The sequence below is a fragment of the Opisthocomus hoazin genome, chromosome 7, assembly GCF_030867145.1.
Source record: "Opisthocomus hoazin isolate bOpiHoa1 chromosome 7, bOpiHoa1.hap1, whole genome shotgun sequence".
NCBI classification, from domain to species: domain Eukaryota; kingdom Metazoa; phylum Chordata; class Aves; order Opisthocomiformes; family Opisthocomidae; genus Opisthocomus; species Opisthocomus hoazin.
The window spans coordinates 57,073,947-57,218,125 of NC_134420.1; the positions used below are offsets into that span (position 1 = coordinate 57,073,947).

General features: G+C 41.7%; 1 protein-coding gene across 12 annotated transcripts; it reads left to right on the forward strand.

Annotated features, from left to right (window-relative positions):
* The first annotated feature begins 1,800 nt into the window (after positions 1-1,800).
* Positions 1,801-121,079, forward strand: UNC79 (unc-79 subunit of NALCN channel complex). 12 transcript variants are annotated; one of them, XR_012764537.1, is made up of 52 exons: positions 1,801-1,930; positions 7,995-8,115; positions 13,850-14,154; positions 17,536-17,706; positions 20,583-20,675; positions 22,121-22,176; positions 24,343-24,472; positions 26,036-26,100; positions 29,313-29,401; positions 30,530-30,570; positions 31,828-31,856; positions 32,901-33,130; positions 33,459-33,630; positions 36,029-36,259; positions 38,167-38,357; positions 39,252-39,375; positions 40,563-40,703; positions 42,057-42,278; positions 42,874-43,101; positions 44,462-44,603; positions 45,016-45,095; positions 45,180-45,328; positions 46,380-46,537; positions 46,891-47,072; positions 48,366-48,567; positions 50,215-50,394; positions 51,379-51,444; positions 60,015-60,301; positions 63,503-63,685; positions 64,506-64,668; positions 68,279-68,431; positions 69,903-71,126; positions 73,448-73,555; positions 77,189-77,305; positions 79,227-79,310; positions 81,226-81,328; positions 83,116-83,256; positions 87,285-87,323; positions 88,274-88,386; positions 88,473-88,558; positions 89,499-89,672; positions 91,458-91,526; positions 92,130-92,240; positions 98,365-98,469; positions 103,191-103,268; positions 105,816-105,905; positions 108,196-108,371; positions 110,423-110,609; positions 111,999-112,196; positions 114,409-114,486; positions 115,076-119,035; positions 119,692-119,748. XR_012764537.1 is itself a non-coding variant. In XM_075426263.1 (52 exons), the coding sequence occupies exons 1-52, from the start codon at positions 1,909-1,911 to the stop codon at positions 119,890-119,892; spliced, it is 8,130 nt and encodes a 2,709-aa protein (XP_075282378.1). In that variant the 5' UTR covers positions 1,801-1,908; the 3' UTR covers positions 119,893-121,079. The 12 variants fall into 12 exon arrangements, 11 of the variants coding, with proteins under 11 accessions (XP_075282378.1, XP_075282381.1, XP_075282379.1 ...); XM_075426263.1 differs by having other exon boundaries at positions 118,994-119,035; positions 119,692-121,079; XM_075426266.1 differs by having other exon boundaries at positions 70,029-71,126; positions 118,994-119,035; positions 119,692-121,079.
* Positions 121,080-144,179: the final 23,100 nt, after the last annotated feature.

The following is a 144,179-nucleotide window of genomic DNA, read 5'->3' on the forward strand; positions in this document are numbered from 1 at the left end:
TCACAAAACCTATGGGGTTTTGCTGCGAGCCCCACAGGAAGGAGGAGCAAACCACATACGGCAATGGAGCAGTGTGCTCTGCTTTTGTGAAATACTACTCAAGGAAACGGAGGTGACTCCTCTCCCAGTTAACCCATGCCATTCAGTTGCTGATCAGTCCCACTATAGTGGTTGCAGCTTGTTCATATTAGCTAGTGGTAGTGGTTTAAATTGGTTCTTCTCTCTACTCAGGGCTTGCAAGCAGCGGGGAGTGTGGAAAGAACTATGGCCTCAAGGAAATGCATTGAGCTCTATTTTGGACCTAATTAAGTGGTGTTGGAAAAACATCTCGCATTCAGTGTTTTTAGAAGATTGCTTTGAGAAAAAAAGCCAATGTGTTAAATGCCAGTGAACAGCATCTGCCCCTTCACTGCCGTTCGCAGCACAGAATGGGCATCATCCCCAAAACAGGGCAGCAGTAATTTGGGTGCGCTGCCTTGTATGATGAATAATAAACCATACCTATTTTCATCCACCTCCACAGCACGGCTCTCTTTGGCTGCCACGGGCCTATTCGTTTGATGCTGCCTATCCTTTTGGGGAGGGCATGTTGCAACTGGCTTTTTATCTGTAAACATCAAGGCTCTCATGCCGTGGCTGATGAAATATTACTGCTCCCACACACCTTTCTCAGCAGTGTGAGGATCTCAAAAACTGTTATGGGAAGTTTCAGAGAAGAGACCCTTAGCTAGCCGTTCAATTCCGCGACCTGGTAGGGCCAAGATAGGATACTGGGAAAGCTCACAGGACACATGCTGGTGAAGTAGTATCTCTTGGAGCAAATGAATAGTTGTTTAAATCATATTGTTATTCCTGTACTCCCACCACGCCTGGTCTTTCCATCCCACCTTTGCCCTGTACTGACGGTGCCTGGGGCAGTAACCATAGCCTGGAACTGGTGGCAGAGAGGGGACATTGGGGCTGAGCTCAGCCCTCATCTCTTGGGAGAAGGGCCGATACCGGCAGGACCATCTCCAAGGCGCTTGGCACACCGTGGAAGCAAGCGGGGACACTCGGCCAGAGCCACCTGGCCAGACTCTTTTCAGTGGTGCCCAGTGACAGGACAAGAGGCAATGGGCACAAACTGCAGCAGAGGAAGTTCTGTCTGAACATGAGGAAGAACTTCTTCCCTCTGAGGGTGATGGAGCACTGGAACAGGCTGCCCAGGGAGGTTGTGGAGTCTCCTTCTCTGGAGATGTTCAAGACCCGCCTGGACAAGGTCCTGTGCAGCCTGCTGTAGGTGACCCTGCTTTGGCAGGAGGGTTGGACCAGATGACCCACAGAGGTCCCTCCCAGCCCCCGCCATTCTGAGATTCTGTGGGAGCCCAGGGGGGCGAGGGGAGGAGAAGCAGGGAAGGACACAACATCCCTGTTCCAAGGAAAGCACAAACGGAGCGTGCGGACGCGGCCCCACCAACCACCCCTGGCAGCGGCGCCGCCGCCCCGGCCTCGCTCAGCGGCCCCTCTCCCACCCCCCGCAGCCGCGGGGCCGGGGCCGCGCACCGCCAGCCAGCCCCCGCAGCGGCCCCAAACACCCTCGAAACCCCCGGGGGGCACTGCCGGGGACTCGCCAGGGCCTTCCGGCCCGGGAGCTCCCGGCTCGGCACCGCGGCAACCTGGGTGCTCGGCGGGGCACCGTCCGCGCCCGGGGCGGTGCCTCAGCGCAGCTCCCGGCACCGCGGCCGCCCCGTCCCCCGCGCCAGCCGCGCTTTCCCTTTAAGAGTCCGCTCCCGCCCAGCCCCACCCGCCGCTTCCCGGCCCGCAGCTCTGCGGCAGCGGTAGCGGCACCGAGGCGAAGCTGCCTTCGCCTTCCCCGCGGCCGGGGGCGGGCCGCTCCTCGGCGGCTGCGGGGCAGAGCGGGGCGGCAGCATGTCTACCAAGGCGGAGCAGTGTGAGTGGCGGGGCCGGGCGGCGCGGGCCGGGGCCTGTCCGCGGGGCGCGGGGGGCGGCCGTGGGCGCCTTCCCGCCCATGGCGCTGCCCCGCTGCCGGCTGTCGGTCGCCCCGGCGGACTGGCGCGGCGCGGCCCAGCTCCTCCCGCCTTATGTGGCGGCCGCGCAGCAGCTGGGGGGGGGGGGGGGGGTGCCTGCCTGCGTTCTGGCTCTTTCTCTCTTTTCGGCCTTTTCTGTGTCTTTTCGGCGCTCGGAGCCTCTCGCCTCCCGCCCCGCGCCTCGTCTCTCCGGCGGGATGGCCCTTCGCGGGCGGCGGCGTATCCGTGCGCAAAGGTGGCGTCGGGGGACCCGAGGGGAAGAAATGAGGGATAGGGGGACGAGGGTCGAGGTTGAGCCCGCCGGCCTGGCCCTGCGGCGGGAAGGGTCCAGCCGGGCTCGCCTGCCGGCGCTGTGCCCTGTCCCGAAGGGCGTACCCGCCCGAGAGACCGGGGGTGCTGGCGTCCCCCTGCCCGGGGCCTGCTCGCAGCCACCGATGTTGAAACCCCCACGTTGGCTAGATCTGATGGGGGCAAGATCGGCTGTCGTGGTGGTTGGGCTGTCAGCAGCTCGGCCACGCTGGTGTTCCTCACTGCTGGTACCAGCTGGTGCGTCTGCGAGGGCTCTGGTGGGAGGCTTACAGAAAAATGCTGGGGTAGTTGAGCTTGTCGCCCACCGCAAAGCTGCTTTCTCTCTGGAGACGGTGTTGTGGTTGTGAGCCAGGCAGTCTGTGACCAGTAGGTTGCACTGATGTTTGTCGTGATGACATGATGTGATCTGACGCTTTGTGTGCTGAGACTTGCTGTCTCCTTCGTCCAGGTCACTGGGAAGGATCCTTGTAAAGATACAAATATAATATATATAAATAAATACATGCCTGTGCTGAACTGGTCGAAGGAAAAGAATACTTGTGGGTTTTTTCCTTTCGGGTTTGTTGCTTATTTATAGTGATGAATGATGTTGCTATTAAAATATTAAGTGGATGCTAATTCATTGCTTGTGGGGATGCACTTCTGGCCTCATAAATGGAGACACAATATTTTCACCACGCAACAGGCCTGAAGTGTGCAGTGTTTGGAACTGTACCATTCTGTTCTTTCTGCCTTCCCCACCCCTCACCTGAGTTCTGTAATTGTTTCTTCTTTCTTGTGATATTTACATGTTAATTATGCTTCTTTGATACTGGCATGTGGGAGAATTTCTGTCGCCAACACTGGCTTTGGCATTTTCTTCCTTTTCTCTGTTCCTTCATTCTTAATGCTTGTGGTTAGCTCTGTTTGAGCTTCTCTTTCATGTTTTCTCCTTGGCTGGTTTTTCTTTTTATCCCCTTGTAGTGTTCAAGACAGTGCATCTTGCCCTGCCATGTCCCTGTTGCTCTCTATTCTGAGATTTGCTTGGGGTCCAGGTTTCAGATCTTTCTGCTCACAAATGTTCTTTTTCATGATGCTCCAGGTAGAGTATTCAGTTAATGGACATACCCTGTGTGTTCTAACCTACTGAATGTTTACCAAGGCTGCTCCCCTGGCTAGTTCTTATGGTGTTACCAAATGTCTTTGTCTCTTACATAACTTCAAGATTCTCTCACCTGCAATTTTTGGACAAATGCTGATGGACTCTGGCAAGGATTATCTTGACATGCATGCATCGCTATCAGGCAAGCCTTCAAACCCCAACCGTTGCTGTGGTTGCTTCTGCCCTCATCGACTGACAAGCAAGAACCAGAATGTCTTGGGAAGGAGTCAAACCACAAGTCATAATGATGTATATATCAATTTACCAAGAACAGTAACAATACACTATGAATGAAGAAGCAGACTGAGAACAGAAGAGGTGCCGGTCTAGACATAAATCTGTGGCCAACCAACAGCTCGTTGGCGAGTTGTGTGAACAACAGGTAAAATGGTGGCAATCTGGGAAATTGTCTCGAAGCCTCCCTTCTTTGTGACCGCATGCATCTCGTATCTCATGCCAGCAGTATTGACAGTGACTTTCATTATGCGACTCATCACGGCATGCCTGAGTTGTTCTACTGTATTCAAAGAAAATTAGTTCTTTTTCATCTTAAATAGCAGTAACTGGTGTTTAGCTGTGGTAAGTAATGTCCTAGGAATGCTTGATGCCTACTCTGTTCTCCAGGACAGTGGAGCAACCAAGACCATCTTTAAAGACTCCTAATGGTTTCAGTTGTGCTTCAGTCAATGCTTACAAGGGGGCTAGGAAGTTTAGTTAGGTCTGTGTAGATCCTGGAGAGATACTAGCAAAGCAATAAGTAACTTTTCTTTTTAAAACTTGTTTTATGTGATGACCGTATCATGATGGCTAAGTACTTCCACTGAGTGACATCACTTTTTGAAGTGTATCTGTGGATGCTCAGAAAATTGGGTCATTCACACTCTTCTGTGTCTTGAAAGCTGGCAAAGTTTCGCTTTGGGGCTTTCCGTCAGAAGGTTCTTTGTGTTCTGGGAGGCTTTGCTGAAATTGTCAGTGTTGTGGGAAACAGAACTGAGAGGTGAGGTTAAAACCTTTAGCCTAAAGCTGGTGTTATTATTTAGGCTTTATAAATAAGTTTTCTATTGTGGCGTTTTACCTGATACAATTGTGTGACAATGCTGGTTAATAGAAATAAATAGATTTCCTTCTTTGTTTCAAAAAAAAAAAGTATTCTACATATCCTGTACCCTTTACTGGAAGTAAATAGCTGTTGAGAGGTAGACAGTTCTCTAAATACATGAATTCTGACATCATCTTTTGCATTTTGTTAATCCAACTCATTTAGAGATATCTGACAGCAAACCGTGGCAGCCACAGTAAACTGTGCATCTTGCTGTGGATTGTTCTTTGTTGGGTACTGTGAAATGTAGTGTGGCCAGTAGGTCGAGGGAGGTTCTCCTTCCCCTCTGCACTGCCCTAGTGAGGCCTCATCTGGAGTACTGTGTCCAGTTCTGGAATCCCCAGCTCAAGAAAGATGAGGAGCTACTGGAGAGAGTCCAGCGGAGGGCTACGAGGATGGTGAGGGGACTGGAGCATCTCTCCTACGAGGACAGGCTGAGGGAGCTGGGCTTGTTCAGCCTGAAGAAGAGAAGGCTGCGAGGGGACCTAATATATATTTACAAATATCTGCAGGGTGGGTGTCAGAAGGATGGGGCCAGACTATTTCCAGTGGTGCCCAGCGACAGGACAAGGGGCAATGGGCACAAACTGAAGCATAGGAAGTTCTGTCTGAACATGAGGAAGAACTTCTTCCCTCTGAGGGTGACAGAGCCCTGGAACAGGTTGCCCAGGGAGGTTGTGGAGTCTCCTTCTCTGGAGATAATTCAAGACCCGCCTGGACAAGGTCCTCTACAGCCTGCTGCAGGTGACCCTGCTTCGGCAGGGGGGGTTGGACTAGATGACCCACAGAGGTCCCTTCCAACCCCTACTATTCTGTGGTTCTGTGGTCTGTTTTCTTTGCAAATATGCCTGGCTTTGTGCTCTTTTTTTTTTTTTTTCCCCAGCAATAGAAAATAGCATCACAAAATACATTTATGAATTAATTCCTAAATCTAACCTAATCTAGGTCAGTTTTTATGGGAGTCTTCATGACAGTAAAAAAGAAAAAGTGTTTATCTTTAAATAATCTGATGAACTGGCCTGCAAATCTGGGACTGAAACTGAGACAGCAGGCAGAAAGATTGAGGTGTTGGACAGGAAAACAGATCTCGAACTGCTAAAATCTTGGACTTGTGTAACCTGGAGTGAAACACATCATGACCAAATGTTACTACCCCAGTGGTTTTGCGGATGCATGGGAAGCTAGTGATGGCTGGTCTCACAGATGCAGGGGTGACCTACTGCAGAGCACTCTTCATGTGCCGCAGGCCTATGTGGTGGCGTGAAAGACTGATCTTGCTCTTGGCCATACGGAGGCAATCTGAGTCCACGTGTCAAAACTTCTGTTTTTAATTGCCTGGGAAGAAGAAAAGTAGTGACTGATTTTAATTATCCATTAACATCACCTCAAAATAATTTTGTGAAGTAAAAAACTTAAAAGTGAGGAAATGTAAGTTGCTTATGCATCCTTAGTTGTTTACTTTATGCATACGCATTATGACACTGTCCCTAACTGTGTCTTTACTCGCTGTTTTCCCATAGATCCCAGCCCTGTTCAGTCATATGATGGGCTTTCTGCCTGGGATGAAGCAGGGTAATAATGTGAGGGAGACTTTGGTCTGTAGAAGCTTCACTTGCTGGGGAAGTTGGGAGGATACAGTCAGTACAGCAGAGAACGGGAGAAAGGATGGTTGTGATGAGGGCAGTTGAGTGCTGGAAGGCTGGGTTTCTAGTCATGCAATTCAAGCAAACAGTGTTAGTTGGTTCATGGTTATGATGTGGGCCACAAAAATGATCAGAGGGCTGGAACACCTCTGCTATGAGGAAGGGTCGAGAGAGCTGGGGCTGTTCAGCCTGGAGAAGAGAAGGCTGCAGGGAGACCTCAGAGCAGCCTTCCAGTACCTGGAAGGGGCCTACAAGAAAGCCAGAAAGGGACTTTTTACAAGGGCATGGAGTGATAGGACAAGGGGGAATGGTTTTAAACTGAAAGAGGGTAGATTGAGATTAGATAGAAGGAAGAAATTCTTTACTGTGATGATGGTGAGGCACTGGAACAGGTTGCCCAGAGAAGCTGTGGATGCCCCTCCCTGGCAGTGTTCAAGGCCAGGTTGGATGGGGCTTTGAGCAACCTGGTCTAGTGGAAGGTGTCCCTGCCCATGGCAAGGGGGTCGGAACTAGGTGATCTCTAAGGTCCCTTCCAACCCAAACCATTCTGTGAGTATTTGAGTGTTCCTCATTTTATGGATAACTAACTTGAAATTGTCAAAGATGGTTTGTTGTGTGATTGAGCACTCAGAGATGCTTTTGTTTATTGGATGTGAAAGTCCAGTACATGCTGCTATCTCTTCTGGCAAAATGGCTCTCAGTATCTCAAGCTGAACCTCCAGCAGCAATTGCAGATGCTTTGCTTTTAGTGTCTGTCCTTCAGTCTTTTTCTGTAATATGGGTACAATGTCACCCCTTCTCATTCAATTTGTCAATGATACAGAAAAAAATCGGAACGCTCATGAAATGTTCAGATACAGCAGCAGCAAGAGGCATAGGGATATCTCTTGGGAAGTTGATGCCCTTCTGTTCTGCAGAGCACTTAATAGTATTCATTCTTTAATAAATGCTATTTGACAAGGAGAATAAAATATTGACTAATTCCTTGTTTAGAAAGCACAATTTATCTTCCATGCTGAAGGAGCCCTCTAGGGGAACAAGGTGTGTCTTGGTGTAGTGAAAGACTGTCATAATACGTATGCTCAAGGGCTGAAGTCGTTCAGAAGCATCATCCCTTTTAACTGCCTATTACACAATCTTGGTGTACTTTTAACATGATTAAGAGTTCCCAGCCAGCTCTGCTTTCACTGAGGCTGCACAGAGTGATGCTATGAACAACTGCTGAGCAGTCTAGCTGGAAGTGCAGATGAGCTGGTGCAGCCCTCTGCTGCAGCCAGTGCACTCTGTTTATCAGCAGAGTTGATGAGTCTGAGCAGAGCAAAAAAGAGTTGAGGGTGTGCTTAGGTGGCTTAACTCTCTGTCTTAGCTTATATCTCTGCTTTGGCTGCAGAAATATTTACCTGTCTCACATGAACCTTCTGTGATCCAGTGACTCATTCATTATAAATTAATGTTGAGATCCTTGGAGACACAGAAGTAGGGCAGATTTTTTTTTTCCTTTGCTTTATTGGTGGCTTTTTTAAAATTTGCTAGCACTAAGTTGGTCTAATACAGATGCAAGCATTCACTTCTGTGCCTTCCTCTTGGCACCCTTGCAGTGTGTGCAAGTATTCAACTTATTCAGTCAAAATAGAAGGAATGTAGAGAATTTTCTGTTTTTAACAGTTTAATTCTTAAATAAAAAAAATCAGAAATGGTAGGAACAGATGCAACTCTGCCAAAGTCTGCAGAAAACCTAAATGAAAGTTTTTTGTGTTTTTTTGTCTTTTATGTAGTTGCTTCCAAAATCCGTTACCTTCAGGAATACCACAACCGAGTTCTCCACAACATTTACCCTGTGCCCTCTGGAACTGACATTGCAAATACTTTGAAATACTTTTCTCAGACATTATTGAGGTAAGTTTTAACTAATGCTCTTGAAGAAAAAAGAGCTAAAGAATTGTAGGGGGTATGGATTGACTTTGAATTGGTTGCGAGATTTAATGGGTTAATGCTCAGCCAAAAAGAGTCAGAGCATAATTTAAGAAAGGAATGGTATGAGTTAATCTCTTCAGTGGCTGTTGCCCAATTTGCCCAGTTGAGCTGCTTATTGAGTGGCTGATTCTAAAGTAAACTTGGTTGATTACACATTTGCTTGGCCCTCCTAAGACTTAGCTGAATGCACAAACATGCTGAACTTGTGAAGAAAGGAGTTTGTGACCTGTAGAGTTTTAGATGTGTGTACTCATGACCTCCTTGGCAGTCTTGGTGCTTCAGGATCCCAGAGCAATGAGCCAGACAAACAGAACTAGTTTTTTACTGTGCCATAGTTCAGCTGGCTGTTGGGTCTGGGTTCTGGTTCAGTCCCTTATAACAATACGAGTAGACACAAAGTTTCTGTACAGATTTGGATGTTTTGATTTAGTCCAATATTTAGTAGCAATATGTAGTACTAAATACCATTGATTACAGAAAACATTTTGAATAGGAAATACTACCTCTTGTCTTGATAAAAAGATAGGAAAAATTGTGAGACTTAATTAGGAATGACATACATTCCACAGTGCTACTTAGTGGATTTGTATTTTCAAAAAGAAAATTTTCTTTCAAAAGAAAGATGACTTTTGACAGTGAAGAAGTGATTTATGTCTGCCCGGGTTTTGGCTACCTGTAGTGTCCACATCCAGGAAAATGCAGTTAAAGCTGCATTTCTATGCATAGCTTCCAGATTTATACCTGGAAAGATTGTCCCTGCTGTCAGAAGCTAGTTTGGAAATACAGCTGTTTGCTGTATTTCATGAGGAAACATTAACAAAAGACAATTAATATGTATATTGATACACATACCCCTGTGATGTGTACAAGTTGAGAAGTAAGAATTTAAACGTGAAACAATGACAGTAGTTCATTCTAATATTAATTTCAAGTGCATGGGGTGTATCAAAATTCTTGACCTTCTTTATAAGAAGGAAAGATGCATAGAGAGAAATACTCATTATCAGTGGAATGCCTGTTCACTGCAAACTTAAAAACCTCCTGTTCTGAAAATTTCAAGAGCAGAGTTGTTTAACCACTGTGAAATTTGTTTCCCTCATCATTTAGAGTGTTGAAGAAACTTATGGCAACCAGCAGGGCTTTTTTGAAGATTAATAAATTTTGTCTCATTGTATCGTGGCAGTGGGAAAAAATGTTCAGAGTCACTGAAGATGCTTCTGAAATGGGGCTTTGTTCCCACATCAGGCTGTTTTGATGGATTATTTGCGCAACACACACTTAAACCACATTGAAGTGAGGTTCTGTATGACAAAACAGCCTCTGCTTAAATGCTGTGGGCCTTTAAGCTGTTAAAGCAAGAAAGTTGGACTTGATTCTAATGTTTTCTCTCTTAGCTGTAACTACCAAATCCTCTAATGAGATCCGTTTATACCACCCTGTTGTCTTTGTCTTTCTAAGCAGTACAGCTGATACATCCTGTGTGACAGATTTGTCGTAGTCCATGAGTAGTGATGTTTCTGGACTTACTGGAAAAGCTTTATACTTACCGACTATAAGAGCAGATAAGACATCAGGGCAGCAATTGCACAATTGAGCAACTCCATTGAGCAACTCCATTTCTTTATTTCAAAGTTATTTGTTTTAGTTCCGATGTTTGTTTTAGTTCAGAATGGGACTGAACCAGAATCCTCTTGTTGATAATGCTGAACCTCATGGGGCAGAAGTGATACTCATATCTGATATGCAGGTCTACACAAATGGCTTTGTTCTTCATGATCTGGGATCTGATCAGCCTCAGAGCCATGACGACACCAGAAATTCAAGACAGAACTTGGATCTAAATTTAAGCGGACTGAGTTCTGATACTCAGCAAGGTCAAATCCACATTCTAAATCCTTGTAACTGGGGAATTTGAACTGTGGGTCAAAGCCCGAGTCCTATGGTTGATCCAATAGAAGTTTATACACTTGCTGATACTAAGAAAGAAGCTGGATAAAAAAGCAAAACAAAACACACCCTGTATTTCGTGTGGCAGATGGAAAGAAGGAAACTCCAACCCACTGTGTGCAGATCTCTGCAAGATTTACCCTAAACCGAAACAGACTGGTTAAGAGCCTTTCTGAAGAGCATGTTCAGAAATTTCTTTGAATATTTTGCGTGCTGAGTCTTGTTTCTGCCTCCTACATGGAGACTCCATTCTGCAAGGTTTAACATCAATGATAGGAGTACGTGGTGGAGAATAATCTTTCTAGCTTGACACAGAGCATATGCAATGAATTTGAGCTGCTGAGGGAATACTGATCAAACAGGAAAAATACCCATTGATTTCTGGAGACTTTGGATTTGGTCTTCAGAATAGTTTGCTTGTGATAATCTACTATTTTAGAAAAACTTCAAAAAATATTTCTCAGTTTGATGTGTGGTCTCTTTGCAGCTGAATTTTTAGGATAAACATTTCTTGATGAACATAAGTAGTCAAAGGAATAATGGAGGAATAGTGATTAGCCAGAGAAATTCCATATGATGATTGGGTTTTACAGGTGTAGCTTTTACAGTTTATTATACTTTTTACCTTTCCATGTTATGGACACGTTGACTGTGTTCTTTTCAGAGGGGTATGCACAATATTTTGGATCACATTCATATCTGATGTCATTTTACTAGCTGTAGTTGCACTACACAAGGGGTTCATTTGCTCCTTTGCTCTGTAAATAGCCTCAATAAATCACAACATCAGGGATGGGGGGAACAGATGTGGAATGGCTGAAAAAATTAAATTCCTTATCTCTATGGACAAACATCACATAAAATCACCATACGCAGTGCATAGCACATTGATTCATTTAGTTCTTACTTATTTTTCTCTTTGGGCGAAAGCATTTCTTTACATTACAGCATGAATTTGTTTCATGCACTGCTCATTTTCAGTGTTTTCTCCCTCATTTGAGGAATGATCTAAGACTTAATAAACATCTTGCAGAACAACTCATTCTTTCACATTTTCTTGGAGAAAATTCTCGATATGTATTTCTAAGTAAAATGTTTTACAGAAGGAATAGTTATAAATGCCCAATGGCTAATTAATGGTCAAGTTTGTTTGCTGCCTTGGTGAGATACAATTCTCTTGTCGGCATTTTACAAAACCTTTCCCAGAAGACAGTAATTTTGGGATAGATTCGCAGCAAAGATGTACAAATCTTGAAACAAGCTCTGGTAATTTTGTCACTTACCACAGAGCAAGTTCAGTATGGAGTTATGATCTGCAGACCTTCCAAGTTCTCAATGCTTCTTTTGAAGAGAAACAGAAGCAAACTGCAATTGTTGTATCTTGGTCTTAGGGGACTTCCTAGATTTTCAGTTTTGACTCTTCTGTTTATTGCTTTTAAAACATAAGGGTCAGGCAAAAGCCTGGATCTGAAAGTTTGGTGGTTTGTTTTTTTTTTTTTTGAATTTGGCATGGTTGCAGCTGGAATTTAGATATGGTCTCATTGGTGTTCCTGAAGTGAACAGAAGGATGCCCTGATCAAGATACAAAATGGTGTTCTTTGGCTTCTAATCCATAGATGGGCCATAGCTCCGTGTTAAGAGGAAGGGATGCCGATAGTGTAAGCTCTCCATCGCTGCCTTATGCTTTCCAAAGCGAGGATTAATTAAAATAGTAATTTCCTTTCTGGAAATAAGTGCACCTGAAGTGATGTGTTGGCAAGTAAAGGGAAGGGTAATTGGTATTTTCTGTTGGTAGACAGGGAAGGAATATAGTTTAGTACCTTCATATCTTTGAACATGAGCTGCAAAGTACGGCAAATGAACATCAAGCAAATTAAAAGGAATCAGCACTCTGATCATTTGTTTTTAAAGCCATACTAGATCTTAGGCAATTTTCTGATATGAATTCATAAACACTGTCATGAGTCACCATGTTTCTTGTACTGGACATTGGGTAACAGAAACCAAAATAATCTGGCAAATATGTAAGGCACAATAAAAAAGGAAAAAAATAGGTATGTGATTTCTTAAAACAGACTGTCATCTCTGACTGCAAGTGTGGTGTGATAGTAGCCACTTGGCATAGAATTGTACTTGTAGAATTGTTTTTTATATATGGCAAATGAATGAAACCTTCTCTTATAAGCACCTTAGCAATACTTAAGCTTACTTGTGTAAACTGTTGAATTGACTTTGGAGGTAAGATATATCTGTGCTAAGGTGATTGTACGATAGGGGTTTCTGTACTGTTAAAGAGGATAGAGGTTTCCAGAAGTTTTCCCTCTTGACATAACTCTGCTTTTCATTAGTCAGTAGAAATTTTAATGTTACTGACTTGTTTGTTTTTTTTTAAGTTTTAACACTGACTTTGGGAGCAGAGTTAAACCAACAGCAACTGCTTTTGGAAATCTCAACCACTGAGAGATACAAAATGTGCTTTAAAAAAAACCCAAACATTGTGTGTGGCTTAATCTATTTAAAAGGTGTATTATATTTTATAGGCACATATGAAGATTATGAACTAACCCTATAATTGCCTGATAACTAAAATATAACACTGATTAAGTGACAATTTATTTCTATTTAAAATAAGTGGGTTTTATTTTTTTATAAATTAGATTAACATGTTTACAACCATGTTTACAACATTCTTAAAACGACATAACAAGCTGGTTGACGTATAGCCTCTATTTTGATTCCCACTAAATCCTTTTTATTTTTTGAAATTATCTCTCCTTTAGTTTATAATGAGTTTTGTTGAATAATAACGTAAGTAACAGCAGGAATGTATGGTAACATACTGTCTGATCTGCAGTTACATAATTGGTCTTGCTTGCTTAGCGCTTAGATTTTTGAAGGTAACTATTTACCCAAGGAGTGTTTGTATTCGTAAACTGTTTCCTCCCTAAACATGGGCAAAATTAAAACCACACATAAACAACCATTATCATTAGCTCACAAACATATGCTAAAGACCATCTACTATATATTATTTTATAACTTTTCCAAATGTAGTTTAGTTAACATTTTAGAAATATTATATTATTTCTAAATCCATGTGCCTGTTTAAACTTCATTATCTCAAATGATACTGAGTGAGTGGTCATGAAACAGTATCATAAAATACATACAGACATTATTTTAATGCAATAAACATGTGATTTTTAAGACTATCTTAACAAACACACATGTTTATTCTTTGCTAAAACATGTTTCTGCAAGTGCCACACCTATATTTTGCATGTTTTCAGTCAGTTGGTTCAAAAGATTATGGGGGGGAGAATATATCTTGCAAAATCTCAGAGCAAAATACCAGTCTGTTTTGACACAGCTATTTTTCTGTAGCAAACACTTTTAATTCTTAGAATTTTTCTTAACTGTAAAACATGGGTAGGGCACTGAAACATGCATTTTTATATTTTTGCTCCTTATGAACCAGATAACACATGAGATGCAATGAAATTTTCTTAGATGTCAATTTTTAATTGTGTTATCTTGAAGCATGAAAGTGAATGGTTGCTAGATTTGTAGACACACTGGTTTTGGTAGCTATTGCATCTGATGTGGGGTGTATCTGGTGTTTTATTATTTGTTTTATAGTGTCATTTCAATGTAATGTGCTGTTCTTTGTGTCTTTGTTGTCTCTTTTTTTTCTTTGTCCCCCCAACAGCATTTTGTCCCGCACAGGGAAGAAGGAGAATCAAGATGCCTCCAATTTGACAGTGCCCATGACCATGTGTCTTTTTCCTGTGCCATTCCCACTCACCCCATCTCTAAGACCACAGGTCAGTTCCATCAACCCTACTGTTACTCGCTCCCTCCTTTACAGCGTCCTGCGAGATGCTCCATCTGAACGTGGCCAGCAAAGTCGTGATGCTCAGTTATCAGACTACCCATCTTTGGACTATCAAGGACTTTACGTGACACTGGTGACACTGCTGGATCTAGTTCCCTTGCTACAACATGGTCAACATGGTAAGCAGGCCCTTGAACCCTTCCAGTACGCTTAACTTCAGTGCTGTGAATCCATGAATGATGCATAAATGCAGTGGAAGAGATGGGCCTAAACTGACCTGGATCTGGAATTCAAACCTCGTGGGATGCATTAATATCCAAGTGTTTGATTTGACTTTCTGAAATAAAAGATATGTTTTTGCGAACTGTGGATTTGGGTTTGAATTCTGAGGTTGTCTGATTTTTAGTGATATGCTGGTGGTATGTAACTAAAATACAACAGTATGTAACAAAAATAATACAGATGGGTCTAAAAAAAAATAATCTGGATTTTGAATTTGGATCTGCTGGGATATCTTCAGAATGGTCTTTTTGGGGTGGTTCTCTTAAAAAGGCACAGATTGCTTGCAAGTGTGTATCATTTGGCCTATAATGAATATGCAGATTGAGTGTTTTGGTGAAGGCCCATCTCTAAATAGAATATAGTATGTGTTTAACTGAAGAAAAACCGTGGTAATGGTGATTTGAGATGGCTTTAAAATATTCCTGGGTAAAAAGATAGTCATATCTCTGACTTAAAAAGCCATATTTTCTTATATTTTGGATTAATCACAAGAATTTTTTTGTGACTGTGTTGTACTTATGTTTTCCTTTAAGTTCTGCATATGTCTAATTTGTTAGTCTGTGGCTTTCCATACTGGGATTCAGGAGCCTAGTGTTCCCCGTATGTTATATAAGCTGAATATTAATTTTCACCATGGTATGAGGGTATATTACTTACATAGTTCAGTATAGGAAGATTGTCAATCTGATACACTGCTGATATTCTTCGGAAGGAAAATTGCTTCTGTTAAATGCTGAATTCCTTTTGAGCTGGCAGCAGCATGTTGTGAATCAAAGACTACCGCACTAGGAAAGAGTATGATCTTGCAAGAGAGGAGCTCCTAGCAAATTGTAGGCCTGTTGACTTAACTTCGATTTCTAGAAATGGTGGAGTTAATTATCAAAACACTCTTCTTCTAGATAGGTAACATGGTGAAAATTAACAACCAGTGGAGACATGTAAAGAACAAATAACACTGAGCAAACATAATTTCCTTTTACGGCAGCACAATGGCTCTCCTGGTGGGGTTTTCCTCTCCTTCCTCAGGCTCTTGTTGCTGTGTCACTTGACATCCTGATAGGCAATCTGGGACATATGGTCCCCACTTGAGTGAGAACAACACTCCAGGAGTAATTATCAGTGGCTCTTATCAGCTGGAAGGGCATACCAAGTGGACATCTTACAGGAATTTTTGCTGGGTCTGATGTTATTAAATATTTCATTTTTTTTTTACTTGGCTGACAGAAATGAGGGCACGTTGATTTCCAGGGGTTATCAAGATGGCAAATAGCACGTCATTTGTGTGAAAGATATCTAATTCAGAACAATCTTGGCAAATTGCATTCTGTTTTGAAACATCTTCAGAGGAAAAGTGTAAAATACTATGTTTAAGCAGGGCAAATCAAAGGCAGAAATGAAATGGGGGAAATACTGTCTTGAAAGCCATACTGCAGAGGCCTGGGCGTTACAGTAGATCAGAGGCAGACCAGAAGTCACTAATATATTATTCTATCAATAAGTAAACAGGTGTTTTGTGTATGAGACCCAAAGCATTCCGTTTATCATTCTAACGGCCCTAGCAAGGCCTCAGCTGGAGTAAAATTTTCAAATTTGTCCATCTGGCTTCAAGAAAGACATGGACTAGAAAAAAATCAAGAATGATTTGAGGTCTAGAAAATGTGAACAGTGAGGAAAACCAGAAATAACTTGGTTTGTCTAGCTTAGAGAAAAATGGGAGACATGATTCTCATGTACAAATATGTAAAGGTTGCTGTGAGGAGAAATAAAGCAAACTATTTGTGGTTACAGTTGCTCAGGATAAGAAGTTATAGGCTTAAACTGCAGCAATGGAAATTAAACAAAAAGGCCTTTTTATGATAAAGATGATACTAGGATGAATTACCAGGAGGAGGAGTGAACTGTCTTGCTGATTTTTAAGAACAGTTTAGATAAATATCTGGCAGGAATAATTTGGTTGACTCATGCCTGGGGCAAGGGGAGGTCACTTGCTATTTTCTGTGGTTCTGTGTATGGAGAATTAAATTTTGCAATACAACTTGTTTATTTCTCCCTCAACTTAGCATTTGACAAAAAGAAATACTTTTTTTTTTTTAAATTGGAACAATCAGTGTTGTTTGGGTAAGTACAACTGATGTGCTAGGCGGTCCTGAGCTTTGGTCCAAGCAGATTATATAAACTCTCAGTGCTTAGCTGGTAAATATGTATTGCAAGAGAGAAACATGCGCTAGCATTAAGTGTCTGGTTAGAGCTTTGCACAGAAGACTTGCCAGAACCACCGAAATAGTGTCGATTTTAATTCTTACTACAACTCATGATGTTTACAGCTACAGATCTCTGAGCACTTTACAGAGGCAGCGTTAAATCATGCTAGTTCTACAGGTGAGACCGAAGGCCTGTGTAACACACTTAAGGTTACAGAGTGAGTAACGAAAGGAACCCCTCTCATGCAGATGAAAGGTGTTATAATGTACTGGGATCATCATACAGGTTCAGACTTGGGGTTCCCTGAGTGCTGTAGCCTTTCTTGGAGGGTTTTTGGCTCCAGCTCAGTTCCTCCTTTGGAAGAATGTGTAAAGATGCCACAGTGCCCACATATACAATAGCCTGTCCCTTCCCTTTGTATCTTGAAATGTTGCACATTTCTTAAGTATCCCTTCCAAAGAGTAGTAATATAATTAGAGTAGGTATGGAAATTATTGATAAATATTAATTTCCTTTTAAGCCTTGGCCATTTTTGGCCTCAGTGCCTTCATAGAAAATCAGATCCATAGTTCAGTCACATGTTGTTTGAAAAAGTGATGCTTCCTGTAGTCTCTATGTGGGGGGTACTTTGCAGCTCTCTTGAGGGTAGTTAAGATAAAAATATTTTTCTATGGATGATAAAGACTAGAATGCTTTTTGCAAAAGCAAGCCCTTCAATACAAAAGTTCATATTGAATTTCGGTTCTCATGACATCTTTGCTTAAATGCAGACTGCTATATGTTAATCACTATATGATTAAAATCAATATTGATTTTAATCAATGATTTTACTGGCTGTAGTATTTGTGTTCTGTCCAAACTTTTCTGAGTACTGTTGAACAGCTGTTGCCTTCTGTTTTAGGAGAGGCTTAAAATTGATGAGTGTCGCTTGTCTGTGGTGATTAACTTCCCAAATTACTTTAAGGGGAAAACTTGAATTTAAATTTTTGTTTAATAGTTTTGTAAAGAAAAAAATGCATAGTCATAATTATTTTTTCATTGTAATGATTCTGTATCTATTTCGTTTTATTCAACAGATCTTGGGCAATCAATTTTTTACACTACTACATGCTTACTTCCTTTTCTCAGTGATGATATTTTGAGTACTTTACCCTATACAATGATTTCAACACTAGCTACCTTTCCTCCATTTCTGCACAAGGATATTATAGAGTATCTCAGCACATCTTTTCTGCCTATGGCTATATGTAAGTAAAACTCATTATAGTATTGCTATGTTTTAGAAAACATGGTGTACTGCTATGATAGTATCAGGCTGTGAGAGTCAAAGTTTGATCTGTCATAGAATTGAAATGGGATACCAATCTACTGTATGTATATATTTAAAGTAATTTCATAGGCAAACAATTCTATAATTTTTGGTTTTTTATTATGTTCTGTTACTCTGTGAATTCTTCCTGCATTTGAAGGGTGAAGTTTAGCTTCTTTAAGAAATACACTGTTTTCAGACTCATAGAACCTTCAATGCCAGCAGTGGGAGTTCTGAATACAAAGTCAATGGACAAACTGCTCCCAAACGATAGATGCAGTAGCAACATGCAATTTTTGCGTCTAGACTAAATTGTGATGTACAAGAATGGCTAGTATCAAAGTAATGATGTGATGAATTTCTGAATTTTCTCCCTCAGTCTCTTCTCGGCATTTTCTCTTTAAGTTCTGTACTAAATAGCTGTGCCTATAAATCTCCTATCCACATGTGTTAAGACTAAATCTGACATTGCCTACCTCTTTTCTCTTTCTTTATTTTTTTCTTCCTCCGCCAAGGGTGTCACGTGATTATCATCCCTGCAGAATGTGAATTCTGAGGTGTGTTCTGAGTGCTTGTCTATGTACCTAATAAAAAGCTGGACAGGATTTCAGTAGTAACGTGAAAATTAACCACGTTCTGCAGATGAAAGTATTAGGTTTAATACTAAAAGTCAGTTTCAACCAACAAGCCTTTTACTGTGTGGGTGATCAAACACTGGAACAATTTGTCAGAGAGGCTGCAGATTCTCCATCCTAGCAGATGCTCAAAACACAACTGGACAAGATCCTGAGTACCTGCTCTAGTTGGCTTTTCTTTGAGCTGGGGGGTTGGACAAGATGATTTCCAGAGGTCCCTTCTAAGATCAACCATCCCGTAATTCTGTGAGAATGTCTTCTTATCTGTATTCCAGACCTTTATGGAAAAATATGAACAACTTTGTACAGAGGTCAACACTGATATAATTTAAAAGCATGGTCCAGTGTTTCGAGATGAAGATTTTCTGGAAATTCGTCATCTACATTTTCTGGTTCTACCAGTCAGTGATCTTGGAGAAATCCCTGAACTCTTCTATACCTCAGTTTCACCATGTAAAATAGTCACTTGTAAGACATTGCAGTGATGTTTTCTCTATTACCTTTGACAGGTCTAGTAACAGTATGCAAATGAAAATTACAAAGATGTATTTCATACGTGTGTGCAATAGGTCCTCTTTAGGTTAAGAACAGAATGTTGCGTTAAGCTCTTTTTTCTTCCATTACTATTACCTGATAAGAACAGCTGATGCAGGTGACTTACCCTGTCCTGCCTATCTTCAGATCTGTAAAATTGTTCTCCAAAGCAACTGACTGAGCCAAATACTTGGTTTACTTAAATAGGTACTATTCCCCAACTGTCCCTGGCAGAGGTTGCATCCATGCAGAGCATAGGTGCAGCCTTTGTTATGCTGCCATTTTCCTCAAACAGTTTTGGTTAGATCTCTTTATGAAACCAGTCTGCTGCTCTTTAGATTTGGCTTCTGGTACTGTGTCCTACTTTTCTGCTGTTGTCCACATTTTAATTGCCAGGTTAGAGCTGCTGAGTATTTTGCAATTTAAATCCACACAGATAGACGTTACTGTAATAATGTGGGGGCTCTTATGTGTGTGGATGAGATTCGAAAAAGAATTAATGAAGTGCAATGAAGAGAGCCGTAGTAATGTTGGGTGATGTGGAGAAGTGCCAGATAGAAGAGAGATAGTCTCCGTTTTTCCTTCCTTACTTCTTCTCCACTTGAGTGCTATTTTAATTAGTGTCCTAGTCTTTCCCTGCTGGGAGTGATCTGCCCCTTAACAAGGTGAGTGCAGAACCTTTCCTTCTCCTAGTGTTCAGCTTTGAATCAAACTGAGAGGGAGGACTCAAGAGACTGTGGAAGCAGCTGGAGAGCCAGATGGGAGGGGAGGGGATGAAAGCTGGTAGCTACAGTTCTGTGCTTCCTTCCCGAGCGCTTGGGATGTGGGTCCTGGGAAGTGCTATGGGTGAGGATGAGTGAGATACATGCCACATGTCTGTGTAGGAGGTTGCCTTCAAAGCCATATTGCCATGTTATACCTCAGCAAATAAATACCTGCACTCTGCGGGGTTTTTCCAAGTATACCATTTAATTGTAACCACTTTGTAGGAGACCAGAAGGAACACTGGCCACTTTATGTGAGAAGTCAAAGTTACAACAGCTTAGCTACACTTCAGTGCTACTGTTTATCATTATCTTAGCACAGCTCACATAACAAGGGGGACTAATCTTGCTGGTATGTAGCTGTAAGTTGAACTCAGACAATGTGCTCCCTGAGAAGTAATCTGTGCTGTACACCAACAGTCAGCAGCTACCACCAGCCCCAACCCTTCATCAGTCCACCTCAACAGCAGGCTTTCAGTTTTCTCTTGTTTCTTTACACTCTGCTTCCTCCTTACGTTTCCTACAATCCAAGCCCTAGGTGCACTTCAGTGTGTAAGTGGTGATGTTTTGACCAGTGTTGGGGTTCTGAAAGAGTGCCTGAGATCACTGCTGTCTTTGGTTAATGCAGCTCTGAGAATGAAATCTTGCTGATCTGGGAAACCAGATGTGTGCTCTGTGAAGCAATACCATATTCTTAGTCATCTTCCAGTGGAAAAAGGGTTTCACCCCCTCCAATACAGAATGTTTCTATTTTTTTCAGGGTTTTTTTGGTACTTCAGGAATTTTATTTGCATTGGTTGACATCAATTGCATGCTATTCTTGCTTAATTTTCCTTGTTATACAATAGAAAATGTTTTCTTTTTTCTACCTTTCTTTCAAGTGGGATCCTCAAAAAGAGAAGGTGTTCCAGCACATGTCAATCTATCTGCATCATCAATGCTAATGATTGCAATGCAGTACACATCAAACCCGGGTATGTGTAAACATGCAACATGATATCATTCTCTCTAAAATGGAGTTGTGAAGTACTGTGTCAAATGCAATCAGAAAAGTTCAGATGATGGGAAAAATCTGTCTCACCATCTGACACAGGGTGCAAAATAAACGATTTTAGTCAAAACTGGAATTTCAGAGCATCATGCTTGAAGTAATTATTATATAGGTAAGAGATCTTATTGTGATGAAGAAATAGGTTTTGGCCCAGAACTAGAGACTCTGTTCTACTGTTGCTGAACATTAGATAATAGTGTTGATATATACCATCAGTGTCGGAGAGGAATCATCACTAACTTTGACTGTAGAAATTCATGGTGACAGTTTGTCTTATACTATGATTCATATCCCATGAGGTTCACAACTGATACTATGCAAGTGTTCAAGGCCAGCTTGGACGGGGCTTTGAGCAACCTGGTCTAGTGAAGGTGTCCCTGCCCATGGCAGGGGGGTTGGAAGTAGATGGTCTGTAAGGTCTCTTCCAACCCAAACCATTCTACGATTCTCTGATTCTGCTTCTTAAAGAAGATGGGTAATGCTGGCTGCAGGCTCAACAGAACTAGAATGAATTTAAATGTGATTAGAGTATCTAAACACAAGGCCATTCTCTCTCACTGTGGTGCAGTCCCAGTTAAATCAGTGGGATCACACAACCAAATCGAAACAAAATTTAACCTGAGGGAGCTGTTACTGCATGATAGTCAACTATCTCCAGTTTTATGTAGATGGTGTTGTGTGGGAAGGAACCCCACACTGCAGTATGTGTATGAGAAGTGTCACATCGTACTAATGTAGTTCACAGCGGTGAATAAAAGCAGCACACCGTTCTTAAAAGCTTCTTGCACAAGTTAGTTTTTTTCATGTCATGTTCAATTTGTTCGTGACATCCATGTTCCAGCCATCTGAGGAATATGTTGCCCTGTGGTTTTTTGGGAGGTCAAACATGTGAAGTAGTTCATTTGGCGCTCTGTTTGATGCAGAGTGACTCCGGTAGCCTTTGATATACATGGAAGTAATGTATTATTTGTTCTGTGTGACTTCCATTACTGTCTCGAGATGAATGACAAGATACCCATTTACAACTTTACATTGTGCCAGAGGGACAAAGTTTAAGTGAATTAGCAGGTATTCTTAAACTAGATGTGTTTGAAAAAGAACTCTATTGCGGTGCAAAAAGCTGTACACTCATAATATTCATTATCTTACTGGATTCCTTGACAGAAACACGTTACTAATACTTAATTTCTAATCTTCAGTGATGCCTCTCAGGGCAATGATTCTTCAGCAAACCCTTTAAAATAAAAAGTAATTAAATGCGGTATAGAGTTTTGGATGGACAAAGTAAAGCCATTCGGCTAATTATGTCATTTCTGTAATTTGAGTTTCCATTTCAGTATTATGTCTATGCTGTCTTTTCTCTCTCAGTTTATCACTGCCAATTATTGGAATGTCTCATGAAATATAAGCAAGAAGTATGGAAAGTAAGTTTTTGATCATATGTACTTTGTGGAAATGATTGTATTTGGATAATAATGAAAACCAGATGGCTTGAAAATTGCATTGGCTGTGTGCCAGGAGGTTATAAATGATCTTTATATTCAGTCCTCCTTCTGAATTATGGAGAGGAAGATCCCTCTGATATTTTTAGTTCACAGAAGCAGCTCCACGTTTTGTAGAACGGAGCTGTGTTTCTTAAATACTATGTGGTTGTGGCTCCGGTTAGCAGTAATTCCCCGATGGAATGCACCCACGAGTGCTGAGGGAGCTGGCAGATGTCATTGCTAAGCCACTGTCCATCATCTTTGAGAGGTCCTGGAGGACAGGAGAGGTGCCCGAGGACTGGAGAAAGGCCAATGTCACCCCAATCTTCAAAAAGGGCAAGAAGGAAGACCCAGGGAACTACAGGCTGGTCAGCCTCACCTCCATCCCGGGAAAGGTGATGGAGCAGCTTATCCTGGAGGTCATTGACAAGCAAGTGGAGGAAAAGAAGGTTATCGGGAGTAGTCAGCATGGATTCACCAAGGGGAAATCATGCCTGACCAGTCTGATAGCTTTCTACGATGGCATGACTGGCTGGGTAGACGAAGGGAGAGCCGTGGATGTTGTCTACCTCAATTTCAGCAAGGCTTTCGACACAGTCTCCCATAATATCCTCCTAGGGAAGCTCAGGAAGTGTGGGCTGGATGAGTGGTCGGTGAGGTGGATGGAGAACTGGCTGAATGGCAGAACTCAGAGGGTTGTCATCAGCGGCGCTGAGTCTAGTTGGAGGCTGGTAACTAGTGGTGTCCCCCAGGGGTCAGTACTGGGCCCAGTCTTGTTCAACTTCTTCATCAACGACCTGGATGAAGAGTTGGAATGTGCCCTCAGCAAGTTTGCTGATGACACAAAACTGGGAGGAGTGGTAGACATGCCAGAAGGCTGTGCTGCCATTCAGCGTGATCTGGACAGGCTGGAAGGTTGGGCAGAGAGGAACGTGATGAAATTCAACAAGGGCAAGTGCGGGGTCCTGCACCTGCGGAGGGACAACCCCATGCACCAGTACAGGCTTCGGGTGGACCTGCTGGAGAGCAGCTCTGTGGAGAGGGACCTGGGTGTCCTGGTGGACGACAGGTTAACCATGAGCCAGCAGTGTGCCCTGGCTGCCAAGAAAGCCAGTGGGATCCTGGGATGCATTAGGAGGAGTGTGGCCAGCAGGACGAGGGAGGTTCTCCTTCCCCTCTACACTGCCCTAGTGAGGCCTCATCTGGAGTACTGTGTCCAGTTCTGGGCTCCCCAGTTCAAGAAAGATGAGGAGCTACTGGAGAGAGTCCAGCGGAGGGCTACGAGGATGATGAGGGGACTGGAGCATCTCTCCTATGAGGACAGGCTGAGGGAGCTGGGCTTGTTCAGCCTGAAGAAGAGAAGGCTGCGAGGGGACCTTATAAATGCCTACAAATATCTTCAGGGTGGGTGTCAGGAGGATGGGGCCAAGCTCTTTTCAGTGGTGCCCAGTGACAGGACAAGGGGCAATGGGCACAAACTGAGGCACAGGAAGTTCCGTCTGAACATGAGGAAGAACTTCTTCCCTCTGAGGTTGACGGAGCCCTGGAACAGGTTGCCCAGGGAGGTTGTGGAGTCTCCTTCTCTGGAGATAATTCAAGACCCACCTGGATGTGGTCCTGTGCAGCCTACTGTAGGTGACCCTGCTTCGGCAGGGGGGTTGGACTAGATGACCCACAGAGGTCCCTTCCAACCCCTACCATTCTGTGATTTCAATAATGACCAATCTTCTCAGTTCATGTGGGACTCAACTTTTATGAGGACTATTTGTGAGTATTGCCTTAGCTGAAATCTCATCTGGATCCATTTATTTATCTATATCACACCTCTTTGCTCCATGGCTAGACACAGGGTTCATTTGCTATATGTTAGTATACTGTGAAGGGTGGGTGGTAGCTGTTGGATGCCATGATCAAACTCAAAAGCCAGTTGTGATCATGATGTTGAAGTTAGTCATCTAATCTACTTGTAAGAGCATACAAAGGATCTTTGGTAGGGTATAAAATGTATGTATTTTGTGTGTTCATGTGTCTTTGGACACAAGTAATATATTGAATTGTGTTTTGTTCCCTTGCAAAATAAACATTTTTGTATGTGTCTTTCCTTAGGACTTGCTATATGTGATAGCCTATGGACCATCTCAAGTTAAACCGCCAGCGGTACAAATGTTATTTCACTACTGGCCCAATTTAAAACCCCCTGGGGCAATCAGTGAGTACAGAGGACTGCAGTACACAGGTCAGTGCAGCTGTTTTTGTCTAGGCTGAAATAAATATAAAGGAAATGATCAGAAGTGTGTTCATGTCACGTGTTTACAGTTCTACGATATATTTTGAAACCTTTTTTCGATAGGTTGGTACTTTCATAACTATATACAATATTAATTTCTCTGTATTTTCAAAAGGTTTTATGAAAAATAAAAAGTAAATAGTGGCTAGTAAATATATTGTGGCTAGTAATATATATTGTGTTACTGCTGATACTAACTAAACCAGAACAGGAGAAGAAATAAATATAGTATTACAAGTGGTCTGTGAAACTGCCTTTTTGGCCTCACAAGGATTCTGGCTTATGTTCCTTTCAATTATTGCTTGGTTGCTTTTGTTGTGCCGGCTGCAATCACTGCTGCTGTTGCTAAGACTCCTTATCTGGCTGTTACGGCCTCACAAAAATTGGTTGATGTCAGGTGCAGTCAGTATAATGGATTAGTTTTCAAGGTTGACTATAGGGTGAAAATGAGAGACGAAGTCAGCAGTGCAGCTGAAGCTGAGTAGGTGGGTGGTAGAGAGTCCTCTGTACACCAGACTCCCCAGTGATGCTGATGGGATTGTGCTTCTACGGTGGGGACTGTCCAGCAGCAATTCGTGACTTTCTTTTCCTGCTTACCAATCTCAACCTGTTTCATATAATCTCTGTCTTATGGAGTATGTTTTGTTCACTTTTAAAATTTCTGGACCAGAATGCGACATTTTAAATAATAAAAATGAAGAATCAGAAGATAACTTAGAAGACCTCCTTGATGAACTCAAGTACATCCTGAATGTTCCTGATACATGTCTGTGTGATCTGTTCTAAAGCCTTCCCTTGAAGGGTTGATACATTTTCTTGACTTTTTTTTTAAAATCATTTTTCTTGTTCTGCTCTGCATCACTGCTTGCATGCAGGCAGGTCTGTAAACTAAGCATGATACTCAGTTTGAACTGTTACTAGCACTGGAATAATTTTCGTAAATACAAATTTTCTGTTAATAAATCCCAGAATGGGTTAAGTATTATCTGCAGTTGCATGGCCTTTTGGCCTGGGAGCATCCCGTATAGCATCCAAGTGATGCCACTTGAACAACATAACCTGTGTTTACTGCTCGTCATTACAAAGCGAGGGCTCCTTACATGGCTGGACTGCTTTTCCTTTATAATACTGTGTGTTCATTTTGCTTGAGAGTGTTCCTGAATTTACTCAGCTACTCCTGCCATCTTGCTTCTGGAGCAGAAGGATAATGAGTTAGTTCATGGTGTTGGTGAGATCAGGAAGCGTCTACGATGTGGATGTCTAGGTCTTACTTTTTCAATTTCTTGGCAGAGTTCATGGTTCATTTCCTAATGATGTCCCAAATAAGTCAGTAGGCATATATGTTCTAGGTTGTTTACTGTAATTATTAGCCTTCCTGAGGAAAGGCTAGGTCTTGTCTCATATTCATATAGTACTTACTGCAAAACAATCTTGTTCTCAGTTGATACCACTACACACAACAAATATAAATATATTTTCTCCATTTATTAATCATCTTTTTTGGTTTTGCAGCCTGGAATCCTATTCATTGCCAGCATATTGAATGCCATAATGCGATTAACAAACCAGCTGTGAAGGTACTACTATTTATTCAGGACTCAAACCCAACTATCTGGGAGATGGGGGGGTTACACTTTCAACTCAGCCATATGCTCTGGTTGTGCACAGGTGGCCAGGAGCAGGAGCTAAGGGAACAGCAAAGCCTGTTGAGACCAAGGGGGCCAGAACTTTGTAAATATGTTCTTTGGCTACTTAAGGCAAGATGGAATATTTCTTCCAACTATTGTGGACCAAGTCTTGGTATTAAACATGATGATGATTGCAGAGCACCTTATAAAATTCTTAGCTGGCTCTGGGCTCATCCACGTAAATATTTTCCTGAACGTGTGTGTGTGTAAATATGTGCACAAATATTACTATATACAGTAAACAGTATGTTATAGGTACATATTCAACTTGGTGTCTTGATTGAGGTCATACAATGCACCTACTCTGGTTGTGAGCCTTTCCTTGGAATGTGTCTTAAAGCAAACAGCAACAAAGCTTTACTTATCACTTCTACAGCCATCTTTGAGGGAGGTGAATGATATCTTTGCTGTTTACATGCAGGGTAACAAAATAAAATGGCTTGACCAGGATCATAGTGCAATTTGATCATAGAATCATAGAATGATTTAGGTTGGAAGGGACCTTATAGATCATCTGGTCCAACCCCCCTGCCATGGGTAGGAACTCCTTCCACTAGACCATGTTGCTTTAAGCCCCATCCAGCCTGGCCTTGAACGCTTCCAGGGAGAGGGCATCCACAGCTTCTCTGGGCAACCTGTTCCAGTGCCTCACCACCCTTGTGGTAAAGAGTTTCTTCTTTCTATCTAATCTAAATCTACCCTCTTTCAGTTTAAAGCCATTCCTCCTTGTCCTATCACTCTGTGCCCTTGTAAAAAGTCCCTCTCTGGCTTTCTTGTAGGCCCCTTCCAGGTACTGGAAGGCCTCTCTAAGATCTTCCCAGAGCTTTCTCTTCTCCAGGCTGAACAGCCCCAGCTCTCTCAGCCTTTCCTCATAGGAGAGATTTTTCAGCACTCTGACCATTTTTGTGGCCTCCTCTGGACCTGCTCCAACAGGTCCAGCTGGATGCAGGACTCCAGGTGGGGTCTCACTAGAGTGGAGTAAAGGGGCAGAATCCCCTCCCTCAGCCTGCTGGCCACGCTGCTTTTGATGCAGCCCAGGATATGGACGGTTGGCCTTCTGGGCTGTGAGTGTGCATTGCCAGGTTGTGTTGATCTTCTCGTCAGCCAACACCCCTAAGTCCTCCTCCTCAGGGCTGCTCCTAATCCATTCTCCGACCAGCCTGTATTTGTGCTTGGGATTGCTCTGATCCATGTGCAGGCCCTTGCACTTTGCCTAGGTGAACTTCATGAGGTTCGCATGGGCTCAGCTCTCAAGCCTGTCAAGGTCCCTCTGCATGGCATCCCTTCTCTCCAGAATGTTGAGTGCACCACACAGCTGCTTTCCATGTCACTGACAAAGATGTTAAATAGTGCAGGTCCTAATACAGGTGCTCCCTGAGGAGCACCACTTGTCGCTGGTCTTCACTTGGACATGGAGCTGTTGACCACAGCAGTTTGAGCGTGACCATCCAGCCAATTCCTTATCCACCAAGTGGTCCATCTGTCGAATCCATGTCTCTCCAATTTAGAGACAAGGATGTCAGGCAGGATAGTGTCAAATGCTTTGCAGAAGTCCAGGTAGATTACATCAGTTGCTATTCTCTTATCCACCAAAGCAGTAACCCCATTGTAGAAGGCCACCAAATTTGTCAGGCGTGATTTGCCCTTAGTGAAGCCATCTTGGCTGTCACCAGTCACCTCCTTGTTTTCCATGTGCCTTAGCATAGTTTCCAGGAGGATCTGCTGCATGATCCTGCTGGGCACAGAAGTGAGACTTACCGGGCTCTCGTTCCCTGGGTCTTCCTTTTTACCCTTTTTAAAGATGGGGGTTATGTTACCCCTTTTCCAATCAGTGGGAACTTGACCAGACTGATGGAAAAGGCAAGAACAGCATCACAGGTCCAGAGCATACTAGTTAGGTGTACTAATTAATTAGATTTGTATCTACTTAAATATGTAGATACAACCAATTTTCCTGGCATCAGTTCATATACTAACATAATTACATTAGTCAAACAGTTCTTCAGTGAGCCTTTTCCACAGGCTATGCTACTGATAGGGCATAATGGTGACACCTATCTCGCAGGTCCTTCAAGGGACCAGTTTCCTGACCACTGGAATCATTCTCCATGATGCCTTTTCATAGGGAAAGAGGACAGGTGTTGGTTTATGCTGTAGGATCACTGGATTCACACTAATCACTGAGTGGAGCAAAATATGAATGAAATTTACAGTTCCAAACTTTGCAGATGAAATACCTGAGTATTTTTGGATGGTCTCTTAGCTTAACTTTGATATAACCAGTCTTGATCAGTCGTGAGTCACTCAGAAAAATGCAGCCTGTTGTCTCTTGGGTAGATGAACGTAGGTTTGGTTAACAAATATAAGAAACATTCAAAGAGCATTTGTCTTTATAAATAAGATCTTACACTTGAATGGAGTAAGAAACATTTGATTTAAGTTCTTAAGATATTGTGTATACATACTACTGTTCAGGTTTTCCTTAAACAGTACGGAACACTTAACAGCCAGTTACATACACATTTGTTTAACTGTAACTATTTTCTGTAACTGGCTAATGTGGAAGGATAAAAGCTAATGCAAGACAAAGTTTTGACCTATGCTGACAAGGGAACTGTGGGCCCATAGTCTTTGTTCTGTCACTGGAATTGTGCTGTCTAGTTAACAGCTACGATGACTGAAAATTGGATTTTACTGGAAGAGGTGTTGCTGAGAGAGAACAAAAGCTAGACTTGTACATTACCTTGTCCTAAGCAACAGATCCTCTAAGTGACTATCTCTTTGGAAAAAAAAAGTCTGTCATAACTATGTAATGTAAATGTGTAACACAAAATACACTTGTCTTTGAGAGAGTGATAATACTGATATTGAAATATGTCCTGTTCTCTTCCCATAGGCTCTTATTTTCAGTTACATCCCTCTTTGTTAGAAATAACTTGAGATCCTGTACTGTCAGATGCTGAGTAGCGTCTTTCAGAATACTAAATGCTCTCAACGCGTATCAAAGCTGTGTTATATTGTATATCCTAGCATTAATATGTTGAACTTTCTCAGTGAACTTCAATGAACAGATGTGTTAATTCTTTTTCTCTGTGTTTCAGATGTGCATTGACCCATCCTTGTCTGTGGCTTTGGGTGATAAGCCACCTCCCCTTTATCTTTGTGAAGAATGCAGCCAGAGAATTGCAGGGTAGGTAATCTGTGACTGGAAAATGATCAGGTACAGTCAGACTCCAGAGTTCAGAACTCTGGAGTTATGCTGTATTTCAGTATGATTAACATTTAATTTATATAGGTAACCCTGTTGAAATATATGGAGCACGCTGCCACTCAGTATGAATAAGGATTACAGAACTTTAAAACTCACTACTGTTCAAGCTAAATGCAAATGCCCATCATGTGGGCTAAAGTGAAGATCTCTGAATATGTAGTGTGGGATGCGTTAACTGTGATAGGGGAACCTTGTTAATGTACAAGCTTTTGCTTATGAAACGTTTTTTCGCTTCATCCCTTAGTTGTTGTTAAAAGCAGGACATAACAATGAAAGCTCTTTCACAGACAGTTCATTACTTTTCCATAAGATGTATTTCAGATTATTCTCTATGGTATACTGTGAAGCAGCAAAGTAAAGAAATTTGTCCCTGCTTGTCTAGTACCCAGAAGGAATATAGCCTGAGATAAATTAACTTCACTTAATCTTTTTTTTTTTTTTTTCCTGAAATTACTGGTTTGGTTTGCATTACTTCAGAAGATATGGAGAGTTCCAATCGTTAGTTCAAGCAGACAAGGTTACAGGTAGTTCAGAAGCTACAAAAGGTTTTTTTGTCCCCAGTTTGACACCTTTATATCATACCAGCTGTGGGGAAAGCAATTGCGTCTCAGTAATCATTGATTTAAAGCTGCAGGAAAAAATAATTGGATTTGGTAGAAGCATAGCTTCTAAGGAGACTCACAGAAAATGGTACTGGTGCATGTTTTTTTTTCTATGTTCATCTGTTATTCTTCACTTTTGTTTCTTAGCCATCAGACTTTCAGGGCACACGCTATTTTAATTTGATAAATTTATGCCTTAAAAGTAATTTTTTGAAAGCCTTGAAAACATGGACCAATGTCAGCAAAGTGATAATTTGCAATAAGCCAGGCATAGCAAAGAGAGCTAATGTAGAGCACCCTGCAATTTATAAAACTACATTTGTAAAAAGCAGCTTCAGTACAATGTCAGTTCTACCACATTAATTTGGATAAATTTCCTCTGTGCAAAAGTAAATGCATATATAAATAAAAAATGGAAACCTAATTAGATATACAATTTTTATAGGGATCACAGTGAATGGTTGATTGATGTTCTTCTCCCACAAGGTAAGAGGTGTTTTAAGGGTAGGTACAAAATCCTATGTTTACTGATATTTCTGCATACGGTATTGCTTAAAATGCTGCATTCTGTTCTAAAGGGATTTTTTAGAATTTTAGTGTAGCTTGTACTTAATGCTGTTTAATGTCATTAAAGTACTATGAAAAATTGGCTAATAATCTATCTGAAATAATATGCAACTCTTTATGTGTGAGGGAACAGAGACAATTGAACAGATTTTCAAATCTTGAAGCATCCACAGTTGAGGCCAAGGTTTTTAAAAGTATGTGTCCCACACTGGTGTCCAAAAAAAGGGGCTAGTTGTTCCGGTAACCTGGGTCTGATTCAAAAGCTCATAAAGCTTCTGAAAATCTCTTCTATGAACAGAAGACTGTAAAGGATAACAGAAAAAGACATAAAACATTTTTCAGTGATCCAGTCGTTGATCCAAGCATTGTCCTTTGGCCAGTGAGAGAACCTGATATTCTGTTATCAACCAGAATGTAGACAAAGCTTGTTGACAGACTAATCAGAATTTCCTGGTTTTACAAGGACAGTCATATTCTCTAAAATAACTCTTTCAAGGACAGAACAAAGACATTCCTTCTCTCTTTGTTCTGCAAACTGAAAATTCTTAGCCAGCGGCTATCTTTCTGCTGTCTCCTTGTAGCTGAAATCTAATCCAAATTAAGAATATTTTGTTGACTTAAGGGAGGTACTTCTTTTCACTCAGCCACCTGTATTTACTGAATGAGATGTTGCCAAGGCAACAGACTGAATAGCTACAGCTTACAGGTTGAATCTGCACACATTTCGCTATGGAGTTACTGGCCGCAGACATAGCGGCTGCTTCTACGTTGTTCAACCACGTTCGCTAATCTTTCATCCTGCGAGCTTTCACAGGTGGTGTAGGCACATCTCAGCCATGTCTCCTACAGCATGCTGCCGCAGTGTGCCTGCAGGCATACTTTTACAAGTCAGTCCGCAAGGCAGAAGCATAGGCAGAAGGTGGATGGGATGCAGAGCACACCACACGTAATGCACCAAGGCTGTTCTTTCATTTCAGTGTAGAAATAGCCAGTAGGCCTAAGTATACACTGTCCTACTTCATGCAGTCCAATAGGCTTAGAGGTTTCAATAAAACTTGGAAACATAAGTTTAGCCTTAGAGACTTCCTTGCAGCAAGTCCATTTTCACATGGTTGCCATAGTAAAACAGAAGGATTGTCATTCTGTGTTGATGTTTTGTATGCCTTCCCCTTACAGCTGAAATTTCTGCTATATGTCAGAAGAAGGTAAGATTCGGTCATTTGCTTGATGGGGCATGATTTGATGTTGTGTATAGTGTCATTCCATTACTTTGTGGTGTTTTCTTTTTTGTACCATCCAAACTTTTGGAATTTATCCACGAATGCATTTGTTGGTGTGTGGGAATGGTCCAGCAGCAAGGTTTCTTTTTGTTAAAACTGCTGATGTTTGATTTGAGTTGTAGGTTTTTATTCAAGTGGCAATTAGTAAAGCAGTTCAATTATGCTGTTGAGCTCAGTTTTTATTCCATAACTCTGCTTATGAAGAGGATAGAGTAAGAGATTAATTTTAAATCTAAGTGTTTATATCTTCTCATCTCCTTGAAGTCTTAGATTAATCCTAAATTTGACGAAAATCCTACCGTAAACTGTATATTTTCAAAAATATATGAACTGAAAGTCTTCAGTGCTTGGCTATAAAAAGATTGCTGACAAAAAGAATCTGCTTGCAACATATACCAGCTAGTTTGTTTTAATAACATTGTAATAATGAGGAATACAGTGTATAACATATTCTAGATCTTGCATGGTAAATTGTGCCAGATTACCAGGTGGCAAAAATAAAGGCAGAGCGTATTTCAGAGGCTTGGACGGTTACCTATGACATGGCAGATCTGTACATAGCATGAACTGATATGGCACCATTGATTACACTCTTGAGGGTCTGCCTGTTGCTACACATAACTTAAAAAGACATTCTGAAGTATAAGCAGGGGTTAAGAGAACTACTGTAATTTTTAGAGATTGCTCCAAGCCAGAAAGTTGAGTTTGATGACATAAATGTTGGTTTGGTCTGCTCCAAAGGAAAGGCAACCATGACTTTTAAGTCCAGGCCCAGCATTTCAGTCTGAGCTCATCTGTCTGGAAGTTCAGTGACACTTGGCATCAGGAGTTTGCATACAGTTGTGCTTATATATAGTGATTTTGGAAATGACTGACACTTGAGCCAGTTCCCCAGTTCTGACTCTCATCCCTGTTTTCAGTTCCACTTCCTGATATTTGTGGCCTGATAAAATCTTTTGTATTTTCCAGAACTGTAGTTCCCATGTCAGAAGAGCTGTTGTGACGTGCTTCTCAGCAGGCTGCTGTGGCCGCCATGGCAACAGGCCCGTGCGCTATTGCAAAAGATGCCATTCGAATCATCACAGCAGTGAAGTTGGGGCAGCCGCAGAAACCCATCTTTATCAGACCTCTCCACCCCCTATCAATACCCGGGAGTGTGGGGCGGAGGAACTTGTGTGTACTGTGGAAGCTGTGATCAGGTAATATGTCAGGTTATGAGGCATCAGTATGTAAAGCGGGATCAGGCTTTCATGTAAATATTACCTCCAGATCTTGTGTAAGTTGATTTTAGTTTCACCAGGATAAGTTCAGAGCAGGGCCACTGAACTCCTGCTGCATTAGCAGAGTATCGGTTAGCTGTGAGTGTTGCCATCATGGAAGAAGTCAGAGTGGAATCCTAGAATTTGATATTATTACTGTTCTTAGGAAAATGATGAATCGGATGCCTTAACCTCTAGTTATTCTTGACCAGATACCTGTATCCAGTGCAGGAAAGCTGCATTCACTGACCAAAAGCTTGTTTTATAGCTTGCTGAAGGAAGCAGAGTTTCATGCTGAGCAGAGGGAGCATGAACTCAACCGCAGGAGACAGATGGGCCTCTCCTCTTCCCATCACTCCCTGGACAACACAGACTTCGATAATAAAGATGATGACAAGCATGACCAACGCCTTCTGAGCCAGTTTGGAATCTGGTTCTTGGTAAGAGATTCTTGCTCGTTTCTCTTGCTTCACTCTCCTTTGCTTTCTGAAGCCTCAATTTTTTTCTCCTTTTTTTTTTTTTCCACTCCTGGCTTTAGTTGCATACTTTTCTGATTTTTAAGCAAAAAGAGTTCTGTGAAGCTGTCAGACTGGGAGATTTCAGAACTAGTTTGGGTGGAGCTGCTCACTGTCTGCTGAATCCTGTATAGAATGTGTAAGAGAATTACTCGCCCTCTCAGTTTTTTTATTGACTTTCTGTGTTCCACCATCTTCTGCTCACAAGTGCCCTCTGCTGAGTGCCACTATTTTAACTGTAAAAGGCAATTCCCTGAAGATCTATCACCTTCCATCTTTCAACATCTCTCTCTGGAAGCTCAGCTTTTTCTCTTCTGAATAGGCTGGAGGAGTCTTAGTGGGCTGCTCTTCCCTCCTGCCTTCAGATTGGTCTAGTTGGTTCAGTCCCAGTCATTGTACTCCAGCTAATTCACTCAGTGTGGGCTGACAGAGTGAAGCCCTTCTGCTTCCACCCCTCACAGTAGCTAGAAGAGATTGTTCCAAAATAGCAGGGCTGCTGCTGGCTAGTTCATAAGCAGGCCAGGCTGGAGCCTGATAGATCATCAGAAATTGGGTTCTGCGGTTCTCCTTAAGGAGAATTCTCCTTCTCAGGCTCTTTCCAATTCACCTTGAGCTCTCAGGTGCTCTCCTTCTTGGTCACCCAGTGACAAGTGGGGAATAGCAGGACCCCTCATCCATCATCTAAACAGATATAGGAACAGCAGGGTGGCAGGTCTAGAATCCCATAATACCAACAAACAGCTCTGCTGTTCCACGTGACTACATGAGTAAACTTTATATTCTGTTCATATCTTGTGGATTTTGTTGTCTAATGTTGTTCTAGATTTAAAGCCTTTTATTATTATTTTGTTTTTATTGTGCCATATTCATCTATTCTGTTTCAAATGATGTTTTGTAGAGACTGAAGGCCTGCATTTCCAGAAGTAGAATTGAAGGGAGAACAGAACAGGTTTTGTTACAATAAGGTTTTGTTACCTCATCCTTGACATTGAGAGTCTGTCTTTCTGTGGTAGGGAGGGGGAGCTCACTGGCTTCATAGTGTTCTTATAAAATCTCTTGATCTCTCTGTAGTGAGTATTGGCAGAGATGACAGCACAGATTGTGAGAAATAGCAGGTTGCTGTTTTCTTCCATAAAATTAATACCTTTCATCTAGAAACTGGATAGGAACTCTTGAGCTGTATTGAAAAGGCTGCCACCTGATACTGCCTTTGAGTTAACACTCAACTGAGACAAGCACCAGGAAGCAAACACCTTAACTTCAACCTGCAATGAAGTAGAACAATGAAGACTGTACTTTGAATTGGCAAGGTTGTTGTTAACTGCCTCATCTCAAGAAAAAACGTGGAGGAAAAGCACTTGTAAGATGGGTTCTACTCTTCTCTGGGAAGCAGTGCTGTCAGCTGTTTCCCCAGAAATGACATGAATGTTTCTCCTTTGTTCACTTGCCACAAGGCAGCGGTCACTGGTTTCAGGTTGCCAGCTGCTGAGTGCACAGCTTTCACTAGAAAGTGGCAACAAACAGCTGGTGGGTGGTTAAAGGAGCATCCTAAATCTCCTGTCATCAATTATTTTCTATTCTTTGGATTCGGTGCGGCAGTCTGACTTGAAACTTTGTCTCCTGTCCCCAGAAGATACCAAGAGCTCAAATAGCAGGTGATTAGGATCTTAGCATTGTGCCTGGTCTGTGAACTGGGGTACAGTCTTGGTCTCAGATTTGGGACAGTTTTACAGTGCAGACATCATTTTAGAAAGAGAGAGTTTGCAGAAAGGGAGAAGAACATTAATTATTGTGTGAGAAGTTTTGAGGACTTAAAAGTCATATTCCTGCACCAAATGGGGATGAAAAAAATCAAAATTGGAATCTTTTTGCAAAGCAAACATCACCTAGTATACGAAGTAGACATCTTTTTTCCGACTTTTTGAATCTTTTAATTTGCCTTGTCTTTTTCTGGTACTTTTTGTATATATGTATGTGTATCACACATTCTACCAGGCGTTACATTACCTTTTGAAATGAAAAGTAATTTTAAAGTTCAGACCAAAAGGTTTCAGTTTGTCAAAGCATTCTGTATTGATATTTTCAGTGTTGAAGCAAAGAAATGAAAAATTCAGTGCTTGATTTTTTTTTTTTTTTTTTCCCCCCTTAATGGTATTTTCTGTTTTGGAAATGTTTTGTCAGTTGTCCTGTGCCAAACTCTACTTAAAACTGTCTTCTGTGTAATCTGCATCCTCGTATTTCTGAGAATATGCAAAATACAGCAGACAAGCAATCTGCCACCTTTAATTCTAGAAATGAAACTTCATTTGTGTTTGTCTTCCAGGTGAGCCTTTGCACTCCCAGTGAGAATACACCCACAGAGAGTTTAGCAAGGCTGGTTAGCATGGTATTCCAGTGGTTTCACTCTACAGCTTACATGATGGATGATGAAGTTGGTAGCCTCGTTGAAAAGCTCAAACCCCAGTTTGTTACTAAGTGGTTGAAGACTGTTTGTGATGTCCGATTTGATGTCATGGTTATGTGCCTCCTTCCTAAACCAATGGAGTTTGCCAGGGTAAGAATAATTTATCTGAAAGTTCCTTGATTTGCCAGAGAGATTAAAAGTAGAAAAACCATTTGTCCCTCACCTCTGTCAAGGCAAAAGAAATCTCAGTGGTTGAGGGAGCAGTGGAGTACCGGAATTTTTCCTCTGCATAGGGTTTCTAGTTTTACTGTGTTAGAGAGCGGGGATTATGTACAATAATACGAAGACAGGTGGTTGGAATAATATTATAGGTATCAAAAGATACCAGACAACATTTTTGATAGCTTCACATTTCCAAGGTTGTCTTTAGTAAAAGGTATCATTTGTCTGCTCCTATATATAAGCCTGTCCTTTACTAGGCTGCTTTAGTAATGTTTCTCTGTTCTTTGTATACTTCATCTCTGCAGCTGTGAATTAAGGTTCATGAAATCACACAGTTGTAACTGAAAAGAACTCTGGGCATACTGATGCCCTGTAGCTTCAGATACCTAATTTAGGTGACTCAGTTAAGAGACTAGTCTGCCATGGTTCGCCTCGTTGCAGATGGAGAGAAAGACTTATCTGGAAGGTCATTCCGGGTGCCTGAGAGATCTTTGCTGGAATCCCTGCTAGAAAGAGTCTTTCCTTCTGTCCATTAATTATGAAGCAGAACTCGCCACTGAACCTGGGTAGCGAAGACAGGCAACAAAGTGAGGCATGTGAATATTCCTCTATAGAAAATGAAACATCAGCGTGAAAATAGGAACTTTATATTTCTGAAGGCTTTAAGACTTTTTCCTCATTTATCACTGCCAGTTATACCACATGTGCTTTTCTAAGACTTTAATTTTGTGACCCTCATGTAAAATGTCCAGGGGACATGTTGACTTTGTTTCCTAAAATTAGGTGGCTAGACTAGGAAGGGCCATAAAGACTTGATGTGATGTAGTAAAACATCTGGAATGAAGTGTGCATCCTTGGATTTGTCAATCCAAATATGTGGGATTTGCTGTACATATGCAGACCAGCATGTGTGTTACTCTGAACCATCGATCTGAAGATACACCTGGCTGTGGGAGGATTGGAGAGCAGCTGAGGAAATCTGAGAGGTGGATGGATTAATTGAATGTTAGAACTGAAGAAAAGAGATGAGAGCTTTGAGGCCAAAGGGGGAAAGAAGGACTGAACCTCATGCTGTAATCTCTTATGGGTATTTTGCTTGTCTTGGATCCAGCCCCTTTTTTTTGGTTTTGTTACCCCCACTGCAATACGTAAGACTAGACTGACAACTTGCCAGGTTTGCAAGGCTTCACTAGAACATGAAGACAAACAGCCATGAAATTAGCAATGATGAATGGAGAAAAAATAGTGTGTTGGCTGAGATTACCAGTAGTTGCTGCCAAAACAGCAGGCATCTCTAGAGCCATTAGTCAGGAGCAGCAGATGTGAGCTGAGGTCAGTTAGAATAATTAATCTCTGTAGGCCAGTTACTTATTTACTTAGTATTTTTTGGCTTCCAGTGCTTAGAACGTTTCCTCAAAATAACCCCAAAACAAACCATCACAAAAGAACACCTGGTACAGACCAAGTTTTTCAAAATAAAGATGTAGCACTGTAACAAGTTGCCCAGAGCAAATAATTGAAGGTGCAAGTTTGACTAAACAAATCTGTCCCCTGTCGAGAACTATAAATGATGAGAGGTTACTCTGTGTCATGGCCTGGAACTGGGCAAACTTCATCTAAATTTTGGACAGTGCTTTTGTGTACTGTGGGTCAAACGAGAGAGGAAAGCAAACAATGGCCTCTCCATGGCTGAATTCTAAATTCATGCTGGAAGGTGCTGACGATCACCCCCCACAAGTTCTTGACTGCAACACACTGAGCAAATTTATGGTGCTGGGCAAATTATAGGGACTAGAAATATTGTTCATCAGTATGATTCCTGGAAATACCCACAGGTTGGTGGATACTGGGATAAATCGTGTAGTGCTGTGACCCAGTTAAAAGAAGGGCTGAACCGAATCCTTTGCTTGATTCCGTACAATGTGATAAACCAGTCGGTGTGGGAATGTATCATGCCAGAGTGGTTGGAAGCTATAAGGACGGAAGTGCCTGATAATCAACTGAAAGAGTTCCGGGAAGTGTTGAGGTATGTAGACATATGTAGGAACCATTCTGTTGTTGCATATGTTGATTCTAGGAGGTTTTAGCACAAGAAGATGGTGACAACAAATAAAAATGCCTGTGTGCAATACACATTAGTGAGTGAATGCTTCTGAATTTTTTGTGATTTATATTTAGAGTGAAGCACTTAAGCTTTGGGGAAGTTTCCTTTTATTGCTCCTGATATCCTCGAATCTGTAGGAAGAGCCAACTACATGTATGCTTCTTTGCTGTGAGCAAGGCACATTTTCAGTGGCTTCCTGCAGCATGCCAGAAGAAACATCCTTCTGCTCCTGGTCAGCTGTTGAAATGGTGGGGATTAGTAGAGCTGGCACTGAAAGAGCCATGATGTGTATTGATTTAGCTAATATCCTCCCCTGTTGAGCAACGAAAACACCATAATAGAAATGGTGGCTGTCTGAGCAGAATTTCGTGTCTGGTGTATGCCTTTGATAATAAAACTTCACATTGCCTTTTAACTGATGAAGAGGCTCTGAAACTGACCATAAGCTTATATTTGTAGGTATTGATGTAACCTTTTCTAGTGTAAACATGGAATAGTGGAGGAGTGGTGAGATGAGAAATATTCCAGTTTTTACATTGGATGTTGAAAAAGATCTTGCTACCAAACGAAACTAGGCATGACGTGAAATGTGATGTGAATTCTTAAGGTGCATCATCAAATTAATAGATCACCTTGTGCAGTCAGGACAGGTGGTATCAGCAACCTAGCTCAGCTCCTGTGGAGGGTGGGGATGCAAGTAAGATTACAAAAGCTTCATCAGTGCTAGTAGTGAGATTACCTTTCTACCAGTTTTCTGTTATATTTCACACAGTGTGTGCCATGGTGGTGCTATATTTTTTTTTATCTACTTTTCAGCAAAATGTTTGACATTGAACTTTGCCCTCTCCCTTTCTCCATGGAGGAGATGTTTGGCTTCATTAGCTGTCGATTCACAGGGTATCCATCCTCTGTGCAAGAGCAAGCATTGCTTTGGCTGCATGTAAGTGTCCTTTCTTGACAAGTCATGCTGAAGCAGCTCATGATTTTGAAAGGGAGGGGAAAAAAAAAGGGGTGTTGGGGAGAAGAAACCATTTTTCCAAGGATCTTGCATGCTTTCTGCCCTTTGCTTAGCCTCAGTATAAGGAGGGTTGGTAGACAGATCCTGGGAAGCTGTATGTTACTAGCCGATCATGGGCAATGTAATGGAAGCTTGGAAATTCCTTTTACCTTTGAATGCCAGTTGTGTCTTTAGGGCCGTTCAGCTGTCTGACGCTTTGCCAGCAGTAGTTCTTAGCCTCCGCAGATTTTGGTCTGTAGATTCCAAAATTAGTTCCAGACTCCAGAAGTAGCTGTAGTTGTTCCCGCATATGGAGATCTGGATTAGACTAGCTCCGTGCCCATCAAGCTTTCTGCTGCTCTGTCCCTTTTGTGCTAGATTTGCCCACAAAGCTGGCATTCACCCAGTGTTCATATTCAGAAGCTACAGGGACAACCTTTATTCTGTATTTAATCTGTATTTTTCATTATCACCTCTTTTCTGTTGAGGGTTATTTTGGTTAAGCCTCTCCAAAGACCGGTTTACCTGATGCCTGTAGCAATTGTCACATATGCAGAGTTTAAGTAAAGCATGATTTTTTTTTTTTTTTTTAGATTTTTCTTGACCTAATAACAGTTAATGACAAGTATGAATGAGTTCATATTTGTCTGAGTGTTGGTGACAAAATAGATGATGAATATTCCCTCAGTGCTTTGCAGATAACTGTCCTGTCACTATGTTGACACCTGTAGGCAACCATTCTGACTAGGTTCTTAGATTAAATACAGAAATTCCGTTTTACGTAATAATAAATATAGTAAATAGCTATTCATCCACGTATTGGTAATACTTTTGGTTTACAGAAATACTTCTGTGGAACAACCTCACATCCCTGTGTGTTTGTGCGTAAAACTGATCTCAAGGTACACCAAGTGCATGCCAACAAATACTTTGAAGAGACTCTTTTTGCCAGGTCTCTCTTGCCTTAATTCTAACAGAAATCTAAGCTCGCAGCTCACCTCATTGAATCCCCAAATTACATGCATGGAACTTGCCAAACTGAGGATCATATGACAAAGGTGCTTATAAAATGGCTGGCATTTTTTATCAAACTTGAAACTCATGCTTTGTTACTTACTGTTTTTCCTCAGGTGTTATCTGAACTAGACATTGTTGTTCCTCTTCAGTTACTAATCAGCATGTTTTCTGATGGAGTTAATTCTGTAAAAGAGTTAGCAAACCAAAGAAAATCAAGAGTCAGTGAACTGGCAGGAAATCTTGCAGCTCGGAGGGTAACTATTCTTTATCCTGCTTGTTATTTTGCTTGGAACAGTTTTCATAACAGAATGCATATGAAAAATTAAAAAGTCCTCTTTTAATGTGACAGCATTGATTTGGAAACTCTGTAGACTTTGAAAATGGAAGAAAATTGGGATGACTTCTTCAATTAATATCACTCTGTCACATGGTCAGTGTAAAGATTATACAGATAGGAACTGCAGAAAAACTGCAGTTTTTCCTTAGTGAGCTGGTTTGTTTGGGATACATTTGGAGTGTTCTTGGTATCTTTTCCAACCACTTCTATTAATAACGATCAACAGCAAGTTGTTATGGACAATTGGTCACCCAGAGTGAGCTGTTGTAATCTAGTACAAATTTGGTGGGCCTAGGTATGTTTTGGAAGGGTGACATAGTAGAATTTTTTTCTGTTTCCCTGCATTTTTTTTTCCCCATCCAAGAGATGCAAAAATTGATCTAGAGTTGTCTGCCAAAGGCTTGTGGTCTGGAAGAAAACATGTACAAATCTGTAGGCACTACACATACTTGGACTGGTGAGACTAACTTCCTAGTAGTCTTGGATGAAGTGCTTCAAGGACAGCAGGAACAAGAGTGCTTGACAGGTCAGATCTTTAGATTTAAGGAACTACAGCCTCTAGGCAGTTGATGGTTCCTTACATATGGTCTGCCTGTCTTCTGATGTAGCCCTGCAGAGAGTGCTCCAAAACCTAGCCCATGACCACTTCTGAACAAAGCAGAAAAATGAACAAACTTACTGTCTGGTCTTTCAGACCATAGCTGGCCTAAAAATAGACCTCACGTGCCATCTAACTGTGTATCTCCTTGCAACACTTAGAGGTTCTCAGGGTGTTTTAGGTGGCTGCTGTGGTGTGGACATAAATCTGTGCAGACATGCACATCTTGTTACCATTGTGTCTAGTTCTTTTCCAGCTACCTGCATCCTTGGTGTAGCCTTAGTTATACTGTTCTCTTGAGATAGCCTCCTACTACTGAAGTTTGTGTCCCTGGATCATGGAGCAGATCGTTGTAACCTGATGGCCACTTTACGGCCTGCACCAGTTTTCTGTTTGGTTTATGTTAAAATTCCTCCTTAGTAGGAACAAGATACTGGACGTGAGCCACTTAGCCTAAGAGAATGTATACATCTGTGCAGAATATGATTTCTGTACTTCTGTCATATTTTATCATTTCAGGGTGTTAAGGGACATGTGTAGATTTTGCAGAAAAGTTACAGAAGGGAATAGTAAGGCTGTCAAAGTTTTTGCCACTTTCTGCATTTTCTTATACAACGAAATTGCTTAAAAGCTGAACAGTCATGTGCACTTGTTGATTCTTTATATCTTCAGGTAAGCGTTGCTTCTGACCCGGGGCGCAGAGTTCAGCACAACATGCTGAGTCCTTTCCCAAGCCCCTTCCAGAGCCCATTTCGGAGTCCGATACGTAGTCCTTTTCATAGCCCTTTCAAGAACTTTGGACACCCCAGTGGAAAAGCAATTGATTTTGACTGTGAAGATGATGAAATGAATCTTAATTGCTTTATTCTGATGTTTGACCTCATCTTGAAGCAGGTACTCACAGAAGAAAAAACACATAACGTTGATCAGACACGGAAGTTCTGTAGTCACTTTTGGCTCTCCTTTAATCCTGTATTGAGTCCCTTTCTGCTAAGGGACTGACATGAAGCAGAAGACATTTAAATCGCTCTACAGCTGTCATCTGCCTTTACCCACACAGGAGTTATAGGTTCATGTTCAATGAAGAGGAGTTGGATACCTCCACATTCATGTTAGCTCATATGAGTGAAAAGAACTTCTCCTTGGAGATTTTCTACAGACTAGAAGCAGAGGCGTGTTAGTAGGCTTAGATTAGATACATAGTTTTTGGATAGCAAAATTTGTACATTGTGAATCCAATGCCAAGTGTTTTGGCTAACTGTCTCCAGGTAAAATTCCTGGATACTGTGCTTGAAATTGTCTATTTACTCTAGCTGTTCGAGCTTGGGCCTCGACATCAGTGGCTGTTTAAAATTGTGAGTTCCAGTTCATCTCAAACTCTTCCCAGTTCTGTAATATAACACAATCGGAAATGTAGGAATAGGCAGAATAGTTAGTGCTCTGGCTTCTAAATAAATAATAAATCCTTACCCTTTTCACTGTCTTTCAGATGGAACTCCAGGATGATGGTGTCACTTTGGGCTTAGAGAACAGCATTTCAAAAGATATAATATCCATCATAAACAATGTGTTCCAGGCACCCTGGGGTGGTTCTCACACCTGTCAGAAAGATGAAAAAGCAGTTGAGTGTGGTCTGTGTCAGTCCAGCATTCTGTGTTACCAGCTGGGTTTTGAGCTGCTGGAGCAGCTTGCTCCAAAAGAAGAAATCAGGCTTGTGGTAAGTAGAACAGGAAAGGGCCTGTATTATTGGTGTGTTGAAACTCCTCTTCTTCATTGTTCCCATTATATTATGCACAAGGGAGCAACGCTGTGCTCACCTTTGGTGTGGACCATTTGGGAGTTTAAAGGAAAATGCCATTGAATTGTAAAATTTCCTAAGTTTGAATTCATTCGAAGAACCCAGGGAAGATGACAATATTCATCCAGTATGAACTCTTCCCCCATCAATGCTGAAGTGGTGTTTCACTTTGGAAGGACACTCCTATGATACTGTGTCTTAAATGAAGTGTGAAATGTTAATACTTAGTGCTTTTCATCTTCTTTTAAAAGCTAAAAGTGGATATGATTTTTAGTGAATCAGTTGTCAAGTGAGCAAGCCTTAGTTGGTGCTTAATTTTTGAAAATGCTGAGCACTGCTGACATACGGAATATACTTCAGATTGAGTATCCAACTTTATCAGATACAGATATGTACTCTCCAATCGCTAGTCATCATTAAAGTCCTCTAGTCATCATTAAAGTTTATTTTAAGCTGTATGTCTTTTACGTGTAGCTCTTCCATCTGGTAGTTGAGAAGACAGCATTGCTTCCATTACTCTGAGCACTGCTTTGCTGTGGCGTGGTAGTGGCAGGATGTTTATTAGAAGCTTTTTTGGTGGCGGACATAATGATGCCTTTTTATGTGTAAAAGTTTCAGAGTTCCATTTGGATGTGTATGCTAATAATAGGTATTATGCATGTGGTATTCAGTAACTTGTGCTGCAGAAATCATCTCATGCCCTTTCAGTTCAGATTCTCACCTCTACTGAAAAGCAGTGAGTGGTGAAGTCTGACGAGTGCTGGGGCTCAGTACCATTTCGATTGTGCTTTATAACATAAATGTCACAATGGCAACCTGTAATCCTGAGCTCCTGGCCACAGACAGAAGTGACTCTAGTCTGGTCTTTCTTTCAATGTGAAAGTGATTGAGGTAGCTCCTGCCTCTAAGCCTGTAGCTCTACAGCAGTGTGGGAAACTACCCTGCTCTTGTCTGATACTCCTCTGAGGCAAAGATGACAAGTACAGTGAAACGCTAGCCCTGTGGTTGGATCCACCTCAGCTCCAATATGGATGTACAGTTTCTCTTAAGTGGTATCACTGAAATCCATGCTTGAAACATAGTCTTGCTGTCTGTATGTGTTTGCTGATGCAGAATTTTAGGTATGTAGGTGATTTGAATGCACAAGTGTACATGGAAACAGAGCGTCTCCCTCATTTGAGCTCAGCTTATCACACTAAATGTAATTTAAACAGCAGGATATGGCCTCATGTATTTAGATAACATCAAGAAATGAATTTAACTTATTATATTCTTAAAGGAGCCCACAGATAACCTCGAGGATAGTCTTCTGTATACTAGACCTGAGTTTATTATAGGAACAGAAGGAGAAGAGGAAGACAAATTGGCACCAAAACATGGAGAAAACCCAGGAAATCACACAGAGACCGCAGAAAATGCTGGTAGGTGGTGGGTGAGAATGTTGAGTATTTCAGTAAGGCTTTAAATTAAATGCTTCTACCCACATAGCATACAATGTTCTGAAGCAGTCTTTCAAGTCCAGCAATTCAGAGTCACTTTTTTCTTCATGCATTTAATTCTTTCAACATTAATTAAATAGGAAGGCTGTATTTATATTGATAGCAAGTGTGAGTGTGTCTCAAAAAAGGTTTGGAAGAGATCGTGGCTTTTTGAACATACGAAATAGCAAAAATATTACATGCCAAATTCCGTGCTGTTGTAACTTTACTGACTGCAGGGTTACTGTGGCTAGAATTAATTTATCTCTCATCACTTTGACATTTTTTAGTTTCATTTTGAATCCACAGAGGAGAGAACTTTAACAACATTTTATGTAACTTACATTTTTAACAGCGATAAAGAATGACACAGAAAGAAAGTTTTGTTATCAGCAACTTCCAGTTACCTTGAAGCTCATATACACTATATTGCAGGTAACATTGATTACTTGTTTGTTTAGTCTGAATTTTTGGTTAAGTGATGTCATTGTGTTGAGAGTAGTACATCTATTTACACAGGAAATGTCAAGGTTTGAAGAACCGGATATTCTTTTTAACATGTTGAACTGTTTGAAGATCCTGTGTCTTCATGGGGAATGCCTATATATAGCAAGAAAGGACCATCCACAATTTCTTGCCTATATTCAAGATCACATGCTGATTGCAAGGTAGGTTTTTATTGCACATTTTGTCTTCATACTTTGTTGGTTCTCCAACTCTGTTGTTGGCATCAAAGATTTACAGGTTTCGTACAGAAAATTAACAAGGGGTGGTAGGGAAGCGTGGAAAGGTTAAGTAACTGTAAAAGGGCACATCGCAAAGGCTAATTAAGAAGTTGCAAATGAAACCAAGGTACCCTGCACTGTCCATCATGGCTAGTCTGTCACGCACCACTTGTTTTGCAGTGAGTCAGTTTCTCATGTTGAATAATAGCATTGTCTGAGACTGAGGTATCTTTCCTGACTCTACAAAATAAAATAAAAGATGTTGTAGTGGCAGGAACACAGTTTATAGGGCTTTAGTATTAAAGCTGAGAGAACAACAGTATTGCACCTTGTTTTTAAGCGGTAAAGGAAGTTTTTTCATTTAGTCAGAGTGAATTGGATTGAAATATGTGAATTTTTGGATTGTCTTTGGAGAAAGGGACTTTTACAGAAAAATCACTGAATAAACATCAGCATATGATGTTCTGAAATGGAGTGTGTGTTCATCAGCACTTACGGCTGCTCTGTATTAATTTCATTGAGCATCTCCTGAGATTGTAGGGTTTTAGCCAACTAGAGAATCTGTCCTGAATCTAAATACCAGCAAATTGTGAACACCCAACATCTTAGCCTTTCATGGATGCACATGATTCAAGGTGCTAACACAGTTCGTGTGGCTTATGCGCTGAAGCTGTTCCTGTTGAAAGTGCTGATTAATAGCATAGATCATGTTCCATGGCAGTTGTGCCTGGATTTAGGCAAATTTGTCAGATCTGAAGTGTTTCAAGGTATGGAATATTTGAACCTGGATTTTCAAGAAAAACTACTGTAGTTGAAGATTTGCAAGTAGCTGTGTTCGCTTACCAGCAGCTTTGTAGTATACACATAAATGCCCAGGATGGCCAGGATTTTCATGAAAAATACATTCCCACCAACAATACAATGTCGACATTCAGAAGAAAGGATGTCAAGGGAGTGTTTTTATAAGCAAGCTTGCTGTTTTTGGTCTTTCCAGCTTATGGGGCGTTGTGAAGTCGGAGTTCTCTCAGCTTTCTTCCCTGGCAGTTCCACTTCTTCTTCATGCGCTTTCGCTTCCCCATGGAGCTGACATTTTCTGGACAATCATAAACAGCAATTTCAACAGCAAAGATTGGAAGATGAGATTTGAAGCAGGTAGGCCCGAGAAATGTACACGCTTTGTTCTTTGTTGCTTCACTGAAGATATAGAGCTTTCTATGCTGTAAATCAGGAGACCTATAGTAGATTATTATCTCTTTGCTGCTGTGGGGAATTTTGGACACAGTCTGGTGCAAAGCTATTGCATATCAATGCAGTAAAAGAAAGGAGAACAGGAGACATTTTAGATAATCAAAGTAAAATCAGTATTACAACACATGCCAGCTATTTTTTGTTGTTACTTTCTCAGATGTGCATATTTCTAGGAAAGGTATATTAATCAGGGCATAAAAAGCTATTGCCTAAATTAACATGCATATTTTCTTTGTCTGGGGTCATGGCTGCTACAGTGGAGAAGGTGGCTGTGTTGTGCAGATTTTTAGATATTCACTCTGTGACAAAAAATCACCTACTGAAGTATTCTTTGGCTCATGCATTCTGCTGTTTCCTGACTGCTGTGGAAGATGTCAACCCAGCAGTAGCTACGAGAGCTGGGCTATTACTTGACACCATAAAGAGGCCAGCTTTACAGGTAGGTTGGTTAAATGGGGGGAAAAAATACATTCAAACAGGAATCTGGGATTTCACCCAAAGTTCAAAGCGGTTCAGGCATACAACGTCACGGTCACTGCTAATACCTCTTTAGACAAGCCTTACAGGTCTTGGTAATTCCCATATGCAGAGTAGCCAAGGGAAATGATACTGCACTAGCCCCAACTGAGAATCATAGAATCATTTAGGTTGGAAAAGACTTTTAAGACTGAGTCCAACCGTAAAAACTTTGATAGAATGCAAAGGATTACGATTGCATTTGAACTGCTATCATAGAGACCTGTAAATGTTTTTTATTATTTTAACAGTTACTGGATTTTTTCAATTAGAAAAAAATTTGTGAATTTTATGATACCATGCTGAGCTGACAGTGAGAAAATATAATCAAGCAAAACCAAACATGGTCTTCATCTTTTGAAGATTTACTTAGGCGTGTAATTTTACGCATGTGAGAGACGCTGCTAGTCAAAATTCTCATGATTAAAGCAAAGCACACATGAAAGTGGATCGGAGCCTATGTACACAAGAAAGGCTAAAAAAAAAAATCTCATAGTACACAATTCAGTTCTGGTTCTCTGGAGAATAGAATGAAGGTGTATTTTAAAAAGTTCAGTGTTACTGCCTATAACAAGCTGTTAATACTTGCTAGTTTTATTCCATATAATGCCTTTTCAAAATAATTTCCAGAGAACTTGAATTCATTGAGTTCACTGAGACTGTTACTAGTATACTGCACTTTCATATTTAGTATGTGGGTTTTCTTCTCAAACATAAGTCTTGACACTACACCCAAAATTCTAGTGCAAATAAAATACAAAAGCATCTTGAGGCAACATACTTCTGATACACTTCACCACATAATCTTTCTTCTGTTTGGGCTTGGTGATTCATTCTTTTTGTAGTTAAGGGCTTGATTCAGTTGCCTAAATATAAGCTTTTTCTCAGGCAGGGGTGTGTGAAGAGAATACTTTGATATTGTGTACCAACAGTGCAGTAGAACAGAACTTTGCCTATAGCTTTGTGTTCCTCAAAGTATTAGCAATTTCTGCATTCTAAATATGATGTTCATTCATCTCCTTACTTACCTTACTTTTCCACTGGTATCAGTGACATTAGGTCTGGTTTAAAGGACTTGGCAGGAAAAAGGAGCTAAACCTTTATCCTGTACTAATTAACAGAAGTTGTGAGCTTTGACCTCCCTTTACTTTAAAAAATGCTTAAAATTTTCACATCTCAGTTCTGTGTTTTTTTGTTTGTTTGTTTTCCTCTATAGGGTCTCTGCCTCTGCCTTGATTTCCAGTTTGACACAGTTGTCAAGGACAGGCCCACAATTCTTAGTAAGCTTTTGCTCCTTCATTTTCTAAAAGCGGATATTCCAGCTTTGAGTTGGGAGTTCTTTGTGAATCGCTTCGAGACCCTGTCTCTGGAAGCACAGCTTCATCTGGACTGCAACAAAGAGTTCCCTTTCCCAACAAGTAAGCAGAGTCCAAATCAATCTGAACACCTTTTATCAGCTTCTGAAATTTCAGCTGCCTGCAAGGGTCTGAGAGATGTAGGTCTCACCTGTATAAATTCTATGAAATTAAGTAATCTTTCAGGCCGAAAGGGAATAATGTGAAGTGAGCATTTTTTTTTTTGACTGCCCAAATACAGACCAGGCTATATTCTGTCGCATCTTTGGGTGTCATGTTTTACTCTCAGTACGATGTGGTTGCCAGCCTTGGTTGTAGCGATTGCCAGTCTTAGCTAAAATGCGGTCTGGTTCTGTGGTCAGCTGCAGCCTGCCTTAACCCACTTGTTCTTTTGTAGATGTTCTTATGCTATCAGCATGGCTATTCTCAAAGGCCTAGGTCATGTGTGACCCTGTTCTGCAGTGGTCTGTACAAAGACAGCTGTAGGAACTGTATCACCCTCGAAAACCAAACAAATGTATGCGGCACAACACAAGAAGCACATAGACTCTCAGAGATGGGGCTCAGTTAACTGTTCCTGCAGTGACAAGTGGTTGTAAATGTTTGTACTGTTCATATCTGGTTTCTTCATGAGACACCATGTCTCCTTCCATTCATTGGGGGGGGGAGGTAAAAAATAGTTCATGTATGACTGTTTAACATGCTGAGTAATTGGAAACTTCTTTACCCAAGTGGTGGCCCATGAGGCAATCTATCTCCATTTGATTTGCCTGGAGGAGGTGGGGACAGCTGTTTGGACAGCATGTGCTCCCTCAGCAGCCTAATGCCTCCTCCTACGCTTGTATGGAGCCCAGCACCTAAAAAGCCCAGGTGCTACTGCTGCACCCATACAGGAGATGAGTGAAACTGCAGACATGTTTTTTTGTCCATATGTGAGTAGCTTGACCCAATGCTGGGAATGGCTGCTGTGGCCTGACCAGGGAATCTCGGCACTTATTTCTAGCACCTCTGGCTGCAAATGTGGGGTCATGTCTTTAAATATGAATATTTGGCAGTGATTGAAAATTTAAAATACGCAGAAGATAATTTTGAAGTTTCTTTTTGAAAATGCAAAGAGAAAGGTTAAAGGATGGGCTCACCGTCTTTAGATAATTAAATGTAAAGGATTTGAATGCACTATAGACAGGAGTATAGAAAAGCATCGGTCACTCCATTAAGACATGCTGTGATACTGCTAATAACACCGCTGTAAACGCATAATCACACTCACAGATTTTTGGAAGTGCTGTTCAAATCCAGGATTATAGGTGTAGGCAGGTCAGGAGGTCAGTGAGGCAAAACTAGAGGCCACGTTTGGGTATTAGTGCACTAAACTTGATCGACACATGTGAAAATTCTGACATTTAAATGGAGGGCACCTCATATCCCCTTAGCCTCAAATGCAGGTTTTGGTTTCAGGAACCTGTTTTTGTCCAATCTCTAAAGAAATAAGTAACAGCATAATTTTTAATCAGTTAAACCATTTGGGGTTTTATGGATTTCAGAATGAGAGCATGCAAATGAGTACCTTGCAGATGGACCCCTTGAACCCATATGAAGCGCTTTTAACTTGAGTGGGACCTGGGGCCCAGCTGCATTTGGCACTTGGCAGCATTAGGGCCTCAGCATGCTGTGGAATGAATCCTAACTTGGTCAATTGCATTTGCAAAGCTATCACTGCTGTCCGGACAAATGTCGCCAACCTCAGTGATGCAGCAATGTGGAAGATCAAGAGGGCTCGTTTCGCACGTAATCGTCAGAAGAGTGTGCGTTCCCTGAGGGACAGTGTGAAGGGACCAGTGGAGTCAAAGAGAGCGCTCTCCCTGCCAGAAACCTTAACCACCAAAATTCGTTGAGTATCTATTTATATTTTTGTGACACGCCTGTATCTTCTCCCTTAGGGTACACATTGGAATTGTCAATATTTATCCAACTGGAATAGCAAATTTAGGTTTCTGACTGATTTGGGCATTATTCAGATAATGAGAAGTTAATGAGTTTGACAAAGAACATAGACAGACATTATGTCTATGCTGTGTTTTTTAAAGTGCCAGAACAAAATGCTCCAAGACTGGTTTGTGGATAGATCTTAATTTTAATTTGTGGCTAATACACAGTAGTTTTGTCTAAAATAGTGTTTACAGAATAATTCCTCTGTTACTAATTTATTAAATTTAATTATTAATCAGTGTATGCAGCATGTGCTAGACATCTTAAAACAACTGTTTATGTCTCAGGTGAGCTTTTTGATATCTTCAGAACTCCTTTGTGAAGAAAACAATGTCTGTGCAGCACATCTTGCCAGCTTGTATAGGACGACCTAGGTGCTGAAAATCCGTAGGCATGTATGGAGCGCTGTACAGATATCTTTCCAAGCAGAAATATAGCTTACCCATTCTCATGTAGAATGTTTTACAAACATAAATTAGATCTCTCACGTTGCTCCTACCCATGTAATAGGAACTGATAAAATGTTCAAACCTGGGTGCTGGTGAACTGTTAATTTAAAAGGTAATTTATTTTCTCCAAAACAAACACCACCATATTTTGGGACTCTTAAGTAATCCTTCTTGAGTAATTTCTATCCTGCATATGGGCTCCTGTGTGGTGACTTTTGTACCAGCAAAACTGAATGGTGGAGAATACTAGAGTTATAGAACATGGTGCACAGGAGTGGCATGTTTCAAAGGGTTACGCTTACTGCCTGACAACAGTGCATGAGTAAATGAACATAAATATGCTAGCACTGAATATATGCTGAAGTATAAGAAGTCACTACTGCCTTTTTAAACAGAGTTGCTCATTGTATTTTTTTATTTTTGTTTTTTTTTGAAGCTGTGAGCTTGACCAGACATGAGCAGTCTGCCCCAACACTTGGAGGAACACCAGAGCAAACACCAGGTGGGTTTGACAAAGGAGATGTTTTGATGGAACAGGAAGGCACTAGTGCTGGCTATCTTGCTGACTCATGAGATAAACTTACGCAAGATGGAAGTTGTCTAAAAGACACAGTGAATCATGTCTCAGTGTGGTTCCAAAAGGTGTAAATTGAAGTTCTGCTCTCAATCTGTACTGAAAACTGCCCCCAGTTGTAAATAGTACGTTGAGACTGGGAGGAGGTTATTCAGAGGCAGTCAGCTGTGCTGGCAGTACCTCACCCTCCTGTGTTTGATTGCCCACAGGAGCAAGTAAATCTTTAGTAGGCTGCCCCCATGGGTCAATAGGTTCAGCCTGATCTTTGGTCTTCAGATTTTAGAGACAGCAGACAGAACGTGTTTGATTATCAGTACTGTAAATTACACTTGTCTCCTCTGTATGCTTACAGATATCTGAAGTACCTTATTTTATGTTTACTGACGTTCTGTGAAGATGTCACCCTTCTGTCAAGCATTTCTAGAATAGTAGCATGTGTAGAATAGCTAGCTCAGCAGAGTCCAAGTAATCTGTAAACAAATGTGACTACTGACAGTTCTTGCTCTGAGTCCTGTGTAGACTCACCATTTGAAAGTGAAAAATCTCAGGTTCCTTCTTCAGGACTTGCAATATTTCCAACAGACACAAATTCAGAATTAGAACAGATCAGCTTACTGGGTGACCAGCTGAAAGGAAAATACCTTGCCAGCACAGGCACTGACCAAGCTGTGAAACATACTAGGAGAACTTCTGAATTAACGGTATATAGCCCTATCATACTAGACAACCAGCTGCTCCAGAAGGGCAGCAATATCTTGCCACAATGGGGCAGCCCAGATAGGTTTGCCTCTGCGCTGCCAGTTGTTCTTCTTCCACCCCCACAAAGCATTGGCCACCATCCAAGAGTCGGTGTAAAGATAGAGCACTGGCCACTTCTCTCGACTGGCGATGTCTAAAGCCAGCTGGATGGCTTTCACCTCTGCAAACTGGCTTGACTCACCTTCTCCCTCGGCAGTTTCCACAACTTGTCGTGTAGGGCTCCATACAGCAGCCTTCCACCTCCGCTGCTTCCCCACAATGCGACAGGACCCATCCGTGAACAGGGCATACTGTTTCTTATTTTCTGGCAGCTGCTTATACAGTGGGGCCTCTTCAGCACCTGTCACCTCCTCCTCTGGCGATGCTCCAAAATCTTTGCCTTCTGACCAGTCCATGATGACCTCCAGAATTCCTGGGCGACTGGGGTTTCCCGTTTGGGCAGGCTGGGTGATCAGCATGACCCACTTACTCCACGTAGCATCGGTGGCATGATGCGTAGAGGGGACCCTCTCTTTGAACATCCAGCCCAGGACCGGCGATCGTGGTGCTAGGAGGAGCTGTGCTTCAGTGCCGACCACTTCTGAAGCAGCTCGAACGCCTTCATATGCTGCCAGAATCTCTTTTTTCAATGGGAGTATAGCGGGCCTCAGATCCTTTGTATCCCCGGCTCCAGAACCCCAGGGGTCGACCTCGAGTCTCCCCTGGTGCTTTCTGCCAGAGACTCCAGGTTGGGCCGTTCTCCCCAGCTGCGGTGTAGAGCACGTTTTTAACATCTTGCCCTGACCGGGCTGGACCAAGGGCTATGGCATGAACTATCTCCCACTTTATTTGTTCAAATGCCTGTCGTTGCTCAGGGCCCCATTCAAAATCATTCTTCTTCCGGGTCACGTGGTACAGAGGACTTACAATCTGGCTGTAATTTGGGATGTGCATCCTCCAAAAACCCACAACACCCAGGAAGGCCTGAGCTTCCTTTTTGCTGGTTGGTGGAGACATAGCTGCTATTTTGTTGATGACATCCATTGGGATTTGATGGCACCCATCCTGCCATTTTATTCCCAAAAACTGGATCTCTTGCGCAGGTCCCTTGACTTTACTTCGCTTAATGGCGAAACCGGCTTTCAGAAGGATCTGAACTATTTTCTCTCCTTTCTCAAAAATTTCCTCCGCTGTGTCACCCCATACAATGATGTCATTGATGTACTGCAGATGTTCTGGAGCTTCACCCTTTTCCAGTGCAGTCTGGATTAGTCCATGGCAAATGGTGGGATTGTGTTTCCACCCCTGGGGCAGTCGATTCCAGGTGTACTGGATGCCCCTCCAGGTGAAAGCAAACTGTGGCCTGCACTCTGCTGCCAAAGGGATGGAGAAGAATGCATTAGCCGTGTCAATTGTAGCATACGACTTGGCTGCCTTTGACTCCAGCTGATATTGAAGTTCTAGCATGTCTGGCACAGCAGCACTCAGCGGTGGTGTGACTTCATTCAGGCCACGGTAGTCTATTGTCAGTCTCCACTCTCCAGTAGATTTTCTCACTGGCCATATGGGACTGTTAAAGGGTGAGCGAGTTTTGCTGATCACTCCTTGACTCTCCAGCTGGCGGATCAGCTGATGAATGGGGAGAAGGGAGTCTTGGTTGGTACGATACTGTCACTGGTGCACCGTTGTGGTTGTGATTGGCACCTGTGGTTCTTCTACCCTCAGCAACCCCACAACGGAAGGATCCTCCGAGAGACCAGGCAAAATGGACAGCTGTTTAATTTCTTCCGTCTCCACAGCAGCTATGCCAAAAGCCCACCGATACCCCTTTGGGTCCTTGAAATAGCCTCTCCTAAGATAGTCTATCCCAAGGATGCACGGAGCCTCGGGGCCAGTTACAATGGGGTGCTTCTGCCAGTCCTGCCCAGTGAGGCTCACTTCAGCCTCCAATACAGTCAGCTTTTGGGACCCTCTGTCACTCCCGAAATGCAAATGGACTCTGATCCTTTGAAATCTGATGGCATTAAAGTACACTGTGCACCAGTGTCCACTAGAGCTTTATACTCTTGTGGATCTGACGTGCCAGGCCACTGAATCCACACTGACCAATAAACCCGGTTGTCCCTTTCCTCCAGCTGGCTGGAGGCAGGGCCCCTCTAATCCTGGTCAGAGAAATTGCTGCTCACTTGCTGTAAGAATGACTTGGAGGTCCCTTCCAGAGAATTGGAATCAAGATCAAACTGTCTACCTGGCCTGGAGAGCTGGCTGCTGGAAACTGGAGCGGCATTTTTCCTAACAGAATCCCCTTTTGTGATTGTTTTACCTCGCAACTCACGCACTCGTTCCTCTAGAATTGAGGTGGGTTTTCCATCCCACTTCCTCATGTCCCCTCCATGGTCACACAGGTAAAACCACAGGGTGCCCTGGGGTGTATAGCCTCTGTATTCCCTCTCCTGAGCAGAGGAACGCTTGCCCCTAATAGCTGAGACACTGGCCCGTACAGGTGGGGAGTAGGACCTACTCTCTTTCACTTGCCACACCTCCTGGGCCAATTTCTCCACAGCTGAGACAAGGGAGGAAGAGAGACTTTCCTCATATTGCCGGAGTCTGACAGCCACCTCATCCACTGTTGGTGCCTCCTTACCTTTCCAGTTTACAATTGCCAATGAGTTGGCATATGAGGATGGTGTGCTCCGCACAAACTTCCTCCACATAGATGCCGTGCACTGGACTTCGTCTGGGTCTGTGGGTAACTGGTCATCGTCTGGTTCATAGTAAACCAGCTCCCACACAGCTAATTCCCTCAAGTACTGAATACCCCTCTCCATATTGGTCCACTTGCCAGGGTAGCATACAAAATCGTCACTGAAGGGGTACCTCTCCCTCACGCCTGGCAGAAGTCTCCTCCAGAGGCTGAGGACTTGTTCCTTTTTCCCAATGGCCTTGTCCATGTTCCCATCCCTGGTCAGGGATCCCAGCTGCTTGGCTTCCTTGCCCTCTAACTCCAAGCTGCTGGCCCCATTATCCCAGCACCGCAGCAGCCAGGTGACAATGCGCTCGCCAGGGTGGCAGCTGAAATCTTTCCGCATGTCTCGCAGCTCGCCCAGGGACAGGGACCGGGTGATGATCTCTGTCTCTATCTCCCGTGATGACCCTGGCTCATTGTCATCCCTCCCAGAGTGATCTGCTCTCTTTGTGTCTTTCTTTAGTTTTACGGGGGCGACTGCTACCGGCACGGGTTGGTCACTGGGCTCAGCCGCGATGCCTGTGGCTGGAGGTGGGGCTGGAGCCGCTGCCGTGCCTGCCGGGGAAACCAAGCCCAGACCCTGCAGCTGTGGCAGCGGCAGCCGTGGTGCCAGTCAGGGGGGCTGTGACTGCCTGCTGGGCTGGAGGGGCTGCAGGGCCAGCTGGGGGGGGCAGCGCCAGTCGCAGTGCCTGCCACTTTGCTTCCCCCCCTTTCCCCTTTAGGCCACTGAACAGTGTTGAACAGGGCTCGGTAGGCATGGGCCAGACCCCAGCACCTTGCGGTAATTTGTGTCTCTCTGGAGTTCCCAGGGTGGCAGCACACTTTTTGCAGATATTTTACTAGTTTGTCCGGATTCTGCACTTGTTCAGGGGTGAGTTTCAAAGACACCGGGGGTGCCCACTGCTCTAGACATCTGCCCATGCTGTCCCACACACCCAGCCACTCACAGCTATCCAGCCCCGGTGCAGGTCTCTGCAGGATGTTCTTAACTACTTGTTTAACCCTAAACAAAAGCTGAAACCTATTCAGGAGGCAGAACAAAAGGAGAGTGCTGGCCTGAGTATCCCACGGGTACTCGAAATTCTCAAAAGCCTTTAGGACTAGCCCGAAGGAGAGAGGGGGGGCAAACGAGTGAGGGAAGGTATCCCCTCCGGTTTTCCCCACAGATTGGGTTTGATTATTAACAAATTCTAAGACATAGGATCCAGGGTACGGAAATGACTGCAGTGCCGCATGTAAATACAAGCCTAATTTCATGCACAGTGATGTTATCATGTCATAAGTTGATATCATACAGTACAGCAGAATCGTCATCCTGATCTTTTTCCCCAAGGTAATGAACAGCACGGCAACGAAAACACAAAGCAAGTACGAGTTTAAATACCAGAGACATTTGATCAAAGTCAGAAACATTTTTTTCCGGTGACTGTTTAACTAACAAAATAAATGCGTATAACAAAATCTAAGAAAGCTGTTTCAACACCTGCTGCTCCACCCTGCCGTTATCCCTGCCCCACGTTGGGCGCCAATTTAAATGTTCTGGTTCGGCTGCAGTCGGTAAGAAAAGTACCACGTGGCTGCCCTTCCCCCCGCCGCGGTGCGGAGGAGAATGGAAAGAAACAGGTAGAAACCGGTGGGTTGGGATAAGGGCAGTTTAACAGAACAGCAAACAAAGGGAACAGTAACAACAACAATACAGATAAGGAGAAAACACAACACAAACCGCATGACCTGCAGAGCCGCCCTCCACGACTGCCACCGCAAGCTCCCCAGCTGCAGGTCCGTTCCTGCCCCCCAGCTCCCCCCCACCAGAACCCAGCCTGACGGCACATGGTATGGAATACCCTGCTCTGTTTGGCCAGGTGGGGTCAGCCCGCCTGGCTGTGCCCCTTCCTGGAGTCCAGTGAAAATTAACCCTGTCCTGGCCAAACCCAGGACATATACGCACACATTTTGAGGGGTAAAAGCCACCATAGCCTCTGTAAAGGCAGGGATGCCTTGGTTTTGCCGTATTAGCTTGAATCTAAACAGCTTGGTTTGATACAGAATGCCCTATATCATATGTTAATGAAGTGGAAATGTAGCTCAAGCTTGATGCAACTTAAGACCCATTTAAGACAGCAGAGGAAGGTTTTCTGGACTCTGAAAGATTATTGCCTAAACTGAATCATAGGGTTTTCGTAGTTTTAAACAAGAAGTTTTCCATTGCTGATTCATTGCAGGTTTCTGCATTAGAGGTGAAAACAGGAGGTGATTGACATTCACTAGATTTGAGCCTTAGTAGAGCTATGACAAACTACTTGGGGTGAAGCTCTGTTCGCTGTGTCCAGCTGTATAGTTTTCAGTGAGGGTGAAGTATGAGGAATGAGATTTTAATGCTTCAGAAAGTCTAATAATATTTCTGGAAAGTAAAATGTCAGGAAAAGTCCTGGGAAGTGTCTGTTAACTGGTGTATTATGAACTCAAGGCAAAATTGAGCATTTTATCACTGAGGTTCTAAATTATATTGGTCAGCAAGTGAAAGTAAAAGAAGTTCATTTTTTCAGATTAATCACTCATTGAGGTCTGTTTGGAGAACTAGGATTTATTTAGAGCCCCATGATCCTTTGACTCATTCCATCTTATCTCCTTTTTTGTTTTATGGAAAAACTCACACCATGTATTAGAGATAAAAATAAATAGGGCTGAAGAAAACAGTCATATAATTTTCATGAAAATGGTGTCTTTATTTCATGGAAGATTTTAACCTGGATATGATATATGGAAAGATAATTTTTAATTGATGTCCACAAAGTTAAAGTTAATTTCTATACACAGTTTTAATGTGCTTCTGAAAATTGAACTTGCTGTATTTCTCATTCTAAATATTTTAGAATTATTGTTTTCTTTTTGCATCTGTAAATCTTGGTCCAGCAAAACCGTGAATAGAGAATTTTCATTTTCATTCTGAAGGAGGGTTTCTGTAAATAAATCCCAGTGAAAACTGTTTAGAATAATAAAAAAATTTATAATGTGAAGTTTATGATTTCTTTTGACCAAAATGAGACCAGTAAAGTTATTGATAATAGAAATGATTCTGAAAATTTCCACCCCCTTGTTTTCATTTTCAACTGTCGTAGAAATAATAACCTTCTCCCATGCTTAGCAAAACAGTCGATCAAACAAACCCCTTTGCTCACCCACCAATAAAACATAACATATTTAAAATTATTTGAAAAATGATAGACACTGCAGTTTTGCTGGTGAAGAACCTAAGACAGATGCAGTTGTATCAGCAAAGGAGTCCCTTGTCAGAATAGCGTATTACATTGAGCATATGGGTAAATTAGAATATTAAAATATTTTTTAGTATTTGCTGTAAATATATAGCTATGAATTTACATAAACCCTAAGACATGTAAGTAACTGACAGAATAAGTGACTATTAGTCGCTAGCTAGTAACCCTAACACAGACATGCAGGAGCACTTTTAAGATTATACTTTGAGTTCATCTTGCTTGTAGGGTCTATCCTGCAAACTTCTACTTAGTCCGTACTTTACAAGAACAATTTGTTTCCAATAGTTCAAAGGATTTATGCTTGAAATGAAAACAAGTAGATCATTTTATAATTCTGCTTCATACCAGCTTGTTTTATCTAAATTATTTGCTGTTAGACAGATTTTTAACCATGGATCAGAAAATACATCACAATATATTTTAGTAAAAAATAATTTTAATTGTTAACAGTTACTGTGTTTAATGAACAAACTAAAATGAATGGTGTAACAGAAACTTAATTTTCAAGTATTGCCCTGTTTTGATGCAGTCAGAATAATATTTTCTGTTCCCTTTGATTATCCTCGTGGAAATATTTTTAAATTTATTTTGCATATAATGCATTTTATTTACACAGAAGCATTGATTTTAAGTTACTGTTTTAAAATAGAACATGTTGGAATAATTTAATTTATTGGGGTAGGAAATATATTGGAATAATATACTTTATTGGGGTAGGAAATATATGAATTATTTAATAAAGAGTCTGAGGTACTGATGTGTGAAAGAACTGCTGCTCTTCATGCAATCAGTTCCTAGCATTAGTATAATGTAGATCTTTGGGAACTGCTAAGCACTAAAAAAACGCCTTACAACTAGGGTGAAATGGAAGAGGGTAGCTCCAAAGGCAATTGCTGAAGAATTCTAGTCATGATAGATGGCCCTAAAAGTAACTGGAAATGCTATATTTAAAAAAAGGTGTGAAAACACATGCCTGGTTGGCGACGGTTACTTGCAGTGTGTCTGTTTTGCTTGGATAGCGACAGCCAGCACCCAGACTTCCTTGTGCTTTGAAAGCAGCCTCTTGTCTTTCACATGATCATGTTACCATGCAAAGTATTGTATCCATTCAGTGCTGATGAAACCGAGCCTTAGGCTTCTTTGCTGGGGAAAAGTCATCAAATTTTTGACATAATTCATAGTGTCCCAAAACCTAATAAATTATAGTGCCTACATTTTGGCCCATGTTATTTGAGGGAAATACGGGCTCAATGCTAAAATGGGAAGCCTTCATTCTTTAATCATTATTTGGTAGAATTTTCTCCATCTCCTACCTTTGCCGTTTGGTACATCCTCCACTGGCGAAGACCTATGTCCACTAACTTTTGCTGAGGAAAGACTGTAAACTAAGCTCAGTGAGAATTTGGTGGTGGTGGTATGATTCTCCTTTAATGCATAGATATGGAGGAATAATAACCATCAATTTGTCAGAAATGCACTGTTATGGGAAGATAAGCAGCTCTCTTAAACATGGGAAACCTGAGAAATGGAGTTCAGTGTACCCAGTAGGTGTTACTGGGCTGTTGGGCCTGAGGCAACAGAGGAACAATGCCCCCAGAAATGCATGCCTGTCTCCCATGACTTCACTGTGTGTATTTGGGCAGAAAGGGAGCAATGAACTCTGGAAAAAAATTCTGGTGTATTCTGTACGCTGTCATATCCCGTGTCTGATACCAATGTCTCTCTTGTGCTGATAGGACAAGCCTCCCCAGAGAATGATAATACAATAAAAGACCTGCTACCAGAGGATGCTGGGATTGATCACCAGACTGTCCACCAGCTCATTACTGTGCTGATGAAGTTCATGGCGAAGGATGAGAGCAGCGCTGAGTCCGACATCAGCAGCGCTAAAGCTTTCAACACAGTGAAGCGCCATTTGTACGTCCTGCTTGGTTATGATCAGCAGGAAGGATGCTTCATGATTGCACCACAAAAAATGCGTGTTTCGACCTGCTTTAATGCCTTTATTGCTGGAATAGCGCAAGTAGGTGAAGGCACTTACTATTTTTTGCAGCTATTTCTCATTGCCTGTTGTTGAAATGGTGGTAGTGCAGCCTTGTTTGCACCAGAATAATGGCTGAGTGCAGTAATCCTACTTAAACATTCTTAACACCTCGTAAGTTGGTGAAAGAATTTGGGAACAAGGATGGCTGCTTCTTCTTTACTCTCAGAAGGCTCCGTGTAGCCAAATCAAGTGTATTCTCTAGGTTTTTGCTTTGCAGTTCAAAAGCAAATAGTTAAGTAGAAATATGCTAATTTATAGCTTCCTATTAGTACTCTAAGCTCGCTGCATCGTTGGCATAGAGAGAACGGTTTTGTGTGCATGCAGGCATGCAAATACTACCACTCTGAAAAATTAGAAACTGCTCCAAACCTCTTTGCCCTCTTTCCCTAGCCTTTGAATGCCTTACTTTCCTCGCGTGTCATTTCCTCCTTTCCCACTCAGGAAGGCCTGGTACCCGTGTGCTCTAGCTTGTTTCCCTGTATGAATGGTCTGTAAACTCTTTGACATTCTTCACTTCGCAGGAGACTCGTTCTCCTTCTTCCTTAGAGTGCACCGGGACTTTTTGTTCTCCCTTTCGTAGGGAGTGGTGCCACTGTGGTGAACTTCTGCCTATCTTGCTATGATAAATGACTGAGCACATCCTTGCCGTGTGCCTTTTTTCTCTGTCTTTGCAAAGACGACCGTAATTTCCTACCTCACAAGGCTCTTCTGAGGCTCAGTTAATTCTTACTGATAGAGCAGTTGGTGATGCTAGGCTGAAAAACATTTCACACTTGCAGAGTGTTCTTGTTATTTGCAATAAGGCATCATCATCACTTCCACACTTTTTCCTTGTCACAGTCCCTCATAAAGGATTGCCTTAGGAGGGAGAGAGGGCTGTGATTTCAGATCTCCCCTGCCCCAGCTCTTAAAATGCCCATTGTAACCTTCAAACATTGCTCAGAGCTATCCTGGCCTTTTCTATATCTGCAATTCTTACCAGGATTTTCTGGTTAGTACATTGGAATTAGTGATTTTGTGGTTTTTGTTTTGTTTTTTTTAAGTCAGTTGTAATGTAGATACTTGGATAATCTTTCACAGTCATGGAGAAGTCAGGTGTCCATGCTTCAGTAGATAAAATAGAAGGTGTTAATGCAAACTGTGTAGCTGCAAATGCATCCTGATCCATTGTCTCAGAGCACCATTGCTAGGTGTGGTTAATCATCTTTCACTTGTACAGTTCTAAGCTGAAGTATGTAAAGGGAGATTCAGGCCTGTTACCGTTGTATTAAGAGTCTGGAAGTGGCAGGTTAGACAACAGGGCAGTATCTGCCACATTTTTTTACATGTTTTCCAAATTTGGATTCCCAAACTTCAGTGATCAAAACTGACCTGATTTTCAGAAGTACTACTTACTGCAGCACTAAATATCAGCCCTTGTCTTTCCTCTTCTGCCTTTAAAATGTCTCAGCATAGCCGAATCCACCATTTCTGTTTGAAAAGATTCATAGTTGAATCCTGGCTCTGCTGATGTCAAAAGGAGTTTGAGAACTTCGGTAGGCCAGGATTTTTCTCCTGCTACTTGACGTAGCAGACATCAAAACTTTGATATATATTTTGGCAGGATTTTTTTTTAGCTGTAGGGCTGCTTTGTGTTGGGAATCTCCTTTGCTGCAAGAGAAATGCTATTTGCAATCCAAAGATGTGTTTACAGAGTGAAAACTCAGTATGGATCTCTTGAGAGCTATTTCTGTTACAGTCCTTTCCCTAGTCATAAATACTTGCTTTCCTTGATCAGCTCCACAAAGTCTGGGATTGGGCTGACTTGCTGGCTCGTTGGTTTTGATTCCAAGCTTGACTGGAAGGGTCAGTTCAAGCAAAAAAAATTGTCAAATGTCTCTTAGTATTCTGCATCATAGAATCTGAGTATTTGGGATTCCTGAATGCACAGAATACCTTTTCCTCTCCCCGCAGCAGCCGTGGGCAGGATTCCGCTGGCAGCACGGCGTCACCCCGCGCGGTGGCAATGTTGTGCAGGCCTGTTGGGCGGGGAAGCTCTGCTCAATGTTTGCAGCATCGTTTATGCCACGTCTTCCTGTATCAACTTAAAAAATGGGTCTTCTCGGCTTAAGACATATCTGCGTTACAGTATGTGCTGTGTTAGGGCAGGGCTCTGTCTTCCTTATATGAATGAGTTTTTCCTATCCATACTATATAACTGTATGTCACCCTGAGGAAACAAGGCATTGCAGGGTAGGACCATATTTGGTGATTATATATCATCTGTTTGACAGGCTGACCCTACATGGATAGGCATGGGATTCATTTATTTAGCTCTACGCATACAGCACAGAAATTTGAGACAGTGGCACATTGAACTAGAGTATTTTACAGGGAAAAACCTCTAGTCAGCTTGTTCAGGAGCAAACTTGAGGATTGAGTTCTGTGTTTAAATTAGACTCATCCCCTTGCTCTAGTAAAAAAAAATATATATATATATATATATAGACCTGAAGGAAAACGGGTGATGTGGATGAAACTGATGTTTGAGCCTGTTTGGATGTACAGGGCTCCTGATACAACACTAAGTCCACTGAAACTGTGCAGGGAGATGTTAGAACTTGGAGGATGTGTTGGAGTTAGCTTGGCCTGCTGTTACACCTTCCTGGGTGTCAACCAGCATCAGAGAAAAGGGCTTAAGAACATGGGGCTTAAAAAAACCCAACAGCTAATGTTGCAAGCCTGATGAGAAAATAATGAAAACTGGCAATGCAGTGTTAATACAAAAACCCCAAATAACCAAAATACACCACCATCACCCCCGCAACCCACAATTACATCATATGTTAAACATGGGATAAACCTAATATGGTTGTGTCTGTTGAAGGGTGATCAACTTGTGCTATAATACAAGGCTATCCCAGCATAATATGTTTTATGAACTTGCCAATGCTGGTTAAAATTTAGACTCTGCTGGATGAAAGGCTTTCAGAACAGGTCTTTTTTTCTTTCATTTTACCTGTCTAACTAAAATGGGAACCTGGCAAGCTGGCAGAAATTTTATAACTGATAGTGACACTTCCATTAAAATGTCTGTTTCTTTTCACTGAACTAATACAGTTGAGGTATTGTTTATTTTGCTTTTCAACATCAGTGGATTTAATTTTGGTGAGCTAACTCCTATGCTGATATTCTTTTCAGGTGATGGACTATAACATCAACCTGGGAAAACACCTTCTTCCCTTGGTGGTGCAGGTGTTGAAATATTGCACTTGTCCTCAGCTAAGGCATTACTTTCAGCAGCCTCCTCGTTGCTCCCTCTGGTCCCTCAAACCTCACATTCGGCAGTTGTGGTTAAAGGCTTTGCTTGTCATTCTCTATAAGGTGAGTAGTCTTAAAAAGACACTGTCTCCCTCAAGATTCACGCTTCTGTTTGAGGTTTATTACAGGGAACACCTAGCTGTAATGCAAGTAAAACGAACTGTAAAGAACACTTTTCTTAGATTTGCTTACTCACTGTATTTCATTTCAATGTCTGAAGTAGTTAGGCTTTTATCTGCTACTGAAGTATTACTTCTGCTGTCTATATTGTCTTTCACATGGTTACCCAAGAAATAAAAATATTGATTTGAAAATAGGAAAAATGTTATATAAAGTTCCAATGAATAGTATTTTGAGTAACTTAGAATTAGTTTTAAAAAAATTCACTATCTTTAAAAGGGGAGTGTGTGTCAGATGAACAGCTTGCATTCTGTAGTTAAGTGATGCTTTTTGTGAAGTGTTAAAATGTAGTGTGTTTTTATGCAGTAAAATGGAGCTGTGAATACTTTTGATACGCTTAAATTTCTGGAAGGTCTGTAGGGCATACAAGGAAGTGGAGACACTAGAAATGAAAATATGCTCATTGAAATCAAGTATTTGGAGAACAGTTCTGATGAGACCTTTTGCATTATTATTGATAGTTGATTTTGTCATATAAAACTCAAAAAAAACAAAACAATATATTCTTGTAGGGATTTAAAAAATTTTTTTAAAGATAATTCTATTTATAAAGCTGAAAACAGTCCTGCTTCTGTGTGATCAAAGGAAGGCAAAGGGCATCCAGCTGACCATATTATTGTCTTTTTTCTATTTTACTGCCTAAACGTTTGTCCAAGGAGAAAAGTTGGTTTTTAAGCTGAAATTTTTCTCTTTCACTGAACAGTACCCCTACAGAGACTGTGAAATCAGCAAGATCATACTTCACCTAATCCACATCACAGTCAATACCCTCAATGCTCAATATCACAGCTGCAAGCCCCATGCAACTGCTGGTCCTTTGTATAGTGACAACAGTAACATAAGCCGATACAGTGAAAAGGAAAAAGGTACATTTAACGCTCTCATTTATATGATAGTCATTGATTTAATGCATGAAGTATTGCAGATATTACAGAAACAGGTAAATATGATCTGAATTTCAGAACATAGTACTCAGAAATAAGTCCAAGGTGTGGCTTATCTGACTAGCCATAGCCATCTACAGTAAAAGGAATTCACAATTTCTCAGTAGGCTAAGCATAGCACAGCAGTCTAACTTCTCTTGGAGAGAGCACACCTTGCTTAGTAGTTCAGTCACCAAGCCGGGATAGTCCTTGGCCTTTCTCTAATAATATTAACTGATCATGCCCATGCACAAGCTGTGCAACCAGCCTGACACTGGATTCTGATTATACTTTATAATAACATGGCATAGTAGCAAGTATTTGATGTTGAGAAGGGAAAATAATGAATTCAGTCTATAGGTCACTTTTCTCCGTAGAAGGAGCTGAAGTTGGCTAGCTTACTTGCAGATGTATATGATGTAGATGTCTAAAGGTGGAAGAGAATGGTTCAACCCTTAGAGTCTGCATCTGATTGTTAACTCTTTATGTGCTTGCTAGCTGTAACAGAGGTACTGTGATGGTGTGAACTGGTGTAAGGTTGGGGCTTCAAATAACATGGTGTCACGGAGTGTAGTTCCTCAAGTCTGAAGTGTATTACAAGTATTTATGATCAAAGTTTAATAGGTTCTTTTGATGTTAATCTGCAGCTGCCTTTCAGCTGTTTTGCCTTTGAGCTGCTTATTTGCTATTTACATCCTCCTTCTCAAACAGTCTTTCTAGTGTGCGGCAAACTCTCCTTCTGAGGAAAAATACAGAATCACAGAATCACAGAATGGTAGGGGTTGGAAGGGACCTCTGTGGGTCATCTAGTCCAACCCTCCTGCCGAAGCAGGGTCACCTACAGCAGGCTGCACAGGACTTTGTCCAGGCAGGTCTTGAATATCTCCAGAGAAGGAGACTCCACAACCTCCCTGGGCAGCCTGTTCCAGGGCTCCGTAACCCTCAGAGGGAAGAAGTTCTTCCTCATGTTCAGACGGAACTTCTTGTGCCTCAGTTTGTGCCCATTGCCCCTTGTCCTGTCACTGGGCACTACTGAAAAGAGCTTGGCCCCATCCTCCTGGCACCCACCCTTCAGATATTTGGAAGCATTTCAGGCTGAACAAGCCCAGCTCCCTCAGCCTCTCCTCGTAGGGGAGATGTTCCAGTCCCCTCATCATCCTCGTAGCCCTCCGCTGGACTCTCTCCAGTAGCTCTTCATCTTTCTTGAAGTTGGGAGCCCAGAACTGGACACAGTACTCCAGATGAGGCCTCACCAGGGCAGTGCAGAGGGGAAGGAGAACCTCCCTCGTCCTGCTGGCCACACTCTTCTTGATGCACCCCAGGATCCCATTGGCTTTCTTGGCAGCCAGGGCACACTGCTGGCTCATGGTCAACCTGTCATCCACCAGGACACCCAGGTCCCTCTCCACAGAGCTGCTCTCCAGCAGGTCCACCCCAAACCTGTACTGATGCATGGGGTTGTTCCTCCGCAGGTGCAGGACCCTGCATTTGGCTTTGTTGAACCTCATCAGGTTCCTCTCTGCCCAACTTTCCAGCCTATCCAGGTCACGCTGAATGGCAGCACAGCCTTCCGGTGTGTCTACCACGCCTCCCAGTTTGGTGTCATCAAGAAGCACTCTCTTTATGCATGTCTGTACCTTTTCCTGTTTTGCTGCTTGTTGCTCAAAAAAAGATATCCAGCAGAAGGAGGACACAATTTTCTTTACCTGAACACCCTATTACTCGGCTCTAGCAAAGTAAAGCAACCTTTAAACGGATGTAAATGATCTGTTGCATATTGTCACTCACTTGGACATTTTGTATTGCTAGAGGAGAACCAAGAGGGCTCAGATACCTGTAGACTTACTACTAATTTGTCTTTATTTTGAGCTGAGTTAATGACTTAATTCATGGTGTTCCAACTCACTGTTCCAATCCTGTGTCCAACATGGATTCACTGGGTGGCCTTGCGCCTCACTTCATCATTGTTTCCTTGTAGTTAAAGTCAGGAGAATAATATTTACTTGCTTTCCAGAGCTGTTGTGAAGGACTTTGGGCTGCTCAGAGGTAAAGGAACATAAATGGGCAAATATTACTCTGTAAATGCTGACTTAATCGTAGGGCTGATTCTCCTCCTCTGCTGAAGTGCTGCAGAAAAAAGAGGATGTAGAAAAGTTTTCTTCCACCTGCAAGAAGCAGCCAATATAACTCCGTAACGACCTGGAAAGTTGAAACCTTTCCCACTGTATCTAAGAAGGCTTGTTCAGTCTCTGGTCAAGTAGTGTGTGTGCTGCTGTCATCATTAAAGGTGGTGTTTAGATGATCAACAGATGAGGATTTCATTGTCAGGCAGCAAGAAACCCTATGCTAAAGATGGAGTTTCCGACCTTTGAGCCTCTTTACTAATTTTTCCTGTCAAGCTTTGTTGTGGCGATCATGGTGTACAGTGTACAGACTGTTGCAGAGCTGATGATACATCTTGTGAGAAGAAGCATTTGTTGCCGAGGGGAAGAAGTTAGACACAGGACATGAAGTTATAAGTGGTCTCCTAACTTACTAAACCCAGTCTCTGTAGACATTCTTACTATCAACTTTGATTTTTCTGGATTCATCATATCAGTTAGGTATCTAGTCCCTGATGCTTTTAGGTGGCAGTTCCATAGCTTCACATGTAGTAGAAACTTTCCTCGAATTTCAAAGCTGAAGATATTAATGTCCAGTTTAAATCTTCATTTTAGGTCATTCTAACTCTTTGGCTTACTTACCTTTTCATTCCTAGATAACAAATGCATTTCCTCTCCATGTTTGCTTACCAGAATAAAAAAGGCAAACTTTTTTGTTTCTTGAATGCTCTGTTTTCTGTATTGTCCCAGTAGTGTTTCTTATTTCCTTGGAGATTAATCACTAGATATGATAGATACGTGTTTTTTTCCTTTGTTATTTCTTGTTTTATAGCCAGTTCATACAGGCAGTGTGGTTATTTTTTTGATGGGTAAATAGACTCTGATCTTTCTTAGTGTCTGCCATTTTCAACTATCAGGTCAGAGCATAATGTTTTACTGTTACTACTTAGATCAATAATTTCATAATTCATGCTCTCTATTACCAGCTTCCTGAGATTATCCATTTCTTCTTTTTTTCACTTTCCTGTTTTGCTGGTTATTACTGACCTTGCAGTTCTTGTACTGATTTCGATCTTCTTCAACTTACCATTGCTCACTGAGCAGTACAGAAGTTATTTACTCAAGTCAGTATCCAGATATACTCTATTTCTTCCATCTAAAGTATCTGTATTATCAGTAGTAGGAAAGATCAGCTTAAAATGATAAAAGCTTTTATATACTTTTGTTGCATTGTAACCCATTTTTCATTTATCTCTGTCCTTTCTGACCTCAATTCAAGATGTAACAAGGCAAAGTTATGCCTGGGATATAAATTTGCTTGCAAACTTCAGATGATTCTTCATTTTCCAATTCAAGTTTAATTGAAACTAGCTGCGGTTTTGTTGCAGAGACTGCTTTTCATTCAAGGAATTGCTCTCTCTTAAGAGTAATAAAGTTTTTTCTTTCTCCAGCAGAGGAAGACAGTGTTTTTGATGAATCTGATATTCATGATACACCAACTGGACCTTGCAGTAAAGAATCTCAAACTTTCTTTGCAAGACTGAAAAGAATTGGTGGCAGCAAAATGGTGAAATATCAACCAGTTGAGATGAATGCTCAGAGAAGTATGAATTGTTTTGTCTGTATAAACTCATGCAGAAATACAATTTCCTACTCTTAGTTTCAAGCTACCACCTTTCTTTGTAGAGTTTGTTATGCTACCTGATTTGAATACAAGAACTCTCTGACTTTTGAGAGCAGGTACTCCTTATTTCCCTGAATGGATTCTCTTACAGGAGTCTCAAAGTAGGCACTCCAAAATAAAAATAATCTAAAATCAGCTGTTGTTTGCTGAAACTTTAAGCTCTTTTGAATGTAAAAATGTTTAAGAGGATTTGTTGCAATTTTCTTCCACCATTGGGCCGAAGAGTTTTACTCAAATTTATTTTTTCCCAGAAATTAGTTTTGTTTTTTTTTTTTTTTTATGAGGTGGGACTCTAGGGTAAATGAATTTGTTGCTGCTGCTGCAAAAATGGTTTTCCACTGGTAAAAAGAGTCTTTTGGTGGCTTCAAAAAATAGGAAGGATTTTGTTTTCAAATTTAGGTTTCTGAAATGAATACCCTAAAAAAAAAAAAAAAAAAAAAATTGAAGAGATTTCCACCACAACCCACCTGCCTTTTTTTTTTTTTTCAGGTGTTTGCATGGGGGAGGGAGGACTGGATGTAACTAGAGCAAACATATACTTTAACTTTTCTCACTGCTTTTTGTTGAATGGTGATTGATATGTGGTGCATTTTGAAATCCAGGGGTAATGATCAGGAATATTCTGTGTAAAAATACGTCTTTTATAATAACAACAGTGATAACCTTATAAAATGTTCCCAATGAATGTGTTCACACAGTAAAATACCAATGCAGTGATAGTACTAGCAAGTATAACTATGCTCACTTTACTCCTCCTGAGGACGAGGAGGTATGACTGTGTGGTGTGACAGTTACTAGACTCTGCTGTGGTCTAGGATCGCTGGGGCAAAAATTCTCTGAACGCCTGTCTGTTCTCAGGCTCATGCTGCCACATCCTCACTGCTATTGCTACCCTTGCTTCTTGAATTAGAAGCATTCATTTTAAGCGCGCTTTGGTGCAGTAAATAACATGTAGGTGTGCTCTAATATACACTGATGTCCAAATGATGTCCAAATTTATTTTGAAACCTGTTCAGATTGGTCTGTGTAGCTCATTTCCTATTTCATCTCTTGTGCTTAATGTAGCTATCCCAAGTGTCTGTAGATATTGCTTGCCTGTACTAGCTTCCATTCAATGCATAATATTAAAAAGCCTATCTTCGTCTGTCCAGGATGAGTAGAATTTGGATAGAATTTAGATAGACCCTGTTATCCAAATAATAGTTCTTTTTGGTTTTGTTTGTAAAAATCTAACACGTGGCTCTAAGGTTAAAAACAAAATTTAGACAATTTTGACGAACACTGGGTTTGTATTTGAAATGCCAGTCCTATGTTGAATTGTGAGATAAAGATGAAGATATCTGCTAGAAGTCTCCAACTGAGGTAGTATTAGCTCTTTCTGTTTTAATCAGGTGAAATAGAGCTGGCTGAATATAGAGAGACGGGGGCCTTGCAAGACAGTATTCTACGCTGTGTGAGAGAAGAAAGCATTCAGAAAAAAAAACTGCGCTCTCTAAAACAAAAATCTCTTGATATAGGGAATGCAGACTCCCTGTTGTTTTCATTAGATGAACATCGCAGGAAGTCCTGCATAGACCGGTGTGACTTAGAAAAACCACCTGTGCCTGCTGCTTACGCCGTACACAGGCAGAGTGATTATGGACAATCTCGGCAGAATTCTTCCACTAAAGCTGAAAATACAGAAACACAAGAGAATCTTCCTCGTACAGAGAGTTTCCAGGAAACAAGACGACCTGTCATACCAGAAGTTAGGTTAAACTGCATGGAAACCTATGAAGTGAAAGTGGACTCTCCAGTTAAACCTGCTGGTCCCAAGGAAGATTTAGATCTGATAGATTTGTCCTCCGACTCAACATCAGGTCCTGAAAAGCATTCATTACTCTCCACCTCAGACAGTGACTCTTTAGTCTTTGAACCACTCCCTCCACTTAGAATAGTGGAGAGTGATGAAGAAGAAGAAACAACAAAGCAGCTGAATGACGAGGTCTCTGGCAAAACTGCTGTGTCATCTCCTTCAACTCCTATCAATGTCTCTGCACTCAGTCTCAGCACAACTCCTCTGGTTCAGTTCAGCATTGAAGATTGCTCCAAAGACTTTAGTTCTAAGGCTGTAAGCGACAGTGCTTCAGCAGGAATAGAGGTGATCCTTCCCACTTCTCCGAAAGATCAAAAGGACTCTTCCGAATTAGTTAAGCCAGAAGAACTTCAGGACGTGTCCTGTGGGAACCCACTAACACTGAAACAGAAAAGGGACCTGCTGCAGAAGTCATTTGCCCTTCCAGAAATGTCCCTTGATGATAACTCTGAGCTCAGCGTGGAGGAAATTAGACCTAGTGGAACAATTCCAAGCCCAAATATAAAGACAGTCCTTATTAAAGTCCCTGAAGATTCTGAAAACCAAACAGAACGTGATAAACTTGATGCAAACGCAGAGTCTGACACTGAACAAAACATGGAGCAGAAACAAGACGAGGAGACTGAGGAGTCAGAATTTAAGATTCAGATTGTTCCTCGCCAGAGGAAGCAGAGGAAGATTGCTGTGAGCGCTATTCAGAGAGAATACCTGGACATTTCCTTTAACATCCTTGACAAGCTGGGAGAGCAGAAGGAGGCAGGTGAGCTCAATCACTGACCTGGTCAAAAGGCTTATTACTGTGTGAAGGTTTTAGTAACAGACCAGCATAGGGAGAGATGTGTATATGTATGGGGAGTGATATGTATACGTAGCATCTGATGTGGTCTGAGCTAGCTGAATGCTTTCAGGTGTTTGTTTCTCACAAGGAATGTGCTAACCACGCAGGTGTAGTGCATGTGTGAGGGCCCATTTGAAAAGGAGGTGGAGCTCGCTCACAAAAATATTGGTTCCGATACCGAAGTTGGAGGGTGAAACTCCATGGCTTCTTTATGCAGGGAGTAAAAAAATATTGTCGTAATTCTGTGGCCTTTGTCCTGCTAATCTGCTGGTTCTCTTTTGTGTGTAGTGATTTTTGATCTTTTATTTCTTCTGCAAGCATAAGGCAATGGAAAGCAGACTGGATCCTGAAGTGTAAGGCTGAACAAACTGTAGACTTAAGAACGAAGAGCACTCGGAATTAACTGCAGTTTGCATTTAGGATCCAATAAACACACATGTTTTGTTTTTATACACTAAAACCTTTTTATAGCCTTCTTTGTATTGGGTATCCACAAAGTTTACATGGCTTGTGTTTGTTAAGGATTTAAAGTTCAAGTGTGGGGAAAGCCATACAGTATTTCTCTGTATCCCGAGTTTTTTCAGGTCCTTTCAATACAGGGTTTTGTTACTAAGTTTTTCAGGTGGAGAGGAAGTGTATTTTAGCTGTTCCTCAGTTTCCGATTGGATGCATCAAACAGTTTTAAAAAATGCATGCTGCTGCCTCTTTACTTCTGTGACTGTTTTTTTTCCAGGATTTTTCAGTTATCAGAATTTTACCAGTCTTTTTTTAACATATTAATTAAAGAGCGAAAGAATCCTTCAAGCCTCAGTTCTTTGCCAGTGAAGTAGGGGAAATATTCATTCATTCCTGACCTCACTTCTTTCTTAAATGCTTCAGAGAGAACCATAGTATAATTTCCTATTATGATACTCTTTTACAAGGAGAAATCATTCAGTGTGATCATAGTTACGCTGTTCCCTTTATGTTTCAGGCCCCATGCATGGTTCCAGTAAGCTGAAGAACTGCTGGAGCTTTGTAAAATCAAAAGACAGCCGAGTGCTTTAGGTTCTTGGAGAAGAATGGTTATGAAAGAATTGTACAATTAGACTTCAGATGCTTTTTTTGACTATTAGTAAGGGCCAGTTTTCATGCAGTAATTTACACTTCCATCACTGAAACTGATTGGAAGGGCTGTCCCAGTTCTGAAACACCACGTGGAACCTAGGATTATAGCATCTCTGATGGGCATTTGGCTGTGTGCATCCAAGTATGTCATCCAAGGGAGCATAAAACATTCACAATGACTCATTAAGTGCTCACTTATGTTACAGGTTGATACAGGCAATTCTGATAACTAGGTAATTTTGTGACTTGGGTAATTTAATGTACCTGTTATGTTCTGTTTTGCTTTCTTTATCCTGATTGATTAGTTTATTTGAGAACATACGTGTAGTAATTAATTTAAGTAGGCTGAATATTGCCATCATAATAGCTGATAATTATTTCAAAGTCTTATTCAAGCTTTGTCAGCCAATTGTACTTCCATATGTTTTGGAAAGGCTTCTGATATAACTGACCTGTGAATTAAGTATCCAAATGTGTTGTTTCTTCAAGTGCATGATGCTGGGCTACAGAGTTTCCTGCCTGAGACTTCTTACAGCATAGATACACATTAATTTTTATAGGATATGCTAAAACCAGCCAACAACACTTGAAAATTTCTTTACTTTATTCTTCCCATATTGGCAGTATCAGTTATCATAAAATAAAAATGTTAGTTTTAGTGGATTTTTTTCTTTTTAATGATAGAATCTTAAATTCTTTGTATCTTTAGGATCAACTGCTAGATCAGCAGCCTTTTGAATGAAAACTGATAACATGTTGCAGATAAGGCTTTTAAAAGATGCTAAGCTGTCACTTAAACTAGCTTTATATCAGTGGTACTTCTCTTATTTCCAGGTTGGTGGTTCTAATAATTGTTCTGTGAGTGGGATCAAAATCAAACTATGTGCATTTATTAGTTATGAGGTCTAAAGAGCATAGGTAGAAATCTCCTTTAAAAAGTAATTTTAAGCAGTAGATCCCTGTGCCTTTGTAAAAATTCGTATATCACACACACTGAATCCTTTTAAAACTGCTGGGAATGCCAGATGTTGAATGGATGGCTGAAAAGATGTGAAAAAGGCATCCAGGGAGAAAGTGGATGGAAAATATTTATAGATTCTAAATACTGAGAGTTTAAGCACAGTTTTCATATGCAGATCCTGCTGCCAAAGGACTTTCAACACTGGAAATGCCAAGAGAGTCGTCATCTGCACCAACCCTTGAAGCAGGTGTCCCAGAGACAAGTAGTCACTCTTCCATATCGAGTAAGTTTCCCTCTGGTTTGAGGATTAAATCTAAGTCGCTGTATTTTTGTCAGATGTGTGTCATGTATGCTAAATGCCTTCACCTGAGTTTCACGGATTCTTGGAAGTAGAGCTGTGTTGGATATCGTTATATCTGTTAAATCTCTGATGGTCAGCAGGATTTTAGCAGTTAGTGGCCGCAAGATTTTCTGTTGTGACATGGCAAATTTGACTAATGTGATTTTCTTGAATTCCAGTAGGTAGCAGCTAAAAGCAATACTTCACTAAAGCTGAATGTTTATTTTCTGGTGAGAGAAAGCATTGTCAACTGTCAGTGCGCGGAAGCAGAGGGTGAGAGCTCTGCAGAGCTGTTACTGTGGTCTTCAGTACATTTCTTGCGGTACCTTAGGAAAAAAACTCGCTTGCAATGTTTGTAAAATGACTTGAAATGACACTTCCTCAGCCGCTTGCTGAAATGCGGTAACTATTTATCTGAGACTCCCATACCCATATCAATGGAAAGTGAACTGGATTGGTTTAAGTAGATGTTGACACATGGCTTAACAGAGCACATGTAGATAACATTGGAAAGTGGAGGCATCTTAGAACACTAACAAAATCCAGAATGGCGTGTCCATCTAGGTAACGTTAAGTAACACATCTGAAGGCTGATGGAGCGGGACTGACTAGAAGAAAAGGGAGGGGGAATGATGACCTGCTTTGATACCAGTGAGCTGCTAGGTCAGCTCAACTGTCTTGCTGAACTGCAATTGCAGATTGCTGTAGAGAAGTCAAATTTTAATTTCGGAAATGCAGCATCTGCTGATTTGATTGGAAGAGTTGTCTGTCCTATGAAAGGAAGATGATGATGTGTAGACGTGCTAGATGAGTACTCCAAGTTGGAGGTTTCCTCTCCAGTTTTACCACGTGTCTTGTCATGTGCATCTTACAGTCAGAATAGATTTGTAGGCCACCTAATGATACCGATATCATTTACTAAAGCAGCTAAAGAGGTCCCACGTAAGACCTATCTTGGTCTGGTTTCACCGAGTGCTGGGTGTTCCTGTAAATTCCAGTATATGGAGTCAGGAATAGTATTTGTATGATACTGAGCCTATGTTCCTTTGTAAATATTCCTTTCCTCTTTCTGTGTGCCTCAGTTTCCAGCTGCAAAAAGGGACTTGAATACTTCCATTGTGTCTCTTGTCCATTTAGACTGAAATATTTTTGACCTTCTACTATGTGTCTTTACAGTCATTGCGTAACAAGCCCTCATCAGGACTGTGAGCACAAGGCACTTCCGTAACACGAATAGATAACATTACTTGTACAGCCAGTGCCTGGCTGCAGAAAGCATGCATCATTAACTGTGATAGGAAGATTTTGCCTTTGGACTTCTCTTCTTGAGTAGCGAATTCCACAGCAATGGAGGGGTGATTGACCAGATCACTAGCTGACGTATGAAAGGCTCACCAGCTACCATGTGGAGGTTATTGATCTTCTCTTGATTGTTAGGTTTCTTCTAGAAAAACTTATCAAGGAAGACTTCCCTCCCTGTGCCACTAGTCAGTCATAGGCATGAGAAGTCACATGTTGGTCCACAGCGGTCAGCCTGGCTTCAACACTGTTCAGTGGCTGGCAGCTCTCTGGGTGTTTTGGTTTCTTTAGATTTTTTTTTTTTTCTTGATTTACCAATATTTGAAATCATGGCTGTCTTTGAGAAACAAGGTAAATAACCCCCCTGGAAATCCAAACCTGCCCAACAGTAGCCTGATTATGTGAAATATGCATGAAATTTCTTTAATTACAATAGCAAAAGCTGTTAGGAAAATTCAGAGAGATAATTTTCTATATTTTGACAGTCATCTGCACTGCAAGCAGTCTTGTCAGTTCTAATGTTAATTGCTGTTCTTTCGTCAGGAAATTCTATGCTTAAGGCATCTATTTAAAATCCTTGCCCTGGAAACGATGGAAATTCTATTTTTCTCCTAATATGGTGTGAAAGGCAGCTGCAATATAGCTTTTAAAAGTGAAACATGGAATGGTCTCTTGGTCTGGTTCAGTTATACAAGGACTGCTTTGCAGCAATGCTGGAGAAGTTTGTACTTGGACCAAAAATAGAGTTTAAATGCACTTTGATACACTGAAAGGATATAATGAAGGAAAGCATAAAATACTTCACCTAATAAAATAATTTCAGTTTGCAGATTCCCACTGAGGTTATCACTGTGTTTATTATTACTGAGGGCCTGTATTTGCTTTGTTAGGGAGTACTCTGCTTTCTCTGAATTTGAAACTCTCAGATAGAAATTGAGTAGAGCTAGTTTAGGAGAAGGCAGTCAACTCCTCAGGGCTTTCTGAAAGTTGTAGTTTATCCCTGGTCCGTACTTCTTTATCACAGTAAATAATGTGCAATGCTGGGTTTATTTTCAGAGCTTAGCTGGGTACTATTTGGATTTTTAGAACGGAACTACCTGATACCATGTTAATACTCTTTTTTACAATGTTGAATATATAGTTGCAGATGTAAATAATCATTAGAAGAAGATTTTGTTTTGCTGCCGTTGCTTTAAGGCCATGTAGAGGAAAACACTTGAGCGTATACTTAAGGCAACATTTTAAAAGCTTTCCTGCCTGGAGATGTGTGTCAGCAATCTCTCACATGCATTGTTCAAGCAGGGCTTAAAACTCTGTCTCCATACTGTGAACAATGATTTTGGTTTCAGTGGTGGAAATATATTGCTAAGGTTCAGTTGCCAAAGCAAATGTGTTATGTTGGTTCAATTTGAATTTTCTTACGAATGCAGAAAAAAGTGAGGAAGTCAGGAGTTGGAGATGATCTGTTTTTAGCTCCGTTGAAGCACTGAGAAAATACATGACCAAAAATGTCTTAAATTTTATATCCACAATTGTGGTGGTGGTTTGTTTTTTTGTATGTTATCCAGCGAGACACATCTCTTAAAGCAAACAGTAACATCCATTTAAAGAAGTATTGTAAATAGTCGGATGAGGAAAAATCTAATGCTTGTTGCTTGATAGCTCCATGTAATAAGGATGGCAATGAAGTTACAAAAGGGACCCATCTTCAAAGGCATGCTGGCTTCACAATTCAGAATAATCTGTAGGTTGTATGCCTGAGTGGTGGGTATTTAGGAGGCCTGTTCAGGCTGTGTCACTCGTAAAGGGTTCTGGTGGTATAGTCAGTGAATTTGTTTTCCTACAGTGAGCGTGGACAGAGCAGTCCTCCTGACTTTGCTGGGAGGAGGCTGAGTTTCCTTCCTCGATACATTATATGAGAGTGAGATTCAAGTATACCTTTATCACCTGTCAGCATGGGAATTTTGGGGTAGTAGCTTGCATTTCACAGATATCAAGTGTTGTGAAGAGCTTTCGTGATATATGGAGACAAAAAGGCAGTGACAGTTGACACAGTGGATGAGATCCTGAAGTCATTTATGACTGCTGTAGTTGGGGCCAGAATTGTTCCCTATGTAGTTGTGTGAAAAGTGCATATTGACTTGAGCAAGATCTTTAAAGCAAGCAGTCATTGTCCTTTCAGTATTTATTTTACGCTGGCTTGTAAGATCAGGAAAAAAAGAGTAGTTTTACGTGTTGTCTGAGCCCCTGAAATCCTTTTGCATTTCTGACTTGCAGCTCAGTTCAGACAAATGAAAAGAGGCTCTTTGGGAGCTCTGACAATGAACCAGCTAATGAAGAGGCAGCTGGAACACCAGTCTAGTGCTCCCCACAATATCAGCACTTGGGATACTGGTGAGCTGCATTTATTGTTCTTTATTTCTGTTTCCTAAATCAATTACCTTCTGTATAAATCCATTAAAAAAAGTATTCTACCATTGCAGAGAAGTAATCAATCTGAAGTCTAAAGTGAAACTTCATAGTGAGTACCAGATTCTCACCTGGTATGAATTGGAATAGTTACGTGTTTGGGAGGCAGTCCCTCCGGTACAGTGGTGTCCCCACAGTTTTGTGTGTTCCTTGAAATATTTCCTGGCTTCATGGAATGAAGTGGAGCTATCACTGTTGATTTCATTAGGTGTAGGATTTCACCCCTGGTGCATGGAATCATTTATTTGCATATATGTTTACAATGGTGTTGGTACCCCAAGGAGTTGTGCCTTACACCAGCCAGTTTTATTTCTCTTTAGAGAAGGTTCTGCCAGCTCATGCTGAACACCTGAAGTTTCTGTTCACTCACTGACCGTTTTTTCTCCCTTTAAGATGAACACAACACAACGAAAACTGAATTAAGCACACAATTTCCTCATTACTCAAGTGCTTTAATTGTTTTTTTTGTTCTATAAAAGATTTTCTGTTATCACCAAATTCATAGCAGATGCCACTAACAGTGATTTTCTGGTTTATCATAAATGCTAGCTATTTTATTGCCCATCCTGATGTTAGTGACACTATGGAATCATGCTGCTTAGGAATTTGTCAGCAGATCCAGATGCATCCAGAGAAAGGAATGCTTAAAACAGTATATGGAACTTAGCATGAATGTCTCACTACCAGTTTTGGATAGCCAAGTTAAAATTTTTGCTTAATTCTGTCTTCAGCGTTAGGTTCTGTCAAACTAAATCTTGTAGCTGAAGAGTGGCTAAAGGTATGGTATATAGTTCAGAATTATCCTTTCTACTCCAGTCTGCTGAGTAGCATGCTCAGCGTGAGATTCTTAAATCATAAAGGTCAAAAGTTGTCAATGACAACAATGGTTTTTTTGTCCTATCAGCAGGTAAGTTTACTGAAGGGACAGCTGGTATCACCTGGTTTCTCAGGCAGAAACCACTTAGGAACTCTGTCTTGTTAATCTTGTTCCAAGTCCACTACCTTTCTTTACACCATCTATGACTTTTCCATTAAAGAGTCATTCCAGCTAAAGACCTCCAAGCATGGAGATACAAAGTAAAATGTTCTTTTCCAGAAAGCTCTGCGTCTCTGAGTCTCTTTCTCAACCACTAGCTTCAAAGTGAAGTTATTATTTGGACAGAATACAGTTGTTGGGTTGTTTTTTTTTTTCCAGGACAAATGCTCAGTGTGACTATTTGTCACTTCAATGTCACACCACAGTTTTAAGACTTGTTATACTCGGGTATAACAACTAGGAAATAGTCTTATCCCACATAAGTGTATGATGTGTGCTTGGTTCATGCATGCTTTATTTATTTATTTATTGCATTGGTTGATATCATGTGTCTCTTTTCTTTCTTATTTTATTTCAAACCACTTTTTTCCCAAGCTTGCTCTCTGTGAAATAAAATCATTTTGTGTCTAGCTTCTGTCAGCACAAACTATACCTAACTTCTAGTCTCTTGATATTTCTAAACACTGGTTTTCTCTTTTTGTGACTCATGTTTTCCATATCTTGTTGAATCTTTATGGATAGCACTTCCTTTCTTGTTTAATGACACTTACTTTTTTAAAATGCCTTCTTCGGTGTTAGGTTATCTGTGTCCTTTTTTGCGTTGTGGACTTCTTTAGTCGTGTCGTCCCGTCCCGTCCCCCCCCCCCCCCCCCCCCAAAAAAAAAAACCCCACCAAACAAACAACTCTTTTCTTTGTTTTTTTCAGTAGCTGTTATGTGTGTTTTCTCTTGATTTACTATTAAAGGCTTGTGCTGGTGACAGTTGCTGGACTCCTAGTTCTGTAGACTGAAGTTCTGTATTTATTCACAGAGCAGATACAGCCTGGAAAGCGGCTGTGCAATGTCCCTGTTTGCCTAAACCCCGACTTGGAGGGACCACCACTAAGAATCAGAGGTTAGTTCACTGCGTATTTGACCTGATATCTCTGCGAAGACTGCCAGTAAGGAGTTTTGGTTAGTACCAAACGGTGCTGAATTTTATGTTCCGTTCAGCTGTATTAAAGCTCTCAACTGTCCTGCAGAATGTAGGTTACTAAAAAATGATGAGACAAGACATTTAATTCAAGACAGAGACAGCTGATAAGAAGTACTGGCTTTCTGCTAGTACTTGTTTTGGCTGTCAACCTGGAAGTAAAAGACACTGTATGCAGAGTGTGGTTGAATCCCATTTCTTTATGAACTCTCCTCCCTCAACTGAAATACATTCAGACTTGCTTACAGCCTTACAATGGGTTAGTGACCAATCTTCTTTGCCTAAATCATGTTTTTTTCCTACTGTTCAGTGCAGGAGAGAGGACATGTTTGTTTGTTCTAAGTGGTTAAGTCTTATTCCGATGTTGTAACCTGCATTATGACAGATTTTATCATTTGTGTGCTGTAGTGGGACTTAGATCTAGAGAACATGACAGTGAAAATTCCAAAGTCATGGTAGAGGGATCGTTACTCATTTGTGAGGAGTGTGGAAAAAAAATGGCTAGTAATATGTAAAAATCTGCTCCTATTCCTTGCATTCTGGGTGGTGTCGTACATTACTAGAGAGTGTTCTGGACTTCCTGGAATGTCTGGTCATATAACAAAATCTCAAGGGACAATTATGAAGTACTGAACTCTGTATGTAAAAGAAATATTTCCTTCCATACTTAGTAATATGATTGTTTAAAACCCGTCTTATTCTTTTGAAACAAGCCCTCATCACTCCACATATTTTGCACATATTTTGAGTTCAGAAATTGTGGGAGCTGCTTAGAATATTTTGTTTGAGAGCTAGTATTAAATTTGCTTTTCCTGCAGTAATGAGGATTATCTCATCAGAAACTCCAGCTGAACCTAGTAGGTGGAGAAGCTTCCTCCTGTTTCCATAGTTAAATATTATCAGAATAGGCTGATGTTAATGTTAAATCTGAATCTGCAGATTGAAACAACCAGCAAGAAAGTTGCTAATGGATTACTTAATCTGTGGTTGAGTTGGCATCAAAAGAACATTGGTACTCCTCTAAAAATTGATTCACAAAATGAGCTTTTCATAGATTGGTCTTTAGAATGAGATGCCCTTGGGGATAGCTTATAGACAGAACGATGGTGTTTACCAGCTGAGCTCCCTGGAGTCATTATTGGAGCTGAACTGTATGGAAGCAGGAGTGATGCTGTCTCTATCGTGTCAGCTACATGTGGCAACCAAAAGGCTGAACAACTCAGCTTTAGAGAATAGATAAGATACTTGTGAAGACTTTCAGTGGAAAGCCTTTCTAATCATCAGCCCTCCAATATTCTCAGTGTTTCCCAACGTGTGAATTATTTGTTGTAGCTGTCCTTTCCCTGATATCTGTCCTATCCCTCTGTTAGAGATGGTTTAAATAGATTGATGACCTGGTGTTGAGACACAGGAATTTATTTCCTTCTTCATGTCACCCGGAACTATGAGAAGGCAATTCTCCAGAAGCATGCGGGAGGACTGCAAATCTTCTGGTGTTGGGTCTCATAGCAACTGTAGAATAAGCCCCTCTCCCTAAAAAATGAGTAGATACAATTACATCCACCTTCCTGGAATTCTTGTTCTTTGTTATATTTTTCCAAGGATTTTTTAAAGTTTTTCTTTTTTTTTTAATTGGTAGTTCTAGGTAATTGGAACAATCTGGCAGAAGCAAGGAGTGTGCTATGTATCCTTTTGTAGACACACTTTATTTATTATTTCTATGCACAGTAAGATGATTATGGCTATTCTTTACAAGTTTGCTGTTAAAGTAGTTTAGATTTATGTTTAGTGATATTTCTTTCCTTTTTTATTTTTTTTACCTCCTAATTGCCTTCAGGTGCCACAAAATCCAGCTTGCTGTCAGCACCCAGTATAGTCAGTATGTTTGTACCTGCACCAGAAGAATTTGCTGATGACCAGCCCACTGTAATGACTGACAAGTAAGTTTTTTTTCTGTTCCTTTCAAAGAACTAGTTGAACTTCACATAGGTCAAGTAAAGTAGAGATATACTTTATGGAAATATAAGTCCATTCTGTCATTTATCTCTATGCTAAGTTTTTAAATTAATTTTTTTACCCCAAGGTAACAATTTTCTAAACACTGAGCAAGATGTGCTTTTAATTCAGTAGGACCCTGTGTGAGTTTGAACAGGCAAAACGATGACTCGGGCTATTGTGTGTGAACAGAGGGCAGGGGAAGCACTTTGCATCCTATTTGAAATCAAGGGTTCTTTGTGATCCATTAGAAATCACTTTTGCCTTGGATAAGAAAGAAAGCTCTTTTTAAAAATTCCTTTGGGTTTCTGTTGAAATAGATTACACGTGATTACACATCAGCAGTTACCAACATAGCATTTTTAATGCTGTTATTCACTGATCCCAAAAGCTTTTGCAAACCTTCATTGCTTGGTTAAAATGCCTCTAAAGGAAGCGTTAAACGTAAGTGTACTCATTTAATGGAGAAGTAGAGCAGTCATCAGGGAGCCATGCATAGATTTGACCAACAGCTGGGAAGAGTAACCGTAAGTTCTCACTGGCGTGCTCCTGTGCTCACTCCAGTACATGGACATGCCAGGATGATCACTGGAGAAAGGCAGGGCCGTTGTGCAGGCTGTGACTGGAAGTGGACTTTGCTGTGTGACAAAGTGAAGCTTCCCATAAGTTAGGCTTATCTTTGGCACCTCCTTTGGCCATTTCACCAAAACTCTAGCACCATGTATTAACATATAGACCAACTGAGCTTGACTTTCATGACTTTGTTGGCATGTTTTCTTCCTGTTCAGTAACAAGGGCAAGAAAATTGCCTGTACAATTCCATTAAGTTAAAATATCACAATCTGGGGTCATTAGGAACTGATCGATCAAATTAAGCAAGCCTTCCTGCTGGGCTGAGGTGAGCCAGTTTCCCACATTGGTTTGCCTTTTTTGTAGGTTATGAAAGCCTGCCTCATCTCTCCCTAAATCTGACATCCCCTTTATAATTAGACATTATGGAGTCCTTTCAGAACTTCGTCAGTTGTCTTTGAGCATTTCAGGAAGGAAAAGTGACTCAGCAGCAGTTATGCCCTGGGAAAGGAGACTTCTGTGAAATCTAATGTTCTGTGCCCCTGAGAGGTCCTTTCATTTCTCTCTTAATAGCTGTAACTGCTGTGGGAACCAGTCGGATCATTATTTCCTAATTGTATAATTTGTTATTCATAATTTGTGACTGACAGCAACGACAATGCGAAATTGTTCCATCTCTTTAAGATCATCTGAGAGTGTCATTGTTTGTGTCTGTGCTGCTAAATAGAAGAGTGCCAGGGACTTGAGCCCTTGCGTGAGCCCAAGTCACACGAACTGGCTGGTGTTCACATGGCTGAGGGCTGGTCTTCACTGCTGCAGATTTCTCTTGGATAGTACAAACTGAAGCAGTCCAATACAGAGTGAGGGAACTGGCTAACAATTAGCAATGAAGGACCCAAAACAAGGCCTGACCTGTGGCCCTCTTTCATTTGTCAGCAAAGAAACAGTCAGTGAAGCTAGTGAGAAGCTTTATGAATGTTGGAAAGCCAGGGACTGTTATTAATTACAGAAAGATCAGAATGACATTATCTTTCTAAAGAAGTTTTGAATAGGATGTACTAAATAATAGTACATTAAAAAGACAAAATTATACACATATGTATATATAGTAATACTTTGTTTTAAATTTGTTAATGTCAGTTTTTAAAACTGTTCTGTGCAGATGCCATGACTGTGGGGCTATTCTTGAAGAATATGATGAAGAAACACTGGGCCTTGCCATAGTTGTGCTCTCAACCTTCATTCACCTTAGTCCGGACTTGGCTGCTCCTCTGCTGTTGGACATCATGCAGTCTGTAGGAAGGTAAATTCAGGACTTTACTCTCATATGATTGAAAGACTTTTGTGCCTGGATCTGGATTTACATATACTTCACTACATGAAGTTACATATTTTAGAACTCTTGAGTGAATAACTTCTGGTTCTGTCTGCTTCTTTGTTATTGATCATTTTACCAATTTCTTCTGTAACTTCTTCCACTTTCACTTAAATTTTGGGCAGCTCCTTTGATGTCTTCCCCTTTTACCCTCCAAAGGGAGGTTCCACCTCCGGAATCTCCACGGCATGTGCCACTGCAAGCAGTGATGTAAAGAATTAATTCAGTTCTTCTGCAGTACTCTTATCTTCGTTGAGTGCCCTGTTTATTACCTGAACAGTAATTGATGCAGTACACTCTCTGGTGTGCTTCTTGATCCCATTTTATTTGAAGAACAATTTACTGTTAGTTTTTATTCCTTCTGCTAGTTGCTCCTTGAACCATTTTTTGGCCTTTCTTATTGTGGTTTTTACATTGCATTTGTCAGAATTTATGCTCTTTTCTGCTTCCATTTGAGAAGTGACTTCAGCTTTTTCAAAGAAGCCTTCTTTTTTTCTGATAACCTCCCTCACCTTTCCTTTCTTCTGCTGTCTTGAAGTCTTTCGTAACAAGTGGGATACCTTGGCCCTGTGCTTCGAATGTAATGTTCTAAAACAACTTGTGTGCTTTGTGTAAAGGCTGAATTCTCTTGGCTACCCCTTTTTACTGCTTTTTCAGATTTTTTTACTTTTACGTAGTTCCTGCTTCAGAAGTTATGTACAAATGTGGTCAGGTTTTCTGAATATTGTTGCTCCTGGAGGACTGTTGACTCTTAGGTATGATCATTCATTAGCATACCTGAAGGTTATGTATACTTTTCAGTCTTTTCAACCATAGTTTATATACTAGTTAAGACCAAGTAAAGAGTTGAATCTCCTTATGAGGGCTTCCTAAACCAGCTGCTGCTTGAGATTGTCTCTGATAAGGTCTTAAACTTCCGGCGTCTATTATTTTTCATTTGTGACTTCTACCCAGTGTGCATGGGAGAGCTGAAGTGCACCATTGCTACTGTGTTATTTGTTGCTGCCTTGGCCGCTTCCACAGCTTCCTGCCTAAGAGGTGGAAGGGTTGCATTGGGGGAGTTTCAGTATAAACTTCTGAGCAGCATTAGAAGTGCAGAAATTATGTGCAGCTCTTCTTTTCCATGTTCTTTTCAGTGATTGAAGTTAAAGTTGCTTGACTGTGACTTCTGCAGGGTCATGGCTCTTCACAGCCATGCCTCCCCACTACCTCCTAGTTCCATTTAAACACAGCAGCTATTCAAGTCCTCCACTTCCATTAATTGCAAGGCTACAATTCCCTGCTGTCACTGCTAATGAACTCTGATGGAGGCAAGGTTTCTAATCTAGACAGATGCTATCCATTCTGTGTGATTATTGTAAATACAGCAGTACTACAGCCACAGAGGGTGAATCATGTGGAAGATAAACTGTCAAGGGATAAGGGCCGAGTGGGCTACCTTTTTCTGAGTTTTGAGGAAAACATGCTGCATCTTTGGAGTGAGACAGCTGATTGTTTTAGAGCAGCAGATGGCATGCAACATGGGGTATTCCTGGTAAATGTCCTGTGTTGTTCCCGCTGGCTGTCATTTCTGACAAATTCGAAGTCTAGTAAGAGGCTCCCCACAAAAACATTATTCTGAATACATACGAAATAAGTAGCAAATACAAGCAGAGAGGCATTCAGGTGCCTTGTGTATAATGTTAAGTCACTGTCTTTCATCAAGAAGTACTGTATCGTTACCTCCAAATACCCATCTGACAGCAGAGGTGAGAATGCGTTAGATTTCTTGCATTTTTATTGTTAAAAAAAGAGCTACTACTTTCATGCTTAGAAGAAGAAACAAGGAGTTAGGAAATCCAGGGTCTTTCAGAATAACTAAACAATACACACAAAGATTTTTCAAAAGCTATTTGGGTACCCGTGGATACAAATAGGCATCTATTGAGATTGTCAGAAGAAAAAAAGTTCTGGGTTCAAGTTACTGACAGTTAGAGACTGACATGCTTGTAAGACTCTGGTATGCACTGAACTTTATGCTCTAGTTCCTGAATCAAAATTTTTGACTTGTTCAATCTTATTTCACTGATTTCCAGTGAGATTTAGGTTTGTAAGCATCAAAGCTCTGTTTGAAAAGGGTATTTAGGCTCTTGAGTTAGTGACAGAGCTTTGAAAAGCTTAACTTCTGTTCTTAACATGTACAAATTCGAACACATCCATTTACTGTCTCCTGTCCATTTACTGTTTTGTTTTGTGATCTGCAAAGTGGAGGTGATGGTGGGGGTTCATGGCCATTGTGCAACAAACTATTTGGAGTAGTAATGATAAACACATTCAAGCTGTAAAGTTCAAAAAGTTTCAGATGTTCCCAAGTGTTTAGTGTAGTTCGAGCCTCGTGAAGTTTTTCCAAAGTTAGAAGCCAAACGTTTTGTTTATCATAAAGACCACACTTGTGTGATTGCATTCAAAAGGAGAAAAAAACTTTGCATAGGACTTTGATTTCTTTTAGAGGAAATATTTTGTGCTGTTGTATGTCTATGCTTTAGTAGATTTTTGAAAATAAGTGTAGTTGGGCATGTGATTAGTCCTATTGCATTATGCAGAAATCTTCATGTGCTTTAAAGTAAGCAGATGCTACAGTTGTTCTGGAATGAAGGTCTTTATTGCTTGCAGGTGGCTTCAGACCCGTTTTCACCCAGAATTAGCTTTGCGCAGCAGAATTAATATGTTGTATTTTAGTGTGGACTCCTCTTAACAGTGGAGTCAGGGTCTCTCATGAGCTTTTCTGATTTCATGCTGGGGCAACTGAAGAAAATATAATCTTCAATCTCCTGCACCATCCAGCCTGAGATGATTATACTGTTGAAAGTATGCTGTGTTCCCAGCTTGTCATTCATCATTAATGAGAATCACTATCCATTTTGGTTTACACTGGTGTATTCATCTGAGCTGCCTTAGGGTCCGTTTTGGATTTTTGCAGTGGTGACTAGAGAGCAGACTGTCTTCAGAACAGAGTCTGGCAGAGGACTGAGCAACAGCTAAGTCCTGCCTAAAAGGATTGTGAATCAAAGAGAAACATTGAAGGCCAGATCATCAGCAGATGTAAATTAGCGTAGAAAGTCATTAGATATGACTTTCCGCTTAGTCATATCAACTTATACCAGCTGAAATACTGCTGCACAGCAGATGAAAGCAAAAATTGCATGGTATTTTGTATGTAAGAGATGCTTCTAGTGTACAGCTTTGTAATTGTTTTTTAGTGGCTTTTCATATTAAATATGTGTTGCTTTGATGATATAAGCACTGATTCTGTTCGTTTACATGTCCTGAATATTGAAGTGCATGATTTTGCTTTGAGAGAGTGTTCAGTATTTTCATCACCGAATACCCACATTTGGCTTCAATATCTATGTTTAGGTACTAAAATAAATGACCTGATTTTTGAGAATGCAGTATTTCTCACGTGACTTTGTAAGGGCTCATAGGTACTTAGTGTTTCTGAAATTAGGCCAGTTATTTAGATGCCAAAATCTGGAACTAGAAGCCTCGCTTCAAGCTGCCAAGTAGAGAATTTTGGCTTAGTCTATGTTGCTGTGTTAATCAGAAACAATTCAGTCAGTAGGCAGCTTCTGGCAAACTTTTTTTTCCTCTCCAAATCCCTCTAGGTTAGTAATTATGCATGATGTGCAAGTAAGGCAATAGATTTACTTCATTATCTTCATGCTAATACAGGCAGGCAAGTAGAATTGTCGTTAAAGCTGTTAAGCATTTGTGAGACTGCAAGACTGAATACAGTTCATATGTTGTGCAAGCATGATTTGACTGAATTTGTGCTCTTCGAAGACATTTCTGGTGATATTTTAAATGTTCTCTAAAATTCTTTTTTATTATTTAAAAAAAGTACTTTATTGGCTTACTTAAAAACAAAACACAAAAAAAGTGTAGAGCTTCACTTATTTTTTTAATTTTTATTCCAGGTTGGCATCAAGTACCAGTATTTCTAATCAAGCAGAAAGGTATGGTAGCAAAGGATACCTTGGCCAAAATGAAATAATTAATCTAAAGCATCATCTTCCCTGGCCCTGAGATCAACTAAATTTAACTTTTTGAAAAGTTGTTTAAGGTTTAGGAGTAAGAGGAAGAACCTCTCCTTTCCCACTTGTTTTAAGTATCTCACGTGTTCTGAAGATGAACAGGAACCAATATTCATATGTATTGAACTTGAAAAAACTCAGATGTAATTTGAAGATGCCTTCTGGTTTCCACAGTTTCAGTGCAGCTTTTTCTAGCTTATTCTGTGTTCAGTATTTGTCTTGATAAACTAACTCCATCCATTCAATCAAGTGAGTCATCCTTGGCTATGGAGAACCCCTGGTAGTGATGTCTCATTATATAAATCAGATGCTGAATAGGATAAATTCATTTTGAGAAGCTGTAAAAAATGTTAAAATGTGCAGTTTATGAGTAAATAGATAATACTTTAGCTTTTTGAATGAAACCGTTCATTTTGAGTGATTAGGAAGTACACAGTCTCTTGAAGGAAAGTGCAAGAGGCAAATTAATATTATACTGTGTGTGTTTACCTGTTGTTCATGTGTTTTATGGCAAAGCCAAGAACCTCATTCTGTATCACTGAAATGCACAGGGTGAGAGCAGGATTATATTTCAAACTCTCGTGACTCACTAATAAAAGTATGTGGAGAATGAGGAAAAGTGCAACTATTTAGTGAGACTTAAATACTTTAGGTAAGTGTACGTAACCTTTTCAGCTCTACACAGTCGAGCTGAAGTCATAAAATCAGGGGGATCAGGACAGTTCTGCTTTTGACTGTCTCACTCATAACTGAACACTTCCATTATTAGAAAGAATAGGATCGTCTTTATTTCCTCCATGTATTCATCTTTGAGAAGTGTTTCATCTGCAATGCAATTTCTTTATTCCTCCTTTTCCTTCCCTTCACTTCAGCATGATGATCCCTGGAAATGCTGCAGGTGTGGCTAAGCAGTTCCTCCGTTGTGTGTTCCATCAGCTGGCTCCCAATGGCATCTTCCCCCAGCTCTTCCAGAGCAATATTAAAGGTGATGTACAGTACCTGAGTGCGTTTCTGACCCTTTTGGTTACCTCTGTATTGACAGTCAGTGTAAAAATATAATCTGAATTTCAGATGGAAGTTTTTTACGGACCTTGGCCACATCTCTTATGGACTTCAGTGAGCTGAGTTCCGTCGCTGCTCTGAGCCAGCTGTTAGAGGTATGTTGGCAATCAGCTCTGTTAATGGTACTAGTTTGATTCGCATTATCAGGCATATTGGATCATTTCTCCTCATTCGTTAAGAGTTCAAGCTTGCATCACCAAAAGCAATGTGAATTTTTGTTTTTCCTCTCTGAAAGCAAGATTAGGCTGTCCTCACCATTTTCCTTCTGGGTTTTGCTCTCACTGCTAGCTTTTTTATTTTCTTTTTCTCAGACCAGCTCCTGGAGCTGTCCTACATGTCGGTAGCATGGGCCATCCCTTCCACCAGCACTGTTTCTGGTTTTCAGGAACATTTCTGCTCATCACATCTGAGTTCTCCCTCTTCCCTGTGTCTGCTGGCAGTTTCTCTAAGTAGTCCAAAGATTTATTGCCTGCCTTTCACTGACTGCCTTCTCTGTGCTTGGCTTGTTTCTGCTGTAACTTTTATCCTTCCACTAGCACTTGTCACTTGCATGTATCTTGCTCTTCCAAGAACAGGACAGTTTCTTCCTACAAAAACTTTGACGTCACTTGAAAACTGCTTATGTCTCTCTGGGCCTGACCCTAGTACACAAGCTAGGGAAGCATACATGGTCTGCTGAACATTGATGAACATATCTTGCTTAAAACTGTCCAAAGGAAAACGTGGGCAATCCACTAGTGAATACTTTACAAGTTCTGCTTTTTTTTTACTGCTACGCCAGTCTCAGCGGGTTATGAGTTAGGACCCTGCTTAAAACATTTTGACTCAAAATCTTTTGGTCAGTACTTTAGGAACTGAACTAGACTTAACTGTCACATACACAGTTCAAATTCCCTGCACAACATTGTCATTTGTGTTATAGAAGAGGTAAGTAGTATTTGGTCTTAACAAATTAACCTCAGCATTTCCAAATACTGTTTAAGTGACCGTTTCTGCATATGTATGTTTGTTTACAGTTCTCGTTTTGTTTCCCAGGGTCTAAACAACAAGAAGAATTTACCAGCAGGGGGTGCAATGCTACGCTGTTTGGAAAATATCGCTACCTTTATGGAGGCCTTGCCGATGGATTCGCCCAGCAACCTCTGGACCACAATTAGTAATCAGTTTCAGACTTTCCTTACTAAACTCCCTTGTGTTTTGCCACTGAAGGTATGATGTACAGACATCTGAAACAAGCTATACTGCCATTGGTCAGGCTGCACTGAAACAGTGGGAAAGCTGTGGGTGGGCCATCAGAGCGAGTTGTTGTGAATATTTTCTAGTGATTCAACTAATGTTTCCAGAGGACTGGATTTATTGTATGTCTGATCCATCCCTTTAATTATATTTTCGGTGGGTAACAGTAACTATTCTGACAAGAGTACTCTTCACCTCTTTGTTGGCTTTTTTCCTCTGCACTTTCCCTGCCCTGTGTTTGTCAAATTAGATTACTGTATGTGAGAGAATCAGTATTTTGGCAATAAAAATCCATCTGGTTTTAACTGTGAAAACAAAATAAAACTCTCCAGAAGAGTAGCACCACCTAATTAATTTACTAAAAGTACACAATGGTCAGACAGGCAGAGAGAACTGAGACTACTGGGAATTGAGCCTAGCCTGTTTGGCTGACTGCGTTGTAGATCTGGCTGTAATCAGAATATAGTTGCAGAAACTGAGTCTAGAAGCTTTGAGCTCTGATTTCTGAGTGCTCAGAGGACATACAGAGGGATCTTACGTCTGAAAATGTACACACCAGAAGATCTTTTCAGTAAACACAGTAAAAACTTTTCTGAGTCTTTCCATTAGACACAGGATTCTGCTGCCCTTATTCTGACTTTATTTCCTTTAGCATAAATGAGCCCAGTGGTAATTTCTTCTGTGCAAAGCAGCGTTGCTCAGTATGGGCTGAGGAATCCAAAATCTAACTGTGTCTTACAACACTGCCTTAAATTGGGTGTCACCACCAAATTACATGAAAGGTATTAAATTCCTTGGCACTATTATGCAATAGTCAGATCTTCAAACCTCTTCAGGTTTTGGTGAATCGAGATGCTATCCTGTAGCACTTAATGGTTATTGCCTGTTTCACTTACTCCCTTTGCATACTAGCCACCCCAGTCTGTTGTGTCTTGTGTAACTGAAATAAATAAAAGGAAAGGAATTGGATCTTAATAGTTCCAAGTGCATATCTGCCATTCATAGAACATTTAGGTGGAGTGTTTACTCTGAATTCTCTTTTATTCATGGGAGGTATCATTAGTGATACAAGTAAAACAGTTGCTTGCTCCTGAACTTTCCATCTCCTTTTTTTTCCTTAAGGGCCAGAAGTGACTCTTTACTGTTCTAGATGTTTGCAGCAGGTATGAGGCAAGACAATGGATAGCCTCTGAAAAGTCCTGTTCACTGCTGCTACCTGTGTAATTTATGCAAAATAAAAATCAATTACACCATTAAGAACAACTTTAGAGGGGCATCTGAAGCAGCTATTACTAGGGCACATTCTGGTGTTATGAGGTGTGAGTTGCAGCCCTGTCTTGGAGTGTGGGGGAAAAAGTCGTAGCCCAGGGCAACCACAGAAATAAAACATGAGGTAGATGGTGCATACCTCCTGCTAACCCTCTCTTTTTTTTTTTTTTTAATCCATTTTTATTACAGTGGAAATATATTTCTAGGAAATTTTTGTCATAAAAGTGGTAAAGTTAACTTTTCTAAACTAGCCCTCTAGTGAAAGGCCCAAGCTGTGGTATGTTACCACTGAAGGGGGTATGATTGTGTGTTCAGGAATAAGCCAGGTTAGGCAAAGAAAGTAAAGATCAATCATCAGGGATAATTTTTCAGACATCACCTATAACTTATTCATAGTTGCTACTACTAAAAGCAAGACATGTGCACATAAGGGTACTAACTCTGGGTGTTTGTTTTTTTTTTCTTTCCTGCCTTCAAATACGTTTACAGTGTTCTTTAGATTCTAGTTTGAGAATCATGATTTGCTTGTTGAAGATACCTACCACTAGTGCCACCAGGGTAAGTTCCAAGAAGACAAAACTCTGTTGCCTCAGATTTAGCCAGCCTGTGCTATTCTATGAATTTGTTCTTATCCCATAGCTCAGAAAGTATTATATATAAGCATAAAATTGTGCAGTCTGATACTCTTTGGAGAATGACAAGAGCTTTGGAATCTAGGTTACAGTAAAGTGTGGGTGGGATTACATTCCTGTGTGGGTGTGAATGTATATCTTCTTAAAGATTCAATGTTCTCTTTTTTCCTTCCTCTTTTTTTTTTTTTTTTTTTAATAAAAGAAGAAAATTAACTTCCTTAGAAGTTTTGCAGTACAGTTCCACTGAGACCAGTGAGATTTTCCTGCATAAACACTACAGACTCTCTTATGTCTCATAAGCACTGTGTCAGAGATGAAACTATTCTCTAATTTTTGACTTCTAATTTCTCATACAACCGTGAAGGCAAATGCTAGATAGAATAGCCATTTGACCAAAACAACGTAAATCCTAGCAAGATAGCCTCTGAGCTAAAAACTAATGCTGTTCCATTCAGGCGTTTCAGAGTTAGAATGCTTTTTGGTTTATTGAGCAACCAATTATTGATTTCTGTAAATCATGTCATTGCAGAGTCTTCTGGAGCCTTTTTCAAAATTACTAAGCTTTGTAATTCAGAATGGTGTCTTCACTCTGGCCTACCTAGTGGAACTGTGTGGTTTGTGCTACCGAGCCTTTACTAAGGTAACAATGAGACTACATCGTCCTTTAGGGACACCTGAAAATAAGACAAATTCCTGCTTCCCTCAAGTAGTATGTTTGTAACTAAAGATGAAATCAGTGTCAAGTTTTGGACATGTCAACAGTTTAAACGTAGTTTGGCTAAACAAATAGTGATCATGATTGACTGCCTTTTAGTAATACTGAGCTTCAAATTCCAAGTATAGACATAGATAAAAGAAACCTGCTGAAATCACTGCTCAGAAGAGTGTTCTGGTGTGATTTCATGACTTATGATTCTCACAAAAATTTAATGAGAAATTTTTTTCTCTTGTAGAGATGATATCTCGTATTCATGCATGACTTAAAATGTTTGTACGGTCGTGTCTTTCCTAGTGCACAAGTTTAAGTTTTTACCACTTAAGGTAAGCGGCTAAATATTCCTGGAAGTGCCTCTTGAGAGCACAGCTGTGAGGGGAGGCAACAGATCACGGAATCACAGAATCACAGAATAGTAGGGGTTGGAAGGGACCTCTGTGGGTCATCTAGTCCAACCCCCCTGCCGAAGCAGGGTCACCTACAGCAGGCTGCACAGGACCTTGTCCAGGAAGGTCTTGAATATCTCCAGAGAAGGAGACTCCACAACCTCCCTGGGCAGCCTGTTCCAGGGCTCCGTCACCCTCAGAGTGAAGAAGTTCTTCCTTATGTTCGGATGGAACTTCCTCTGCTTCAGTTTGTGCCCATTGCCCCTTGTCCTGTCACTGGGCACCACTGAAAAGAGTTTGGCCCCATCCTCCTGACACCCACCCTTCAGATATTTGTAAGCATTTATAAGGTCCCCTCTCAGCCTTCTCTTCTTCAGGCTGAATAACCCCAGTTCCCTCAGCCTCTCCTCATAGGAGAGATGCTCCAGTCCCCTCACCATCCTCGTAGCCCTAAGCCCGTAGATAGCTAATTAAAGTGGAAGACTCCAGCTTAGGAGCTTCCCAGCTTAGATCCTGTTCCATTCTGTATTAGGTATCTCACTTTGGCATGCATGGCTGTAAGCTGTGTATAAAAGGGAACAGTATGTGTGCACCTTTAAAAAGTTTTTTAAGATTCCTGGGGGAAATCTATGGTGTACAAATAACACTTAGTGATTACTCAAGTTCATTTTTGTAGCTATTGGTGAGAAGCTGAACAACAACAAAATCCGCAAAAACCCATCAAATCTTTTACTAAGGCCCAATACACTCCATTATCTAGATTGTTAAAGTACTGAGCAAAAATGTTGCTTCAGCCACTAAGTGTACAGTTTTCCATCTTCGATACATTTGTCAAAACAGTAACTAATCCTCAGGAAATGTGCTTGCATAAGTAGCTACATGATTTTCTGTATTGATAATACACAACTTGAACATGTGTTTAAGTCCTGAAAAGACTTAAAATATCACTGGACAAACAGTGAAGAAGAAATGATAAAAGCAATGACACTCCCACAGAAAAACGACACCAGAAACTTTTACCAGATGTAATGGTTTGAAGCATTAAAGAGAAACTATCAATACGTTTATAGCAAGCAAATACTACCTCTGTCTCATTTGAAAGAGATGAGTTTATGAAAGGAAAAACCTCAATACAGAAGAGACTGTCCAGCTTTTGGAAGTAGCTTGAGTTAGATCTATAGTTAAAGCTTTGGGCAAGGCAAAGTGAGAAAAATGTTAATTGAATATCCAACAGTGGGGCTTTTTTCACTGAAACAAAAAGCCCCATTTAAAACTGAAGCAGAGACATGCCTCTTACATTTGTGGTCTGATAAGACTACTTCACGTGTGCCTGCTAAAGCAAATTGAGGAATACAGGAAATGTTTCACTCCCCTTGTGCTCCACAGTTTCAGTTATTTCAAGAAAATATTATTAAAACCATGGTACTACAAAACCTCATGTTTTTCTTGCATGTTTCCTGCTTCAATGTTCTATTAATATACTGAGTACTTCATTGCATGCATGAAGCTTATATTATAGTGCTTGGTAAAATCTCCTTCTTGATTTAGTTTAATGCAACCTGGTGACCTAGAAATGGAATCATTAGTGAATGGTTTTCTGCAATTTATAGCCACAAAATGCTTAATTTAGTGGAACTCCACACTACATTATCTTTGTTATTTCTGAAAGCTTGCCATGGTATGCATTAGAAATATCAAATTAGTAACTGCTGTTAGAAAAAAACAAATCAGTAGTGATGTCTGTGTTTCTCTACAGTGGAAAACACAGTAGGCAAGTAAGAGTGGTGTTTGTGATCGAACAGAAAGTAGAAGTGAATTCTGGAAGGAATATAATTTGGGACTATTGAAACTATTCAGATTTAATTACTTGTTTTGCAATTGTGAATGTGCTGGCTGGAACAAAACACCACTGCACAACTTTCAGATAAGCTGTGCAGTGGTGACTTTCAAAGACCAAGCTGCTGTGACATGCACTTTGTAGAGGTCAGTGCTGTACAACCGCTCCAAATCTTTTTTTGTCTCCAACATTTTCCTAATACCAAGTGGCAGGAATATCTCAGTTTCTCTTGTCTTGGAGCCTGAAGACTCCCATCAATCTGATACTTCCTTGTCTGAGTTTTCGTTCCAGGTCAGCAATTAGTTTTTTTTTCAGTGCCTTTGCAACTCTCAGTTGAGAGTAGCATCTCTTCTGTGGATTGTAATCTTCTTATCTTTAGTTTTCCTTCCAAGTCTCTTAAGGTCCTAAATGAGCACTTTTTTTCGCTTTCTTATCTTTTACAGCTGCAGAAGCTTGAACCTAAACTTAGTCATTTGCTAGCATTCTGTTGACCATCATTAAGAAAATGCTGTACGCCACTGAAATGGACAAGACTTGATTTTGCTATTGAATTTTTGTAAAGAATATTGAAGTGGCCAGTCCTCAGTATTTGTAATTACTGTAGTAGCAACAGAGATAAAAAAAAGAATTTTGCTTTATACTGGCTTATTTGGAGTATAGCATACCACTCCATTCAAGAACCAATTTACTATTCTTATAGTTAAGTTTGGGCCCTGAGGTACTGCTAGAAATGAACTTCAATAGCTTCATGTTCTACACAGACCTCTGGCAAGTCACGGTTTGAAGGTTGCAAGGCATTTTTTAATAGGGATGCATAGACAGCCAAGAGGGTTAATTTGGCTGAACAAAGGCTAAAGGTGCGGTATGCTTGACTCTTTGGTACCAGATTTACACATGTGACCCCTCTGGGCATTATTCTCATGGAACTAATACCCCTTTACCGCGCTGTGGCAGAATATAAAGTTCTTAAAGTATGTATAAACTATGTTTACACATATTTATCACTAGCAGAATTAATAAGTAGACTTCGATAGGAAGGGTACTCTGGGCTGTTGACTTTGGTGTCATCGCTCCTGATTTACAGTGCAGGAAGCAAGGGGTCAGATGTCAAAAACCGTTTTGCTTGATTTTGCTTGATCTCTCTGAGCACTGCATGTGCTTAACAAACATCAAGAGTTTGGACTGGGAAATAGGAGACCTCTTTGAGAAAGAGATAGCTCACTGTTGTATTATCCTTAGATCCAAGGAAAGCTGGGATTCATGAAGCCAGTGCTTCCCTCAGTGTTCTGATAAAGCAATTTATTATGGCCCAGTTATATCCTGTGTAGTGTAGGTGTTGGCCTGTAAAACCTGAATGCTTTTGAAAGAATTTTACCTCACTTCTTTTCTAGGATGTGCAGGCTACTGTACTGAGTTACTGACAGGAACTTCTGCGCAGTGTTTTGGGGGATTTAATTGTCAAGTCTGGGCATGGCACTGCATGATGTATGTGTTTTAAGATTGTGAAGGCATATGACAGTGGGAAGAGTCACTCTTGCTGGTGGATAGACATTCTAGCAAGTAATCAGGGTCTATTTGCATGTTGAGTGTTGAGCACCATTCTGGTTCCCCATTCCCGGTGAGGATGTAGTAGAACTGTAGAAAGTTCAGATAGCAGTAACAAGAACAATCAAACAGTGGTATGAGTTCCACACACAGAGCAACTAAGTTAGGGCTCTTCAATCTGAAAAAGCAACAACTGATGGGGATGTGAGAGAGGTCTGTCAAGTCACAAATGATCCAGACGGGTTTGGGCAATTTCATGCCTTTCCAGTACAAGAACAAGAACATACTAAGTTTGTAGGAACAAATGTCAAAGCAAGTAAAGGGAAGCGGTTCTTCAACAGTGTGTGACTCCTTGCCAGATACTGTGAGTGCTAAAAGTTGACATGGGTTCAAGAGGTCAGTGGTCACAAATGTGGAAGAGAAATTTACTGAGAGGTATGAATTATACAGAAACGAAGTTCCCTGAACTGAAAACACTTGGTGGCTAGGAGAGTAGTAGTGGGAATTATACATGCTTGCCCTGTTTTTATTCTTCCTTCAGCATCTGCTGAAGGAAGAATAAATCTGCCTTGTTGGAAATAATTACTGAGGACATTTGTTCTGGTCTGACCTCTCGTGGATATATGATTCTTACCAAAGCACCACTCATGCAGGTGGGATGTGTGCCTTTTGAGTACTTGTCCCCTCAAGTAATGGTTTCATAATACAGCTGAACTGATCCAGTGTTTGCTGCTCCCATAAGGGAATTATCTTTTTTCTTTTTTATTTTGGAGTGCTAGCTTCCTGTAAGTTTAGCTGCCTAGACTGCAACAGTATAATCAGACAAGGACCACTGCTGTTAGGGGCCCATTCCATTGGCTGAATGTGTTATCTGACTGCACACCCCATGTAACTGAAGATCAAACTAGGAGCTTGCAGTAAGGTCTTTGGATTCACAGACTGGCATCATAACGTCCGTGAAAGACACACCATTCTGTTTTGGCACCTTCTCCCAAATCGGACTGATATTTAAAATCTGTTTTCAGTAAAAGGTATGAGGGTGCTGTGGGAGGCATACACTGTCGCTGTAAGCCTCATCTGGCAGTATGCTAAGCAGATGCAGTGTGGTGACATCAGCTTTGTGAGGAGGAATGCTGGTGACTGGCTTCATGGTCTGCTGCAACCAAAGCTCACTCTCACTTCCAGCTATTCATCTCCTCTAACTCCTTCCCTTATAGCTGTGCTTGCTATTGTGTGCAGCTGGAGATGGCCTTTAAACTCATCCTTACTAACTAAACCTCACAAGACTTCTCAAAGGAAGATGTGAACATTACTATGCCATTTTACAGATGTCACAGAGGAACTGAGGCTCTGACTGAGTAAAAAGTTTCACACATTTAACTTAAATGAGCAGGCAAGTGCACGAAATTTACCAGATGGAAGATACTAGCTTTTAAATCTTGAGCATGCTTTGGATATGGAGACATTATTATTAGGCATTATTTCATCTGTGATAGTCATTTGAAGAGAGCTCAGTGTAAGTCTTCCTGCTGAACAAAATTTTTGAGTTGCAGTGGTCAGTAGCAGGTTATAGATTTGTTCCACATTTTTATCGTACCTTCTAAAGTCGGAGAATGTCAAAGTAAGGTGTATAACAGGCTGATCTTCTCTTGTACCTCCTTGCTGTCTCAGGTCTACAACTCTAGTCTTAGGCTTCTGTTTTCTAATCTCCATTGGCTGATTTTCCCCTATGTTTTAAAACGTTTCTGTTGTAGTATTCGTAGTCAAGATGGTTTTTATTGTGTAAGTGGAAAAGTACTGCTAGTCTAATGAATAAAAATAGATGTCCAAGCTGCCTTAGTGCAGGCACCGTTATTTTAAGGGTAATGACAACAGAAAAAAAGTATGGTAAAATGTAGACCATTTCTGACAGGTTTAATGAAAGAATAATGCTGAATATAATTGCCAGTTTTGTTCTCCTGTGTCAATCCTTACTGGTTTCCCTTTTCCCTGTATATGGAACTATTTAGTGAAAGCTGTGCTGCATGCCTGGGCTTTATAACTGGTTTATAAAATCTGTCTGTATTTCATGTGTGAAATATTAAAGTCTTAGATACAGTACCTGATACAACGTCAAAGGAGAATCACCCTCATTGATGTCTGCCTTTTGTATGACAGGAGCAACCAGTACAGTTTTGTAACTTTTTTATTCTCAAAATTAGATAAAAAAAAATCTTTATGGTTTACTGGTGGATGTAAGTGAATTTCAGGACATTCATAATTTTGTGTTTTTCTGTTGTAGGAAAGGGACAAATTCTACTTGACGCGCAGTGTCATATTGGAGTTACTGCAAGCACTCAAGTTAAAGTCACCCTTACCAGACATGAATCTGCTGCTGTTGGTGCAGGTATAGGAGATTCTCATGTAATTCTTATACTGATTCTGTCTCGGCCCAAATTCAGGGAGGGGAGGGGAAAAAAACAAACCAAAGCAAAAAGGCAAGTCCAACATTGGACAGAAAGTACCAGCAATATCAGGGGAAGCAAGAAATTTTTTTAGTCAAAATCCAGTTACATTTGTAACCACAGGTGCATACATTTAGACTCCCACACTAAAATTTAAGAAACTAAACTGTGAATCCACATTTCCCAAGACGATAATGACTTGTGCATCATTACTGATGTGTTGAGGATCATAGAATATATCTTGAGTTGGAAGGGACCCAGAAGGATTGAGTCCATTGAGCTTCATACCATGTGCTAACAGGGCAGCTGCCTCAGCTGCTGCCTTATCTTCATATCATAGCCCCAAACCCAGTGAGCAGTTTATGTGGGAATGGGTGCTACCTGATAGTGGGCCAGAGCTCAATTTCTGTCTATTCAGGCAGGCAGTAAGCTGTCTCCAGTCCCTGAAGTCCGTTCTCTGTTAACATGGAATTTTCCAGCAAAGAACAGACAGAAAAAAATTCTGTTTCTTTCATTCTGTGGATTTCTGAGGCAGGAATTAAGCTAGCTTTTTCATAGGAAAATCCGAGGAAGAAAGATACAAACTTGTGAAAAAACTTTCTGCCTCCACAATGCAAAGTGTGGCACTGTTTGGCACCACAAGCCTGTGCCGCAAAAACAATTTACCAAAGTCTATCAATTTTAATCACAGTTAGCAAGCTCTGATTGGTTAGAGTGAGCTAATCATTACATGCATTTAGTAATTTTAAGTGATAGGGGCCAAGCATAACACCACTCCATAAGGTTCAAGTAAGATGTTCGTTGTCTAGATCGTTCATAATCCTCCAAGCATCACAGCTCCATTCACTCTGTCCCCTCCCATTCTGGAGTCAAAGCTTCATGTAGCTTACTATGGGCTCATTTTCTTTTAAGTGCTGATACATTACTCATAGTAAATAAGTGGTTGCCAGTTGACAGAGAAATAATACTGACAAGTGAAATCGTACTGCAGTTAGAATAACTCTGAAAACAATTATTAAGACATCAATGTTAGGAGAAGTTGAGGTGGGGAGCAATAAAACTTGTTTTTTTTTCTTTTGATGGTAAAGGGTTATTTTTTTAATCTATTTTAATTTAAAAGCCAGAAATTTGCCACCTTTTTTTTGTTTGTTTGTTTTTAAAGCCCAGACTTAATTTTTTTTGGTCCCAACCAAGGCCATCAGAGAACTTAACCACCAGTCTCTTTCTGGCTTATGGGTGCAGTGATGCAGCTGGACACCCTGTGCACTGGTGTTTGCTGACTTGAACTGACTTTTCTGGTGTTACAGAATAAAGCCGTTTTTCTGCATTGCTTGGTTGTATAGCTCAGTCCTATAGCCACCCGATAGGGTGACAGTCCCACAGTCTAGTCAATCCTCGGTTCCTCCCCTGAGAATCCAAACACGCCATGTCTGTTTTGGCAGTGGGATTTAGCTGGTAAACACTCTTCCTTCACACTGAGTCAGTTGCATGAAAGACACAGGAAGCAAAACTCTCTTACATTATCTTTATCTCATAAAGATAAAATGATAATTGACTGGGTTTTCCTCCTCGCACTGTTCCCATATGCTGTATTCACTTTGGGATGTATTCATACCTTACACGACAGCACCTAATGTGGATATAAATGTCTTTTATGATGTCTCTCTTTCAGAGGCTGATGAAGTGATTCATATTTCCTGCTACCCAAAGCAGCCAGCTTCTGTTTTTATGCAGTCAATGGTAAAGAATAGGGGTTGTATTCAGACCATCTGCCATAGATGCCTACTGGAGGCGTGATAACTGCTTCTCCCATTGACTGTGCAAATTGGCAGCCGTCGGTAGTATGTGGTCTGAATCATTCAACAGCCTCTTGAATTTAAATACCATAGTAACCATTAAGCCCATCTTAAGCACTGTTGTAATTTAAGAAAGCTACTAGTAAAAACGCATATGTATCTGATTATTTTCATTTTCTTTGGTGTCATTAATAGAACAAAAGGATTGGTTCACCTCTTTAGCACACAAAGCCACTACAATATTAATTCAGATTGTATGGTTTTGAATCCATAAACCTGTCGCAGGGTTAACACAGCACCAAATGGGAATGGTTTTAATTTCCAAGACAGTCATGTCCCCATGAACATGTTAGCCTGTGTACAAAATTTGGTAGAGACAGTGCACAAAGAATGCAGAGATTCAGTCAAAAAGTTCAAGATAAGGAGCTAGGAGGACTTTACTTTTATTGCAGATCAATCATGGGCTAACAAAGGAATTCATAGGAATGTATATTTGACACGCACGTTCATCCAGATTACCTGGTGCCATCAGTGTCACTGGTGACATCAGTGCTAAGATGAGAATTAACTTTATCCCACTTTATGAAGAATGAGAACTTTCACCAGATCACCCCAATCATTGCATAGGTGTTCTGGATGATAAAGGGTAGAGAAGGTCTTTCTCCTTGATTTGTTCTAGCAAATGAAAGCCGTCATGTATGTGCTGCTGTTCCATGGGTTTCCATAGGAACTGCTTCTTCACCCAGCATTTTGTTTCCCTGTACTTTTCTGCTGCTCGCATTTCACCAGCACACATCTTCAGGATTTCCACTGACTTCAAATTATAGTAGTGTCTCATTAGGATTTGTTTGTTCAGTCAGGCTCTAGGGTTCAGTATCTGGTCTGTTTTGTTTAGGTGACTTCTATTTTGGGCTGGACCTTCAGCTAATGTAAATTAGTGTGTATCTAGTGGTTCCAGTTTGTTTCTGTGAAGATCTGGTCTACTAATTGCTGAATGGAAGGATTTAAAGTTACATAGAATAGGTTTATAAGACTATGTATTTTAAAAACTGATTATAAATGGAGGTATAATATAGATAATTCAGTACAGTCAGCAGACATTCCCATTTAGACATTATTCTGCAACTGTATGTCAGCAGACAATACTGGTAAAAGGCATGGCAATTATTTGCCCATTTCTCATCTTTTTGCACTGTGGCAGTATTTTTCTTTGGTTTTTTCTTTACACATGGCTGGCATTAAATCTCTTGCCAGAGACATCTTAATATATTATAATATTTGTGGAGGGAGGCAACATAAATGACAGTGAATTGAACTGGAAACATAGGAAGTTTTTCATTTTGACTTTGGTTTCCCCATCCTCTTTTGACTGCACTACAACTTTAGGAAGAATCCTTGGAAATGGCAGTCTGATGATGAGAAAGATAAGCTAAAGAAGGCCTAATTAATGGAATGAAGTTTGTCAGCTGTTTTTCCCATATAACTTAATATCTGTTATTTAACCCAGACTCCTCTGTGCAGAAGTGTAGTAAGCTTACACGAGGTCAGTAGAGGTTGCTTTGGCTGCTGCTTTTTATTATTGTTCTTAAAAGAAAATGCTGTCTGAAATAAATGACTTTTGTCTTTGGCAAGGGTTTTTTGTTGACTTATATGGTGAGTGCTGTACAATATCTGTAGAAGTGCACTGAAGTCACTGTTGGATGCTAAATATACTCAGCCAGATTCTTCAGGGAAATGTGATCCCTTTTTGCAGCTGACGTAGTACAGTAGAACCCTAATCTACACACAAAATGGTTGACTGAGAAGTCCTTCACACAGGAAGACAACATACCTGTTGTCCAGCAGACCCAGCGTCAGCATTACTCTTTCTGAGATAGGGTGCGTCAGGAGAAAATTTGTCATCTGTTTACCTAAGTCCATTACTTCTTTTCTAAAAGAAGACAGACCATTAGAGAGTCATGGTTGCTGTTTGAACTAAGACTCAGCTGTCTTTTCTGGATTGATACATAACCTTAAGGCTTTCTTTTGCTTCCCATGTAATTATTAGAGCTGTGGTGTAGAAGAGCATGAGGCCATCTCTCCTGAAATGTGAGTTAGATTCTTGGTTTATTTCCATTTGGCTTATTCTGGTGTAAAATAAATTCTAACCAGAAGACGAGTCAACTAGAGCCAGGCCTGTGTCTGAGGATACCTAGTTAGATTATTTATCTAAACTCAGGTATGTTTTTCTGGTATTTATCCCGAAGAACAGACTCTTTGTCAAAACATAAATTGAGTGGTTTCCAAGTCTTGGTAGGAAATCTGAGTTCAGATTAAATCTGCTATTGAAAGGTAAAACTGGTGTAAGAGTAGATTCTAGATCTGTAAAGGATGTTTGGAAATATCTTCAAGAAGACCGGTCAGTCATTGAGAGTACTGCTAACACACATGCATCAGACAATTGTACTCAATATCTATCTCCGTTTGTGAAGGTACCATAGCAGTCATTTTCAAGAAAGAAAACTAAGGCTTAGACTTCTTCTAATGAGAGAGGAACTTTTGATATATGCAAGAAACAGAGAAAATACATATTTTTGCTCATAATGAAAGTCTGATTTATTATAAAATGTTCTTCAAATTGCTCCTGCACAGCATATGTGTGTTAATTAAACCCATTAAATTAAGATTTTTTTTTTCATTAAAATTAGCTCATTTATAATGCTGAGTTAACTAGGTTGTATATAAAGAAAGAGAGCTCTAAAGGAAAATTACCATGAATAAAAGCAAGAGATCTGCATGGATTTTAATAAAGTCATGAATAACTTATTAGTTTGTTCAGATTCCTCCAAAAATAATTAAAAAATAACTTGTCTTTAATTTCTTCTTAGTTTGTTTGTGCAGATGTTGGAACAAAACTAGCTGAATCAACAATCTTGCATAAACAGATGATTGCTTCTATGCCTGGAGTAAGTACTGAGTCCAACTCCATCCCTTAGTTTTTGTTTTTAAGAAAATGTATCATATTCAGGTCATTTTGCTTCATTTTAATGTTCTTTCCTTTTTGTTTCTTTTCTGGTTGGCACGGTGTACTGCAGGCAGAGACTGAGATGCTTCTTCCTTTTTATTAATGTTGGAAAAGTTCTGTATTTGATGTTGCTTCCCTTAATTTCACTGATAATCTTTAGTCATGTAAATGACTTTAGGAGTTTGCTATCAAGAAGTCAACATGAGGGGAGCAGACCAGCTGAATGCCTCAGAAAATGGTTGGAGGGAAGAAAGCTACAAGCCATTGCTTCCATTCTCACAAATGATTATCTGGTTAAAGAAGGGAATTAATGGTATTTTTCTGGTAATGTATAAGGCATTCATCTACATCCTGCTGATGAGTGTAGCTAAATTATCAGTACTCGTAATTGTCTATGTGCTGAATGTGCACCTGATGGCACATGTGGGGAAGTAGCACACTTGGAGGTCTTGACTTGTTCCATGACACGTGACTGAGTACCCAGACAGATGGATGGGGGTTAGCCCAGGTCTGCTTTACAAGCTGAGGAGAACTCGTTTACCTAGATGCGTGTCTCTGTCTGCTTTATGGGGTCAGAATAGGTTCTTTCCTATGTATCTTCTGAAGTGTGTGATTTTTTTTTTTTTTGTGCAAATCTTTAATAACACCTTTCTTCACAATAGAGTATTTTAATTATACTTGCTTTAAATAAATAGACTGACACTGGTGTTACAAGGTATGATAGGAAAGCGATCATTTCAGAAGAAATCATAGAGAACCAGGCTGCCTGCTGCTTCAGTGAAACAGAATAGATGGTTAGAGAGAAGTCTTTTGCAACTGAGCATTGTTTTCAGAGGTCTGAGTGCAGTGCCTTTTGTAATTTTATTCCGTATTTTAGAACCCATGTGGAATCCGTAGTCCACATAAACTGGATGGAGGATATGCTGACAGGGCTGCCAGTGACCTTGTTTTACTGTTTGTTATTCTGTCAAGGGAACTGACAGGCATAACATTTAAAAAGCCAGAAGGTGGTATGGTTCAACACTCTCTAGATTGATATTAACATACAAAATGAGAAGCGCCCAGGTCAGTTGCTTAAAAATAGAATGCTAGCAGTTTGTCAGATTTCACCCACAAACTCAATTATGGCTTAATAATTTTGTGATCAAAACTAAATCTGGTTCATTTGTATACTCAGATAGGGTAATCAACTTCTGTGCCTCAGTGTGTAGGTAATTAAATAGGGGTCAAACAAGAGTAGTTTTCCCCTGTAAACTTTACTGCAGTGTTTTGTTCTGAGCCTATGACTTTGGATACAGTGGTTTTCAGTGACTTCAAAAAGATACCTAATTGGATAATTTCAATGTTTAGCCTCAAAAGTTAAGGTTTGCTCTTACTTGGCCCCTAAGAATGAGACATTCGTAGTTCCCCTTGAATTAGGCTAGCATTATCTTCACCTCAGACTATTAACGTGTAAACAGAAGTTTGTATGATACCTAGTTCGTCAGTCGCATCACCTTCTGAAAGCATCTCTGTGGGGTTCTCTTGTCCATTTGAAACTTTTATTTAATCGGACAGCTTTGTTTCGTAGACTGCTTTGCGCACCTTGGGCTTGTCTTGTCCCAGCCAAAGGCCAGATTCACATTTCTCACTGTGTTCTAGGGAAGGGATCATGAAAGCTTGTACTGTGGGAATACAAGCACCACGCCGAGTCCTTCTGGTTTTTAGGTCATTCTTACTCTGGCACAGGTCGCTTCTCAATGCTTATACCTTTGTGGTCAAACTGGAGCAGTTCATAAAGGATTTCATTTATCTGTTATAGTCCTTGCCTCCCCTTTTGAAAATTGTAACTAGGCTAAGTGCCAGTGGAATGCTTTATTTTGAATTATTTTGCTTCAGGAATATCCAAAAAACATTTGTTAGTTTAAAAAAAAAATTTAAAATAGAGTAAAATTTAGATTGCAGTGATGTTCACTTTATTGATGTTTACACATAAAATACTTCAGGCCAGTCATTTAAACTGTTTTTCCATCATGAGTAATGTGAACATAAGGGCATCTGTGTCTGAGACTGAATTTTGTTTTCTGGGATTGTACCTGATTGGTTCCACTTGCAGAAATGCTCAGCCGCTTGGAGAAAGGAGTGGTTAAACTCTTGTTGACTTTTTAAGATTCTGATTCTGGACCACTATAAATTTGATGATGATGTGACAAGGATATTCCTGAAAATTTCATCAGTTAATCTTTTGTTGCTGTCACAGATAATAGTATTGTGTGATGTATGAAGAAGCTACAGTGACTGGGCTATTTTTTCATAGTATTGCCAGATAAAAGGGCATATTACAGTCAGGAGAAAAACATCAAAGAATACCTATTCCCAATTAATCTAACTGAAAAGTAAAATAAAGAATTTGAGACAGACGAATTGTGTTCTGGTGAACAAGAAACAAAGACAAAAACATGAACATATTCAAAACCTCATACTTAAACTTATTTCTTTTATGTTCTAGTGTGGAACAGCAGCAATGGAATGCATGAGGCAATATGTTGGGGAGGTGCTGGATTTCATTGCAGATATGCATACCTTAACCAAATTAAAGGTTGGTTCTGGGCATACGTTGATCTAAAGCGTATGTACTTTTTTAACAAAAATATGTTTTATGTAATGAACCTGTCTAGGAAAAACGATTGGAAGTCTTTGAGGATGACTGACAGGTTGTTTTTTTTTCCCTTCTTTTTTAAAAAATGTTAGTACTGTTACAGGTTAGGCACTTCTGGGGGATCAATAAAAAGTAGCTTATGCAGTGTTGAAATGGAGGCTGATTCAAGTATGGTGAGCACACATTAAAAACACAAGCTTGATTCTTCTGAACTGTTTGTGATAAGCTAATAAAAAGTTTTTCTGAAATGTTGAGAATAGCTAATGTCATACCAAAATCACTGTGAGAAGTAGCTGTGTTTAATATAAGCCATGGAAACATAAAACTCCTTGCCTGCACAAGTAATTACACTCTTCTGGAGGAATCCTGTGTCGCTTATATACACAGATAGACACTTAAGTTAATTGGAAGCTCAGAGGTTGTTAAACTGCAGTAACTGACCTAAAAAATAAAAAAAGGGGTGTGTATCTTTTTTTCTTATGGATGCTGTTGTTTTCATTGTCAGGTTATATTCTGTTGAGGTAGGGAAAAATGAGTAGTACTTAAGTCTGTAGTCCAAACTTTTTTGGTTTCTGTACATTAGTTTTATGCCAAATTGTAAGAGGAATAATAGGAAAATACTTCTGTCAACATAAAACATTTTATTTAGGAATGAATGTTATTAAAACATCCTAGTAATAATTATCTGGTCAAAACCTGGAATTTCTGTTTCATGGGGGAAGCCAGTATCTATTAAATTTCCTACAAAACAGAAATTCTTAAAGATATTTTGGAAAAGAACTAGGCTAACTAACATTGCTGCTTTGTAATGGGAAATAATAGAAGTGTAGCTGTTTCAATTGCTGGCAAAGTAGCATCTATTGTTAACAGCTTAAATAAATTAATGTAATATTTCAGCTAATATATCACTAACAGTCATAATGCTGTGGAGGGGGTGGCATTTGTTCTATTTAGCATAACACTATCCCGCTAGGTAGTTTTATTGTACCAGCTGAAGCTGAGTGCTAAGTGAGCACTGAGCAGGAGGTGAAACTTTGGTGGTTAAAATCCTCCTTTTTGTAGAGGGAAAACATAATATGTCTTTTAGTGGAACCGTCTGTCGCTTCTCAACACCTGGCAAAGTTAGAGCGTAGTCTTTTGAGCTACGTACTGGTGCCCTGCACAGTGGTGGATTTCCTTCAGCACATAAGATGGAGGCAGAAATGTGACTAGGCCTTGATGCTTCTAGCTTCTGCAAAGCTGGCAGGACAAGTGAATGGTATGGGAGTGCAGTAGAAGGGACCGTTGCACCTATGAGGAGAGTCTATGCTGTCAAAGATACATCCAATTTTGAACTCTGTAACAAAGTTATTGGGTATTTATGCTGGTACTTCCCCCCCCCCCCCCTTGAAAGAGACTTCAAGTAAGTGATTTTTGAGAGTGTAAGTTGCTGGGGTCAGGTACTTATCTGTTATCAAATATTGTTTGTTCACTGATTTTTTTTTTTTTTTTTTTAATCCTGTTACAATAATTCAATAACTGATGACCTGGATGTTCTTTTGCAAAGTGTACGGTTCTCCTTTAAGCAAGCAGATGCACTCAGCATGTGTTCTGTTAGTCTAGTAACAAAAGGTAGTGCAAAATTAGCTTAATTAGAAATATAGAAGTATCTCAAGAAGCACCAATGAACCATTACTTAGAGCTGACAAAGCAGGATAATAATTATCTTTCCAGGCATAAATATTTGCATGTTTCTTGGTAAAAGGTTTAGCCCTTTTATTTCCAGGGCTTAAAGGCATTTGTAGCAGCTGAATAGTGCAACATAGTCATGTTGCTGTTGAACAAGTGACAGCTTATTTCTGTACATGTAAATGGAATATTGCACAGGGAAGGCATTTCCTGCCCAGATGCTAGCTTGTTAAATGGGTAGATTCTTTCGTCTTGTCTTAAGCTGTCTGCATGTGTAACCATTAGTTTGTATTCATCAGCTGTTGAGTTTGTTGATACAAAAGGAGCCTATACGTTTTGCACAATTCATGTTTTGTGTGGGCTTTTCAAAATGTGGCCCTCTGTGGAAAGATCTACATGATAAAGCTGTTACTAATACAGGGACTGGATAATTTTTTGAAGTCTATTTCTGAGTTTTGTTCTGTAGTTTTGTGGACACAGTTGGAGACCCTGAGAAAGGAATTGAAGGGAAATGAAATAGAATATGCTGTTGCTTGGAGGAACTTAGATCTTTGCCTTGCAGAGTCACATGAAGACTTGTTCTCAACCACTGCACGAAGACACGTTTGGTGGACATCTGAAAGTTGGTTTAGCTCAGATCGCTGCTATGGAAATCACACGAGGAAACCACAGAGACAACAAAGCTGTGATCCGATATTTGCCCTGGCTTTACCATCCTCCTTCTGCAATGCAACAAGGGTGAGAATGCTTTTCTACAAAAAAGCAAAGAGGGCTGGAACACCTCTCCTGTGAGGAAAGACTGATAGTTGGGGTTATTCAACCTGGAAAAGAGAAGGCTCTGGAGACACCTTAGAGCAGCCTTCCAGTACCTGAAGCGGGACTAAAGAAAGCTGGAGAGGGACTTTTTACAAAGGCATGGAGTGATAGGACAAGGGAGAATCGCTTTAAACCGAAAGAGGGTAGATTTAGATTAGATATGAGAAAGAAATTCTTTGCTGTGAGGATGGTGGGGCACTGGAGCAACCTGGTCTAGTGGAAGGTGTCCCTGCCCATGGCAGGGGGGTTGGAACTAGATGATATTTAAGGTTCCTTCCAACCCAAACTGTTCTGTGATTATATAAATACTAAAAGGAGTTGGAAATCTTGACAAAATTCTGTTTTTATTGCCATATTTCATAGATAAGACCAGCAGTAGGGAATGGCGGCAGTGGGACATTGCAACAGCTGGTCAGCAGCTCCCTGATCCTTAACTGAGGAGTTCATCAATGCGGTGTTTAAAGTACATGCCAAATGGAGGGTGGAGCTAACTCCACTGCCTTGACTTGTGTTACCCTGGAAATTAACTTGATTCTCAATCTAGACACTGACAGCAAAAAGCACACAGGTACTTGATCAGTCCTAGAATTATAGATGTTGGGAATTATAGAGAATACAATGAGAAATGTCCTTTGAAATTATGGAGTACAAATGAGTGAGAACTGTAAGTGTAAGTCCATTGATTTGATGATAAAAATATTAACTTCATCTGGTTAAAGTTAGATGAGAGAAATCCTACTCTTGAAGAGATTTTTTTTTTTTTGCCCCTTTTCACTAAGAAATCCTAATCTGCAGTGTTTTACCTTCAACAATAAGGGAGATATACTGTCCCTTGACTTACAATGACAACAAATGAGATGTTTTGAGTGTAGACCATTGGACTGTGTTTCAACAAACCTGTATGTTTTCAGCAAACCTCCCAACTTTGTTCCAGACTGCCTGCCCCAGGATTCCAGGGACTACGCTGCTTCGGCTCCTGCAGATACATCTGCATGTACTTTCATGTAGAGCGTATCTAGTTTTGGAAATACAGAGTTATCATCTCCTTGTGCTTTAGCTTCTCACATGTGAAAAAAGGACTACATGTTCTGAGTTGAAGGTAGTGAATTCCTTTAAGACCCTATAGGTACTTCAGGAAGAGCATATCAGAGTCTATTTAAAAAAAATAATGGAATGCCTCTTTGGGTCTATAAGTCCTTGACAATGACATCAAATTAGAAATGAAAAACAGTAGTGAGAGTGGCCTAGTAAGTAGTGATTTATTGATCAAAAACCAATTATTATTTTCCTGTGCCTATGAATTCAAATAAGTATGTAATCTGAACTTGGTAGCAGCAAGGGGTCAGACAGGATGACACCAGAAGTGGTACTCCTTTTTAGATTATATAAGCACATTGCTTTACAATTAGATGTTGCACGAGATGGTGGATGAATACTAAGGTGTCACAAAAAAAGCATAGACCCTGCCCTCCAAAGCATGCTGTCCAAATGTCCGAGGAGAGGCTAAGGAAAAGAGAAATGAACTCCACTTTACCGATGGAGAAGTGGAACGCAGTGGAAGTAAGGCATGGCACCTGCCTCGGAGCTCTCTGTGGAATGAAGGGTTTCTTGCAGTCACCCTGTCAGTCGTGTGCTGTCCAGGGGAGCTGGGAGGAGCATTTCCACTATGGCAACCCTTCCCATCTGATGTTTTCTCTGTGAAAAATCACTGTGTATGGAATCAGTGAATCTGTGAATATTTTAGCCTTTCATAGAGACTGTTTCTTAGACCCACCAGATATGTTCTGTTGGACTTGTTAATGGTATGTCAAGTCTGCTAAGTTCTGTGTGGTTCTAGTCTTCCCATAAGCTGTATCAATGATCTGTGCTTCCAGCAGACTGAGGGTGCGTCTGCATAGTGTGCATAAGGAGACTCCATATTTTGGGGAAAACCAGAAAACAGCATCATTATAAAATCTGCTCTTTCCTGACAGGCCCAAAGAGTTCATAGAATGTGTCTCTCACATTCGTTTGCTGTCCTGGCTGCTTCTGGGGTCTCTGACACACAATGTTGTCTGTCCAAATTCTCCATCATCTTGCATGCCTATTCCACTGGATGCGGGTTCACAAATTGCTGACCACCTTATTGTTATTCTGATTGGGTTTCCAGAGCAATCAAAGGTAAGGGATTCTGTGTTTTAAGTTGGAGATATGTGATATATTTGCCTTATTATTGCAAACACTTGTTTATTTCTTTGTAAGAAAAAAGGAGGTGTAAAACCTTATTACAACCTGGGATCTAGGGCAAGAAATATCTGTAGTTTTTCTTGCATAGCTGCTTCTTCTTGGGTAGAAACCTGATGATGCAATCACTACAAGTAAGTCTGAGGTTCAACTATTACAAGATATCTCAGCACACGAGTGCGGAAGGAAAAACTGAATTCCAAACTGAAGCTTTAGCAATGACCGTCTCTGTAGCAAATCTCTAGAAAGTTATTTATTCTAGTTGTATAGTAGATAATCTGTAAGTAACTTTATGATCAAAAGTTAATTACACACAGTGATGGTTCAAGCACAGCTGTTTTTCTGAAGATGCTCTGGACAAGAAAAGGTATTGCAAATCATAAACCATTTGTGACAGTATTTTAACACAGAAATAGCAGCACTCTTTGACACCAACCAGGTTTTTATTAGCAACAGAAGCAGAATGATCGCACATTTATATTGTACGTAAAATCCCCCTTTCTTCCCTGTCACCCTGCCAAGACACTGGTGCTTCCCGTTCATTTCTTTGACTCTTTTATTTTGCTCTTCCAAATACCTCTTTCCAGTTACCAAGCAACCATTGCAATGTTTGGTGCAGTCATACCGCCACAGAGCATGAATCACTGCTGCACTTGCAAACTGAGAAAACATCTCTGGCCAGAAGCGTCTTTCTCATAATGAAGTAGTTAATGTCCAGCACTCCTGGAGGCTCAGACATGGTGATATATAACATGTATTAGCAAAGAGCCATGCTTGAGTATGCCAAATGAGTTCTCTGTTAGATTTTCAAAGCTTACTTTCCTTGACTGTCCCAGCAAGGTAGAAATGGATGACATTAACAGAACAGATGTAAGATGATGTATTTTGTAAAATAGCCTTCCTTTCAGGTGATCAGAATCTGAATGAATTACCCCAGCAGCATCTTCGAAATGTAGCCATACATGCCGGGCCTTCCACAGATTGTGGTGGAGTTTTGCATCGAAAAAGTCTCAGAACTAGTCCTGAGTAGCTGTTCTGCAAAACTAACCTCTTTAAAGGGACTGACCTTAATGCCAGACACTAAGATTGCATGGGAGTGTGTGTTTGCAAATGTAGATTTTAATCTGTAAATACAAAAGCAGTTTCTAAACATGGAAATGATGTTATCGAGTGTACTTGACTTACTAGTTCCTAACAGGAGGGAAACTTGGGAAAGTGAGGGGCAAGAGTGCACAGTGGGATGTATGACAGAGGAGTGCTTTGAACGCCTCTGCACTGTATCCCAATACACTTTATTTAAATAAACTTTTTCCTCTGTTTTTACAGACATCTGTTCTGCACATGTGTTCCCTTTTCCATGCATTTATATTTGCTCAGCTCTGGACAGTCTATTGCGAACAAACAGCAGTAGCTCCGACAGTACAGAATCAGAACGAATTTAGCTTTACAGCAATCCTTACAGCCCTGGAGTTCTGGAGCCGAGTGACACCTAGCATCCTACAGCTCATGGCACATAACAAAGTGGTGAGTCAGGTGCTGTGTACAGATTTCATACAGATTAAACCCAGAGGGCTTGGCTTTGTTTCAGTGGAATACATTGAACTATGAATAAAGTTATAAAGCAACTTTGATGCATTTGAGAAATTAAAGGGAAAGCTAATTAGTAGTGGTGTAACCTCTCAGTGGGCCTGAAATAGGATCTAGCCAGCATCTGTCTGAAACAGAATCAAGAGCCAGAGTTACTGCTTGTTGGATTAAGGGCTCTCTGCATCAGGTCTCATTTTATATATCTTCCTGCTCTTTACAGTGGTCCTGTTGTTTCATCTGACTGCCTTACAGGAGGAACTGTTTTAGGGGAATTCTGTGAATATCCATTTGAATTTTTTTTACAACATGATGGTGAAAAAATACACAGATGCTGACACTTGAGTACTCATACCCCATTGGTTGCTTATCGAAAATAAGCTACATAAATATCTCTGGAAACATTTTTGAGTAATGAATGACTTGAAGGAGGTATCTCTGGAGAGAAGTTGTGAAAGGGAAATGTTCACTCTGTCCAGAAATGGTCCAGACCATTTTTTGGAAATAACTTCTAAGCTTTTATTTATGTCAACTACTCATGGCTGTTGGAGCAGCTTTGTACAATAAGAACCTAGAGGAGTTCCAGCAGTGTTCTCATAGGTGCTACCTTTGTTTCTCATTGACTAATGATTCTCTGTACCTTCAGGCTTAGGGTTGAGAGCTTGTTTCTGGTGGGCAAGATGTATTGTGTTTCCCACTTCCCACAAACATGACAGACTTGTCATGACTTGTCAAAACTTTTTAACTTTAACTGAGGTGTTAACTGGCAGCTCTGGCTTTGGACAACCTGCGATTAGCTTTGAGTGAGAAAGATTCTTTACATGTGGCCCAGTCCTCGAAGTCGGGTGCTCTTAAGGTTTGGGATTCTCATTCTTTGGTTGGGGTTTTTCTTCTACTTTAAATGGAGACCTGCTATCTATATGGAAATTATTTCATGTAATTCCTGCTTCCCCATGTGAAACATCTTCCACGCCAGGCAGGTATGGGCCTTTGCCCTTTCAACTGTAATTGCACGGGCTGCACTTGAACGTCTTTGAACCAGTTACTATTCCCTTGTGTCTTGTCCATATCAGGGAAGGACCATCTGAAGCTGTCTTTAAATGATATTTTAGCCTCTGACATCTAGTGAGGTCTCTGTGGTTGACAAGCCACTGTTGGGAACAGTAGTTCATGAAGCTCCATCTGAATGAAAGGGAGAAGCACATAACGCTTCTAACTAGCCAGTTGTGTGGTCAGACACAAAGGCTTCTTGTCAAGCCTGAGGACAAGAATATGACCTGGAAGTCCCAAGTTCCAATCCTTATTCTGAAAGTATCTCATTATGTGGCTTTAGTGCAAGTTACTAAACTCTCTGCCTCAGCTATTGCTCTATGAAATGTAGATAATAATACTTGCCTGTCTCACAGGGGTGTTGAGGTTAATTAGTTAGTGTTTGTAAAGCGCTTTGAAGATGAAAAGCACAATATAAAAGCTAAGTTTCTTATTATTGAGGGGAATTTGCACATTGTTCAGACAGGCACTGTAAATACTGCTGGCTCACGGTGTTTATCTTGTACCAATGAATTTACATAGTATAAAACATAACATGCTGTCTACTACCAAACAACTGATATTTGCATCTGTTGTAATTCATGGTACAAAATAGAAGAATTGTGGAGTAGTTGCCAGTTCAGAATAATAAATTCTCTTTTGATGGGGAGGAAAAAAAAGATGGATTTGGTGTGTATGTTAATTTTAAAAGATTCAGTAAATAAAAATATCAATTTCTGACACACTGATTGATGAGAACTACACAGCAAAGCATGAAAAGGATTTATGAAGTCTGAAGAGAACAAAGCTGAAGGCAACTTGTTTTGATGTGTGATATGAATTAAAATACACCAAGCACTTTGAAATATTTAACAGATAGGTGTTGTCGCATCAGGGGAAAACTAAACAAAGAAAAATGTCCTTTATGTGCTCATGTAATATTTAATCTTATATGTCAGTGGTTAATAAATGCACTAGTGATAAATGAATACTAGTGATTCAGTATAACTCCCATGCAAATACAGGATGATTCTTTTTAGAGACTGTTGGCTTAGCTTACAACACTGTTATGCTGAACACTAATTTGGTTCTATGCTTGATTTTTTTTTTTTCCCCCCCCAAGATGGTGGAAATGGTGTGCCTGCATGTGATTAGTTTGATGGAGGCTTTACAGGAATGCAATTCTACTATCTTTGTAAAGGTAGGCATACCACACTATGAATATTTAGTTAATGATGTTGCCTGTCTATTGTGATTTTTAGACATACTGTCTTCTGCTTCCCCTTTCACTCAAAAAAAGAAAGTGGAAGAAGATGAGGTTTAATGCTGATGCGGAAATAAAACTTAGTAGAGCATAACAAAAAACAAAAACTCTGGCAAGAAGTAAGACCTGACCATAATATCAAATCCAAGTTCTCCAGATTTTTTTTTTGTAAATGAACTTCTGATCTAATTCCTCCTTCCATTGTTGCAGCGGTCTTATTTCTGTGATAGACTCGGCTGGTGTCACTGACTTTGAGAACCTCTAGGTACTGTCTGAATTTTGAGGCATTCTGTAACTTTTAATCATCATAGGTTCCTTTGCAGGTTACCTCACTGTTCTGATCCTTGCCTTCTTTTAGGTTGGTAAGAAAAACTTTGTGGCACAGTGGCTTCCTTGTTATTCTATGCCTAAGTGTCTGACTTAGTCAAATATTATTCAAAAGTGAATCTTCTTCCCCTAGGGTGTGTAACAGGGTATGCTTTTTCTGTATGCTTCATTCATGTAAAATTCTTTTTTTGCAAATCAGTGGTCAGGCTCCTGTGGGTCACCACAGCGTTTTCAGAACAGATTCCCGAAAGACTGAGGTAGGCTTACAAGCATAAATTGATTTTACTAGCCTTTTTTATGTGTTTTCCCACTGCATTATTCTGAAGGGAGTTTTCACATAAAATGTCAACGAATCAAGTTGTTAAACGCACTCTGAATCTAACTGAAATATGTTGGTTTGTATAGTTCTTCTGTTGCCATAAAAGAAACCTCTGACTGTTGTTTTATTCCAGTCGTCTATGGTCAAGCATGAATTGAAAATGAAGCAGCTAAAATTGAAAGTCTTGATGTCAGCTGGCATGAAAGTTTTCACACTCACTGTGAAAATACAGATTTATAGTCAGTAATGACTTGATTCACTACAGAAACTCTGTCACTATGGGGTGTTAAAGTGATTATGGCTGTCCCTGGAAGACATATGGGCTTCTCTTTCAGCCAGTCCAAGATGTCCAGAATTTGACAAGGATAAAGAATGGCTTTAAAGCTGTGAAAAGAGAGGCCTTTGGGGCCAAATTCCTGTCACAATTCAAATGAATGCTTTCAGGGGGTTATATTTGAGAGTATATATCAATAATATGCTAAATCAGGTTAAAATGACATTGTTTCTACTGCAAAATCAAGTGCATAAACCTGTGAAATTCAGAGTTAAGATGCTAAACTTTCTTTCGTGTTCGGTAGATGGGAGATGGAAGAATCAGCGTGACCAAATCCCCTTTACTTAGCCCTGAAGTGAAATTCTGCAGGAATAATATACATACATAATACTATTATAGGATTCATAGTCCCAGGTTACTAATTTTTTTAGAACTAATTAATTGTAAAAAAAATGTATTGTAGATCTCAAAAGTAAATGTCATGATTTGGGGAAATACTTAATGTGTGTTTGAAGTCCTTCAAAGAGTTAGTTTTCACTGAAGGAAAAGATGTAGTGACAGAGATTTTTGTAAACAGAACATTCTTAACACTCTTTTGAAGATTCGTTCAGCAAAATTAATAATTCCCAATGACTCCCTCTTGGAACTGAGTGCAGTAGGACTGGTAAATTGTGACAATTTATCATTCATGTAATTATGTTTAGTACAGTGGTTTTTATTCCACCTAAGGAATCAGGTGCTGCAAAAACTTCATTTCTTAATGAAGTCATTGCATGATTCAACACACATATACTTTTAATACACCACAATGAGAAAGTAGTGCATGTCATGTGATGCCAGGTGGTTTGTGGCATAGCTGTCTTAGGTGGCCGTTTTTCTGTACGACAAGTGAGGGGAAAATAGGCTCTAAAACAAGAGGGAAAGAAAAGATGTAAACAATTCCACTGTCCTTCACTGAAAGAAGAGCTTTCTTTATGCCCGAGATGAGCTTTCTTTATGCCTGAGATAAGCGGTTTTACATCTTGTCCTTCTGCTGGTGCAATGAGGTTTCGTCCTCCTGGTACTGTTTTGGCCTTTGCTATTAAATTTAAACTCACACTGATAGCATTGAGACATGTCTTGATTGCTTCCTATAGTCTTTGTGACATTCCCTTTATTCTCAGAGGATGTTTTTTGGATCTGATGTTAGACTATCTTTACTAATGTAGTGAGGAAAACAAAGTTTCTTTCCTGTGAAAATATTTCAAATGTTATGTATTTGTTCTTCTTTCTAAGTTGGAGTGAGATATGTATATATACATTTACGTAGATGCACACATACCAACATATATATTTAGTTAATTATATATTCCTCTGAGGGAAAGCATTCTGCTTTAGGACGGCTGAAATGAAAGTGTTCAACTTTCCTCCTTTTATTCTATGTGAAAGGAACTGGGAAACTAGCCATAGCAGGACAGTCATTGATGACAGAGACCAGCTCCTTGCTGATCACAACTCTCTGACCATCAGATGTATGTCTGAGGAATCTGGGAGCCTACTACAGTGAAGTGAGCAGTTCGACAAGCCACTGCATGTTTTGCAGAGACCCAGGGATTTTAGGCAGCTCCAGCAGCTGCTGGGTAGAATTCTAGAAAACTGGGCAGGCAGCAGATTTGGGGGGCCAGAAAAGCACAGCGACCAGCCTGTTCTCCAGCATTGTTTCCACCAAAACTTGTGCTGGAATCAACATAATTCTGTTGAAAATATAAACTCAAAAAAAAAAAATTGACAGTGTCTGACAGCAGTCTGTTCTTCCAGCTGTTCTTTCTAACTAACTTGATATATTCTTCATTTGTGAAGACAAGGCTGGCTGGGGATTAGGTAATAAAACTCAAGTGCTTTAAGATAAGTGTCTCCTTGTCTCGTTTATCTAAGTGGCAGCTGCAGCAGTGGAAGGTTTGCTTGCTTGTGCCTGCAGCAGAATGTTCCGTTTCCCTCAATGTGTCCAGACCTAGCAAGACAGAAGTGGCGCTGGAGGGCAACGATCTGTATCTAACCTTAGACCTCTACAATGTAGATATCAGTATGAGCTATTTTCCCTGAGTGCCCTTTATAGTCAGTGGAGATAAACAGGTATTTTTGGACATGATTCATCTTGATCTATTTTAGATACCTGCCTTGGGACAAGATGAACTGAATGCTAGAAGTGATCGATTCTCTCAGCTGACTGTAAAAGGTGTGCAGTGAATTGGTTCAGATGCACAGGGGTACCCTGAGCTTTCTGCCTAGCTTCTCTCCTTGCTTGACATACTTCTGGCACCAGCCCTGTCACCACTGGCTAGCTCCATAAGAACTTCATTAATGCTGGATGAAATTTTCGGTGACTTTTTGTTGATGGCAGCGGGACATGGAGCATGGCTTCTCAGTATGCTTAACTGTTCCCTCTGCTCCAAAAAATACATCAGGACTTGCAGTCAGTGGATCTTATTAAGCACTTCATTAGTGTGAGAGTCCATGGAAGGACGGGCGTTGTCTGCATCTGGCTGCATTTCAGCTGTTTTGGCATTCATCTATCTGTAAGGGCTGAGGTTTGAGTATGGTTCTTCATGTGGCAGACTAAGTAATCAGTCCTGACAGAGCTGCATATGATTCTCCAGCAAAACAGCACTGAAACTGAAACAATTATCATTCCTTGCACAAGGGAAACAGCACTTTATCTAATATTGTCAATAGTGATTAGGTTTAACTTGCAGCTCCCAGTAGCATAATTGGCAAATTGCAAGTTTTAATGCCATTTGGAGGAACATTTTAGAACAATAACCTCAGTGGTTAAATTGATATTGGAGAACATGAATACCTTTGCTAGAATTGCTGTTCTGTCTACCATAGGCTTGTCATGTTATGCTTACTCAGAAATAAAAGTTCTGTGAATAACAGGAGACTGAAATACAGATCAATCCAATCATGGGTGACATGCGCAAACTTCCTCACCTTGTTGTTCTAGATAGTTAAGAGCTTTTGCCCGTGCTCCCAGGCCTACAGGTCACATTCTGCAGTGAAGCACTGATGTGAGTAGTGGCTTATAAAAGAATAGTTACCATTTAAATATCTGGCCTATGATTAGGAATTGCTGCAGCATGTTTGTTCAGTTCTTGATCTCTACCTCGCCATGCAGAATGCTTACGGTATTTGTTCCAGTATTGCTCACTGGCACATACAGAAACACCCTCATAAGGAAAATAAGAAGTGATTTCCTTTAACAAGTTTTTATTCTGTACTCTCATCGTTGCCTTAAACAAGGTAATCAGTAATTGCTACTGGTGATTCATCAAGCTACAAACAAGAGAAGTTGGCTTCTTTACCTCTGAGAGTTACCTGCCCCAAAACATATGCATCATTTAAGAATAACCATATTTTCAGAGTTGTGGTTCAGGCTATGTCCATTTGGACAGCAAAATGCATTAGATATACCCTTCTGTCTCTCAGTAACTGGAGCATGTCTACAGTCACTTGTGTAATAACAAAATACACCTCTCATCTTACAGCTCATACCTATGTGGTTGCCAATGATACAGTCAAATCTAAAGGTAAGTTGTTTCTAGTACCTTCTCCTTTTAATCTTAGTGATGTGGTCTCATTGTAGCGTGTCCAGGTGCACTGGATGGCTCAGCACTGAAGGTCTCAGGTGTGAGCGTACACAGAGCATCATCAGCTAAGATACTTGTCCTGTAATCGGTACAGCTCTCCCTTTCCCTTCTGAAACACTTTCCTCTAACCAGGTTCTGCGGCAGGGCCTTTCTTCCCTGTTCACTGAGATTGGTTGTTCCCTGTGCTGTGGTTTTCTTGATGTCTTAGGCTTGAGAGCCCCCTGGCAAATCAGGATTGGGACTCTTGACCCAGGAGATGGATTTTGGTTCTATAGCAGATATTGTGGGCCTGCTTGCTTGGGTAAAACTGTGCCAGCTGGCCCTGTTTGTAAGAGAGAGCAAGGTGGATCAGTGTGGTTTACCAGTCAAGAGAATTTTGGTGATGAGAATAAAAGTGTTGGAGTTAGTCTCAGTAAGGAGTTGTTTCTGTCAGCATGTTTGCCTTTCATGGCAATGCTACAGAGCCGGATGTGGAAGAAATGTGACATTGGGGCAGTGGAGGAACTTTCCCTGGCCAACAACCAGTACCTTTCACAGTGCTCTATTAATGTGTGTATTAAAGGAATGAAACTGAATGTTTTGCATTATTTCAACAGCATTTATCTGCTGGACTCCAGCTACGCCTCCAAGCCATCCAGAGCAATGTCAACCATCACAGCCTAAGGATGTTACAGGGGTCAGGACAAATGAATAATAGCTCATCTGTGCTCCGCAAATGGCTACAGTGTACTCAGTTTAAAATGGCTCAAGTGGAAATTCAGTCGTCAGAAGCTGCTTCTCAATTTTATCCTTTATGATTCATGTAGTTTGTTCCAAATGTTCGTTTTTAGCCTAGCAATAACAGGGTTAGAGCTGTAAAAGACCTTTTGTATAAATCAGCACACAGAGTATGTACTGTATCTATACTTTTTAGCCTAGGGCAGATTGTGGAAAAGCTTAGAATGGGTGAAGCTAAGAGCCTGATCCTGCCGGTCTTCAATTACACTTACTCAGGATCAACAGGTTCTCAAGTCTGCATTCATAAGCATTGTACATATCTCTCGGATCATTGAAATATCCTGTTCTTAAATGTTTCTTTACATTATTTTTGAAGCTAAGACAAAAATCACTTTTCTTTAACTTCTATTTTTTTTAAAAATAGAGTTATGAGTACTCACAAACATGTGGAAGTGCTATGTTGCTATTTTTTGATGATAACAAAAGAAAACAAGGTTTTTAGGAACCTTTATAGGAGTTTTTTTTGGGAGGGTGTCTTTTTTTTTTAGATTCAGAGCTGGCAATGCAATAAAACGTGTCGCTATAGAACAGTGATGTTCTAATGAGGCTTTTTGTCATCGTCATCTTCTGGGAAAACAGCAGCTTGTAAGGAGAGTTATTATAAAGTGCACTTAGAAATTAGGTTGTTAAACTGTGCCAATTCATTTGCCTTTTTCTTGAGTACTGTTTTCCAAAACTGCCAAGTCTGATTTATTGTTTTTTGAAATACTGCTTGTAATTCATTGATTCTGTGCTGCTCTTTGTACATTTCATAGAAGCCTCTTTAATTTTGTGACTACCGTATTGTATTCTTCTGTCAATACTTGTATACAGTGCAATTAAAAATGGATATCCCAGACCGATTCTTATTAATGTCTACAGAAATTATGTTGCAGACTTCAAGAGGAACATGACTGGGCCTGAACTTTTGCATAATGATATTTACAAATCGCTACGTTTGTGTACTGTTATATTAAACATGATGTTTAATAACAGATGGATTTTAATATCATTAAGGGACTCAGCCAAAGCCCATTGGAATCTAAGTATACTCAATTAATTCAGTGGATTTTACATAAAATCTTGAGCGCACCATAATTTACCACCTCTTGTAATGAATACTTTAATCTGTGCAATCACAGTTGTATTTTATGTATTTATTCCTGTAATGCACTGATTAGAAGAACAAAAACCACACATTGAAGTTGTGTATTAGAATGCTATTAAATTCCTAGTCTTTATTACCATTCTCAGAATCAATATTTTTCCTCCTTACTTATGTAGAAGTGGAAGGGTATACCTGTAAAGAACTGCTTGAGTACATTGCAGTTGTTGTGGAGGATCAATCCTTCCTTAGTGCATTTACCAAAGAAAAAGTGGAAATGTTTGCAGATATGCCATTAAAGTACCATTATGCTTTAAATGCTCCACCCCCCCCCCAAAAAAAAAAAAACAAAACCACACCCAAAAACCTAATCAACCAAATGAAAGTCAGTAAGGCATGTGCTGGCTTGTTTAAACAATGCCCCTCTGTTTGTTTTCACTGGAGAGAAACTTATTTGGCTTTCCTTCCTTCCCAGATTCTCTCATTAATGTAGTCTAAGCTTAACCTAGACAGGTCTATCCAAAAGATAATCTAAGACTCATCATGAGCTGTTTAATTGTAACTAGCTTTGCTTGTAGTTGCTTGAGGTGAGTGACTTGCATCTGACAGTGCGCAGAGTTTTTTGAGTTTCTGGAAAACATTTCCGTCTTAATGTGAAGATTATTAAGAGATCCACCAGATGATAATTTCTTAGTGTTTCAGGGACTGATTTTTGTCATGCTGATTTGAGATTGCACAGACCTGCATGCATTGATAAGGGAGGGATTCTTCCAAATTTCCATGGTGGTAAGTGAGGGAAATGGCGTTCTTTTACCAGCTTTTGACTGAGTATGGGGAAGAAAGAACAAAAGTGATATAGAACGGAATATACATGTTCCTATCCCTTCCTTTTTCCGCTCACTTGTCACTTACTGATCAGCCAATAGTCATTACATAATCACAGAATGGTTGAGGTTGGAAGGGACCTCTGGAGGTCATCTGATCCAGCCCCTCTGCTCAAGCAGGGTCGCCTAGAGCTGGTTGCCCAGGAACATGTCCAGATGGCTTTTGAATATTTCCAAGGACAGAGACTCTCTAGGCAACCTGTGCTAGTGCTCAGTCACCCTCAAAGTAAAAAAGGTGATGTTCAGATGGATTCCTGAAGGCCATTTTTGCTAGCAAAGGCTGAGGCAAAGGCGGCATTCGGTACTTCAACCTTTTCCATATCGTGTGTAACCAGGTCCCCCGCCTTATTCAGCAGTGAGCCCACGTTTTCCCTACTCTTTGTTTTGTCACCTATGTACTCATAGAAGCCCTTCTTCTTGTCTTTGACATCCCTTGCTAGGTTTAAATCCTGCTGGGTTTTAGCTTTCTGAACCTCATGCCTGGATGATTGGGCAAGGTCTCTTATTTCTTCCAGGATACTCATCCTTGCTTCCACCCTCTATGCTTCCTTTTTGTGTTTAAGTTTGGCTAGGAGCCCCTTGTTCATTCACACAGGTGTCCTGGCTTTTTTGCTTGACTTCCAACTCATTGGGATGGACTGATCCTGAGCTTGGAGGAGGTTATCCTTGAATATTAACCAGCTTTCTTGGGTCCTTCTTCCTCCAGGTCCTTATCCCATGGGACTCTTCTGAGTAGATCTTTGAAGATGCCGGTCTGCTCTTCTGAAGTCTGGGGTTGTGAGGTTGCTTTTTACCCTGCTCCCTCCCTTCAGGATCCTGAACTCCACCACCGCATGGTCATTGCAGCCAAGGCTGCCTTTGACCTTCATATCCCCAGTAAGTCCCTTGTTGTTTGTCAGTATGAGGTCTAGCAGAGCACCAGTCCTCATTGGCTCCTTTACCACTTGGGTGTGGAAGTTGTCAGTGATGTACTCCAGCAACCTCCTGGATTCCTTATGCCATGCTGTGTTGTCCCTCCAGTAGATACCCGGGGTGGCTGAAGTGCTTCATGAGGAGCAGTGCTGGCGGATGTGAGGATGCTCCTATCTGTCTGTAGAGGGCCTCATCCGCTTGTCAAGTGGCCTATAGCAGACATCCACTACAGTGTCACCCCTACCTGTCTTCTCTTTAATCCTTACCTGTAAGCTTTCAGTTGGTTCCTCATCTATCCCCAGACAGAGCTCCATGCACTCCAGCTGCTCTCTCACAGAAAGGACAACCCCCCTCCTTGTCTTCCCAGCCCATCCTTGCTAAAGAGCGTGTATCCCTCCGTTGCAACACTCCAGCCACAGGAACCATCCCACCACGTCTCTGTGGTCCCGATGAGAGTGTAGCCCTGCAGCCACACACAGATCTCTAACTCATCGTGCCTATTGCCCACACTGTGTGCATTAAAGTACAGGCACTTCAGAGAGGCCCCACAGCACGGTGATTTCCCGGAAGGGGTTTTGGGGATTTCTCCATAATGGTTCCCTGTAGGCACTTCCTTGCTCTCATGCAGAATGCTGGTGGTGATCCCTGTTGAGCCCCATTTTGTTGATTTTGTGGTCCCTTCCTGTGACACCACCTTGGGCCCATCGCTCCTCGAACATGCCTGTTGCTCCTCACAGGGCTGCAGCTCAAAACGGACTCCATGGCAGGCAGTTGTAACTTCAGCCTTCAGGCAAAAAGGAGCTGTGGGCTGTGTCTTCTTTCAGTGGGACCGACTCTCTGTTCCTGGACTGTGTCTCCTTCATGCTTGTGTTTGCAATATAGATGAGAACTTTGCTGGGTAACCACGTAAATAGGACCCAGGTTCGCGTATTGTGGGTCTGGGGTCACCCTAGTGAAACTGCAGTGCTCCTGGGCCCTGCAAGCAGGATGTGTAGGAGAGAGAGGGTCCTGTGTTTTGATCTGCTGTGACCTGGTGAAGCTGAAAGGCAACTGAGAGACAGTGAGAGAGAGGGAATATGAGGCCAGTGGGTGAGCTCAGACAGGTATAATGGGGACAGTGGAGACTTAAAGGATAAAGACAGATGATCTGTGGGGAAAAGCAGAGCCTGAGAAAGATTGTCTTTAAAAGTCACTTCTAGAAAGTAGAAGCCATGAGCAGGCATCTCACTCAGTGGATAATGACTGTAGGCAACATGGCACAAGTGGTTTCCCTGCCTAGCAAAATCTCTGCCTCAAAGCATCTAGTATTCACGCTGGCAAGACACACAAAAAAAGCAAATATAGTGGTGGGTAGTTAGGTCTGTAACCAAACATTTTCAAGAATCTGTGGGAATTTAGGTCAGGTTTTATCTCAGAGTTTAGAGATAAAAGCTGGTCACAGAACCTACTTCCGTACCTGAACATAGGGTTTAGTATGCACCTGTCACCAATTACAATCACTGTGGTTCTTCTAGAGCTACACGTAGGTGAACGAAGACTGTAAACACGAATTGCGAAGCTGCGTCAGCGCAGGGGATACAGCCTGGCAGAGGGTATGACCAATGATTAGGGGCATGTTGACTAATAATAACAAACAACATGGGGCATGACCAGATGTGCGTGGTGTAACACCTCATGAAAATCTCTTAAGTGCACTCCAGGCATCTTGAGAAGTGCAGATATCTGCATTAACTGTTTTTAAAAGCACTGTAAAAGATATCTTTACGGTGCCTGAGGTCAATATACAACTCGAGTGAGTCACTCGCATTATCTCTCTGAAATAGCCCAGAGCAGCAATTCTTTGTATTCTGTAGGAAGATTAGGAAGTAAACAACATTTGGTGTTCCCTGAAAGCGCTAGCAGATAGCAGAGGCCGATTTTCCCGCTCTGCCATGCTCCCAGCACTGCTGTGTCCCTGGTGATGTGTCACCCGGAGCAGAATCCATCCTCTCTCTGATCATACAGAGCCGCCATTTAGGAACAGCGTTTAGTCATCTGTTGCGATAAGCTGCTTAAATCAACGCCTGTTACCAGGCCTGACCTAGTAAAAGAATCAATTTACTGTGTGCTGAGCTGTGAAACGTTGAACAGCACGGGGCGCTTTGGGTGAAGCGATGGTTAAAGCCCCAGCCCGGCCGTGGTGCGTCGCATGCCGAGGTTCATGTCTGGGTGTCCTGACAGCGAAGTTCCCCTCTGCGCTGGGCACCTCGCAGCACTTCCCTGCTGCCAGCTGAGAAAGCCGCTGCCTGAGCTACGTGCAGGACCACACAAACAAAAGGCTTTTGCGGCACGTCAGCTACTGTCCACATACGCGCCTGGTCTTATACGTAACGTTTCTGTGACATCTCATTAGAGCCGTGGCGGGGTCAAAGGCCCTACAAACACGCAGTTGGCTTTCTGGCTCTGTTTTTCTCGCTGTGGCAGGACTTGATGTGCTCTAGGACTGACGAACGTTCTGGGCCCGCAGGTCTCTCTGAACTCTGGCCTGCAGAGCCTCCTTTCAAGCTGGATGAAGATTACCAGAGCCCAGGGCTGTTTAGTCTTTGCTGGCGTGTTCTGGAGAAGAGCTCCGCAGCAAAGGTTCTGTGCCGTCCCCCCAGCTGCACACCGCTCTGGCAGAGTTTCACCCACAGTTTTTCTTGTCGCATCTTAATGTGACTCTTCGGCAGGGCCAAAGTCTGTACTCCTTCAGTCAGATCTGCGTCTTGATTGCACGAGGGCCGTTTAGTCAGCGATGTGGGTCTTCATCTTAGCAGTCTGCCTAAAACCAGGCAGAGGCAACAGCATTACAGTCGGCTTAACGCTGACACTCGTTTTGTTCGGCTTGATGCAAATTCAAAAGGAAGGGCTCTGCGTTGGTCTGTTGATTTATAACTCTGAATTGCTCCGTTCACTTCTGCCTCTCCTGCTGAGCGCGGTTTCAGCTGCAGGCTGAGCGTCGAGGGACAGCGGTGAGAATAGCAGTTGGAGGGGAAGGTGCCCTGATGCCTGCCCAGCTGCAAAGGGATCAGGCAGAGAACCTGAATCCACCCTTGGTATCGCCCCTGCCCCGAGCTTGCTGCGGGGCAGTCAGGGGCCACCACAGGAGGTGCCTTGGGCCAGACAGCAGAAGGCCACGTGAGGATGAGGTCTGGCCAGCCTGGTGAGCTGCCATGGTGCCTATACCCTGCAGCTGGGAACTGGGGGCTTTCAGCTACCACTGTGTGTGGCCTGGGTATCGTAACGTGTGTGCGAGGAGCAGGAGGCTGTGAAGAGCCAGCAGTGCTTGGGGAGGGTGGCTGGTTTCTCATTCACGGTTACAAAACATTGACATGGAAAAGCGGAGCCCACAACTCCATCACTGGAAGTCTACATCATGAATGAATTACCAGTATTTTGCTGGATTTGATAGGTACCACCGGGCTGCCAGCTGACTGGTGAGCAGCCTTCTGTACACCGCCCCAGGTAACCTGCTCTGACACTGTGTTTAACCAGCTCCCCATCAAACCTGACAAGCTGTGACTGCGAGCCAGGAGGCTCTAAGTTTGATAGACACAGCGTAACGCTAGGTCAATTTTCTCGATGTATAATTCAGCAGCTGGGCAATGTAACTGTTATGGCTGTTTCACTATTTTAAATCCTTACAGAAAGGTACAACAGCACGCCTGTTAAGTTTTACACACAGAAGAAAAATGTTATAGGTAATCCTTTCTTTAGGCAGGTTAGGTTTTCTGGCAACTCCATTGCTTTCATGTGAAGTCGAACTGATTGCAGTGAAGTTCTTTATAAAAGCTTATCTAAACCCATGAATCCTTGCCACACAGGAAAATGTCAGTAAAGCAGAATATAAAGGATCATCATTAAAAAGAAACAAGTAATTCATTAAAACTGTTACCCATTTTGCACTACTGAGGAAATCCTGTGTACATGGTGTTGATCAGTGAGATCCAAAGCAAGTACACACTGCCAGACATGTACTGAGATCTACAGAAGGGCACTATTTATACCTGTTCAGGATCAAACCCCATATTTATAGCTCAGAAGGAACGCGGATTCATACTGTGAAGCAACCGAGCACCATAGCAATATGCATTTCAGGTGCTAGTTGATTCCAGGGAGGTGTCAGATTAAACTGCTAAGCTGATGCAGCCATGATTTGATCTTCTTCCTACAGACACTTTTGTTCAATGTCAGGTTTTGCCATCATTGCACAATCAAGCCGACAACAGAGGTTTTCTACTTTGTCATGGGGAGACGTGTTCTCCTGTGTTCAGCTTGCCCCTTCAGTTGGCTCCTCAGAGCAAACACCTCACACACCTCAGAGCTCAGCATCTTCCTAAGTTGTCTTAGTGCTCCAGCAGCTGCAGATGTACTTTTGCTCAGGACATCCCATTAACTGTACCAGACCAAAGCATTTTTCAGCGTTCTGATAACATCTAAAACACTACCGGTGTTTCCCCGCTCAGTGATCGCCACCCTGAAGACACCGAGCTGATTCACATATCAGACACATATCTGCTCTAAGTGTGTGTCACTTAATAACAGTAGCCCAGACATGTTTCCAAGCTTTGTTGGAATGAGTGTGAGAGGGCCAGATAGATCATTTTACCAACAGACATTCTTATGCCAGCTTTCAAATTTAAAACCATTTCTTTCCTTCTCCTTACACCAAACACCCATGTCTCAATCCCAACAACATCGATGCCTGGATCCCAGTCAGAACTCTCTCAGCCTGTCTCTAATGATTATTTAAGATCCATAGAGAGTTGTCAGGGTGGTGAAAGCCATGCAAGCCAGGAAGAAAATATGCTTCCCACCTCAAGGATTTCATGTAACTTAAATCTATGCATCCTCAGCCTTTGCAGACAAAAACTTCCACATTGCAACTGCCTTCTTCGGAACATTTTCAACAGCAATATTTATCTATGTTTCATTGTAACCACTTTAATATTTTTTAACATTTCTGTCAAAAGTGAATTGCAGCTGATTCACCTAATGTGTAATAATTTGCAAATTAATTCTATTAACTGAATTAGGCTTAACTGATCTGCATTGTCCAATTATCCATCTGACTCATGCATCCACATACAGGAGAAGTAGCCTCAGTGGGTTATTGTTCTGTTCCTTTTGAACCGCCAAACAGCTGCTCGTTTTCCCCAGCTGTGAGGCTGAGAGCAAACATTAGGGCTGCGGAAGATGCTTCGCTTCAAATGAGGGTGTTGGAAGTAAGGAATTTAATAATGTTGCCTCAAGTGTCACAAAGTGGAGCAGAATGTCACAGCCGGGAAGTTACATCCACAGCAGCGTTTCAAGGCTCTGCTTGGTCCCAGCTCGAGACTGCTTTCCTGCACATTGTGGCGTCTCTCCTGGGCTTCAGGGAGAGTGTGTGCTAGTTCGGATGTGTAAAGGAGAGGGGAACAAATAAGCAGTCCCCGTTAAGACCTTCATTGATGGATCAAACCCAAATGTGACATAATGCTACTCCCTCACCACTCAGCAAAGCAGGAGGGGGTTTGGTGAGAGTTTGGTCTCCCTTACCTCCTCGTGGATGCACAAAGCACGGCCCGTAGAGACTCAAAAACCCAAGAGGTAGCTGTTCCTGCCCTGTTCTGGGTGTGAGTGGGAGAGGTTACAATTACATGCTTTGGGATGTGTGGGTAGATCTGTGTCAGTCTGAGGCTTCCCTGAGCACCTTCTCCAGCTGGTGTTTCACTGAGGAACCTGGATCTTAAATCTTAGCCAGAGGTTGTTTTTCAGGGAAGTGATAGCAGCTGGGGGTATTTAAAAGTACACATATACTAGGGTTCAGCTGAGGTGCTACAAGAGAGTTCCAAAGCAAAAGCTGGAGATAAACAACCCAGATAATATAACCAGCACAGGGTCAGCTTCTCCTAGGTCAACTGGCATCTGAAGATGCTGTGAAACCCTTCAGACTAGGTCTTGGTTCATAACTAGAAGAGCATTGCCTCACATCACCAGCATTTGCTCCTATCCTGACCGTGGCCAAGGAACATGGCCACAGAGGTAGCATATCATGAACAGCAGGGAGTAGTAGACCATGTCTGAGTTGTGCCCAAGATGACTTCTCCCAGGGGCCTAAGACCCTGTGTCTCGGGCACAGCCTCTACTGTATTTCTAGGCAGCCTGAACCAAGTCCTTGCTACCTCTGTGGCAGCTGATGCTTAGAACCCTCACAGGAGGACCCCAGGCCACCACATTTACCCAGTGTTCGTTACCACCAATATCCCTGCAAAGGTAGAGGGGAGATGGAGGCATTGCTGGGCGCTGGGGAGTGAACATGACCAACAGAACAGGGGGCTCTGGGTCACTCTTGGAGATCCTGCCTGGATTGCCCTGTTCAGTAACAAGGACGCAGCAAGCTTTCAAATTTGAAGTCCTCCTTTGGAAAGCATCAGCTGCTTTGTTCAAGGAAGGCCTACCTATGCTGATGTCCTGGGTTTGGCCAGAACAGGGTTAATTTTCACTGGAATCCAGGAAGGGGCACAGCCGGGGGGTGGGGGCTGACCCCACCTGGCCAAACAGAGCCTGGTATTCCATACCATGTGCCGTCACGCTGGGTTCCGGTGGGGGGGGGGGCGGTGCGGCAGGAAGGCTCTCGCGGCTTGGGGCGGGCGCAGCGCCGGTCCGGTTTCGGGAGAGCGGCTGTTCGTGGTACGGTTCGTGGTTGTGTTTTCTCCTTATTTGTATCGTTGTTGTTCCTGTTTTCCCTCTGTTTGCTGTTCTGTTAAACTGCCCTTATCCCGACCCACCAGTTTCTGCCTCTTTCTTTCCATTCTCCTCCGCACGCCGGCGGGGGGAGGGGCGGCCGCGTGGCGCTTTTGTTGCCGGCGGCAGCCGAAACCAAAACATTAAATTGGCGCCCAGACGTGGAGCGGGGATAACGGCAGGGCTGAGCAGCGGCTGTTAAAACTGTTTTCTTAGATTTGCTTAAATTTTGTTATACGCATTTTTCTGTGTTAAGTAGTCGCCGGTAAAAAAGGAAAAAAAAATGTTTCTGACTTTGATCAAGTGGCTCTGCTATGTAAATCCGTACTTGCACTATGTGTTCATTGCCATGCTGTTCATCATCACTGGAAAAAGGATTAAGATGATGATTTTGCTGTACTGTACGATATCGACTTATGATATGATAACATCACTGTGCATGAAATTAGTCTTTTATTTGCATGCGGCACTGCGGTCATTTCCGTACCTCGGATCCTATGTCTTAGATTTTGTTAATAATCAAACCCAGTCTGTGGGGAAAACCGAAGGGGATACCTTCCCCCACTCTTTCGCCCCCCCCCCTCTCTCCCTCAGGCTGGTCCTAACTGCTTTTGAGAATTTCGAGTACCCGTGGGATGCTCAGGGCAGCACTCTCCTTCTGTTATGCCTCCTGAATGGGTTGCAGGTTTTGTTTAGGGTTAAGCAAGTCGTTAAGAACATCGTGCAGAGACCTGCCCCGGGGCTGGATAGCTGTGAGTGGCTGGGTGTGTGGGACAGCATGGGCAGATGTCTAGAGCAGTGGGCACCTGCGGTGTGTTTTAAACTCACCCCTGAACAAATACAGAATCCGGACAATCTGGTAAAATATCTGAAAAAAGTGTGCTGCCACCCTGGGAATTCCAGAGAGACACAGATCACCACAATGTGCTGGGGTCTGGCCCACGCCTACCGAGCCCTGTTCAACACTGTTCAGTGCCCTAAAGGGGAAAGGGGGGGAAGCGAAGCGGCAGGCGCTGCAACTGGCGCTGCCCCCCCAGCCGGCCCTGCAGCCCCTCCAGCCCAGCAGGCAGTCCCAGCCCCCCCGACAGGCACCACCGCTGCTGCAGCCACAGCTGCAGGGTCTGCCTCGGTTTCCCCAGCGGACACAGCAGCTGCTCCAGCCACAGGCACAGTGACTGAGCCCAATGACCAACCTGTGCAGGTAGCAGTCGCCCCCGTAAAACTAAAGAAAGATGCAAAGAGAGCAGATCGCTCCGGGAGGGATGACGATGAGCCAGGGTCATCACGGGAGATAGAGACAGAGATCATCACCCGGTCCCTGTCCCTGGGCGAGCTGCGAGACATGCGGAAAGACTTCAGCCGCCACCCAGGCGAGCACATTGCCACCTGGCTGCTGCGGTGCTGGGATAATGGGGCTAGCAGCTTGGAATTAGAGGGCAAGGAAGCCAAGCAGCTGGGATCCCTGGCCAGGGATGGGGGCATTGACAAGGCCATTGGGAAAAAGGAACAAGTCCTCAGCCTCTGGAGGAGACTTCTCTCAGGGGTGAGGGAGAGATACCCCTTCAGTGACGATTTTGTATGCTATCCTGGCAAGTGGACCAATATGGAAAGGGGTATTCAGTACTTGAGAGAATTGGCTGTGCGGGAGCTGGTTTACTGTGACACAGACGATGAGCAGGTACCCACAGACCCAGATGAACTCCAGTGCTCACAATCCATGTGGAGGAAGTTTGTGCGGAGTGCACCCTCCTCGCATGCCAACTCACTGGCAGTTGTAAACTGGAAAGGTAAAGACACACCAACAGTGGACGAGGTGGCTGTCAGACTCCGCCAATATGAGGAAAGTCTCCCTTCCTCCCTTGTCTCAGCTGTAAATAAATTGTCCCAGAAGGTCCAGCGACTCGAACAGAGTATGTCCTACTCCCCACCTGTACGGGCCAGTGTCTCAGCTATTAGGGGCAAGCGTTTCTCTGCTCAGGAGAGGGAATACAGAGGCTATACACCCCGGGGCACCCTGTGGTTCTACTTGCGTGACCACGGAGAGGACATGAGGAAGTGGGATGGAAAACCCACCTCAAGTCTAGAGGCCCGAGTACGTGAGTTGCGAGGTAAAACAATCACCAAAGGGGATTCTGTTAGGAAAAGTGCCGCTCCAGTTTCCAAAAGCCAGCTCTCCAGACCAGGTAGAAAGTTTGACCTTGATTCTGATCCTCTGGAGGGGACCTCCAAGTCATTTTTACAGCAGGTGAGCAGCAATTTCTCTGACGAGGATTAGAGGGGCCCTGCCTCCAGCCAGGTGGAGGAAAGGGACAACCGTGTCTATTGGACGGTGTGGATTCGGTGGCCTGGCACGTCAGATCCACAAGAGTATAAAGCTCTAGTGGACACTGGTGCACAGTGTACTTTAATGCCATCAGAGTTCAAAGGGTCAGAGCCCATTTGCATTTCTGGAGTGACAGGGGGGTCCCAAGAGCTGAGTCTACTGGAGGCTGAAGTGAGCCTCACTGGGCAGGACTGGCAGAAGCACCCCATTGTAACTGGCCCCGAGGCTCCGTGCATCCTTGGGATAGACTATCTTAGGAGAGGCTATTTCAAGGACCCAAAGGGGTATCGGTGGGCTTTTGGCATAGCTGCTGTGGAGACGGAAGAAATTAAACAGCTGTCCATTTTGCCTGGTCTCTCGGAGGATCCTTCCGTTGTGGGGTTGCTGAGGGTTGAAGAACAACAGGTACCCATCGCGACCACAACGGTGCACCGGCGACAGTATCGTACCAACCGAGACTCCCTTCTCCCCATTCATCAGCTGATCCGCCAGCTGGAGAGTCAAGGAGTGATCAGTAAAACTCGCTCACCCTTTAATAGTCCCATATGGCCAGTGAGAAAATCTACTGGAGAGTGGAGACTGACAATAGACTACCGTGGCCTGAATGAAGTCACACCACCGCTGAGTGCTGCTGTGCCAGACATGCTAGAACTTCAATATCAGCTGGAGTCAAAGGCAGCCAAGTGGTATGCGACAATTGACATCGCTAATGCATTCTTCTCCATCCCTTTGGCAGCAGAGTGCAGGCCACAGTTTGCTTTCACCTGGAGGGGCATCCAGTACACCTGGAATCGACTGCCCCAGGGGTGGAAACACAGTCCCACCATTTGCCATGGACTAATCCAGACTGCACTGGAAAAGGGTGAAGCCCCAGAACATCTGCAGTACATCGATGACATCATTATATGGGGCGACACAGCGGAGGAAGTTTTTGAGAAAGGGGAGAAAATAGTTCAAATCCTTCTGAAAGCCGGTTTCGCCATTAAGCGAAGTAAAGTCAAGGGACCTGCGCAAGAGATCCAGTTTTTGGGAATAAAATGGCAGGATGGGCGCCGTCAAATCCCAATGGATGTCATCAACAAAATAGCAGCTATGTCTCCACCCACCAGCAAAAAGGAAGCACAGGCCTTCCTGGGTGTTGTGGGTTTTTGGAGGATGCACATCCCAAATTACAGCCAAATTGTGAGTCCTCTGTACCACGTGACCCGGAAGAAGAATGATTTTGAATGGGGCCCTGAGCAACGACAGGCATTTGAACAAATTAAACGGGAGATAGTTCATGCCGTAGCCCTTGGTCCAGTCCGGTCAGGGCAAGATGTCAAAAACGTGCTCTACACCGCAGCCGGGGAGAATGGCCCAACCTGGAGTCTCTGGCAGAAAGCACCAGGGGAGACTCGAGGTCGACCCCTGGGGTTCTGGAGCCGGGGATACAAAGGATCTGAGGCCCGCTATACTCCCACTGAAAAAGAGATTCTGGCAGCATATGAAGGCGTTCGAGCTGCTTCAGAAGTGGTCGGCACTGAAGCACAGCTCCTCCTAGCACCACGATTGCCGGTCCTGGGCTGGATGTTCAAAGAGAGGGTCCCCTCTACGCATCATGCCACCGATGCTACGTGGAGTAAGTGGGTCGCTCTTATCACCCAGCGCGCCCGAATGGGAAACCCCAGTCGCCCAGGAATTCTGGAGGTCATCATGGACTGGCCAGAAGGCAAAGATTTTGGAGCATCGCCAGAGGAGGAGGTGACACGTGCTGAAGAGGCCCCACTGTATAACAAGCTGCCAGAAGATAAGAAACAGTATGCCCTGTTCACGGATGGGTCCTGTCGCATTGTGGGGAAGCAGCGGAGGTGGAAGGCTGCTGTATGGAGCCCTACACGACAAGTCGCGGAAACTGCCGAGGGAGAAGGTGAGTCCAGCCAGTTTGCAGAGGTGAAAGCCATCCAGCTGGCTTTAGACATTGCCAGTCGAGAGAAGTGGCCAGTGCTCTATCTTTACACTGACTCTTGGATGGTGGCCAATGCCTTGTGGGGGTGGCTGCAGCAATGGAAGAAGAACAACTGGCAGCGCAGAGGCAAACCTATCTGGGCTGCCCCATTGTGGCAAGATATTGCTGCCCGGCTAGAGCAGTTGGCTGTAAAAGTCCGTCACGTGGACGCCCACGTCCCTAAGAGTCGGGCCACTGAAGAACATCAAAACAACCACCAGGTAGATCAGGCTGCTAAGATTGAAGTGGCTCAGGTGGATCTGGACTGGCAACATAAGGGTGAACTCTTTATAGCTCGGTGGGCCCATGACACCTCGGGCCACCAAGGAAGAGACGCGACATACCGATGGGCTCGTGACCGAGGGGTGGACTTGACCATGGACACTATTGCACAGGTTATCCATGAATGTGAGACATGCGCTGCAATCAAGCAAGCTAAGCGGGTAAAGCCTCAGTGGTATGGAGGACGATGGCTAAAATATAAATATGGGGAGGCTTGGCAGATTGACTACATCACACTGCCACAAACCCGCCAAGGCAAGCGCTATGTACTCACAATGGTGGAGGCCACCACCGGATGGCTGGAAACCTACCCTGTGCCCCATGCCACCGCCCGGAATACCATCCTGGGCCTGGAAAAACAAGTCCTGTGGCGACATGGCACCCCTGAAAGAATCGAGTCGGACAACGGGACTCACTTTCGCAACAGCCTCATAGACACCTGGGCCAAAGAACACGGTATTGAGTGGGTGTATCACATCCCCTACCATGCACCAGCCTCTGGAAAGATCGAACGTTACAATGGGCTGCTAAAAACCACTTTGAGGGCAATGGGGGGTGGGACTTTCAAAAATTGGGATACCCATTTAGCAAAGGCCACCTGGTTGGTTAACACCAGAGGGTCCACCAACCGGGCTGGTCCTGCCCAGTCAAAACCTCAGCGCCCAGTAGAAGGGGATAAAGTCCCTGTAGTGCACATGCGGAACATGTTAGGGAAGACAGTTTGGGTCAGTCCTGCCTCGGGCAAAGGCAAGCCCGTCCGCGGGATTGCTTTTGCTCAAGGACCTGGGTGTACCTGGTGGGTAATGTGGAAGGATGGGGAAGTCCGATGTGTACCTCATGGGGATTTAATTTTGGGCGAGAATAGTCCATAAATAAATTGTATAAAGTTAGTTGTTAAATAACCCTGTCACTGTCTGTTATCACTGTTATAATTGTTATATTTTGTACCAGTAGTAGCATAGTAAGAATCATCCAGATTAAAGAAGGATGGACTTTTTCGATGAAAACCTAGCAGAGCACAGCGATGATGGAACTGGACCTGGTTTTCAACAACTGGCATCCAGCAACCTCATCAAGATCAACATCTCCTGCAGACTGTGGGCACGGGCCGCACCAGATACATCAGCCATGAGCTCCGGATGCAGCAAGTGACCGCCCATCACCACACATCACCTCTCCTCCCACGGAAGACCATAACGACAGATGGAGCCTGAAGTCATGGATTAAATGAACTCAACGGACACTTTAGAGTGATGATCCATAGACTAAAGGAATGATATCTGGAGACAAGAGAAGTGGTGGTGATCAACTGGACAATGGGGGACCTGGGCATGACGTAGATGGTATGGAATAAGGGGTGGATAATGTCCTGGGTTTGGCCAGAACAGGGTTAATTTTCACTGGAATCCAGGAAGGGGCACAGCCGGGGGGTGGGGGCTGACCCCACCTGGCCAAACAGAGCCTGGTATTCCATACCATGTGCCGTCACGCTGGGTTCCGGTGGGGGGGGGGCGGTGCGGCAGGAAGGCTCTCGCGGCTTGGGGCGGGCGCAGCGCCGGTCCGGTTTCGGGAGAGCGGCTGTTCGTGGTACGGTTCGTGGTTGTGTTTTCTCCTTATTTGTATCGTTGTTGTTCCTGTTTTCCCTCTGTTTGCTGTTCTGTTAAACTGCCCTTATCCCGACCCACCAGTTTCTGCCTCTTTCTTTCCATTCTCCTCCGCACGCCGGCGGGGGGAGGGGCGGCCGCGTGGCGCTTTTGTTGCCGGCGGCAGCCGAAACCAAAACAGCTGATGTTGATTTTTGCTAGCCATAGGGCCATAACTTTTACAAAGCAATTACCTTCTTCTTTAGGTAATTATCTTTGAGTAAATGAAGTTGCTTAGCTGTACTCTTGTCAGGTGTCATCTGCAGACAGAAAGACAGACTCTGGCTTCCCCCCACCTTTTTGTTTAAGGAGACGGACTTGAGGATCCCACTGGAAGAACTGAGTGGGACTGAGCTTTTGCCCTCCCTGTTCAGCATCTCAGCGGATGAAAACTGTAGATTTGGACAACTCTGACCTGTAGCAAAAGATTTGGTGCAAAGAAGTTTAACTTGAAACTCAGTATTCTAGTAATGAGTGGTTTCAGAGGTTACGAACTGAACCTTGAATGACAGGACATTTGCATCTCTTGTTAACACTTGCAGCTAATTTTATTGTTTGACATGAGAGAGAGATTTCTGCTGACACCTAGAGCAGAGGGAAACATAGCGAGCACCTCAAATACTTCTGTGTATCTGGGTTGAGCTTAGATCTAAAGCTAGCAGAGGCTTTGTCATGATTCCAGTGTAAGAGGAACAGTTAATCTTGTAGTCACAGACAACATGAAGGATCCTGGCATTGTTCAATAAAAAACCTAGATGTGATGTAACTTAATATCTCTAAGGTAACAGCATCTTACCTGAGCTCTCCTGTGATTCTAAAGCAGACCCAGATCTTACATGCCCACCTTAGTTCACTGTTATTAATCTCAGTAATATATGATTTCACAATGCTATTGTCATGAAAAGCTGAAAGTACCAGTAAAGTATATTAATTTTTTTAAAAGTGAAAATTGAATCTCAAGGGAGTCTGCGTAGCTTGGAGAATTGCGTAATACACTGATGAATCCATCAGCCATTGCCATCTCCATAAAGAATGGTAGCTCATGGTTGTACAGTGATGCTCACTTTTGGCTCACTCTCAGATAATAAAAACCTTGACCCTTAGAAGTTTCTGAGCATACATCTCAAAGGGAGCAGGCACTTGAAAATTATTGCAATTCTGGGCTAAAGGCCTTCAATTACTGCTTGATACTTAAGTATTTCTTGGTTTTAGAGGGTGTTCTGCTGTTGAAAATCTCCATTTAGGAGCCTTAGTAGAGATGGATAGCACTTAAAGAACTACATAAAGGAAAATATATTTCCATCATTGAGAAGACTGATTTATTGTTTTCAAGATAAAAGGAATATTTCAAAATCGATGACTGCTCCTCTGTCTTAGTATGCTTAAGCAACAACATCAATATAGCTCAGAAAAATTGCAAGGGTGATCCCCAAAGTATCTCTGTAAATACCGTCCTTTTTATGCTCTGGATACCGCAGAAGCAGTTAAGCTTCTCAGAACAACTTTTCAATTAAAGCGACAAAATGTGCCACTCACCACAGAACTCAAGTGGCCTCCCCTTTGCCTTCTAAATAGGAATTATGAGTTCAGCTTTTTTATCGCCTCTTCCACTAAGCAAGAATCAAAAAGCAATCAAGTCTGAAGGACTGTAGGAATCTCAGATTAATACAATCAGCCTGACAGTAAGTAGACTTCTTTTTTTGGTATAAAAATAGCAAATAGCAATGCCAAGTAGGTCCTGTATTTTTTTTTTATTGCCATTTTGTTTCACCCCATTAAATGCTTTGGAAGAAAGGTACAGTAACTGCAGCTATTATAGGCAAATTTTAGATGAATGTACCTGTCAGAATATAAATGAAATCCTATATCACTTTGCTCATTTTGTTTTGTTTTCCCCATCCTAAATGAAATTAGAGAGAATTAAATTTTTGAAGCATGACCATTGCACAATTATTCAGCAAAGAGCTGGCCACCTGCAAGAGGTTCTCTCCTCCCTCCCCTTAAGCTTGTTATTCATTGTCTCTGTTACTAATTAGGTTTTCTGATTTAAACTTAGTTTGCAGATGATGGATTTTAAAGAATATTGTAAGGGACAAGATATCAAGGTCAATATTTGAAACTGATAGAGAAGTAACCTTAAGAGGGCTTATGCTCTGCAGTAGCCCAGGAAAGGGAGAGGCTGTGTGCTGATCTGACACTCTTGTTACTGTTTTTTGTTGTGGTGGGGTTTATTTTGTTTGTTTTTCACCCTTAAACCACAGCACGCAGCAAATAGCACTGCCAGTAGTGACACCATAGTCATGAATGTTAAAAGCCTTATTCACTAAAAGCAGCACCTGCTATGTGTGAAGGTCTTCCCTAGACGTCAGGGAAAGGCTTGCAGGGTGGATAAACAACATATATTCTTGCAATTTAAGAACAAAGTGACAAGGAGCACAAGGGAGAGGGAAGCGTTATAAGCATTTTAGATAAACATCGACTGCTTTATTGCTGACTGTGAATTCAGAAAGGGAGCTTTACAAGGCTGAAGGGAAAAGAGTCATAATTGGATCCATGGCTAATTCTGCAGCAGCGTGGTGCAGTCACGGCCTAATCTTTCATACGTATAAAATGGAAAATTCCACTTCAGTCCAGTTCTAGTGCTAGATCTACCTTAAATAGCTCTTTTCTCCTCCAGTAGGCCTAATGACTTCATTACATTCTCTTGTGATCTAAGGCACTGCTTGGAGTAAATAGGGTGATTGGAGGAGTATGGTCCTCCACTGGTTTCATGGTTCAGGAAGCCACCTCAGGAGCAGAGTTTCACATGTAGCCTACGGGGGCTAGAAACCATAAGGAAGACTATTCTCTGAGAACAAACACATGGTGACAAAGCAAAGTCTTTATGATTTAAAAAAAAAAAAAAGTACCTGCTGAATATACACAGTAGTTTCAGAGGACTTGGCTCTGGTAAAAAGCAGCACTGCTGTAGCTATCAGGACACTGGCTAGGAGCATGATCTCCCATCCTATGGACATCTGCAGGCTTGCGTGTCTGCAACAGTGAGCCATGTCCTAGCTGTGCTGATGTGGGCTCATATACAGAAGGCTGTTCATCCCGTGTGGGAAGGGAAGTAAGCTTTACTGATAGTGGGCACTTCTATATCAAGGCACCTGTGGCCAGCAGTAGCTAAGTGGTACTTTTGGTGGAGTCTTGTCTCTCCCATGCATCTGAGTCATTCGTTTGGACAAGCTGGGCAATTTCCTTCCCTGACAGGTATGGTGGTGTCAGACTTGTTCTGAAGTCTGGCAGTCTTCCTTGACTTCCAGAGTACTTTTCCTTTTGCCATGGCAAACATATGCTTTAACTTGTGATCAGCCCTGAACTGGTGAGGCAGTTGGACAGGATAATCATTGTAGGTACCATTCAATGGAAATGTTCTATTCCTATTCTATTCTATTCTATTCTATTCTATTCTATTCTATTCTATTCTATTCTCCTGATCCAGGGTCCCATGTCCAAGGCTGGGAATCTGTGATGCCTTTGTCCCTGGAGACTTTTCTTACAGCATCAGCTGCAGTCACGAAGATACACAAAAAGGCTCTTGGCCAGATCTGCAAAGGCTTTATTTAAGACTTCTTCCTATGAGGTGCAGATTGTTGGGGCTAAAGCCTTGAGATCTTCCCTAAGTAATCTAATATGTTGTAATTGTTATGACTCATTCATATACAAAGCTATACCCAGGATGACACGCTGAAACAAACTTGGTATCAGCATTCAACAGGTTTACCATATATTCCAGTAATTCATGCAGTACTGACAGAACAGCACAGATATTTCGGGTTGTTATTGCTCCATACTTGCTTGAGATAACTTGGTATTTATATATGCAAAGCCTTGTTTTCTCACACTGGGATTAAGTGGAGGGAATCACTAATTTCTATCAGTCTTACATCAGTAATAGTTCAGCTCTCCCCAGCTGGCTGATCAGGTTTGCTGGCTATGGCAGCTGTAGGATATCCTGAGGCAGGAGAGAACGGCTGTTTGCTGAAACACTGCTGTCCGTGGAGGCGGTTCATTTGGGAAATGTCAGCAGTGGGTGAGATGGAAAGGATGTGTCTGAAAGCTTAAAAGCTAATGGTGGGATAGACTGCTTACCACAAGAGAAAGCAGAAGACTTGGAGTAATTGTTGCTGGTTTTGTTCCAAGTCTTGGCTCTTTATTGTGTTAGCCAAGCTCAAATCCTCTCTAAATTAATGCTTAGAAACAAAACATTTTAAAGAAAAGAAATAATATTTACATAATTAAATTTGTTTACCCTCAAATTATCTGACCTCCTTTACCATCACGGAGAGTCATATTTTCAAATGTGTATACTTTGACACTACATTCAATTCCAGCATACACAGGTTTTAATTGTCCCTGAAGCACTGAAACACTGTTTTACGCTTTTGTGAGACAAAATAAATCTGAGATTTGTATAGGCCTGCTATGTAATATGCATATAGGAAAAAGCTTTTTTGATCTGTGGTATTCATGAAGTGAGATACATTAATTACATTGACTTGAATAATTGTCAGCAACCAAATGAGCCTGCGCACGAATGCCCTGGGACTGGACGTGGAGAAGAGAGGTCTGGCTTCCATCCTCTTGGTCCTGGAGTGGGACCAGCCTTAGACAAAGCATCTGTGCCTCAGTTCCTTCATCATGTTGTGAGGGAGGTAAGACTGACTTCTCTCAGAGAAATTTTATGAAAATTGTGTTTGTATTTTTGAAGCTTTCTGAGTGGTGTAAAAGGAACTTGCCCACCCCTGGTGTCTCTGTGTAAAGATCTTCTGTGCACAAAAGACAAAGAGCAGGTTCAAAAGGAATTTGAAGGGCCCAAGAGGTGGAGATCCGAGGTAGCTACGGGGTCTCAAGGGGCCAGTGTAGGAAATTCGACATGAACCTATAAGCATCACAAATAAAGCCAAACTAAAAGTTTATTTGACAACACTTAGTAGATTCTAGTACTCATTGAGGAGAAATTACCCACTCAACAAACATTTCAGATGCAACTTTTTCTGGATGCGATACCTGGCTTTGAGGGGAGATCAAAATTAAATGAAAAAGTAGATTAGCTCGCATAGCAGGTGGAGCAGAAAGAGAGTTTAATTTATTAAACTTTTACAGATTGCATCATGTTTTGAAATTTAGAAGTGAACTTAAAGTCCAGATTGAACCTGACTGCACTTCATGCCAGAAAGACTAATTATAGTCTAAGAAGGGCAACTAGATACATTTTCATAACAATATTTTGTTAGTGTTAACAGTCAGGCAAATGCCAAATGGAAGATTAATTGAAGCAATAGTCAGGAAAGAGATGAAGTTTGGCTGGGAAGTCCTTAATGAGCAAAACAAATTGTGCATCATTGTCAGTGACCCATAAACATTTCTGGGATGAAACATTTCTTCTTGTTACGAGCAAAGAGACGTTCTTAAATTTAAACAAAGAGGACCATTGAGAAAGAAAGGTCTTAGCACTAAAAATTCAGAAGTAGGAAGAGATGAGCAAGCTGGCAGGCTGTTGGAATAGTTTATATTTTCTCTAGAGAGATGGCTCTTAATTTTCTGAACATCTGATCCTTTCAGTGCTTTGTATCACTGAAGCTCTGGACCCCGAGATACCAATGGGCATACACGACACAGGGCACGTCTGATCTCTTTAGGGGAATTTATAGCCCTGAAGTAGGTCGTTGGTATGTGTAGGACATCTACTTGTGATGCGAGAGGAATACGTCAAATTGTCACTTCTGCACAAGGGAGCTGTAGCCCATCTTCCTCCAGAGGAGCAAAGCATGTAGATTTGCTGTTAGGGGAAAATTCTGCTAGAAGTCCAAGCTTCTTCACTCCTTCAAAGGTTTGGAATGTAGTCAGCAAACACCCAAAAGGGCTGAAAAGAGGGAAGTTTCTAAACACCAGACCAAAATTCAGTGCTATCCTTTACAATTATCAGTAATGATAACCCGATATTGGATTGGCACTCAGGTGGGTTCGGTGTAGGAGACATGTCAGACTCTGGCTCATAATGGCAATCCAGTCTGCATTTTTTCTCCAGATAAGTAAGTAAATGATTTTGTTGGGGGAAAAAAATATTGCTGCTTACAAAAATAGAAGATGTTTTCATTTTATTAGTTTTAATGAAGTATTTTAGTAAGAAATATTCAAGGATTAAGGCTTATATCAAATTCTGATCCTGCAGGAAACTTTTCCTCCTCAGATTTAATTTTGACCCTTGTTTTCCTTAGCAGAAAAACCTCAGGCCTGACATCATGGGGGAGTAACATTTATTAAGCTTCAGCAGCAGGAACTGATTAGCTTAGCAAAAAAGTTACAGGGCACCTTACTTTCAGGCATGTGTGTAGGATAACAATGAAGAGACAATCACTTAAAGTCCAAAATAGGCAACTTATTGATCAGTGACAAAACACACTCAGAAAATTAATTTGTTAAGAGCTTGGTCATTCATTTTCTGGAGAGCATGATGGAGTAGGAAAAGCATGAGAACACAAGCTCTCTGGACTTGGAAGACCTGATCCCCGCTGTACTCCTTGCTTCCTGCTAAATCCCCTCTGCGCCAGCCCCGGGAGGCATGTGAGCCTGTGCTGGAACAATTTAATTACCCATCCCGGAAAATTTGGTGGGGATGCTATGCACTTCACCTAGGGGAAGCATGGGCCTGGATTGGGAGCAGTCTCTTCTCCTCTGATCCCGACACAGAGAAGCTGAAGGGACCCTGTGAAATGCACCTGCTTTCCCTGCCACGACTAGAAGACTTTCTAAGCTTTTAGTCCCAGAATCTTGCCTGTGAGAGGGAAGGAACAGAACTCTGCTGAAGAGGCAGCAAAGCCTTTTAAGGTCTGGCATGGTAATGGTCTCAGGGGTGGGGATGGTGCCACCCCGCTGCAGTCTGCTGGCTTGCCCCACTCCTCAGCGTTCTGCTCCCTCTTTATGGGATGAAAAGTGTGTGAGCCCGGTGCCCGACACAGGCCTGCCTTGCTTGCCTGCTTGCTGAGCTACCAGCGCAGTGTGGAAGAGCCATCCCAAAGGACAGCTATTTGTTTCCTTGGTGTCGTATGAAGTCGGTCAATACCCATTGGCTTCAGTGGTGGCTCTTTATAAGTGATAGGGAAGAGGGGCAAATGGATGTGCAAGATATGAATATTTATACAAAACATGGAAGCACGAATGAGTTATTGCATGGGAATGGAGTCAAGGCATGTAAGCTCCTCTGTGTGCCCATTTGTACTCTGTCATGAAAGTGGAGGTGTTTACTTTCAATGATGATTCACTCAGTGTTGGCTAAGGTACCTCTGTATACTGCTGCACTCGGAGCACAGACACGTCTCCAGTCTCTGACTTCATGCTTTTCAACACACCAGGCCTCTGGGATCCTACGGACTACACCCTGGGAAGCTGCAGAAGCTGATGAAGGTAAGCAAGCTTGTATATACACACAGCAATCTTTGTGTGTGACTTTTCCAGAGGAAGCTTTCCACAGGAGAGCCAGAAATGACTGGCCACCACTGGTCTGGCTCGTGGGCTTCAGTGCGTAAATGATTACTGGAGGTATCTGGCTTGCTTGGTGCAGAGTTAGCATTTGTGAAAACCATATTTAAACACCTAGCTCATTTTAGTTAAACACCTAACTCATTTCAGGTCTACTTGCATGCAGTACAGCCACCATGGTGAGCCAGATGCAATGTTTCCTACTTCTCTGGCCGTTAAAGCTGCTGCTTTGCCTATTTGATTCATACCAGGGTTTGGATCTGACTCTTAGCTCCAGTTTGTGGCCTTTCCCAGCGTTGTTGGGTAGGGATTTTTTTCTTTTCTTTCCCCTCGTTCCTCCCCACTCTGCACAGTATTGACTGGACCAGGGCACTGATTATGACCCCCTAACCCCAGGCTGCAAAGCCAGAGTCTCCCTGCACATCGCAGTTGGATCAGGGCAAAAGAAACAACAAATTTCTGATTCCTGATGAGTTACAGCACTCAGCACTGCTTGGATGGATGGAGTCATGCGTGTGCCCAGAACAGAGCTGCTCTACTGGGCAGCTCCCAGCAGCCGGTGAATTTAAGCCCCGCTCAAGCCAGGCAGCAGCTGAAGAGGTCCTCCTATGCCCTGCCTTTTGGATTGCTCTGTCAGATGTCTTCTGGGGATCTGGCTTACTTTGTCATGTCCTTGTCTTACAAGAAGTATATGATAGAACAGGGATTTACATTAAAGTGTCTTGTTGTCCATCTCCCTGCTGTTTTTTAAAATTAAGAATCTTAAAAGGAAACTTCTTTTGGAATGAAACTAATTGCTGAGCGAGGGATAAGGGAAGTTGTTTATAAAGTCTCAGTCATTGGCCCAAAAGAGATCAGAAAAAAGAATTTATGTGATAGGTCACATGGGTCACACTGTTCAAATTTCAGATTGTGACTGTTTAG

What these genes read in the sequence shown, in the direction of transcription:
- UNC79 (XM_075426263.1), top strand. Translation starts at nt 1,909, where the DNA reads ATGTCTACCAAGGCGGAGCAGT. An exon ending in CCCACTGTAATGACTGACAA is followed by an intron (nt 81,329 to 83,115) that starts GTAAGTTTTTTT and finishes TGTTCTGTGCAG; the next exon opens with ATGCCATGACTGTGGGGCTA. An exon ending in CTACCACTAGTGCCACCAGG is followed by an intron (nt 91,527 to 92,129) that starts GTAAGTTCCAAG and finishes ATGTCATTGCAG; the next exon opens with AGTCTTCTGGAGCCTTTTTC.